Raw genomic sequence first — 144,179 nt, 5'->3', positions numbered from 1 at the left:
CTTCTTCATCCGGGTACAGTCCCTCGTCCTTCGAGAGGACAATGTCTCACCGTAGGTATCGGAGTCCAGGGGATTCCGAGGGAGGTCCTCGGACTCTTCCCCCGATTCGCCCTCTACTTGCGACTCATCGTCCGCAGCCTCACCGTCTGGGTCCGAGGGTGGCTCATACGGTGAGGGATTCAGGGAGAAGGTGCTTGAATCCCAAGCCTAGACCCAGGACCCCCTCGAGGTGGAGGCCCTGCACATCGTTTCCACCATGGATGAGCTGGAGCTGGGGGAGCTAAGGGCCTCCTTTAATATCTCGGATGCTTTTGAGCTCCGACTACCTAAATCGACCGACCGAGCCAGCTATCAGAACTCCAAAGAGTTGTGCCTATATAAGGAGGCGTTTAAGGCCAGCCTTCGGCTTCCCTTCCATCCTTTCTTTGCCCGGGTGTTTCGGCACTACGGGATTTGTCCGACCCAGCTGACGCCGAACGGATGGCGGAAAATGCTTAGCTTAGTCGTCCTTTTCTCTAGGCGCCAGAGGCCTCTCTCCCTCCCTCTCTTCATCAATTGCTTCCTTCTTCAGGCCTGTAAGTGGCTTTCGGGCTGGTACTACTTCAGCCCTCGGGAAGACCTTCGGCTGCTAAACGGTTATCCAAAGTCGATCCACAGGTGGAAGGAGAAATTCTTCTTCGTGAGGTCGTCCGAGGGGGTGCCCTTTGGCACCGTCTGGGATATCCCTGATCTAAGGACGGTGAACTCCGCCCCTGCCCTTCTTGGGACAGACGCAAAGTCGATGGCGATGGCCAAGCGTCAAGACACCTGCCCTCTAGTTTAGTCCGACAGCCTTAAGTCAGACTCCATTTTGTTCAGATTCGGGCTTAGCCCGGGTGAGTCTTAGGCCAGCCCAAGTTTATTTACCTCGGGTACTTGTGTTTCATACTAACTCCCTTCGTCTTCATGCAATGCAAATCTCCAGGGCTGAGGCTAGGGCTGCAGCTGTGGAGAGGCAAGTCCAGATAAGGGAGGCCAAGGCGTGGGATGCGCAACAGCAGCAGAGGCTGAAGAGGAAAGGGAAGAAGAAGGGTCCTCCCTACTTCGAAGCTCCCCCACCGAAGAAAAGGTCCAGGGCCGAAGGACCCAGTGCCAAAGCGGTCCAGGCCCTCGCTGCTCCGGGCCATACCTTGTCTGCCCGAGACTCTTCCTCGTGGCAGACTTCAAAAGCCCGAGGGCTAGGAATGTTAGGGCCGAGGTTGGCTTCGTCCCTCGGTGGTCGGTTAAAGAAGACGACACCCTGTCCATCGGTCGTGTCGCTCGTGAGTTGGTACTGAAGGCAGCCTCCCTTGAGATGCCGCCGAAGCACAATGACAAGGGACGACAGCCATAATAACTAGAGCCTGCATCTTCATGGCTGGGGTAAGCTTTGGTCTTCCAAACCTTGATTTATGATCATTAGAACGTACTGACCATCGATGTCTTATGCAGGCCCAAAACCAAGTGGGTCAACTGGCTATCCTGGCCGAAGCCATGGCTCGAGACCTCGAGGCCTCCAAACGCGAGAAGTTAGTCCTGGAGGATGAGCGTTCGGTTCTCCTCAAGAAGGTGGAGCACCTGGAAGCTGACCTTCTTTGTACTCGCCAGGAATGCAATCAGAAGCTTGCAGAGCTGAAGGCGTAGATAACGGCAAGGGTTCAGGAGGCCGAGACCCTAGGGGCTGAGAAGTATAGGGCCTCTGAGGGCTTTCGGGAGGAGGTCAAACCCGCCATCGCCCCTGGGTTCACAATGGGTGCTATTGAGGTCCAAGACTGGGTCTTCGAGCACTACCCAGAGGTCTTTTTCGAGGATAGCGGGCTCATCTTCGAAGAAGTGTGTTGAGGCAGCCCCAACAGCCACCGAGGTTGTCGACGGCGATGACGAAGGCTGTAGCGAGGAAGGTGAGGTTCAGTTGCAACATGAGGTGCCTCTAACTCCTGGTCACGATGGCTCCAATGAGGAGACCCTCCACCATGTCGACGACGAGGCCGTGAACCCGACAGACGCCCCCTGAAGCCACCCTGCACCCTACCTCAGCCTTCGGGCTCTCTCTTTTTTTGTTATGTGAGCCTTAGGGCTATCCTCTCTTTTTTTTTTGTGATGTGAGCCTTCAGGTCTTTTCATGTAATCTCGACCTTCGGGCCTTTTTAATGAATGAATATTTCCCTTTCTTCGGATACCTTTGCCTTTTGCTTTTTTGCATTTTCTTTCTGATAAAGGGATCTTTAGCCCATAGGGAGGTGCAAGAAGGACGAACCCCTCGGTGGTCCTAGGATTAATACTCCTCTACTCTAGTACAAGGCTTGGTTCTGCTCCATCGGCTTATCCGAGAGGTTTCCCATATCTGAGGCCCGTGGACGAGGGATCCTGAACAAGTAGGATTCGGTCGGTGCCCCCGACCGAGGTAAGGACCCTCAGTCAGGTCTGCTCGGCCTTGGGCGGAGCTCCCAACCGAGGCCGTGACCTTCGGTTAGGTCAGCTCGGCCTTAGCCAAAGCCCCGAACCGAGGTAAGGACCTTAGGTCAGGTCCGCTCAGTCTTAGCCTGAGCTCCCAACCGAGGTTGTGACCTTCGGTCAGGTCTGCTTGGCCTTAGCCTGAGCTCCCAACCGAGGTTGTGACCTTCAGTCAGGTCTGCTTGGCCTTAGCCTGAGCTCCCAACCGAGGTGATGGCCTTCGGTCAGCTCAGCTCAGCCTTCTCTTGAGCTCCCAACCGAGGTAGGGACCTTCGGTTGTATCCCTTCGTCAAGTTCCCTTTGGCTCTGCCTTGATCAACAACCATGGTGATGACCGAGGTAAGGACCTTCGGCAAAGCTAAAGCCATCAAACAGGAGAATTCCTATCAATTGCCGTAAATCATCTTACATATTTTTCATAAGTAAAATCATCCGGAGAGCTTAGGATGAGGAGTTACAACTAGAAAATGCTTATGAGCAAAAAATTACAAAATGTGATTGCTCGCTACTTCACTACTGGTAGAATTTTCTCAAGTTCTTTGAGTTCCACGATCGGGGTGCCCTCTCTCCCCCCATAGTCTCCAGGTGATAGGAAACCGTTCGTATTACCCTTGAGACTAAGGACCTTCCCAATTCGGAGCTAGCTTTCCTTGATGCCTCGGGTTTGATATTTCTACCCTTCTGAGGACGAGGTCACCCATTCTGTACTCATTCTTTTGGACTTTGAAGTTATAGTGCCTCGCAACCCTCTGCTGGTAGGAGGCGATCCTTTCTTGTGAGGTGTCTCTGACTTCGCTCAAGAGGTCTAAATTCGCCCGGAGTCCTTTATCGTTTTCTTCTTCATTGTAGTGCTGAATCCGATGGGTTACGACCCCTACCTCCACCGGAAGTACAGCTTCGGTGCCGTAGGTTAAAATAAAGGGTGTTTCTCAATTGGCCGACCTCTCAATTGTGCGGTAAGCCCAGAGGATATTGTACAATTCATCTGCCCATAACCCTTTGGCATCATCCAGTCTCTTCTTTATTCCTTGGAGCAGGGTACGGTTGGTTACCTTTGTCAGCCCATTGGTCGGTGGATAACTGACAGATGTTTTTCTGTGGTCAATGCCGAGGGCATCACAAAATGAACAGAAAGTCGGGTTGGAGAACTGAGTTCCATTGTTCGTTACCACCACCCGAGGGATTCCAAATTGATAGACTACCGCTCTCTGGAAGAAGTTCCTTACATTCTTTTCGGATATCGTCGCCAGTGCTTCTGCCACTGCCCATTTCGTGAAGTAGTCTATCGCCACCACTACAAACTTCCTTTGTCTCGTGGTCAGGGGAAATGGGCCCAGGATGTCTATTCCCCACATGGCGAATGATATCAGGCTTGATAGGGATGAGAGCTCGGTAGAGTGCTTCCTAGGGATGGCGGCGAACATCTGGCACTTGACGCACTTCTTGACTAACGATTCTGCATCCTTCCTCATTGTCGACCAGAACAGGCCCTGCCTCAGCACTTTATGTGCCAAGGCCCGGGCTCTCAGGTGTTGGCCGCATATCCCTTCATGCACTTCTCGGAGTGCATACTCACCATCAGCGAGGTTCAGGCACTTGAGGTACGGCACGGTGAACCCTATTTTGTACAGTGTCTCGTCCTTCAGAAGGAAGTGTCCTGACCTCATCCCTCTTGGGGTCTTTCGGTACTCGGTTGTGGTAGCACTTCAAAATACATTGATCGTCCAAGGTCTGCAAAGTCAGAGGTGGCCAACTATGACAGTGCGTCTGCACTAGCATTCTCTTCTCGTGGCACCTGCCTTACATCGAATTCCTTGAAGGTTGTTATTCTTTCTCGCACTGTCTTCAAGTACCCATCAATCCTTTGTTCTTTGGCTTCGTAGTCGAATCATAGGGCGTACTCAATCTTGAAACCTCTGGGACTAACCAATATGATCCTTGTGCAGCTTCCTGTGCTGTTGGAAGCACCATCCACGTATAATGTCCAAGCCTTTTCTTCTTGGTCCTCAAAAGAATCCTGGGGATCGTCAGGGAGCGTCGTCTCGGGTATGAAGTTTGTGAGGGCCTGTGCTTTTATTGCGGTTCTTGGTTTGTACTGGATGTTGAATTCTCCCAACTCTATGGCCCAGTTTACCACGCGACTAGACATATCTGGCCGTTGCAGTATCTTCTTCATGGGCTGGTCTGTGAGCACGCATACTGTATGCGATTGAAAATAGGGCCTCAGCTTTCTTGCCACTGTTACCAGGGTGTATGCCACTTTCTTCGTCTTTCTATATCTGTTTCGACATCTAGCAGGGTTCGGCTGACGTAGTATATCGGCTGTTGTTACCTTCTTCCTTCGTCAGTACTGTACTTACAGCTACTGCTAATACCGTAAGGTACAATTACAAGGTATCCCTGGCGTTTGGCTTTGTCAGCAGTGGGGGTGCGGCCAGGTACTCCTTTAGTTGTTTAAAGGACTTTTTGCATTCCTCCGTCCACTCAAACTTCTTGGATCCCTTTAAGGCTCTAAAGAAGGGGAGGCATCTATCAGCCGATCGAGATAGGAATCGTCCTAGGGCAGCGACTCTGCCTGTTAGCTCCTGGGCTTGCTTCACATTCTAGGGTGACCTCATATCTCAAATGGCTTGTATTTTCACCGGGGCTACTCCGAATGCACACTTTGCCGGGTTCAGCTTCATGCCAACGCCTTTTCTAAGTCTTGAATGTGTTGTTCCGCCTTCAGGCTTTTTACAAGCATATCATCCATGTATACCTCTATGGTTTTGCCGATCATCCCCTTGAAGATTTTATTCACCAACCTTTGATAGGTGGCCCCTGCATTTTTTAGCCCGAAGGCATGACTTCATAGTAGTACAGTCCTCCCTCGGTCACGAAGGATGTCTTCGGGACATCAACCTCTGACATCTTGATCTGATTGTACCCCGAGTACGCATCCATGAAGCTCAGTGCCTCATATCTGCCGTGGCATCAATGAGGAGGTCTATTTTTGGTAGGGAGTATCTGTCCTTCGGGTAGGCCTTGTTCAGATCGGTGAAGTCGATGCAGATCCTCCACTTTTCATTTGCCTTCGGGACCATAACCACGTTGGATATCCACTCCGGGTATTGGATCTCGTGGATGAACTGTGCCTTCAGCAACTTCTCTACTTCTTCATCTATTTTCTACTACCTTTTGGGGCCGAAAGTCCTCTTCTTCTGTTGCACTGGCTTCTTTGCCCTGTTGACATTCAGATGATGCTCTATTACCTCTCGATCTATTCCAGGCATGTCTGAAGCCGACCAGGCGAAGACGTCAGAGTTGTTTCAGAGGAATGAGACGAGTTTTTCTCGTTGTTGCCTTGGCATTGTAGCCTCGATCTGGAATTACCGAGCTATCCCCCTCTTTGGCCTCAACTTGTACTAGATCCTCAGCCGGTTCCCCCCGTTGATCACTGGCGTCATTGCGTAGATCTTCTTTCGAGAGCGCCTCGCCCGCCTTTTCTCTTCCCCATAAGGTAGTGGCGTAGCACCTCCGGGATGCCTCCTGATCTCCTCGACATTCACCGACACCGTTCTTGGTTGGGAATTTCATCTTGAGATGGGGTGTGGAGACGACAGCCTTTAGTAGGTTCAAACCAACCCTCCCTAGTATGGCATTGTATGCTGAGGTAATGCCTACTACCATGAAGTTGATCATGACTGTTACTTAGTGATCTCTAGTGCCGACTCTTATTGGCAACTCAATCGATCCCTCCACTTTTACTGGGACATCGGAGAATCCCTACAACGGGTGTTCGACTTTCTTCAACTTTCCCTCGTCCAGACCCATCTTCTGGAAAGCCTCAACGAACAGGATATCAGTTGAACTGCCGTTATCCACTAAGATCCTTTTCACTCTACAATCCGCTATGGTCATGGTGATTACCAGGGCATCGTCGTACGGAGTGTGCACCCCTTCCAGATCGTCATCTGAGAAGGACATAACCATCCCCGTCCTAGCCTTCTTGTTCGACCATTCAGCCACATGTATGCTTCTTGCATAGGCTTTTGCTTTCCTAGCCGAGACTGAACTATAACCCTAGTTAGGCTCTTATTCTCATCCCGAAGGCGATGGTCAGCTTCCTCGGCTGTCTGGTCCCTTTGCCGTTCCTGATTGCCTCTGTGGACTGGCCCCCATCTTTCACAGTGGCCTCTGCCACCTCTCCGACTGTTATCCCTATGACCATTACCTTCTTGGGCATCCTCCTTTTCACGGTCCACGAATCGGCCTAGATATCCTCTTCGAATCATTCCTTCTATTTCCCCCTTGAGGTGCCAACAATCTTCGGTGTCGTGGCCGTGGTCCCTATGGAAGTGGCAATATCTGTCCATATTATGTCTCTCAGGGTGCCGTCCCATCTTCCCTCTCCACTTCATGGCTCTGGCATACGGGGAGTCCTTTATCTGCATCAGTACATCCGTTCGTCCCTGGCACAGGGCGCGTATTTCTCAAACTTCCTTGGTGGACTGGGTGCCTGACCATGCTCAGACTTTCGTCTTTTGCCTTCTTCGGAGGGTTTGTCGTTGCCCCTTGAGATCCTTTTCCTTCCCGTCTTCCTTTCAGCTTCTTCATCGACTTGAAGGGTTTCTTCCATCTGGCTGTACTTATCACACCGAGCTCTCAACTCGGCCAGGTTCATCGGTGTATACTTCGCCAAAGACCTTTTCAGCTCCTTATCCTTGACGCCTCCCAGCAGTGCTGTGAACTCTTCTTTCGGGTCTAGACCTCTGATCGTGATCTTCTCTTGTTGGAAGTGCTTAATGTAGTTCCACAGTGATTCTCCTTCATGTTGCTTGACATTGGTCAAGTTCAACGTGGTCTTCTGAAGGGGTTGGCTATTGGAGAATCCCTTCATGAAGAAGTAACTTAGATCGCTGAAGCTGTGGATCGACTTCGTTGGCAAACGGTTGTACCATAGCCTTGCTGCTCCTCTGAATGTGATACATGATGTTCTCTGAGACTCAATGGAACTGCATAGCAACCTTGAAGCCTTCCAAGTGATCGACGGGGTCCCCAGACCCGTCGTAAGTGTCATACATTGGCAGGCGAGAGCTGATCAGGAGTGGGTCACTCATGACCTCATAAGCTAAAGTTGTGTCATTAGTAAGGTCTGGCTCATGAGCTCCCGTCTAGTTTTTTGTCACCTTCTTGATCTCATCTTTTAGGTCGAGGATCATCTGCTTCAACCCCGAGTCCTCGTGTCTCTGTTCGTCTCCTTGGCGTGGTTCCCCATGCCTGGCCCCGACGGCACGTCTCGTCCTTTCCCTGGGTGCGGGACTTTCCCTCATCGCTCGGTTCTAAGGATTATGACCGAAACTTTTTGATCCTGTACTGCTCCGGTCCTCGTCTTGAGCTCACTCGGGCCGGATATGGGGGCCTCGTGGTGCTCCGTCGATCTTCTAAGAGAGCTTTGGAGACCTCCTTCATTGCCTCGGCCATTTGATCATATTTCTCCTAGAGGGCTTCGAACTGCTCCCTTGTCACATATTCCTGAGTTCCAGGAGGGGGTGGAGGATTACTATCTCCACGCACCGAATATCCGACCAAACACTAGTCCCTCACGGAGCCTTCCCAATCATCGTTTCCCCTTTCTCCGATTTTAGTCGAGGGAGGGAGCCATCCTGAAGATTCCTCCTCCCCCATGTTCATGTTCGATGCTGCTCTCGTCTTCTTACGATTGTAGGTTCTCCCCACCATTACTGTCGTTCCCACAGACGGCGCCAATCTATTGCTGCCAAAAATCCTTTTAAGCTGATCTTGTACAAATACAGAAGGCAGAGGCCTGGATGTTTATCTGAGGTTAGTCCTCCGACTCCCAAGTTAGGGATCGGCCGCACAGCTTTTCACAAGGGTAATGGTGAGGGTTTTTCTACATACCTTTTTTCCTCTGCTCGGACCCTCTCTTATAGTCCTTAGGGTTTAGGGTTTCTCTTTTCCTTGGAGGAGTCCTCCTCGGGTCCGCCTCCTTTCCTCTTCGAGTCCTACTCAGATACGTATTATCCCCTTCGTGGGGAATATTCTCTCCACGCGGTTGATGCGATCAGACTCCTTGCAGCCTCTAACAGGTGAGCGACACATGTTCTCTCCTTAGATACCACATGTTCTTACCCTACTGGGCAATCAATTTGGCCATATCAGTATCACACACTACATGAGATATATTATTTTTCCTAGCCGTCCTGGTTAGGTGATGAGCAATTTCTACAGTGGACCAGTTCTTTTTTCCAACTTAAAACAAGTCAATTTTGTGAACATATTTCTTCTTTTTTTTTTTTTGCTAACAATAGGTATCCAGGCCTTTGGCCTGACTAGTCCCACGGGCCCATACTGACCCCATAAACGTAGAGAATGGGTCATACCAGAGTTGAATGAGAACCATTCAACTTTCCCTAAAAGCAGTGAAGAGCATTAAACACCTCTGTGTGAGTGGCCCAAGGTGTGCCTAGTGGGAGTGAACTTAGGACGTCCGAGTTTAAGGCTCGTACCAAGTTCGTTGCTCACCAAATAACAACTCTCATGTCCATTCCTCCGAACCTTGTTGTAGCATGTTCACCACTCCTTCACAATCAGTTCATATGCTTATGTTCATGAGATCTAACCATGTTGTCTCATACATTCCTTCGAAAATTTCTCGAGCTTTTAATTCTTGTGCGCTTCTTATATAGTTTGAATATAGGAAAGCACATATGCAAATGCCATTCACTAAAATAGTCACTGCCCATCTTGCTTTATAGTTGGATTAAAGTGTTTTTGAGGCTTGCCGTGGAGGTAAACTTGGGTTCACAGGCCGAGTGGTATTCATTTCCCTAATCCATCTATCAACATTTGAAAGGACCAAAGAGGGGTTCAAAGGATTTCCTTGTTTTACACATTGGTTTCATGCCATCCAAATAAAATAACATGTTATACCAAACACCGATAAGAAATGAGACATCTTGGGTTTTGACATGTCGGATTAGCTAATGAGTAGAGAAAGCATAGACGTTATGGAATTCCCCTTAGGCCTTCAATTCTCATCCCTTTATAGTCTTAGGTCACTATGTCGCTTAAGCACTTACGCACCCCTCTAACACCTTGTATCAATATACATGTTTGGGCATTTAGGCAACCATGAATCATGTCAAATGTTTATTTGGATCCATCTTCCACTGTCAAATAGACAATTTTTCTAAGAGTGGATAGAATACTAAACAATGCTGTTCCAAGACCAAGACCACGATCCTAGCTTAGGCTCGAAATTTGGATGCACAATGCTTATATTTGGAAGTGTTTTGCCTTAAGACCTTAAACCAAAGAGCTAATGGATTAGATATCAACCACCATCCTAACCAAACAAGTAAAGCTAGATTGTGATCCTGATTGAGTCTAAATCCCAAGCCCCAACTCCTTCTGGGCTTACAATAGTTAGCAATCCATTTTAATGGGCACCTTATGATCTATACTTACAGAAGTGGATAAGGACCAATATAATACATATTGTCTGGCCGTCAAGTTCAGGGTGGATTAGTGGTGTTTAGATGAGGCAACCCTAAACAATGTCACTCCTGGTGTCCTTCAATTTCCTAGCTAGTTGATGCCGTTTAAAAATAAACTAGAAAATAAGAAGAATTCTATTGCAAAAATAGTGAATCAAGGGTCAGAGAAAAACACTCAATTTTTTTAATTTTTTTATATTTATTATATATATATATATATTTTTTTTTTTTTGAAAATCAATCAAGTGTAGGATTCATTCACCACTAAGGATCTCAAACTCAAATGGCCAGTCATTAACCATTAAATGTTACATTGGAACCAAATTCTTATTGTTTTCCTTTAAATAGATAGATATAATTTTTTTTTCTTTTTTGGGTAAAGAATAAATAGATATAAATAAGAGAAGAAGAAAAAGAGCCGCTGAAAAATAGAGAATCATTGGAAAATAACAATTGGAATAACCCCATTGAAAAATAACAATTAGAATAAAGACAAAAAAAATTCGGAGTTATGAGCAATAAATGTTCATGCCATCATGTTGATATCATCACTAATGCAACCTAAACAAAGATGTACCTGTTCTATAGACTTCGAATAATAAACTGACTTATGCCAGGGGCCAGGGTGTCAACCGGGTTGATTTTGATTTTTCAATCAGTTTTGGTTTGATTCAAGATACAAAAACCAAATAATGACCATTTTTTCAAATCATAATAAAATCAATTTAGCCATATTTTAGATCTTTGTGCCAACTTTTTACATCTTCACCAACAAAGATATCTTTTATTTGTTAGGGTCATAATCCACTAAACCTTTTTTTAATTATTAAAAATGAATAAAATTTATTATCCACATTTTTAAAACACTTACAAAATTAATATCATTAATTTAGTTCAATTCGGTTACAAAATGAGTAATTTCATTCTATTTGACGGCTTCAATCATGACACCTAATGCCTAACTTAACTAAAAAAATATTCTAACTTTTGAAACCGTAACCAAACCAATTTTATTTTGTTTCCTCATATTTGGTTTTAAATGCCCAATTTTGATTTCTACCAAAAAAGAAATGCCCAATTTTGTTTTTGATTTTGGGTATATGACCATAAAATTCTCTAGACTCGTTATAGAAAACTTTCACCCATAACAAATTTTTGGCCTGGATTTTGAATTGTCCCAAGTTCCACACTGGCTTAAATAAGAAAATTTCATTAAGAGAGAGAGATGTGCTTTTTTTTTTTTGGCTATAAGACCAGGTTGTATTAAATATTATGAAAGAAAGTATTGGGAAAAAAAAAAAAAAACAAAAGGCGAGATGCGACTCTCACCTTCAGCAATGCCGTCAGCAGAGACTCACAACCGCTATCTCTAAATGGTGTTTCAGTATTTCTCCCTGTTACATTGGAACAGTAAGAACTGATAATGGTATCCTCACTATATGATCCAAAGTTCCTGTTAGAACAATCTCACCAAAGCTGAAGGAGTTCAATGCTTGGGTCACACTGATTGTGATTTCCATGTCTTGAGTTCCCTGTGAATCTATGGTGAACTGAGATGGATTCACAGAGACTTCAACCCCATTTGGATGTAGAACTGCACTTACATAAGTCTCTGGTTTGCTCTCTATGTTCTTCACACTTCGTCTCACCACTTGAGATGTGACCAACCTTGATATGGTTATTGAAGGGAGGTTAAGATCAGATGGATGGGCAAGTGAGTGATTGCATAATCTCCCAGTAACAGCTTCAACTAATGATAAGTTGGTGTTTGGTAAGGAGCACAAGAACTCAACATAGTCTTCAAATCCTGCTTTAGCTCAGAGTAGAGAAACAAATTTTACAATTAGACAAATTAAACTTGTTTGATCTACTTAGGTATACATGACACATTAGATTCTCTCTCCATGTGGGGATGGTCTTGCATGAGACTGAACGGTGGAGGATCCCATGTGAGGATAAAATCTAGATACGTTTTAGAATATAGTAAGAGATAGTTTATTACCTGATGTGAAAACTAAGCCTGGATCTAATGCACGCTTTGGGTTTATCAGGCCAGCTCCAAAATCAAAAGGAGTAGAGGGATATAAACTACTGATATTAAATCCTTCTGCCATGATAGGTTCTCCATAGTTGTCATATCGAGATGCTGTGGTGGAGATTGCAGAGGCTATCATGGATGGAGTCCATGAAGGATTATGTTGTTTGATGAGTGCTGCAACTCCAGCGACATGAGGAGTTGCCATGCTGGTTCCTGATAATAGAGCAAAATTGTATCCTATATTTCCAAAAAACAAACTAAGTCAGTTCCTAACTTGAATGATTAGCTAACCTTATAAATCATGGTTCCCAGTTTGTTTGACGGGAAAAGTGGGATAAGAGTAAAAGGGTGGAATATTTTGAAGGTTTTTCCATAAAATTCTAAAAATCAAAATTATTTGTTTGTGCAAGTGATAGAAAAATATTGGACAATAAATGACATGTATTAAATGCTTTGTCTGTTTATGTAGCAAATAAATTATTTTACCTCACCCATCTTCAAAGTCCTATCATAATAGGTATGGTTTTATGAGAGAGGTGGGGATATGAGTTATATTATTATTTTGGGCAAGAAATCATTATCTAGTCGTGTGGCCCATGCATTAATGTGGAGGCTAATGAAAGTGCATGTTGAAGTATCAACATGAATGGGAGTTCTTGATTTAATGGGAGGGTTGGTGCAATAATCTGGAGGGTTACTATGTCTGGGCAGAGGAACCATGCGATCAGCTACCGTTCTTTCTCCTATTATTTTATTATTCCTCCCCCTTCTTTACTATCATTTCTTTTCTTAGCCTTTGCTGCCTTAACCCATTTCTTATGGGTGCAAGACTTTTCTTTTTCAACCCCTTTTTCCTGCCAAACAAACAGGGCCAAGCATTATTAGACAAGACCATTAAGGAGGGGCTCGGAGATGCTCGTAGGGCTCCAAGCTGCCCATATAAGGTGGCCTGGGGCTAGAATATCAGGCTTGAGCACATCTGCTAGGTTCCTTCGACTGCTATCTATGATGTCTGGTCCTCTTGAGGAGAATCTGCTAACACTAGGTGCTCGTCCTTGGAAAGAAGCAACTCTTCCCTCTCCTATTGCTGCCCTTCCATTGTATTTAGTGACACGTCCAGTAGGATCTCTGCTCGTCCACTGCTCATAGTATTGCAATAGAATCTAAAATAGCCAAACAAATGAAAGAAGTCATATATGTATTCTCTTCTTGGATGATTGCTTCAATTAGCACTCCATATGTGAGTGTCACAAGCACTAGGAGAGGTAAATAGTGTCTTAAGATATGCAACTGTGCATTTTGGTGTCAAAACCAAACTGAAATTACTTGTCGAAAAATCGAATCATTTACATAGTGATCGTGAAACCATTTAAAAAATATACAATTTTGATTTCAAATTTGAGATCATTTGGTTAAATAGCTTAAATCGACGGTTAATCATTTAAAATCGATTAATATATACATAGTAAGTTAAGTCATTTTGGATAAAATATTATAGTAAAAATAAATAAATCTCACTAAAAAATTAAGAGACTTTCAAGCCTTTTGAATAAAAAATAAACAACATATAAACAAAAAAACCTTATTATAATTGTTAAAGAAAAAAACATATAACAATAAACAATTCAATTCATTGTTAAGTTGACATCAATTTTAATTAAAAAAAATTAAAAATAAAAAAAGGAAAAAAGAAGAGAGTGAGTAAAAAGGAAAGAAACCATTTGAATAAATTAAAAAAAAAAAAACATAATAAAATCGTTTAAACTGAAAAAATGTATTAAATGGTTTGATTTTGATTTACCTAAAAGATCTTGCACCGAAGAAACCATTTACTCTAGAACCGAACCGTTTAACACCCTTACCTGTGCATCAGCTACTTTCGGGATCATAATGCCAGGAACAACAAAGGGAACTGGTTCTGCAATATAATCACCATATAGTGGATTTGCAGTGAGAACAAAACCCATGAATCCCAACTCAGTTGCAGTATCAATGATAGCAGAAAGAGTGGAGGTCCCATTGGAGAACCCAGCAGAGAAGGTGCAGATGACAATACTACCAAGCACCAATGTAGGATCCAATGCCTCTGGGTATTGACACTCTTCAACATATTGTGGGGTCATGGGGAAGGTTCCACTTTCCTTCACTGCATCCTTTGCTAGCACTAGCTTATACTGTAATAACCAATTTCCAAAGGTTGGCCCTGCGTAAACCAAAATCATTAGCAATTGTGTTTGTAAGTAAAAGAATGAAAGAAATCAACAAATTGCCAGAATCTTTACCAGATAGTCCCACACCATTGATGTTTTGACCATCACCAAGAACAATTTTACCAGGGAAACTCCTGTCTATGTTGCAAGCAGCAACACCAACTACCCATGGACTGTAGGACTCAATTGAGGATGGAGTTGGACCTTGATTCCCTGCAGCTTGTACAACAAAAACACCAGCTCTCTGTGCAAACAACATTGATATGTCGAACACATTTAAGAAGATGGGTTTGTCTTCTGGAGGTGAATTTGGCCCAATGGAGAGTGATATGATATCCACTTGATCTAGAACTGCCTGTGTTAACGTATTATGATTATTGACTATGAGGAAACAAATTTTTTTCTGAGTTATCACAAAATAAGGCTTTTGATGATCCAATACAATTAAGGAACATACTTGTTTGTGAAAAGATGCATACAAGCATTGTGTATTCATAGAAGGTCTTTCTAGTGCATGAAACACATTTGCAAAGTCAAGATTGAAGAATGATGGATTTTTTATTATCCAAAAGAAGGTATGGAGCTGGAATAGTTAAGACTTACTTGATCAATTGCAGCAACCACATCTGCCATAGTCCCTATGCTAGGGAACACTGCCTTGTATACTGCAATGCTGATAAGATAATTTAAGATCAAACCATGTAATTACATCATATATATATACCCCAAGTTCATATTGGCCCCACAACTGCATGGATGGATGTCATGCATGTTGAGGTTAAATGAGAACTATTAGCTTTCACTGAAAACAGTGAAGAGCACCATAAAGACCACCATATAAGTGGCCCAAGGCTGTAAGAGGAATCTATCTCAAAACCACACGCTTACTAAGGCGAAGGTCCCTTGCCAGCTAGGAAACCCCTTGGGGTTGATTATTCTACACTTCAGATATGACCAAGTTAGACATTAAATTGTAATGCATCAACAATGACAGATATTACATATGGTAGAGAGATTTGGAAGAGATTCTCTTTTGACTTTCTTGTACATCTGTAAGCATTCGCTATACTATAGGAAAAAATCCACCAAAGAAGGTGGAGGTTCAGAATTATCATGGTACCAGATCAGCTTAGGCCCTGAATTCTTCCTCTGGTTTACAATGTAGCAATAGGGGGGTTTTTTTTTTCCTTTGGCTCTAATGACTTTATTATGTTCTTCTCTTCAAATCTCTCTACCATATGTAATCTCTATCAAAACTTATTCGAATGTGATATTAACATTCAAAGACAAAACAATACTGATCATACCGAGCTCGTGGTGCCATTCCACTGGCATACCCATATAAGAAGCTGTTCACAACCACTGAGACTCCATAGTTCCCCGCTGCAATTGATGCTACATGACTGAAAAGAGCATTTGATTTCATGCCAAAAAAAAAATTAGTGTTTAATGATCTGATCTTATGTATTTAACAAAACAAAAATTGAGAAACTTTTACGGGGGAGGGTCTCAGCACAAAGATAAGACTGCATACATTATGGCCCTCTCTAAATCCTACAGTGGCAGGAGCCTCGTGCACTGGGCAGACCCTTTATAGTATAGATAGATCAATTTTAATATAAGAAGCTAATTATTAAGCACACCTTCCATGTCCAGCTGCATCGAATGGTGAGAGAAAGTCCTTTGAAGTGTTAAGAGTGATGGATTGAGCCCCAGCTGAGAAGTACCTTGCAGAGATTATCTTACCATTGCATGAGGATGCAGGAAACCTAGGACCAGTCTGACAGTCACCAGAAAATCGATGAGGGTTTGATGTGTATGGCTTTAAGGGATCATAAGCAAAGCTTGGGTGCATTGGATCAATGCCTGTGTCAATGACTCCAATTACTAAGTCCTCTCCAGCATGTGTATCTCCTCCTTCTTGACTCCATACTCCCATGGGTAGTTCTAGGAACTCAGGTGTATATGTTGTCATCAATTTAACACCTCTGTCCTCCTCCACCAATTTTACTCCTTCAGCTAACTCCAGTTTTTTAGCCTGAGTTATTAGACAATAAGGGATTGATGTATTAGTTTGATCATGGATGGAGTAAGATCAATTTTAGAAGAATTTAAAGTGATCCATGCAGTGTGAAATGACCTGAGAAGGAGTTGTGTGAACAGCAAAGCCATTAATGATGTGTTTGAAGCTGTAGAGCTTTTTGTAGCTCCCCACCTCTATAGTGTTCTGTAGAAGCTGGTCATGGGAATCCTCCAAGTGCTTTGCATGAGCCCTGTAAGCTTCACTGGTACCATTCAAAGTATCAAATATAGTGCTTTGACACACTTTTCATTTACAAGCATAGAATTAAATTGTTAGCACAAACACCGACACAGAGAAAATGAACAGATTACACAGAGGTTTAACGAGTTTCACACACCAATGTGATGTGCTACGTCTTGCGGCGAAGAAGAAGATGATTAACTATATGATGGGAGAAAGGTGACATGGAGATCTCTCAAAAACACCAAATTTCACAACAAGAACTCACTCAGAAACCTTAGCTCGAAAATCCTTAAATCTCACTTGCTTCCATAACAAGATACTTTGTATAAATAGCCAAGCTCTCTTTTACCATCAATGACCTCATAAGAAAATAATAATAATATATATATATATATAATAAAGAAAATCCCATTCAAATTGCCACCAAGAAATATTGGACCGGGTCAATATTTGAAACAGGTCAAGAATTCTAGACTTACATAACATAAATCTCGGTCAAAGCCGATGGAGATCTCCAAGTTGTCTTGGTTTCAGGTATGACTAAAACAAAGCCCATGGTGGAAACCTAAGTTTAAACCTTGAATTTCCGTAGGGAGGCCTAGGATTGAAACCCAAAATCGAAACCTTAAAATCTCAAAATGCATCATACTATCAAATCATTCATTAAAAGTTGCCGAAACCAGGTCCAAAACCAGCTGCACCAAATGGGTAGCCAAAAAAAAAAAAAAAAGGAAAACCCATTAATTTGTTCTTCTAATTTTCTAAGAAACTCCATTAATTTGTTCTTATATGCAGAAAAGGGTTACAACCCTAAAACCCGAGTTCAACTCTCACCTGTTGGGATCACTTCTCTCTCCTTTGAGAAGTCCTGCACCATGGTGGAACAATATCGGCTCTCCTTCCATTAAAACTAGATATATAGTTGGCTGCTCTGGAAAGGCTACTGAAACAATCACAGATAAGAGAAGAATGACACACCTGCACCTCAATGAAGCTGATACCTTCACTGTCACTGCCATGGTTAAAAGAGGAATTCTTCAAGATTTTCTTTTGTCATTAGAAGATGTTAAAGAAGAGAAGAAACCCAAGTTATATTTATAACTTATAAGCCATGCAAAATGGTGGTTGATCCCAAACATTCGTGGTTAGCGTGAACAAAGCTGAGAATTATCACACTAGAAGTATGATTAAAGCTGGAGACGTTTTGGATCTTTAAAGATAATGGGCTCCATTAGTTGTAACTGCAACTTGAAAGACTTTCCTATATCGTGAAACTTTCAGAACTTCTTAATTAATACTTGGGTCATTAATTTTTTTGAGGAAGAAGCTGCCGTTACTGGGAGGCTCCACTAATAATAAGGCTATATTCATTTAATGTGGATCTTCACTTATTGGAGCTAAGGCCCTGTAGAGATCATTTCCTTAAAAAGAAAGGTAACCTCCTCGTCCATTCTCGACATGGAAAGAAGGGTCACATGGGAAATCACAAGAAGATGATCATGGTGGTTATGGACCAGAACCCAACAGGAAAAAGGCGTGTACAAGGTTATTTTCAGTTTTGGCCATGACATGGCCCTAGACCATTAGGGATAAGCCTCGAACACAAGAATGATACTAGAAGATAGCATAAGTACCACCTCTTCAGCGTAGCAAGATATTACACCCAAAAAAAAAATAAAAAATAAAACCTAGCAAGACAAGAACGGATAAACATGACTTTGACCGTTTGGCCCCAACGAGAAAAATGATGACATCAATCTCAACCACTTCAAAGTATTTATTATTATTATTATTATATTTTGTTTTTTTAGTAAGAACTTCAAAAGATGAATTCTTAAAAAAAAAAAGAAAGAGAAGCAGAAAGAAGAAAAAACTTTCAAGATAAGTTTTATTTATCTTTTTCAAAATGAAATTACTTCACAAAAAAAAAAAAAAAAAAATTTTAAAAGGATGGAAATTTCGAAGACAAGTTTTTTTTTTCCTGCACTTGAAAGAGTGGATAACTTTTTTCTTTTCTTCTTTTTTTTTTTCTTTTTTATTTTTTCAGAACTTCAAAGATAAGTTGCCTGACTGCTTTGACACATCAAATTTGGTGACCCAATTCTACAAAAATTACCAATATTTTTTTTCCTTGTATTTTAGGCAATCAAATTTCAAAGGACTCTTAAAAAGCACGAGAGTAAAAGGATTTAGGTTTATATGGGTATTTTGGTGAAGTAAACATATATAATATTGCTACGAATTCATTCACCCCCAAAAAAATATACCGCTGTGAACTGCAGCAAATTCATTCTTTGTATTCTGAAATAGGCATGAGGACATTTAGTTGTAACCCCATTTTCCATTAATATTGAAATAGATCTAATCTCACCATGAACGGAGACAATCTTGTTGACCACAAAAAATCTTGCATTCTGTGATTGTTATTTTAGCTACATAATATTTTATTATAAAAAATACTTTAAAATAAGGGAAAGTTCCACGATTCCTCTTCACCACCACTATGTGCTTTAAATTGATTTCTAACTACCTCGTTGATTTTAAATTTTATAGACAAGTAGACTAAAAGGATTGTAGAGGTCCGATGTCTTGGATTCCAAAGGACCGTTAAACGGCCATCAGGCCCAGGGCCTCGAGGCTTAGGTAACTTTTTTATTAAATGGGTATTTCAGTAACGTACTTTAGATTTCACTATAAATTTATAACGATAATTCGTTCTCTATAATCTAAGGGGCATTAAGACGAACAACTATAACCGTATTTTTCATTGATAATGAATCAAACATCTATTCTCTATTCTAATGAAGCAAACCTAATCTCACCTTAGGCATAGCATAGACAATCTAAATGAACCACGTAAGTCGAAATGCTGCATTGTGTGATTATTTATTGGGAAAATTACATAATTACCCATTTTTGGATTTCTCTTTACAAAATTGCCCATCAAAAGTTTCAGTTAACAAAAATACCAAAAATTGGGTTTCTCTTTACAAAATTACTCACTTAAAGTTTAAGTTAACAAATATACCCAAAATTGAATTTGGGTTTACAAAACTACCCACTCAAAGTTTTAATAATAAAAAAATACATGATTATATGTGAAAGATGAATCATTATTTTGGGCAGTTTTGTAAACCCAAATGGGATTTTGGGTATTTCTGTTAACTAAAACTTTGGGTGGGTAATTTTGTAAACCCAAACCTAATTTTGAGTATTTTTGTTAACCAAAACTTTTTGTGGGTAATTTTGTAAAGGTAAACCCAAAAATGGGTAATCATGTAATTTTCCATTTGCTTTCATTTTCATTTGCTTTCGTTTCCATTTCAACAAAAGTCATGCAACAAATTTCAAATTAATGATACTATAGCATACCTCATGATCAATGGTTAAATTCCAGTCCAGGTTTGATGGTTAGGCAAAGGAATCCAGACATAGCTCATAGTGCAATCGACTTCAGATTTGAACGATCTATAAAATCTTTTGCCTAGAATTGATGCAAACAGGCAAATTTCAACTACCAAAATCCAAATTCAACTAAAGTTATACCATCACACAAACGGGGCATAAATACATAGTATGAAGTAGAGCTCAGACTCCAATTTCTCTCCGGTGACTGGAGGATTTCAGAGAGAGAGAGAGAAAGAAGCCTCCAGCTCCAATACACACCCTCTTACTCGACCTCTCCAGTCACAGAAAAAAAGCCATGCTTGCAAGCCTAACTGGCGCACAGGCCTCATGGAAAGTGCATGCTCCAACAATACAATGAGTCATGAAGCGAACCCTGCGCTGAGTAATACAATGCCGGTGGGACAGTAATTGTTGTGCCATCGTTCGCTTTGCCTTCAAGCTAATGCTTTGATACTAACTGCGCACATATAACACACATGAAGACCAGCATTAAATGCAGTTTCCTCTCCTAACACTCCATTTCATTTGTTCTTCAAAGAACCCCGTCCTTAAAAGAGAACATTTTTTGCACAGTTTGTACACAGACCAGACATCACCAGGGATTGACCCAAATCCAACGCATGCATGGAAACACATGCATTCATATGAAGTTAAAGCACATGAATTAAGAAAACATCTAATTTGTGCAATCACAGTATGTTCTCTGCACTGTACAACTCCACATAACACCATCAATGGAGTGCTAACATGCAAGGAAATGAGTTCCTCCTCATCATCAACCAGTCACCTCTTCCGACGCTTTGGCTCCACCTAAAACAGAGATATACCACAAACCAAAAAATAAAAACACAAATAAAATTAAGGCAGCCTAAGATAAATCACTAATGCGTCCGGCATGTAATCTGACAAACACCAACAATCTGAATCACTTTTACAACAGGAGATCAAAAAAGGTTCTTGTGATCTACACTAAAACACCACCATAGACATGACAGATCTTAATTTATTATCTAAATTACATTCAAAAACAACATTTTAACCAATCTAATATCTAAGAAAATTTCATGATTGACCATCTACTTTGTAATTTTGCAAGCGATAATGGACTAACAATCTTCTCAGACCATTTTTTTCATCTCGTTGTTGCAATGCCATGGGAAAAAAACAGTTGGCAGCTATTAGCTCTGTAAACACATCTCATTTCTCATCATACCAGCTTTTATTGTCTCTTCCGGTCTTTCCTCTCTTCAACAAAATTTCTTTTCCTTCCTTTAAGATCCACATGCTGCATCCAGCATCTATTAGAACAAGAAAAAGCTGTCAGGCTATTCCCCCGCTTGAATAAGCAAATCATGCAGCTGGCAGCAAAAGATCAGAAAAACACCATCAATGCTAAGCAGACCACTTCTAATGTCACCATAGAAGGATTTTCTCACAAGGGGCAGGACCCATGGTTCTTATTTGGGTCCCAGCTGAACAGCAGCAGATTTGCTTAAGTTGACATGGAGACCAGTTTTTTCACCAGTCAATGTGCTTGGCATCCTATACCAGCCAACCTATGGACCTGGGAGAGAAAAATTAGAAGAAATCCTGATAAATGTTGGTTTATTGTTTCTTTTAACTTTTGTCATTAGTCAGGGTCATGGTTTTCATTTCGTAATATCTGACGCTGTGATGCTGACAGGTTGGCTAACAACCATAGGACTTCGGGATAGAAGAAATGATTATAGTGGCTCATGAATTATGATTATGCTTTTTTTCACACCCTATTGTCAAAAGCTGCTAGAAGATTCAAATTATCAAGGTTCACCGAAACTAATTTTTGTAGACTTCAGGTATCATTTATATGAGCACTACTTATGTGCCTAAGTTTAGATCATGTTTACTGCTGGAGTACAGGTTAGATTGTCCCCACAAATGATTCCATGGGCTCTCCTAGTTCTTGGATGGCTTTGGTAGAATCATCAATGCACTAAGTCTTGAAATATGTTATTGTTACACTCAAATTTATGCTTTCTTATGGCTTTCTTTCTTTACCCTTTTCTTAGTGGGGGAGGGATTTACATCCAAGCAATCACTATATATCACTGTACTAGGTTATCAGGACAACCCTTGCTTGTGAAACTGAGAAACTCATTTCAACGGTGGCTTATGCAAATGTTCACCAAATCCTTTCCACTTTTCTGTTCAATTTGGAAAAAGCAGACAAGTTCTACTACCCGACGCCACAGGTTGACTATAGCACATGACAAAGTTCCTTGTGAGGAGATCATTCATGAATAGTTCATGTAAGACAAACCAATAGATGGGTTATTCACTACTACTTCTCAAGATATCAGAATATAAAGATCTATTAGATCAGGGTAAGGTAATGATGCACCTTAAAATTTGACAATGTTCATCTATATAGGCAAGATGAGATAGGCAGGATATTTCTCGAGTTTGCCTCAAACATATCTAAGACAAAGATTCACCAACTTAGAGTTAAGATGGTATAATAATCATTGTTGAATGAGATTCAGCCTTGGTAATGTGTTGGTATTTTTGCCTGCTGGTGGGTCTTCGAGGTATATGCACTGATTAGAAAGCCAGGTCCCTCCAATTATAAGAAGGATTTCATGTCTCTTGAAGAAAGAGATCGGCTAACTAAATTGCAGATGCCCTGGCTAGGAGGTAGGAACTCATTGTATTTGGGTGATCTTCCAACTATTTAATCCCTTTGCGGGTTCCTATAAGGTTTTCACCTTTGTTATTGTTTCTTGTTGTATTAGTGCTTGTATGGCTATATTTTTTCTTCTCAATAAAATTTCTTTGTCACTTATCAAAATTAAAGAAAAAGGAATAAGAGCGAGAGCATGGTATGGAATACATCTTCAAGGGACCAATGTGAATAATATGAATGGTATAGCATTCTGGGTTGATGCTAAATAGAAGTTGTTACCTCAGTTGCCCATCACAAGAAGGTTTCATTCATATACAGTTATTAGAATAATCCTTGCATCCCTCGGACTTCAAATATATCCAAATTCCCTTCCCAATAGCATTATTCACCTTTTTTTTCTAATGAATATGATGGTTAGTCAGATTTCCTTTCTAAAGTCTAATAAGATGGCCCATGGACCTTGTAACATTCAAAGATCCCACTACCTTCATCAGTTTTTCATTTTTAGGAGGGAATAAAGTTGGTCCAAGGCTAGAAATGTTTTCACTTCAGCCCTCATCCTATGGGAAGATCATGTTAAATATTATTACCTTTACTATTCTTGAGAACAGTGATCCCAATATTACACAATCAATCGAAACAATAAAGCCAAAGCAGCGATCTGCAACCCCACTTGGCATTACAAGAAAACCATGAAGTTTTTTCAACTCAAAATTACTTTATTCACACGAAAAGGTTATCTTATACGTTTTTAATAATAGAACTGTCATTCCAAGAGCAAAACAAAGAACCATAATTCAACAAAAAGAAAGGGGCAAAAAGAACAGGAAATCATATAATAGGATAACAAATCTTGTATCTCCCCAACACACTTATCTCTGGCTCACTTAAGCATTACCATGATACTGACTCTTGTCAGCTATGGCATACTGTGACATCAAATTTTTGATGTACCAATATAAAGTTGTTAACCAAATGTAAATTTTACATGTGACAACATTCCCAAAACAATCATGATCATCAAAGCATTGCAACAGATACCTAGATTGGCAACATAAAGTTATTCCATCATTCTTATTTACCAGGGGCCATTGCTTGGTCAAAGCGTTAAATTTCAATTTCCTTCTAACTAAAAACCATGAATGTTCTTCCTGTCCTTTCAGCTCCTTCAAATTTCACTAATTTCTTATGCAGAAGACCAAATAATCCCAATTGATTCTCCAGTAGAGCTTTCAAATTTGTGCGTTTTCTTTTTATAGAGTATCTTTCAATTTCTATTCCTTTAAGAAATTCACAATTCTAACTGCAGTGATATTGGTTCCCACCAATTCAATGCACTCCCAGACCGTCTCATGTACAAGAGCCTTCAGTTTAGCCCTAATCAGTTGAAATTTATGGTCCGTGTGTATCCATGTTCACATACCTTGGTGTGTTGGTAAGCATGTATATCCACGTTCACATAAGTTAAACTTCAAACTTGGCCTTTTCATCCTTGCTAATCTCCTATTTGAAGTTTGAGCTATGTATTGAAGCTTTAGAACTGAAGTTTTTCCCCCCACTGATAAATGCTTTAGAGTCAGCGGTCCTACTATGAACAGCACTAAAGTCTAAAACACAACATATTTAGTTTGATTTTAGTAAACTTAGGAGCAGCACAAGGAGAATTAAGATTGGGATAACCCAAAGCACCTACTGTTATCTTAGTTCAGTTACACATAAGGAGGGTGGGATTGAATTGGAAGTGACTACAATATGGAACAGTGTGGGTATATCTTAGTTTAAATGTTTCTTGAACGATAATCAGATGTTTTTGTCCAACCACCTGGCGAGTAAGCCTATCCAATTTTTAAAGTACAGATAGCTATTGGTTTCAATATACTGATATTTAGCCCACGTGCGATGAGAGGCAATAAAACTGAATGAAGGATGGATGTTAATTTATGTCCAATAACTAGAATTAAAAAGATAAATAAATAAAGAGTTGTAATAATGTTCAGAGTCCAACAACATCCAAAACCTTATGCCTATCCAATTTTTAAAGTACAGATAGCTATTGGTTTCAATATACTAATATTTAGCCCACGTGCGATAAGAAGCAATAAAACTGAATCCAGGATGGATGTTAATTTATGTCCATTAACTAGAATTAAAAAAATAAATAAAAAGTTGTAATAATGTTCAGAGACCAAAAACATCCAAAACCTTATCCCAACTTAATGGGGTCAGCTACATGGAGATTCCAGGCAACGACGAGCATATGGGGATCTATGCAAAAATATTGACGGGTTATGGCTAATTATAATAACTGCCAGCTACCAACTACCAACCTAACGCACCACTACAGATCAGCCACAGGCTTATAACAACAGATTATAATAAGGTACCGACTGTCTACCTGACGCACCAATCTTCAAAGTCCAACATGTGTCAAATATGATACCTTATCATTCAGCAATGAATGAAAATTCTCTCCTAACACAGGACAAATATAAACATGCATCCCATTTCTTAGTGCTATATTCATTAAAAGAAAAGAAGAAATGAGAATATAATATTAAACGATGGGCAACAATAATCCAAGCAATGACAGGACTAAGAAGTGAAGTAGAGTACATAAAAGACTCGCATCTACTACACTAGTCAAGAGCTTTATTAGCAAATCCAAGCTTTGCATGAATGAACCTCCATAAGATGTGTAATCTCTAAATCGCTAATAAGTAATAACTAAGGCAGCAGTGCATGGACTTCATCCAATTAGCCTAAACTTGCACAATCGCCAGATTACCTCATCTTACTGAGGTAATAATGCACGAGCATCCCCAACGACCCAATCAAGTGGTTTAGGATGTGCCCCACAAAGCGTGGAATTATTTTTTAGTGATTGGTAACAATATATTACAAGAAATTGATTATTTCTGTCACTTTTCGTAGGGCTTAATTTGGAGTGTTGAAACTTCTCTATTTCGCATGATATTGGAGCCATTTGTAGGTTATTGAGTTACCATCCAAGACCAAGATTTTGCAATTCTCATTTATGTAAGAAAATTAATAACACCTCTCTCTCTCTCCGCACCCTATCATAAGCATGCCAGAATGAAAAACATTTCATAGGTAACATGAAAACAATTTAATTTTTCCGTCCTTTGTGGGTTCACCATAATACACTTCTAACAACCCTCAGATATGAAACTATCATATTCAAGTTAACAGTACAAGATAATATAAATCTTCTTCAATTATGTGATGGTTGTAAACAAGTATTTACCTTAGGCTCACCAGGTGGTGAAACAGGCAAATTGATCGGGGATCTTCTGGGATCAACGTCGGACGCGCAATCAAAACACAGAAAGTGTTCTACTATCTTTGCTTGTTCAATGGTCATACCCATACAAGAAGGATGAAACCTGCTCAGATAAATTTCAAAGCAAAGAAGAATCAAAACGCAAATGCATTTATAACTAATCTATAATGAAAACAAGACTCTGCCCAAAAGGGAAGATCATCATACTTTGAAGAAGAGAACAGAAGAATAAAGAACAAAAAGGTAAGCCAAATCATATATTAATCAGTCCTATCAGATCGAGACTGCCAGAACAATGGGTTAGAATCCAGATGAGGCCAAGTGAACATGAACCAATATCAGCCACCAGGCAAATAAGTCTGACCATTAGATTGGATTGACCTAAAAGTGGACAGAACCACTGAATCGCTCAACCCAGAAGCACACACTGGACCGACTTACTAAGCATATGGTAATTATGTGACCTAAATTGTGTAAATACCTTCTCATTACATATTACACCAATTCAAAGCATAGTAAGGTTGGAAAACAAAAAAATTACTCATTCTCAATTCATTTTTATGTTGTAATTTCAATCAATTCTCATATAGTAAATCTACATAACAATCATTAGTCAAGCTTGAATCAATCCAAAGGCGGAGACAGAGAGAAATAGAGAGGTTGCAAGCATCAAACCCCACCACCCAATGGATCTTGCCAAAAGCATAGCCAACCCACTTAAAAAATATTTGATCAACTTGGGGCCTGCCCTTCCATGTGAAACATGCATGGGACTTAATAAAGTTCACAAGGCAATTGCTCAGGCCCCTGTGGGTTAAGGTGAGGTGGGGCACAGGGTTTTACAAGGACACATAGCTGATCCAGACTCAACCTTGTTCGTACCAGGATCCACCATTTTGGACAGCTGCAGTGGGGCCCCATTTAGCCCACACAAGGCCATACCTACCCAACCCACACCAAAATAGGGGGCAATGAACCTCATTCATCGAAGAATTTGCCAATTCCATCAACAAGTTGAAAAAAAAAAAAAAACAAAAAACAAAAACAAAAACAAAAACAAAACAAAACAAAACAAAACAGAAGTCAAGTTTGCATCAGCTTTAAGTGAAAAGGGCTTTTTAAACTCAGTCAATATACCCTCTATAATTTTCAAGATAGACTAACACAAAAACCAAAAGCCTAATAGCAAAGTGAGACCCATGAGAAAGTTACCATATAGAAACCCTATAATACAAAAGAGAGGGGAGAGGGGAGAGGAGGAAACTATATCTTGAAGTTCTAGACCCATAATATATGTCACTGTAGCTTCTACTGCTTCACTAGCTTGTTCGTCAATTCCTTCACATCCATTTCAGTATCGTTATGCTAATTTTGATTGAAATGGACATCTAAAGAAGGAGATGACACATTTTGATATTTTAGTAACTTGTAATTCATGCCACTGCTGAGTTGACAAAGCTCAAGCCTGCTGATCAAGGAGGTTGAACCCAACCGCTCACTGTACAAATAGTTATGGTTAGTCGGGTCTAAGCAACAAAGTTCGCATGAAATATACAAAATTCTAAGGCCTTGCCTACATTGAAGATCTACTGGATGGGTATGAACTTCTGATTCCAGCTCCACAAGGTAAGATCATCCAAGAACAAGAGCTGAAAATGTAGTTTCTTAGTGGCAATAGGTGACGGCATTCTGCCTAAATAGTAGGCACAGGTGATAAATAAGAGAATACTAAAGATTTGAGCCATAGAATTTCTCAATTCTGACGCAAGGTCCTTAGATCGATAAAAGTATTTAGATCTGAAAAAATGATTTTGGCGTATCCAGAATAATACCAATCCAGCCTATTTTATGAATAAAATGTGACCAATTAACCAACCAACAAAACTACTTGTTGTACCACCTAACCTTTTTCTTGTATTTATTTATTTATTTATTTATTTTAACATTAAGGGAAGGAGGATAAAAAAAATAAGCCTACTGCAATGATGACATATGTGGAAATGTACAACTTTATGGATACAACCCACACATAAAATGTCTGATCTGTAAAGATCAGTGATCTGTAGAAATATACCTAACTTAGCAGTAGCGTCTTAAAAAGGAACCAATTCAGGAAAAATAAAGGGCCCACTATTTACTACTTACTAGTGAAATGCACATCTCAGAAATCATCAAGGTTTAAGATCTTGCTCTCGCCACCCATCTCGCTATCCCAAAAAAAGGAGATCTGGTGAGATCTCGCTGAGATCATGTATTTTTTTTGCATTCAACTCGTTGGTTGGTCTCAGTGGGCATATGGTCTTTGTAGCCCATGAAACTTTGTATTTACCCTATTTTAGGTATTCTAAACACAATGAAGACCTCAGTTTTTTTAAAAATCAAACTCAAAATGGTACTTTGACTTTGTACCCTATGTAAGTAGGTGACTCATCGGACCCTTCATCTAATATGCTATTCCTCAATCCACCTTCCACAATCATCATTCTGACACAGCATAATCATTAGAACATAAAAGACATCATTTCTAATTACTATAGATGATTGGTGAGTCACATGCATAAATGACAAAAGATAAGCAACATAACCAATACCAACATGGACACCATGAGGCCGTAGATCAGCCTTTGGTGAGCAACATATAAAAAATTGAGCACCACATTTTTTTTCATTTTTTTTTTTTTTTACAAGAAAAGCATTTATTTAAACAGAAAAATTTTAAAATTAATTTAAAACAGAAATATATATTTTCTTCCATGAATCTATAGATCACACTTAGATGCATCACATGTAAAAAAATCAATGGCAACCAACAAGTTTTGATAATGTTTCTATGAAAAAAATAGCTTTGAAAAGAAATTTTTACCTAAAAGGGTTTTTGAGAAGAAAATTCACCACAAATGCTAAGATCCTTACTTCAATGACTGTAAGAATGAAGATCTTTAAGAAGAAGCACCAAAATTCAGCTCAATGGTTTTTTTTTCCCCCCCCAAAAAAAGTAGAAAGAGACACGAAACCAGCAAGACCCCAGCGAGATTTTCTTGCTTGAGGTCAAAACCTTGCTTTTAAGTGACTTAGTTGGACCAAGTTTGGACCGAAACCTTAACTAGCCAAGTTAAGTGGCAGGATCTTGGTGAGATCTCGGTCGAGATCTTGTCATTTTTACACCTCATCTGCCAACTCGTCTCGCTATTTGAAGAAAAAAAATGAGATCTCGCCAATATCTTGAACCATTGAAATGATGCGTATTCCAGCTCGGCCGAGGAAGAGTCATAGGGAGTAAAACACAAAAATATGTTCATTTGGTCCAGGCAAAATATATTTAATAATTAAAAAATCAACTAATAAATAATACAAAAAAGTAAAGGCATTCCATGTGCATTCAACAAATGGGAAATGACAAACAAGCTAGGATTTTGCATGACAAACTGACTTGTGTTGTTTCCAGATTTCCAAGGAATATGATGTAGGATAGCCTAGCGTTTCAAAATCAAGGGCGTAACTACAACAGAAAGGCGGTGGGAGAACGGTAGGATGTATTAGGGTATTCAGGAATAGACAAGAAATAGAGAAAGTGTAAGCGAAAGCTACTGTTTTAAAGCTGTGAACAGTAACATGAACAATAACCATGGAGAAAAAGAGAAGAGATCAAGAAGGGAGAATAAAATTCACCACCTAGACAATTACCAAATCAAAACATCCATCCAATTCCATAGTTGGGGGGTAGTTACATATTTATAAGAAAAACAATAGATAGTTTCCTAAATCTAAACTCAGAGGTAGCTACACTAAATTAATTGACAAGGACTCTAAAATACTAAACTAATTTAGAATTGTTGAGGCCTAAACCTTCTGGATAACTTATAGATAATGTGGGCCCACAACTTACCAAAAGAAGAATCTTTAATGACTAAATTAAAGACATTGACACAACTTTCATACACCCATTTTGAGGCCTTATAATTCAACCATTACAAATATAACTCCAAAAATTAAAAGCGCATACCCAATGGATATTAAAAGAGAACCAATTTTCAAACTGACATTCATTTGAATACCTCCTCTCAACTGAAGTTTTCAAGTTAATAACTTGATTTTGTATTTCTTTTGGATGATATCCTAAAATATAATTTAATGGCAACATTCCAAAAATCAATGGTCGAAAATACAACTAAGAAATGCTAAAGCAACACAATTATCTTGTACATAATACAACGCATTATCTTGTTCTCTCTTGCTCCCTTTTTTTCAATTTTTTTTTTCTTTTTTGTTTTTTTTTTTTTTTTTTTGGGGGGGGGCGGGGGTGGGGGGGTTGGCAGGGGGGTTCTCTTACATGTCATATCCTTATTGTTATTGTCCACACAAAATCTTAAATTCCAGTATGATGTCTTAATAAACCAATTCCTTTTCCAGACAGCTTATTTTATCGCCTTTATGCAATAAAACTCCAATATGACCTTCACAGGAAAAGGAATCGGCCTGGGGAACCAAATGTTCAAATTTTATTGGTTGCCTATCCAAGAATTGAGCTTTCATAGGTGATTTTTACCATCTATGAAAATGCCAGTATTTATTCAAAACAGCATTTTTTAGAATCAAAATGAACAAGAACTGAAGGAAAGAAAATGCAAGTCTATCAAGCAATTAAGGATTTACCCAGAAATCTCAACTGCTTCTATAAGCTACAAAGCCATGTAAAGAAGCTCCAGACAGTATAGATCTTTAAACATGCCAAAATATCTACAAGACTACAACCCCTAGTACTCCCGCAGAAGAAGTAACACCAGTTTGGGTTAGTCCGGCCACCAAGATGAGAATAAGGAATATGGATACACTGCAAGCCTAACACTCAAACCAGAAAGGATGGGGAAGCCAGGAATAAGAAACATACCAGTCCTTACATCCTTCGCATTGGACCATGAGGTCATCCGGGTTATAAGGCATCTCGCATTTGCAATACCTGCAAACTGAACAATATCAAAAACCAAAAATACCATTAAGAACTGCTGAAAGAACTAAATGGTGTAGAACTCAAACTAACACTGCGACACGGTCGGGCGTAAATCCACCGGTGGCAGCCTTGTACTCAAATCTACAGAAGTAATCCTCAGCTCCAACATTCTCTAGTTTAGTGTAGTTCTTGAACGAATGGACAGTACACTTTCCCTCGATAGTGTGCGCACTCTGCACATCATAATGGTCCGAGAGAAACAACTCCTTCGCTCCATGAAACTGTCTCCTCCCTCCAATTGACTCCTCAGGCCTATAGTACCACCTAACCCGAACCTTGATATTATTCCTAATATCAGCTTCAATCTTCTCAACGCGTGCAACGTAAGGTGGCTTGTCGGTGTCCGAAGGACGCATCAGCACACAATCTCCAACTGCAAAATCAGCCAAAGTTCACAAAACCACAAAAAAAAAAAAAAAAAAAAAAAAACCAGAATTCACTCAAAAACATTCAAATATATAAGAAATATCAAGGAAAATATACCTCGGACAACCTTGTTAGTGCCTTTAATGGTGTAGGCATCCAAGTCTTTCTTCCCAGGCTTCGTTTTGGCCATGACAGTTGAGTTCCTCTGCTCTGCTACGCTCTAAAAAATAATGTTTTCTGATTTCGAGGGACAGAGTACAACAAAGAATCAAAAATCTGAATGCATTGTTGAAAACCCTAGATTTTTGGAAGAAATAAGAGAGAAACCCTAGAGAGCTCTTGAGAGAGAAAGAGACGGAGCCAGAGTAGCGTTAGAAATAGCGAGAGCTCAGTTCCGACGAGGGCTTAAGTTCGTTCGCATGGGAGCTAAAGAAGCTCCGAACCACAACCCCTCCTCCGTCCCCCACATCAGCATTCGTATCGTCTCCAATGGTTACAGTACACCTGGGGACGACGTAGAGGGTATGAGGAGGAAGATGAGGTGTAGTACTCTGCAACTAGTGCTGCTCTACCTACCCGAGTGAGAGACAGTGATGGTGTGTTATGATCTTTCTAGTCGTTTAGATCATGATGGATTAAGGATAACAATGGTGGGTCCTTTGAAATGAACGGATGAGATGGATTCATAATTGTGCAAAACGAGATATAGAAAGCTACAAAGATATCAGCATCAGGAAGGAGCTTTACGGAGACAGGGTTCTGGAAACGTGGTTCCCCTACGGAGGGGTACCACTGTTTACTTACGAGTACTTCACTCTTCAAATTTCAAATTTCTAAGTTTTAGGAGGCAAACCACCTGCCCATTGCCGCTCCTCCTCCTCTTCTTCTTCCAAATAATTCATTGAAGTCTAAGGGAGTCAATTGGTTGGTTTGGTTTGATTTCGATTGGGTTGAATTGATTTCGATGTGAGATTTGATTTTGATTCAATGTTTATTCATTTAATTTTGATTTCTTATCATGTGTCGGTCGATTTGGGTTCGATTTATCATTAAGGAGAAAACATGTTTTCCTATTGGTATCGCTTTGGATTGGGTTTTGGTTGGTAATTTTTGTGATTGGTGTGGTTTTCGATTGGTCCAATGCAATCCAATTTTCAATTGATTCCATGATACTCCGATCCAATAAGCCTTAGTTTGGTTCAATTTGAGCTAATTTGTGAGAACACATTCTCTATTTGAGAGCACGCCCCTATGTCCAAACATAAGGATGCAAAATGACCATCGCGCCTTTCTTGATTGATACACGTAGCATGTACTTTTATTGGTTAGGGCACTGGTGATCATTTTTCAAAAATATTTAGTATGTGACATACCAAAAAAATGTTTGCTCTTTTATGAAAATTCCTTGCAATTGGTTGTAAATAGCTTCCTTGTTGAATCTACTCTGTCATTACCCACCATTGAACACTTCCATTTATGATGTGGCATATTCTCTACCTCTCATTAGAGCCATTGAGGTTATAACCATTTTGTTGCGAGGAAGTAAAAAGAAGAGAAACTAAATTAAATCAATATTAAAGCAGAAATATTTGTAACCATTATCTTATCTCACGTAATTGTCTAAATAATTCCAAAATATTACAATCTTTTACTTTACTTTGCTATCAAAACTTCTTTACTTGAAAAATAAATAAAAAATATAAATTACATTTGAATAATATAATTATTATAAATGGTACGAGTTTCATGAAAGTTACACAATCATTATTACAAACTTTCCTTTCTCTTGCTAAAAATGATTTCAATTCCCTTCCCTTGTGGTCCTTCCCCTTCCCATTCAACCAAATAGAGCCTAAATTATTTTTTGAAGAAAATACTACAAATAAGTGAATCATAGTGGGTGATTTTTTTGCCAACAATCTCTCTTTTTTTATTTCCCTCTCTTTGCCATCAAGAGGTGGTTACAAGAGAGAATTGGGGAGAGAAGGGTGAAAGAAGCACATAATTGCAAAGGTGAAGAACGATTCTAACATTGTTGGCTTTGAGTATCCAAAAAGCATAATTTTCTTTTAGGATTAGTTTTTCAACTTTCTTTCAAAAAAAAAAATCTCAAATAGTAACTTCAACATCAATCTCTCAATGTCTGATTGACCGACGACATATTTGATAGTAAAGTAGGTGCCAACCATCTAAGCCAGTAAGGATCTCAGCTTGTTGTAACGAGCTCTTGGGAGATCCCATCCCCCCCTCCCTCAAATGAAATGCGAAAACCTTGCCCCTGCTAATGGTCCCATGTGATTAATACAAAGTCAAATATTAAACATTGGATGTGAAAGCATATAAGGATTTTGGCACCCTCTACTTAACGGCTATCTTAAGGGTGAGCTCTACCCGAGTCCTAACAAGTGATATCAAAGCTACTTCGGTGTGCCTTTGATGATGTAAAAAATATCTCAGCTCCCACTAGATAATTTGAAAAATGAAGATGGAAGATTGCTATCAATTTCTTTGATTTGGTTGTGTACTTTGTAATCTCTTATGTATTTTTGTTCTTTTTTTTTTTTTCTCCCTTTTTTACTTCTTAATACAAATTGACTCTTCAGTCGGGGAAAAAAAATTGTTATATTGCAATTATTAGTATGCATATGTAGAGGGTGATACAACGAAACTTGAATATGTTTGATTTTGACTAGAAAACTTCATAATGTAGCCATTGGATTAATCTGATGATTTCTAGATTACTCCATTTTTCATCACATATGCACAAGGATGTCGACATATTCACTATAGAAAACTAAGAGGGTTGTATGCTATGTAACTAACTCCCCAATTATATTATTATTATTATTATTATCATCATCATCATCATCATCATCATCATCATCATCATCCAATAAGTGGAATTGTTGGTTATTACCATAAGTTAATACTAGTGGGTTAGGGGAGATGTTGTAGGAGGAATTACAGAGTGGAGTTATGGAGAGAGGTTATAAGGAAAACTTGGAAATGATGAAATATAAGTTGTAATTATTATCCTATCCCATATAATAGGAATTAATATATAATAAAAAGGTAGACAAGTAAATTAAATTCCTATTTCCTCTTTGGAGGAATATTTTCTCTCTCAATGATGAGGTTCGACAACCTCCTAATATGCCCAAGTACCTAATTTCTCTCTTCTTTATTTTTCTTTCCTTTTACCTTATCCATGTTCATATAATCTGGTATCAGAGCCAATTCTTCATGAATCAAATTTTCATCAAGATTCGAGATTCTCAATTGAGAAGTTTGGACTTGTTGGAAGTAATCTTGAAAAATATTGAATTGTTGGCCGTGGCCACCAGGCCTGTTTATCCAGAGTAGACAGTAAGAGAGAAGAAAAAGAAGAAGGAAAAAAAGAAAAGAAAGAAAAAGAAGGAGAAAGGAAACATTGACAGAGAACCAGGGACAAGAGTTGGAAATAAGAGAAAGATACCATCACCACTTTTTCTAAGCAGATACCATTTTCTATCAAGAGAAAGCCACATTGTGGAGTGAGAATTCTAGTTTATGGGGTTTCTCTTATGAAGATATGGAATCCAGGTGGACAATTATCTTACTTTATTTTATTGGTTTTGAGGACAAGGACAATTTGAGGGGAAATGATATATTATTATTACCATAATTTAACACTTGTGGGTTAAGGGAGAAATTGTAGAAGGAATTATAAGGTGGAATAGTGGAGAGAGTTTATAAGAAAAACGTGGAGAGAGTGGAATGTAAGTTGTAAATGTTATCCTATCATATATAATAGGAATTAATATATAATAGAAAAGTAAACAAGTAAATTAAATTCCTATTTTCTCTCTTGAGGACGAGCTTAGGTGATCTAATGCGCCCAACTACCTAATTTCTCTCTTCCTTATTTTGCTTTCTTTTTACCTTATCCGTGTTCGTATCATTGTATAAAAGGGAAACAATTGGAAACAAAGTTTGCTGATCAAATCTTGTGAATTTGAATACAAAGAAGATATCTCAATTGCAGAACTTTAACTTTGTTCTATGAAAATGGTATTTGACGATGAGTTTACAAGTCTTGTCACTTTCAGTTTGTTAGCCTATGGTTGAGAGACGCTGATACTCTTATTAAATCAACACATAATGGGGTGCTTATGGTGAGTTAAGTGAAAGTCTATTAAATGAATAGACAAGAAGAAAATTCTTAGGCTTAACTCAACAAGGAGCATTTGTTGAGAAGAATAAACAAGTCAAGGAAAGATATTGTATGCTACTATTGCAAAAAAGAAAGACATGAAAAAGAATATAGATAACTCCCTCAAAACAGATACAAAGAGAAAACGGATACAGAGAGAGGAGGAGGAGAAAACGTATCAAAAAGACACTATTGCCATTGGCTCATATGGAAATAATTTTATCTTCTCATATTGTGAAAGACATTGCCATGCTTCTCAAGTGACTGTTCATAATGAAGACCTCATTGATATTGTTCTAAATCCTCCTCTTATGACACATAATGATGGAGGAGATGTACAATATGATAATGGAGATTAAGATTCTTTGGCTATCGCTGTGGTGGTCAAAGTCAAAGACCCAACCAACCCTAGCCGCTGCCTTAAGGGAGGTTTCTATCCCTCCCTTCCAATTTGGCTTGAAAGAAAGCAAGCCACCTTGTTTTTGACAATGAATGGAATCAATAGATAGGCGGCACAGTAGAGTGATTCTGACTAAAATTCCTGCTTGACCTATTTTAAGGCCCCTAGCTTTAGGTTGGGTAATGCCTCTCTAGAAGATTGTGGGTTGGAGGAGAAAGGGGAGTGGAGGCGGGCCTCTTTCGCATCTCTGTTCTAACAAATAATGACTTTTCCTTGTTCCCATGACTTTGTGGCCCATCGGCCTTTTCCATTGTCAACCCAACAACTTATGAATGGGTGATATGAGCAAAAGTAGCAACCCCTCAAGAGTCACCAATTGAACCTCAGTTGATGAGAAAATTTGCCATAAAACAACATTCATCTATCAAAGTTTGACCACATCAATATATGCAAGTATACAAGATACTTTGAAGAAGCAAAAGCTAGAACCTGAAAGCCATGCAACTGGAGCAGTTGCATGATAGAAATAATAGGTGCAAAGTTGGATTCGTGCCATTACCAAGATTCATTTATTCAAGCACTAATAGTTCATAGAAGAATGAAGCAAGTCAGCCTTTGTAGTGGCAAAGGAAGCACGCTACAGGATTGGCAAGATGCGTTCAGCATTCCTGTAACGTGAGAAAACTTGATGTACATCACAATAGAAAACATGTGTAACATAAAAACACAAATTTTGACATAACAGGTTTAGCACCTGTGAGTCAAAGACGGAGTTTATTAGGTCAACCATACGGACGACCTTTACAGTGGTGACATGAATCACTCAATATGATGAGGCTGTGAGGGTGATTTAATCACATTACCTCACATCTTCTTTTGTTTTCATTTTCTTATGAATTTACCTTATTTGGTGAGTTGTTTTAATATCCAAAAAGGCATTTTTTTTTTTAATGTTTATTAGCCTCTAGCACTAGCTAGAGAAATTTTGTATTCCTATTATTAATTATAGTGGAAGGTTTTACTTAGATTAAGTTCCATGATTTTTTTCTTTCATCTAGCTTTTCCATGTTAAACTGATGCATTCTTTTACCGTTGGCTTGATTTGTTTAAGTGATTATTTTGTGCATAAGTAACATTTTGCACACACGAAGTAAAATGCTTGTTTTTCCAAAAAACATTATCATAGTCAAGGCATGACAACTCTGATGTACCTCTGAGGATGGAAAAAAACAACCCTCACAAAAATCTCAATTCCCCCATGTGCTCCCCAATTGGAGAGGGGAGATTGTTGGGTTTCCACAATCCTACATTCCATATGCTACCTCTCCTCTCTTTTTTTCATTAAAACCTCCTAAGAACCAGATGCTCTATCTCACAACGTTCATTCCAAATGCACTAGCATTGGTTTACTCAACTAACTTTTCCGTAAAGGAGAGTTCTATCCAAGTACTAACAATACGCTTTCAACCACCCGAACCATTGATTGTATATTTGAGGCACCTTTGGTTGCAAAGGAATTAAAGGTAAGGAAAGTGAATTTTTCATGCTTAAAAAATAATTTTTTCAAAACATTACCCCAAGTGATTATGCCACTAATTCCAAATCATTCCATCTTTAATTATTAAATTTCACTTTATTTTTCAACAAAAATACTTTGTTATAAAATGTAAATAAAAAGTACTACTTAAAATATAACATTAGATGTAGTAATTTGTTACAATCACATAGGGTAATGATTACAACTTTTTTTTTTAACTTTAAAAATTTTACATCCCTTTAAATTTCTCTTGCAAAACGGAAGAAGAAAACTACACCCTATAAGAGTTTCCAACAATCAAACTACCTATGTACTCTTTTATTATGCTTCATCAATATTTACAGAACAGCTATACCAAACAACATCATACAGAGACGACAGCGTTTCGAGAGAAATAAATGGGCCTCTTTGTACTCATTACCTTACATCATGATGTAAATAATTTCAAAACATACCAAATTGTATAGTAAATTAATTTTATTACGCAATTAAATTCCTTCGAACTGCAAAGTATTTTATATTAAAAAGTATATTTATCAGGATAAAAGAATGCCATCTCGTCATGTCTTGTTCCGGCAAGAAATCGTCCTAGGCTGACGTGGAACCTGCACAGAGAGGAAACACAAGAGAGTCAGCATCGGGCTGATCCGGCTAGGGAATCTCCAATGCCTAAATCAGATATCTCTACAAACAGATAATTCCTGTAAGAATAGAAGAAGTTCGATCATTCGGAAAGGAGTTTACTTGGGAATTTATGGCTGAAGATTGCTACCATTAGGTGAGAGTTCCTCTTTGATAGCTTCCTAATGCTTGTAGGGATCTGACTATAGCAAGAGTTATAATAGGGAAGTGAATATGGGAAACGTCCTAGTTATGGAAGCCTCACATATTGACCATATCTCAGAAGATAGGGCGAGATATCCTTCTTTTGAGGGAAGATTCGATATCCCTTCGAGAATCATTTCTGGAGTAGGACATGTCCATTCTCTGCTCACGAGTGCTCACGAGTCACGTGTCTGATCTGGATGACCACTAACATGTTTCTTGGTGTGGGAACTCATAGGACTCTTACGCCGAGCAACCTGGGTCGAGTGGTTTAGTTATTGAGCGACCTGAATTGGGTAGTCCAACTGCCAGACTACTTATCTCGAACTATGCCTACGCATGCCGCTTGGCTAGTGAAGCCTTAGCTAGGCCTTCCATTCAGTAATGATCCTAGCACCGTTGAGCTGTCTAGATTATTGCGCGATGGAACGTTTGCGTTGCTTTCCTCATGCTGGGCTTTGGCTACCCGCTCAATAGTCAAGGCTCTTTTAGTAGAGTAGGAGGTTGAGCTACCCTCGGTTCACTTGTCAACTTTGGATCAGGTAGGTGACTCAATTGGGTCTAAACCGTTTGTCGAGGCTGGTATCATCGCCTTTCACACTCGGGCTCACCACCTGTTCGGTTTTCACAATACGCTCTTAAGGTAGCACATTTTTACCATAACATGCGCTATTATGCCCAAAGATAAGGGTAGCAAAATGACCACCCGACCCCCTGCTGGATGCTTATGTGTGCATTCCCATTCTCTCTCCCATTTATCAAATTTGGGGAGAATGTTAAATAGATTACACAATCATGATTATATAGTTGCATTACAAGAAAGGCTTTAACACTGCTAGTGTACCATAAGCTAGGGCCCTCTCTCACCCCCCTGAACTGACTCCCATGCCCTTTTTGTATGATTCTCTATCCTACCTGCCTCCCCCCCGCAGGGGAATGCCGCCCACTAGGTTACCGCAAACATGCAATGTGCCTATCCCTTTCTATATTTTACATTGAAAATTATAACTAACAAAGATGGTGAGAGTTTTAAACAGGTTACAACATCATGATTTACAATGCTTTAATTTTTCATAATTTGTAATTGTTCGTGCTGACCCAATCGCTCATTAACGGTGACTGGGCCTTGATTTTGTTGTATTAATTAAATTTCAGGGAATATGCCAGCAGCGAAGGCCAAAAGCGTCATGCAAGGTTTGTTCCACACAATGGAAGCAGGGACAAACAAGTTAAAGTATGACTGGATTTCGAAGATCTTCATGCTTGGTGCGAGGGATATCAAAATGGTGGCAATGGGAATTGTGTGATATTCCAAATTGTCTGGTATTAATGACAGTTGAATGTTGGCAAGCTATGAAGGAATCTGGATATGATAAATGTTGCTATGGGAGTAGTTTGTAGGGCTAGAGATAGAAAGTTGTATGCGATAGTAGAAAACAATTTAGAGTGTTTTTCTAACATATAAATCTATTTTCTTCCATTTGCACCCTAAAAAAAGAAAGTGATTTTACTTTCTTTACTTGCAACCAAACGGAGCTAAAGGATCTTTATCCCAATGACTCTGCTGTTAGCATGAGCCAAAATGCATCAATTTCTTCAGTATATGGAACTAAAAAGATTACATATCAATTATACAAGTGCCTCGTGGAAATTAGTAAGCATACATGATTACATTCATCCATCAACCATCAGAGAGAATCCCTTGAAAACAATAACTTTCCCTTCAATATAGCATTCAATTATGACCTAATAAATGACGAAAGATCAGAGGCAGAAGTCGATACCTTATCAAAACAAGCAGTTCCTGCTAGTATGTGGGGAAATTAGGATTGACATCACGGGACCAAGCCTCTATACCACCAATAATATCCTGGGCTGAAGTGAACCCCATTTTATGGAGGAATTGAACAGCCCTCTGTGAATCATTACCTCTTCTACACACTACATATAAAGAAGCACCTGAACCAGAACCAGTCTTCTCTTCCTCCCGCTTTAAAGCTGAAGATATCTCTGGCAACTTACTTTCCAAGTTTGACAACGGAATGTTCAAGGACTTTGGCAGAGAAACAATCTTGAAGTGGTGTGCAGGGCGTACATCTACTAATACATGTGCTTCTCCATTGATGACTTTCTCTTTGTACTCCGCAGTGCTTATTCTTGCATCATCTGGAAGCAAGCTCAGCTTCAAGGGTAGCTGCATTCAATTGGAAACACAAATCTTTATGTAAATAGCAGAACACTCGCTCCTCAATACAACACTCCTAATATATACTAGATATTATTATACTCCTTAAGACTAGAATAACATTCTTTAAGTAAAGAGAAAAACACTCTCTTCTCAACACAAGTAATATATAGGAAAATTTATAACGCCACCCCCCATAGAAAATGCCACTATTAGAGAGACACCCTCTTCATAATTCCGAATTATGCTCACAGGCCTTACCTTCAGTCTCTGTTAAGTGAGGATTTGAAATGATGGTTTTAACCTTTTGACTAAAACACATGACCAGATCATATTTTACCCAAGTCCCTCAATACCCCGAACCTTCACTCACCTTCACCATGGATTTCAGAGGGTTTCCTCCACACACATCAGCCCTTCTCTCTCCCTGCGCAACCGTCATCGTTCTCCATCCCTGTGCTACCGTTGGTGGCTTTCTCCATCATTGCGCAATAGCTGAGCGTGTTTCAGTGGGCGCGTTCTTCTCCTTTACCATTTTCTTCTTTTTTCCCTTCTCTCTCTCTCTCTCTCTCTCCCTCCCTCTCCCTCTCATCGAGGATGGATTTCAGGCCTGTTTTAAATAGTTTCCAACTTCTATAACAGAAACTTGGAGATTGGAAGAGAAGTGGATACAGAAATAGAACCCCCCAAATTCCCAAGCCAATTGAGATGAGGATCACACAACACACTGGAACAAGTTTCTGAAAGCTGCTAATCTAGACCAGAACCTGAAGTGAATTCTCCCACAGCACAAGTTCTTTCCGTTAAGTTCAGCCATTCCAATCATTCAATAACCTACCATGGGATGCAATGAATTCTAGATTAGGATTGCCTCTATGGTCTCTCCATCAGGCAATGGCTCCTCACTAGTCCTAAATCACAGACCAGTGGGCACCAATTGGCAGCGAAACCAGTTGCAGTAGGAGTTCAGATTCAACGTGGGGATGAAGGAGTTCAGATTCGATTTGGGGTTAGGGGGTGATATGCACAAATTAGTCGCCTTACGGGACTCGGACACGTGGCAGCTAACCACAACTTAAGCACTTAGATCACGGCCAGCATAACAACGAGGACCCCTCTTCAGTAGTAGAGTCATAAGAGGACTCGCCCACCTAAGAAGGGATGATTCCTAAAAAAGGGATATTCCCAGTAGAGGGAAAGGGACGTGAAGGATGGAGTCCTCCAAAATAGCTCCAGGCCCCATCATAAGCGAGGACATCTCCTAGTAGGACTCTACAAAGTATGGCCCCATAAAAGGGACTGAGGAAAAAGCACAAGGTAAGCTCATTGACTCAGCATTAATCTCTGAATATTGTTGCACGGGTCTCTAACTTGAGCATCGGAGGACTAATCCTGGAGCCACCTTTGGGCCTCTGCTTTTTGTGGCCTTGCAAGTCTGACGCATCGCCTCCTACGAGGATCCGATGGCAACAGATTGGCGCCGTCTGTGGGAACGATAAGAGTAATAGTGTGGAAAACCTACAATCGTAAGAAAATGAAAGCAGCGCTGAATAGAAATATGAACGTTGGGGAGCCTTCAGAACTTCTGCCACCCTCGGCGGACACAGGCGAAGAACGAGGGAATAGTCAAGAAGGTCCTGCAAGGGATCAGCGTTCGGCCGAAAATTCAATGCGTAGGGACAGCAATCCCTCGTCTCCTCCTGTGATGCAAGAATATGTGACCAAGGAGTAGTTCGATGCTCTCCAAGAGAAGTACGACCAAATGGCTGAAACGATGAAAGAAGTCTCTAAGGTTGTCACACAAAGGACTAATGGAACAGCAAAGGATTCCAACGTTTAGAAGGAACAAGTTCGAGACGAAGACTGCAACAGTTTGGGGTCAGTAAGATCTGGCCGAAATCCTCGAAATCATGCGGCAAGGGAAAGCCCCGCACCCAGAGAGAGGGCACGACGCACCGCAGGGGCAAGGCATGAAGAACCACGTCAAGGAGACGGTCAGAGATCCAAAGACCAAGGGTTGAAACAGATGATTCTCGACTTGAAGGACGAAATCCAAAAAGTAGCAGACAACCAGATAGGCACGCGTGAGCCGGACCTCACTAATGACACGGCTTTAGCTAATGAAGTCATGAGGGATCCGCTCCCCACTGGACTTCGCTTGCCTAAGTACGACACTTACGATGGGACGGGAGATCCAGTTGACCACCTAGAGCGGTTTAAGGTTGCAACGCAGTTCCATCGGGTGTCAGAAAGCATTGTGTCGGGCACTCCCCTTAACCTTCAGAGTTGCTGCGAGATTGTGGTACAATCGCTTGCTGCCGAAGTCAATCCACAGCTTCAATGAACTGAACCACATCTTCGTAAAAGGATTCTCTAGTAGCCAACCCCTTCAAAAGACCACATAAAACTTGAGCAACGTCAAGCAGTATGAGGGAGAATCACTACAAGATTACATGAAACACATCCATCATGGAGAAGCTTGCGATCAGAGGCTTAGACCAGAAGGAAGAATTCACGGCCCTTTTAGGAGGTGTCAAAGACAGAACTATAAAGATCTTTGGCAAAGTGTGCACCAAGAAATTTGGTTGAGCTGAAAGCCCAGTGTGATAAATACATTCAGATGGAAGAAACCCTGGAGGCCGACGAAGAAGCTGAAGGGAAGGCAAGAAAAAAAAGGACCTCAAGAGAGGAGAATAAGCCTTCCGAGGGAAAGAGACGAAGGTTGGAACGTGATCGGGCACCCAGCCCTCCAAGAAAGTTTGAAAGGTACGCACCCCTCAACCGAAGGAGAACTGATGTAATGATGCGGATAAAAAACTCCTCGGATGCCAAAGCCCTAAAGTGGCCAGGAAAGATGGGGGCGACACCCCAAAAGGTGCAACATGGACAAATATTGCCATTTCCACAGGGTTCATGGCCACGACACCGAAAAGTGCTGACACTTGAAGGGAGAGATAAAAAGTATGATCCGAAGAAAATACCTGGGCCGATTTGTGGACCGCGAAAAGGAAGACGCCCAAAACAGCAATCATCAGTGGGACAACCACCAGAGAGATGGAAGAGGTCGTTGGGAAAGAAGGGGACCAGCCAGTAGAGACAATCGGGAGTGGCGAAGGGATCGAACACCCAAAGAGACCAACCCTCACCCCCAAGACGACCAGAAATGCCCAACTAGGGTCATAAACACAATCACAGGAGGATTGGTTGCGGGAGAAAGCTCCGTTTCGGCCATAAAGGCCAAAGCCTATGCAAGAAGCGTACATGTAACCGAATGGTCAAATAAGAAGGTGAAGACGGCAACAGTGATCTCCTTTTCGGACGATGATCTAGAAAGAGTGCAGACGCCTCATGACGCCGCCCTGGTAATCACCATGACCCTAGCCGATTGCAGGGTAAAGAGGATCTTAGTGGATAACGGCAGCTCAGCTGATATCCTATTCCTTGAAGTCTTCCAAAAGATGGGCCTGAACAAAGAAAAGCTAAAGAGGGTTGAACACCCATTACAGGGGTTCTCAGGAGCCTCGGTAAAAGTTGAAGGTTCAATTGAATTACCAGTGAGAGCTGGCACTGGAGATTGCTAAGTCATGGTTATGATAAATTTTCTCGTGGTCGACGTCACTTTTGCGTACAATACCGTATTGGGAAGAGTTAGCTTGAACCTGCTAAAAGCCGTCTCCACACCACATCTTAAGATGAAGTTCCCTATGAAGAATGGGGTCGGGGAATGCCGAGGTGACCAAGAAACGTCCCGAAGATGCTACGCCACTACCCTGTGGGGGAAAGAAAAGGCAGGTGAAACACTTCTAATAGAAGACTTGCGCGATGACACCAGTCATCAGAGAGGAGAATCGGCTAAGGACCTAATCCAAGTTAACGTCGAGGAAGGAGACAACACTCGTCAGTTCCCGGTTGGAGCATTAATGCCAAAGCAACAATGGGAAAAGATCATCTTGTTCCTTCGGGATAATTCTGACGTCTTTTCCTGGTCAACCTCAGACATGCCCAGAATAGCTCGAGAAGTGATTGAGCATCAACAGAGTGTTGATCCGACTAAAAAGCCAGTGCAGCAGAAGAAGAGAACCTTTGCCCCCAAGAGACAGCAAAAGATAGAAGTAGAGAAATTGCTGAAGGCCAAGTTCATCCGGGAGATCCGATATCCAGAATGGATATCTAATGTGGTGATGATCCCAAAGGCAAACAGGAAATGAAGAATATGCATAGACTTCACAGACCTGAACAAAGCCTGCCCGAAGGATAGCTACCCCCTGCCGAAAATAGACCTTCTTATAGATGCCACTTCAGGGCATGAGGCATTAAGCTTCATGGATGCATACTCAAGGTACAATCAGATCAAGAGGTGTGAGGCTAATGTCCCAAAGACATCATTCATAACCGAAGGAGGATTGTACTTCTATGAAGTAATGCCCTTCGGGCTAAAAAACGCAGGAGCTACTTACCAAAGGTTAAGTGAATAAAATTTTTAAGGAGATGATCGGCAAGACTATGGAAGTGTACGTGGACGAGATGCTCGTGAAAAGCTTGAAGGTAGAACATCATATCCGAGACTTAGAGCGAGCATTCCAAGTACTGAGAGAATACGGCATGAAGCTGAACCCAACAAAGTGCGCATTCAGAGTAACGTCAGGAAAGTTTCTTGGCCTCATTGTCTCTGAAAGGGAAATTGAAGCCAACCTGACGAAAATACAGGCCATCCGAGAGAGGACGTCCCCACAGAACGTGAAACAAGTCCAGGAGCTGACGGGAAGAATTGCCACCTGGGGTCGATTTGTCTCGTTCGGCTGACAAGTTTCTCCCTTTTTTCAAAGCCTTGAAAGGATCTAAAAAGTTTGAGTGGACCGAGGAGTGTGAAAAGTCCTTCGAGTAGCTGAAGGAATATCTAGCGACACCCCCATTGTTGACGAAGCCAAGTACAGGAGATGTTTTGCAACTATATCTAGTATCAGCCACAGCAATAAGTACGGTGTTCATAAAAGAATAAAGATAGCAGTGATCGATATACAATGTCAATCGAACCTTATTGGATGCTGAAACAAGATACAGAAGGATGAAGAAAGTGACGTACACACTTGTCACAGCAGCGAGGAATCTAAGACCCAATTTCCTGTCGCACACAATATGTGTACTCACAGATCAGCCCCTGAATAAAATACTGCAGAAGCCGGATATGTCTAGCAGACTGTTAAATTGGGCCATAGAATTGGGGGAGTTCGACATCCAATACAAGCCAAGAACCGCTATAAAGGCCCAGGCCCAGGCCCAGGCCCTGGCTGATTTAATAGCTGAAACCACATTCCTGGATGACACACAAGAACCAACCGAGGACGAAGAGGACAGGGCATGGATACTGTACGTCGATGGCGCTTCTAATAGCTCAGGAAGTGGGGCAGGGATCATACTCATTAGTCCCGAAGGATTCAAAGTCGAGTATGCCTTAAGGTTCGACTTCAATGCATCCAATAATGAGGCCGAATACGAAGCACTGATAGCCGGAATAAATCTAACATGAAGCCTGATGGTACAGAGGCTACTAGTGCACAGTGACTCGCAGCTTATAGTGCGACAAGTGAGTGGCGATTATGAGGCAAAATAGCCAAGGATGTCAAAATATTTAAAGGTGTGAGAAAAAGTGCCTGCCTTTAAAGAATTCGAGGTGAAGCAAATACCACGAGCAGAGAACACTAATGCAGATGCACTGTCGCAACTAGCAACTTGGGACTTCATAGAATTGGGACACTCAGTGTACTTCGAGGTGCTACCTCAGCGGAGCACCAAAGATTGCCAAGAGATGCTACCAATAGAAGGAAACCCATGCTGGATGGACCCCATAGCAAGATATCTGAGAGAAGGATCACTTCCTGAAGACAGAGATGAGGCAAGAAAAGTACGGATCAGATTGGCACACTTCTTGCTAAATGGCGAAACACTATATAAGATAGGGTTCATGATGCCCTACCTCAAGTGCCTAAACCCGATCGATGCCGAATATGCTCTCAGACAGGTACATGAAGGGATATGTGGTCAGCACCTAGGTGCAAGAGCCTTAGCCCATAAAATGCTTGGTAAGGGCTCTTCTAGCCAACAATGAAGAAAGATGCAGAAGAATTCGTCAGGAAGTGCCTGAAGTGCCAAATGTTTGCACCAATTCCCCGACAACATGCCACAGAGTTGTCGTCCCTATCGAGCGCAGTACCCTTCGCTATGTGAGGAATTGACATCTTCGGACCATTCCCACTGGCAACACAGCAGAGGAAGTTCGTGGTAATAACAGTTGACTACTTTATGAAATGGGTAGAGGCCGAAGCACTAACAACCATAACGGAGAGGAACATTCGAGACTTTCCAAAAGGCAGTGGTCTATCGGTTCGGAATACCCAGAGTGGTATTAACTGACAACGGAACTCAATTCGCGAACCCAACCTTCGGATCGTTTTGCAAAGCCCTCAATATTGAGCACAGAAAGACTTCAGTCGGATACCTCCCGACCAATGGGTTAACAGAGGTAACAAATCATACACTGCTACAAGGAATAAAGCGGCAGGATGATGCCAAAGGGCTATGGGCAGATGAATTGCATAGCATTCTTTGGGCTTACCGAACAACAGAAAGGTCAGCAACAGGAGAAACCCCCTTCGCCTTAACCTACGGCACAGAAGTTGTACTACTAGTCGAGATTAGAGCCATAACCCACAGGGTCCAATACTATGAAGAAGGCAAAAATAACGAGGGCCTCCGGGCTAACTTGGAACTCCTATATGAAGCACGGGAAAACTCGCATGAAAAAATTGCAGCTTACCAGCAAAAGGTAGCAAGGCACTACAATTCTAAGGTCCGAAGAAACGAGTTCAGAGTTGGAGACCTCGTACTAAAAAGAACAAAAGTATCGGATCCAAGGCATCAGGGAAAATTGGCACCCAATCGGGAAGGACCCTACAGTGTCACCAGGGTAATACGACCAGGCTCCTATCACCTGGAGACTACGGGAGGAGAAAGGGTACCCCGATCATGGAACTCGAAGAATCTAAGGAAATTCTATCAATAGTAGTAATAGCATGCAAGCTTAGTTTCAATTTTCAACCATTCCTTGATTTCTTTTCAGCACTTGTCAATCTCCCTTTGTAGTTCGGATTTTTATAAAAAGCTGGTTCACAACAGATTGGTTAGTCTCAAATAGTTACATTAAAAAATAAAAAAAATAAATAAATAATATAAAATCACCTACCTCGGTTGGGAACTCAGGCCAAAGCCGAGCAGACCTAACCGAAGGGTCCTCCCTCAGTTAGGGGCTTAGGCCAAGGCCGAGCAGACTTGACCGAAGGATTCTCCCTCGGTTGGGGGCTCAAGCCAAGGCTAAGCAGACCTAACTGAAGGGCCCTCCTTCGGTTGGGAGCTAAGGCCGAGCAGATCCAAAGACAACTGAAGGGGGTGAAGCCATGGACAAAAAAGGCTGCCAGCAATCTTAGGCATTATTCTTCAGCTTTCGGTCAGGTAGGAAGTTCTTGTTGTTGGGGCCGAGACACACTAGGAAAATACAAGTATTACACAAGTGTTGAACTTCGGACAAACATTGGCCTTCGGATCTCGGTCAGGTGGTATACTTCGATCGTCGGGTCATGACGTACATCACACTTGTGAAAAACACAAGTAGTCCTAGCCTTCAAGCTCCAACCATCGGGCCAAGAGAATACCTGCCATCCTTCGGACTCAAAATCAGAAATTGGGTTTGGAAAAAAAAAGAAAGAGAAGAGAACACAGCAAGAAACATAAGAAGCTAAAGAGTTCATTCATTAGAAAGGCCCGAAGGCCAAAAGTTACATTAAAAGGGCCCAAAGGCCAAAGTTATACTAAAAGGGCCCGAAGGCCAAAGTTACATCAAAAGGGGCCCGAAGGCCAAAGATACATCAAATAGGCCTAAAGGCCAAAAGAAAATCTTCATTAGGAATCTGTCAACGGAAGGACCTCATCATCTGTGCGAAGAGGGACATCTCGATCGGAACCATCGTGGTGGGGAGTAAGAGGAATCTCACAGGTTTGCTAAACGCCGTAGTCCTTACTACCTTCTCTGGTCTCGGCCACCTCGGTGTCGACAGGAGCTGCCTCGCCTTCCTCATCCTCAAAGATGAGGCCGCTCCCCTCGAAGCAAAACCTAGGTTGGTGTTCAAGGATCCAGTCTCGGACCTCGATAGCACCCATGGTGTATCCCGGGGCCACTGCGTGAGTCACTGTCCTCCTAAAGGCATCCGAGGCCTTGTACTTCCTGACCCCCATCTTCTCAGCCTCTCGAAGCCTCTTGGATAATTGCTCCTTCAACTCCGAGAGTTGGCGTTCGTACTCTTGGCAGGCTTGGTCGCACTCGACCACTAGATGCTCCACCCTCTCGAGCAGAACGGTTCGCTCTTTGTCGAGGGCGGATCGTCCGTGTTCGGATTTCTCGAGGCTTCGGGCCAAAGCCTCAGCCCTTATGGTGAGCTAGGCGCTTGGTTGTTAGTCTGCGAGACGAACCAACACTTAGCTATTTTTGAAAAATACGTAATAAAGAAGGAACAAAAGCTAAGGACGATGGCTTAACCCCACCAAGAAGATGCAAGTGTCGGTGATCATTGCCAAAGTACTCTGCTCCTGAGCCTCGGCGATATCCCTCGGAAGCCTGCCCTTCTGCACGAGCTCTCGGGAGACATGCCTGATGGTAAAGGTGTCATCCTCCTTGACAGACCACCCCGGGATGAAGCAAGCTTGGGTTTGGCTCTGAGGAACACCTGGGCTTTAGAAGTCATCTTCGGCTGGGACCTCAGACGGGATAGGCACTCGCCTAGGAGCAACAAGCGCCTGAATAGCCTCCAAGGTCAGGTCCTCCACCCTAGCCCTCTTCTTGCTGGCATAGGGTTCAGAGGCCGAAGCCTTCCCCTTCTCCTTCTCCTTCTCCTTCTCCCTCTCCTCCTACTGCCTCTGAAGCCGATCCTGCTTGGCCTTCGCCGGCCTTTCGACAGCAACAACCCATACCTTAGCCCTTGAAAGTTGTACTGCATCAAGGAAAAATACATATAATTAGTACGAAGGCCGAAGGCCTAATTCAAAGCAAACTTGGGCAGACCTGGGACTCACCCGGGCTAAGCCCGAATCTGAACACGACGTCCAATTTGAGACTATCGGACTTAACCGAAGGACACGTATCTTTGTGCTTCTCAATCGCCATTGCAATCGCCATCGCCATCGACTCTGCGTCTGTCCTAAAGAGGGCAGGTGCAGAGTTCACTGTCCTTAGGTCGGGGATATCCTAGATGGTACCGAAGGGCACCCCCTCCAACGATCTCACGAAGAAAAACTTTTCCTTCCAACTATGGATCATCGAAGGGTAACCGTTCAGTAGTCGGAGATCCTTCCGAGGGCTGAAATAGTACCAGCCCGAAACCCCTTTGCTGGCGTGAAGGAGGAAGCATTTGATGAAAAGGGGAAGGGAGAGTGGCCTTTGGCGCCGAGAGATGATGAAATTTAGTATCCGCCGCCACCCATTCGGACTTAACTGGGTTGGACAGATCCCGTAGTGCCGAAACACTTGGGCAAAAAAAGGGTGGAAGGGGAGTTGAAGGCCAGCTTTGAAAGCTTCCTTGTACAGGCACAGCTCCCCAGGGTTCCTATAACTGGCCCTATCTATCGGCTTCAGGGCTCGGAGCACAAACGCATTCGGAATACTACAAGAAGCCTTGAGCTCCTCGACCTCGGGCTTGTCCATGGTGGACACAATCTTCCGAGCCTCTACCTCTAAGGCATCCTGGGTCTTGGCTCAAGACTTAAACACCCTCTCCCTAAACTCCTCACCGTTCGATCCACCCACGGACCCCCGAGGTGTGGCTACAAACAAGGAATCGCGGGAAGAGGGGGAATCCAGGGAAGAGTCTGAAGACATTCCCCGGATGCCCCCTGGAACCACGGCCCCTTCAGTTTGACACCGTCCCCTCTGAGGACGAACGACTGTACCCGAAAGAACTAGACATCGTATACTTATGAAAATATCGAAGAAACCGAACGACGAGAGAAAGGGAGACTGAAAGACCGAAGGTAAGCTCTGCGAAGGAGAAAAAAGAAGTGACCAACAAACAAATGGGGACCACCCCTTATAAAGTGAAGAAACACGGTTCGACTATCCGAGCATTAATGACTATGCCATGTCATCAGGGGTGATTGCCGAGGCTCGCTCGAGTTTGGTGCACGGGCAACAAGCTGACAGAAGGATGCACCCTTGGTTGGGGCTCAGGCCAAGGCCGAGGGGACCTGACCGAAGGGTCCCCCCTTGGTTGGGAGCTCAGGCCAAGGCCCAACGGACTTGACCGAAGGGTCCTCCCTCGGTTGGGAGCTCAAGCCAAGGCCGAGCAGACCTAACTGAAGGGTCCTCCCACGTTTGGGAGCTCAGGCCAAGGCCGAGCAGACCTAACCGAAGGGTCCTTCCTTGATTGGGAGCTCAAACCAAGGCCGAGGGAAGAAGCCGAATAAAAAGGGCCGAAGGTAAAAAAAAAAAAAAAAGGGGGTGGGGGAGAAAATAGAGAGAAGTGTTACTTCCCCTAAAGTCCTTCAGAGGAAGGGGGCTTCTGATACACACAAATTAGTCGCCTTACGTGACTCGGACATGTGGCAACTTACCACAACTTAAGCACTTAGATCATGGCCAGCATAAATACAATGATCCCCTCTTTAGTAGTAGAGTCATAAGAGGACCCTCCCACCTAAGGGATAATTCCTAAAACAAGGATATTCCCCATAGAGGGAAACGGACGTGAAGGATGGAGTCCTCCAAAATAGCTCCAAGCCTGTCAGAAGCGAGGGACATCTCTTGGTAGGACTCTACGATTGATTATAAGAATGAAAATCATACATGAAATCAGGATTATTCATAAACAATTGTAGGAATCTACTAGAATCTAGATCAAATTGCACAACTGAGTTTTGGCCTGGCAGTTTGCAGTGCTAAGTGGAGTTACTACCTGAGGGTTGGTCACTTGATCAACTCCTCTTAAGTGCATCGGTATTTGATTTACACTAATTTTCTTACTTTTCAAGATGTGTGGCCATGGGGCCTATTGGCTCTATGAAGGAAAAAAGCACAAGGGAAGCTCATTGACTCACCATTACTCTCTGAATACTGTTGCACGAGTCTCTAACTTGAGCATCAGAAGACTAATCCTGGAGCTAACTCCGTGCCTCTACTTTTTGTGGCCTTGCAGGTCTGACGCATAGCCTCCTACGAGGATCCGGCAGCAACAGGGGGTTAAGAGAGGGTATACTAAGTACTTCACTTTTTAGAAGAGTATTTTAGTATTTAGAAAAAAACCATTCCAGCTGATGTTAGCATTTAAGGTATATTCCGTAATAGAGGCAACAATAAGGGTGTGAGCGTAATTGGAATTATGCAGGGGGTGTCTCCCTAATAGTGGCATTCTCTAGGGGGTGGCGCTGTAAATTTCCCTAATATATATTAGATAATATACTCTTAGGACTAGAATGTAAGAACTATCTAGCAGGCACAAGTCACTGCTTAAATTTGATGAAAATGGACCAGCAAACATCAGATTGCCCCAAGACAAGGATGCATCACACTAGAGAACAGTGCTAGCAAGGAAACCATTAAGCTGAGTTCTAGACTCTAGCTTGTCAAATTTGGAAAGCATGATACATAGAGTGGTCTTTTTTTCCCCCATTTCATTTTTAAGTTGCAACTTTAAGTTACGGATTTCTTTGGTTATGTCATTATGCGGATTAAGGATTAACATTGTCACATGGTTATACCCAAGGTTCAAAACTCATTTCCTTACGCCATCTTGGTAATCCAAAAACTAACAAAATTTCGCCAAAACAGTGTATTTTTTCATGTTTTTTGGTTGGCCATTTTGGGGGGCTAATAGCTGAAATGACTAAAATTAGCAAAATGACTGAAATTTCGACGAAATAGTGCATTTTTGGACCGAAATTGTGTTTGTTTCGTGTTATGCCTATAATTTGTTTTCAGTGAAAAAGAAGAAGCTATATATCCAAAATTTCAGTGAGTTTTGAACCATGGTACACTTGTACCCCTATGCTATTTGCAGAGGCTGTCACGGTCATCGAGGAACCTGGACACTTTTACCAAGGCAAACACTACATGTGAATGCAATAGAAAGACATCAAGAATCTACAAATTATACATGAACAAATGAAATGGCTCCTAACGGATACTTTTACATTTAAGTAAATAACCTCTATTCTTCAGGCACTCATAGGTAACAAAGTTCAGAGTGATTAAGAAAGAATATTTGAAAATGTGAGATAACCACTAAGCAAATGAATGTTTTCTTTTTCCCCCTGCAAAGGACCAGTAACATCCATATTCAACTTCACCATTCAAAATTTCCAAGTCTAACCTGTCAGGTCGTGAGTCCACATCTACGCAATGGTTTCAATTGATTGTCTTGTTGATGCCACAGGTTAACATAAATCATACAATGTTTATGATTGGTAACTTTACATATTTCTTATTCCAAAATTTTAAACTTTAAACATAAGAAATATTATTCATCACAATTGACAGAGACAATCCATGAATCCATTAACAAACAGTAGCTACTGTTCCTTAGCCTCCTCTACTCTGTAAAGGTAGGGCCTTGAATGTCATTTGCTTCTCCCCCTCCTTTTGGGGGCCCCTATCTTCTCTTCTTTCATAATGCTATCTTTATTCACCAAAAAAAAAAAAAATCAATGCAGGTATATGGATATTGACTCAGTATTATTTAAGAAACCATATCGTGGATTTTCTGAAGAGTAAGCATTTACATTTTAACTAAACACAACATATAGAAATGACTGCATACACACAGCAACTGCAGCAAGGGGGAAGAGGAAGCTGCCAGAGTTCAACAAAAGGCCTTACATATTGACTACTTGAAAGTGTGACTAAATTTTTTGTAATTAACAGTATGACTTGTGCTACAATAACTTGGAAAAATCGAAGTTCACCTTCCATAGTTCCAGTATCAATAAAAAAAATATTAACTTCATAGTTCTAGTTTGCACACCTATTAATATATATATATATATATATATCCTGATTCATAACGAAATCATGGGGCAATTTTGTTTCGTGTATATGAACAAACCAATTATATGCAACAAAGAAGCTCACTTGTAATCTGATAAACATCCAATTGGAAACACATAGTGATTGCAAGCAATCCAATAACAGTTAACAGTTGCTAATAGATGATAAAAAGATATTAGGAGAGAGAAGAAATACCAGAGTTTGCGGAGACTGGGTAAACTTCTCGTAGTCAAAATCATGAAATAGCTGCTGTGTGAATACCGCATTATCTCCACAAGCTTCACATTCCAAACATCTTCCTCTTATTTTCACCTAAAAAATAAATAAAAATAAAAATGTCAGGTATCAAAATTTGTAGGGCTTTACAATTAAATTATAATGAAGAGCGGACAATATATAGCAATGTGAGACGATCTTTAATCCACCCTCACCCCCTTTTTCTTGGGAGAGGGTAGAGGAGATAAGTTAACATCCAATGTTGGTGTTAATAAATTGGATCCAGGGTTTAAAAAAATGGATTGGTCCGGCAGATTTGGCTCAGGCCAATTTTGTACAGAAACGAGGGTTAGGGTGTTTTCAAGCTGCTTCCTACCAATTCTGTCCGATTCCGATCTGCATCCTGATCCCAGGTTTTTATACACTGATTAGATCACAGAATCCTTTTATTTATACATCAAATTTTTATTTCCAAGGAGGTTAATGATTGCCAGAGCAAGGCCCTTGCATAAGTCCTAAAGATGATAATAAAAAAACATGACCAACCCCAGCAATGCAAAAGAGTATCCTAGTTTATTATATTCTACTTAGTAGTAAAAGGTTGATGTTTACTGCTTAGAGCAGCGGCCTGTTTGGCAAGGCCCATTAACAGGTTTAAGGGTTCGAGCGTACGGGACAGAACCTTCATGAATATGATGGTGACTTTATCAAGTATGGGCCCACCAACCCTATTAGTGCTGGCCAAGCCACATTGTAAGCTTAACCAAAGGCAACTAAGGCTATATTGTCACGGGGTCTTGCTCCCATGAAATCTGAAGACAGATGTAGTTGTTACTTGTTATGCATTGTCTTTACATAAGATTGCCCACTCTACAGGCAAAGAATTTCGACACATATTAACAATTTCATCATGCATGAAGTAGAAACTTCCTGCAACAAAAACTTTATCTGTTTAAAACAAAAATATGTCATAAAATGTTGAGAATGATTGACATACATAAGTGAATTATCTGCAGTAAGCAAGAATTTAAATATCAGGGGAAAATGACAGGAAGAGTAAGGAAAACATACAATACGAATCCGTGCTGATAAGGCATCAAAAAGAAGCATTCGTCCTGAGAGGGGTTCACCAATAGCTGTTGCAACCTTTATAGCTTCAAGGGCTTGGAGGCAACCAATAAAACCTGGGACTAGAAAAATGAAACAAATTTCTTAAAAGGCATAAAATACTAATATCAATATAATGCTTGGGTAAGCAGCCACTACTTGGCAAGCCAGTGAAGAGTGAAGACAGGACCCCATCCCAGACCTCTACAGCAATGCAAAGGGTACCAGCAAAGCTACCTTGTACTAAACAAAATCAAATTTGGAAGGATACCAAGAAGATATAATATCCAAAATTGATGAGCATGGTGTCATACTGGGTGCAAAACTGATTTAAAAGTTTATCATTGACAAGAGGCCTCTTATGGGAATTTTTTTTTTTTTTCGAGGATGATATAAGAAATTCATTTCTTTGTTTCAAGAAATGTAACTTCAACCATTTAACTATACCAGATCTACATAATTTGTTTTCAAGAATGGAACCCTAAAACCAGGAATGATGATCAATATGCCAAAGGAGCAAGTAGTTCTAGTCCAATCGGTTTGCCAGCTCAGACTGGAGACAAAAAATGACATAAGCTTTGCACTGTTGAAGTAGGTTATATCATCGTACACCACTGTCTCAAACCTAACACAAGAACTTAACATGGCAATTGTGGCATTTGGTGGTCAATAAGGGGCGAGGAGGACAACCTTATAATATTTCATTTTACAGAAATTTACAGCGCACCCTCCATCAATCTTTGTTAAGTGAGGTTTTGAAATGACAATTTTACCCTATTGAATAAAACATATAACCTCATCCTATTTTACACTGTTGCAATAATGGATTTTAGGGAAAGTGTCAGTTACCAAACGGACCCTAAGGGGTTTAATGGTCTTTGTAATTCTCTAGAACCTTCTCTCCATTGTTATAAATAAAAAAGGCTAGCGTCATATTGGCGATCGATACCGATACTTTAATCCTTGTATCAGAGCCATAGGATTCAAAACCATAAGGGCTCTCCCTCTTCTCCCTCCATCTCTCTTTCTCATTTCTCTCTCTCTCTCCCAATGCCTCCTTCATCTGCGCCTCCCTCCATCTCTCTTCATCTGCTTTTCTCCCATGATGGGAGCTTCTTAAACCACCAAGAGGGTTTCTAGCCTCCATCCATCCTTCCCCTGGACTCTCAGACTTACAATGATCTGAGAGACCCAGAAACTTTTTTTATCACTTTTTCAGGGTTTTCTCCCTGAGAACGTTTTTTCATTGTCGGGATGCTTTTCCACGCTCAATGCTCCGATCGTCTTGATGTTTGTTGCGATTGGTGCCTCTTATCCTTGTAGTGGTATATACCAACCACTTTTTCGATTAAGGTCTCTATCTCCGGCTAGTCTCTTCTATTTGCACAGCCCCTTTAGTAGCAACCATTTGTACCAGCTCATCTGCTTCTACTAGCGGAGACACCACAGCTCTTCCTACCTTTCTTCCTTGTGCTATCAAGCTTGATGGCACAAGCTACCTTATGTGGTCACGCTCGGTCTGCATCTCCATCAAATCCCGTGGCTATTACGGGTTACCTCACTGGAACCACGAAGCGTCCGACCACCGGTACTGAGATTGACAAGTGGGAGTGTGCCAACTCTCTGGTTATGGCCTTCCTTGTCAACTCCATGTTACCACAGCTTTCACGTAGCTATCTCCTCCTTGACTCCGCTGTGAAGATCTGGAATCCATGCATGGAATAATGCATAGGTCTTTGAGCTTTTCCAGAAGGTTCGTGATCTGAGGCAGAGAGGGCTCACTCTGTCACAGTACTATTATGAGTTGCGGACACTATGGACCGAGTTGGATTTCTATGAGGAGTATACTCCTTCCACCCCTGAAGATGTCACCAAGTTTCATAAGCTAGAGGACAAGATCAAGGTCTACGACTTTCTGACAGGTATGAATGTGGAATTTGACCAGCTACGGTCCCAGGTTTTGAGTCGTGACACCTTTCCTACTTTGGATCAAGCCTATGCCATGATCCAACTTAAGGACAGCTGATGTAACACTATGCTTCCACAGCAAGCCACCACTCCTACTGAGAGATCTGCACTTGTTTCGAGCACTCAGTCCCTTAGTGCAACCCCACAGTCTGGTGGCTCCTCTACTCCTTTACCAAGACTTCAGTGAAGTGTGATTATTGTGGGAAGGAGCATCACACCAAGGAGCACTGCTGGAAGCTTCATGGCCGTCCTGTTGATACATCTGGAAAAGGGCGAGAAGGGTCATGCCGGTACTTCTAGGCAGGCCAACCATACTGAGAGCCCTAACTCTGACTCTGCTCTTAGCTCCTCAGTAGCCTCGCTATCATCTGACGAGCTTACTGCCCTCCGACTCCTATTGACACGTCCAGACTCTCCTGCACCTACCACTACGAGCTCCGCTCATTCCACCCCTTCTGGGTCAGGTATCTCTTTTTGTGGCCATACTATGTCTGTCCCTTCTACCCCTTGGATTAAAGACTCTAGGGATTCTGATCATATGACAGGCCGCTTGCCTCTTTTCTCACAGTACACTACCTGCCCTGGTAATGGTAAAGTCAAGTTGGCTAATGGGACTTATTCCACTATTATGGGAAAGGACTATGTTAGTTGTACTCCTTCTTTATCCCTTTCTACTGTATTGCATGTTCCTTCTTTTGCTACTAACCTTTTGTCCATTAGTAGTCTTACTTCCAGTCTTAATTGCAATGTCACATTTTTCCCATCTCATTGTGTTTTTCAGGATCTGGTGACAGGGGCAACGATTAGCTCTGGTAGGGTACGTGGTGGTCTGTGTCTACTTGATGAAAACTCAACATTGGTCTCTGGTCAAGCTCTTCAAATATCTTCTGCGTCACCTCCCATCTCTGAGTTACTGCAGTCACATCGTCGGTTGGGACATCCCCCTTTGGGGAACTTTAGCTAGAGTTTTTCCTTTAAAAATTGTAATTCGAGTCAATTTTTTTTGTGAGGCATGTGTTTTGGCCAAACAAACTCGAATCACTTAATTATATTTCTGAAAATAAAAGTTCCACCCCTTTTACATTGATACATTCTGATATTTGGGGTCCATCCCGCTATATCTGTCAATGGTTATCGGTGGTTTGTCTCTTTTATTGATTGTCATTCTTAGACGACTTGGGTTTATATGATGCAAACCAAGGACGAGACCTTTTGTTGCTTTCAGCAGTTTTACCGCATGGTTCAGACTCAGTTCGGTGCTACCGCTATGATCCTTCGAAGCAACAATGGCCGTGAATACTTTGAAGGGTCCTTTCAAGTTTACCTTTCCGATCATGGGACGATCCATTAGACTAGTTGTGTGGATACTCCGGCTCAAAATGGGGTTGCTAAGCGGAAGAATCGCCACCTTTATGAAGTAGCATACTCTCTTATGTTTGAGATGCATGTTCCTCCCCAGTATTGGAGTGAGGCAATTGTCACTGCTGCATTTCAGCTTAGGGCGTTATAGGGTGGGTCGCCTAGAAGCATAGTTGTCATGGCGTCGCCAAGGCGGCGATTTGGCATCCTGACTGAAAATGAAGTTAATGGCAGTGCTACGATTTACGTGACTCACAAATGGCGGTCGCCATTGGCTGATAGGCGTCGCTATGGCACCGCCATGAACACCAGGTATGCCTGATTCACTAGGCGGTCGATTTTTTGTAAAATGCAGGGTGATTTTGATAGGGCTATGTTGATTTTGATGATTTGATGTTGCTTAATTTTGGTTTTATATGTTATAGGGTATATATTGTAGGCTTGTAGCATGCTAAATAACTTTAGAAAATAGGGGAAATAAAAAAATAGCATAGTAAATAACTTTAGAAAATAGGGTAAATAAAAAATGACATATGGGCGATTTGCCCGCCATGGCAACGCCATAACGGGCGATTCATCGCCAAATCGATTAGCCAACCCTCCACCACCTTGGATCGATTTGACGCCGTGACAACTATGCTTAGAAGCAATAATCAAAGTCCTGGAGTGATGGGCTGAACAATGAAGAACTGATGGAGTTCGATGTAATACTAGTTGAACTAGAGTTACACCAAGACAGCCGAGAACATAGCAAAATAAGTAAGAAAGTAAGAAAGTAAAGAAAGTAAAGAGAAGAAGGAAGAAGCAGAGAAGGAGAGAGATCGCATAGAAGAAAAAGGGGAGGGAGGAGGATCACACAACATAGCCACACGGCTATCAAACCAAAATTTAATATTCAATTCATTCTCAAACTAATCCCAATCGTTGGGTAAAATCAAATTTATAAAGGTAATAACTCTAAATCTTAATCTCAATTGAAATTAAACCTTGACTCTAACTTAGGACTTGTAAGATTGAAATAAAATCTTAAATGGACTCTACCACTAATTAAGCTATTAAAACTAAAATTACAAAATTACAAAATAAACCCAAATAATAAAATAAACTAAAATATCCTACTGGTCCCCATCCGGATTCCCAAACGAGTTCACGTCAACTAATGGAAATGCTCCATTGCTCCTGCATTATTGTCCAATGTCAGCATATAATTGATGGATTAGTTTAAAGATTAGATTATGTTATTCTCCTCAGTCGGAAATCCCTACGACCTGGATGATCTACAGGATAACAGGACTCTGAAATCTCCAATTCTATTAGGACTTGGGGTGAATCAGTCTTATGGGACTTCTAGAACTATCAATCCACCCATGCAGCCGATTGCTTGTAGGTGGGATGTTTCCTGTGGTGTTGCTTCATGCTTCCCTTTATTTTCCTTTGCTTATTTTTCACTTTCTTTTTTTATTTTTTTATTTTACCCTCTCCTTTCCCCAAGAGTTCACATCGACGGGAAGGTTTGGCGCCTCGATGTTGCTCTTCGCCACCTAGTATGTTCGGATCCATGTACCCAACCCCATTTAGTTTGTCAAAGGCTAAGTTGTTGTTTGTTGCTGGGAATTCATTGCCCTACAATCCACAGTTTTTACACTAGTCACCACACCATTATACATATCTTTAACTATGTCCACATATTTAATCGAAACACTTTTATATTCTAATACTTGTCAAATTATCTCTCTAGGGACTTTATTATAAGCTTTTTCCAAGTCATCAAAGACCATATGGAGATCCTTCTTACATTCTCTAAGTCTTTTCATTAGTCCCCTAACAAAATAAATAGTTTTGTGGTTGATCTTCCAGGCATAAAAGAAAATTGGTTATTGAAATATTAGTTTCTTATCTCAGGTGGGTTTCAACTACTCTCCCATAATTTTGTAGTACGATTCATAAGTTTTATTTATATTTATTACAACTTTGAATATCACCATTAATTTTTATAACTCAGTACCACAATACTTCTCCTCCATTCATCGACAATGTCGGCTACATTTTCATATATGCCCAACCGAATTCTTGAAGCACCTAGATTGTTGTAAAGCAAGGAGAAAGGAATCCCAATAGGATTACTTTTCTACAAAATGGTTTCTAAAATAAATAGAAGACTGACCTTGAGAACATCTAGCAATTTCATACCTCGGTGATTAAGATGGTAATACAAAATTGAAGGCCCATAACACAACTAAATTGATACTTACCTACTCCTAAAACTCCATTGTCTGAACAACTTTGACATGCTGTTGTAGGTGGTGGTGTCGGAAATAGGCATCGATAGCATGGACCTCCATTGTGATTGTAAACAGTGAGCTGTAATACAAATTTCATACCAGCAATTATCCCCAAGGCTATATTGAAGATGTAAATAAAAATTTAACATCACATTATTCAATTTCAGATTCTCAACCATAGTTAACAAATTCGAGAATAGTTTGGCAAAATAATAAAGAGAATCTGAATTAATTTGCAAAATTCATAAAAAATATGAACCTTTGAGAGTCCGCATATAGTTCACAAATAAATCAGCCCAAAAACATAGGGCCCCTAAAATCCTGTCCTTGAGTACAATTCGTGAATAATTTGAGGATGGAATAATCCGGTTCAAAAAATTCAATAAATTTTTTAAAATGATTTTAAAAATTAAATTTTTTTGCAAACTTTTAATAAAATTTAAGAAATAGACTGATTTTTTTGTCCCAAACTTTCAAACAAAATGGTTTATTCCCAAATTAAACTGAATCCGATTTTTTCCATATCCACATTTGTTAACTATGTTCTCCACAAGATAAAAAATACTTACTATCGACCACATTCAGTAAAATATTCAACAGAAAGGAATCATAGTGGAAAGGACCTCCAAGGTGTCTAAAAAGGTTACTGATAATTTACCTGCCCTTCTAATCCCAGTGCAGCACCTGATACAAGAGGCTGCAAGAATAAAAAAAATAAAAAAAAAAACAGGTCAGATAATTACATTGAAATTTTGTGAACATAAGGTCCCTCTCAAACAGTGAGCAAGCCTGTGGTGCAACGGTTAAGTTGCACTGCTGCAACATGTTGGTCACAGGTTCAAAACTTGGAAACCCCTACGAAGCAGGGGTAAGCCTGCATACACTTGCCCTCCTCGAGCCTGCAATAGCAGGAGCCTAGTGCACTGGGTTTCTCCAAGGTCCCTCTCAAACATGGACGTAGTTCACGGTATCGTAACCAGTATCAGACGCCGGCAATACTGATACGTATCGGGCTGATACTGAATCAAAAAGCCATTTTTTTCACACAAAAAAATGGATGTTTGTACAATATCGGCCGATACCTAAAACCATGCTCTCAAATAAAGTCTGTTTAGAAAGAATTATAGAAAATTAGCAAAGGAGCAAGATGTCACACGAATCAAGTCTGGGAAGACCCTAAGTTTCAAACAATGTTAGTTTCAAAGTCTCTATATTAGTTATGAGCTGAACTAGGACATCTTAAGCACAATGATATACAAGATGCCAGCACTGTGCTGAACTACCTCACCTTTCCCAAAACTACACAGCAATCACTGATCATGTACCTGCTGGGGACATTGTCTGTGGCATCTATTACTATGTCGTATCTACAAAATGTTAGTAGTCATGGAAACAATAATATTTTAACAATAATAACAGATAAAAGAAAACAAACATGGAGAGCGATTGCCAGAGTTTAAATCGCATCCATATTTCTATACAAAGGATACTTGCTCACAATTTCCAAAGCATTAGATGTTCGCAAGGCTACTTTATGTTCCTCTATCTGAACAGTGGAATTTATCCTGAAATTATGAACCATATCAAAAGATCTGGGGAAGCAGGAGAAGAAAGGAGACAGAATAACAGATGGTGCACAAAAGATAATGCGTACGCGCGACAAGCAGCTGCTGCAGATTCAACTTTTGATTGACCAATAAATGCTTCAGTATGTATAATCTGAACCACAGAGATGGAAACCGGCAGATAAGATCTCAACATCACAACCATGAATGACAAAAGGTGTTATGCAACAAATTACGAATATTAGCTGGAACATGCCAATATAAAGATCTTGAATAATTATAAAGGAATATCAAAAATAAATGCCAGGTGCATATGTTAGACCAGGTGCAGCTATCTGTTTGAGTAGAACTTACATATTGTATCGAACGCCGTTCAAGTGAGTACGTATTCTATATGTGTGGCAGTTGTGTGACACCTTTTTTCAGTTTCATATCAACTGTGCATCATGTCATGTGAAATGCATTAGGTGCCATTTCATTGTATCTTATTGTATATATATTTATATACTTATATACCTATTTATATTTTTTAAATTGGTGTGTCAGGTATGCAGCTGGAATCTTTAATATATTCCACCAATCACCTTTTGCATGGATCCTATTGTTTTTTTATTACTTTTATTTCTTAGTATCATGCCCTATTGTCCTTTTGCTAGGGCATCCCCCATGATGCGGTGATAAGTAGGCAAAGCAATTGCAAGTGCAAGTAAAGAATCTAGTCCAACAACATAGGATTATATTAGCATCCTGGAACATTGGATCCTTAACGAGTAAGAGTATGGAGTTGATAGACGTTATGAGGAGAAGAACTAATATTGTATGTATTCAAGAGACTAGATGGGAGGGTAAAAAAACTGAGATATTGGATGACTTCAAACTTCAGTATTCGGAAGATCAAAGAAAGAAGTGGAATGGACATGGTAGTGGACAAAGATTTAAAAACTGATGTGGTGGATGTTAAAAGAATTGGAGATAAGATTATATCCATCAATCTTGTGTTGAAGAAAGAGGTTGCCAATAGAATTAGTTCTTATGCACCCCAAGTAGGACTCGATTAGTGTAAGGTTTTGTTTGAGGTGAAACGATTATCATAAGAGGTGACATGAATGGACATGTTGGGAGTTATCATATAGGCTATGAATGTGTGAATGGACGCTACAGAGTTGAGGAGAAGAATGAAGAGGGGACCTCAGTTTTAGACTTTGTGGTTGCTTTGATTTATCAATTGTGAATATTGTCTTCGAATAGAGAGAGGAGCATTTAGTTCCCACTCATCATACCAGCCAAATAGATTTCATCCTAACTAGAAGTGCCGGAAGATTGTCTGTAAGGACTATAAGGTTATACCTGAGGAGAGCCTAACCACCAAAGGTAGACTAGTGATTATGGATATATACGCAGAAACATACAATAGAGAAACCTATTTGCCCTAATGTAAGGTGATGGAGATTAAAAAGAGATTCCCTAGATAAATTTACTGATAAAGTGGTCAAACAAGGAAAGAGGAACTTTGAGAGACACCAATACGATGTGGCGCGAGATTACAACATGGATTAAGAAGGTTGCCAAGTAAGTTGCAGGGGAATCAAAGGGTATTTAATGCGGGGCCGCTGGGTCCCGAAGACCTAACTTGGATGGTTGTGGGCCCACTTAAGAACTTAAGCAACTCAAGTCTAAGATTAAGTGGCAAAACAGTAAATGGATTGATGTTTGCAATCGAGTGGCAGTCCAGTAACTAGATTGAAGTTCATAAGGGTGGAATAGCACTTTTGTAAATAACCAGAAATCCCTAATGTTTAAATGGGTCGGTTTAGAAGTGTGGGCACAAGTGGGAATTTGATTTCTTGTTCAAGGTCAAAATTGGAACTAAAGGTAATTAAAGGACAAAGAAGTATAAAATGGGTTTTGATTCATTCACTAGGGGTAAACTAGGAAGGGGCAAGACTCAATGGCAAGCTATAATAAAGGGGAGAAAAAGAGGGTCATTAATATGGTATAAGAGGAATTAAGGGGTTATTGATAACCTACGATGGTTGTCTTCAACCTCCAATCAGATAGAACAGTGCAGAAGTCCAAAGGGTCTTCAGGTGAAGCGAACTCCCTCAATAGGGATTAGATGGGTCTGAAACTTCAGGGAGAGATTCTGCACTCAAAACTCTTGATTGCAAACAACCATAAGGTCAAACAACTAGTGATTGCAAGATCTAGGGCTTCTAAAACAGATCTGGCAGTGGAACTTAGGTTCAGGTCTGAAATCTGGTTTTCATCTCAAGATGGAAGGAGTTTTCAAGCAAAGTTCCCTATGGTTCAGGTCTTCCTTGGGAGTAGAAGCAAACCCTCAAGTATCAGTCCACAACTGGAAGGCATCAAGGAATATTCAGCAGACTTCTTCTGAGATGAATAGTATTGTTAGCAGGGAGCAGTAACAGTAGCAGGGATATAGAACCACAGATAGGGAAGAAGATAAAGAAGAAGAAAGAGAGGAGAGAGGAGAAATCAAAGGAGATCGACAACTCTCATGCTGGACTGATAGGGTTGCTGGAACAGAGAAGAAAATCAGAAAAGAATGAGGAGGAGGAGGACAGTCACTTAGGGAAGAGAAGGAGAGACCGCACAAAGAGGGGGGGGGGAAAGAGATTGCATAGATTCAGAGAGAGAAGGGGAGAGGAGTCTTGTAGGGCAGGAGAGAATAAGAGAGGGAAGGCGGAGGGATCTCACAGAAGAAGGGGGGGCGAGAGAGCACAGCCACACACACTTTGGCCACAAGACATTTAATTCATTATTCTTCGATTTTATTATAACTTGGTTTACATGCTAATTTACACTAAACTAAAATTAAAGCTTCATAATTAAAGTCTAAGACTGAAATAGAAATAAAATCTCCTAAAACCTAGACTAATAGAATTAGTAACAAACTAGGACTCAAATTGGTAAGTCTTTACCTATCTGGAAACTACCAAAAATAAAAGATTATAAATATCCTCAAATAAAATAAAATCCTAAAAGATTGTAATAGCCTTGAACCCAAATCCATAACTTTGATTCCAAATTGGTTCTTGGTCTGGGCTCTGGAGCGGGTTTGGGTCGATCCATCAAAGCGCTCCTACATCAGTATTCGTTAGGCCCCTAGGCAGACTTGGTGGTGGGATGACAAGGTACAGGCAGCCATTAAGACTAAGAAAGCTAGTTTTAAGACATCGCAAAGGACTAAAGAAGTAGAAAATAAAAAGAGGTATAACATTGCTCGAAACGAAGCTAAGAAGATTGTGCGGATAGCAAATACGAAGAAATATAAGGATCTCTATATTAAGCTGAACACAAAGGGAGGAGAAAACGCTATCTATAAAATAGCTAAAATGAGAGAAAGGAGGAGTAGAAATTTCGATCATGAAAGATGTATTAAGTGAATATGGTAAAGTGCTAGTAAGGAATGAGGACATTATAAAGATATGGGAAAAATACTTTTACAACCTACTAAATGGAGACATTTCGAGTAAGAGCAGCCCAGAACTCGAAAGACTACATTACCAATCAAGACACCACACACCAAAGATGTATACAAAAGGTTAGAGTGACTAAAGTTAAAAAACCTTAATAAAGATGAAAGTAGGCAAGACACTAAGTTGTGATAAAGTCCCAATAGAAGTGTGGAAGAGCTGAGGACAGTAGGGTATCTTGGATAACCAATCTTTTAAAAAAATTATGAGAAGAAGGAAATTACTAAATGATTGGAGGAGACGCATTGTAATCCCGATCTACAAAAATAAAGATGATATTCATAATTGAAATAACTATATAGTCATAAACCTAATGAGTCATATTATGAAATTATGGGAGAAATTTATTGAGGCCCACATGAGAAGAGAAACTACTATCTCAAAGAACCAATTTAGTTTCATACCCGGTAGATCCACGACAAAACTACAGAGGCATAAACCTAATGAGTCATATTATGAAATTGTGGAAGAAAGTTATTGAGGCCCACCTGAGAAGAGAAACTACTATCTCAGATAACCGATTTGGTTTCATACCCAGGAGATCCACGACGAAAGCTATTTACTTACTCAGAAAACTCATGGAAAGATTTAGAGCTTGCAAAAAGGATCTCAATATGATCTTTATTGACTTGGAAAAGCCTATGACAGAGTCCCCAGAGAATTAATCTAGCATATACTAGAGAAGAGAAGGATGTCCAATAAATATATGGATGTAATTAAAAATATATATATGACAACGTGGTGACTAGTGTCAAAACCTTGGGAGGGCAAGGAAGCATGGAACTAAATCTCGGACATCTCTCTTGTCCAATAAATATATGGATGTAATTAAATAAATATATATATATATACGACAACGTGGTGACTAGCGTGAAAACCGTGTGAGGCCAGATTCTCTCTTGGCAATGGCCCTCTGCAAGGCCCGCACCCTGCCGCCGTGCCTGCCTTCTCTGCCGGAAGTCTGATTCACGTCTTGATGGCTGGAAGTTTAAGTGTTGAGACTTGTTGGTAGGGTTTAGTGGAAAACCCTACCTCCAATTTTCCTAGTTTGCCCCTCCTTCTTGGGCTTCTGGGTTCCTGTTCAGCCCAGGTGGGCTTTTGAATTGTAATTTGTTGGGCTTCTGGCTCTTGTTTGTGCCCTTGTGGGCCTTATGTTCTTTTAGACATGTCATTTGTGTCATGTCTTCCACTCCTCAAGCCCACTGAGCCTAGTTTGCTATCCTTTTGGACTTTGGTTACCCTTATAGGGTTGTAATCTCCCTTAGGGGATATATTTTCCCTCTCCTTCTTTTAATGCATTTATTAATTCACCCAAAAAAAAATCTCGGACATCTCAACTAAAATTTCAATAGTTTCAGTGTACCCCGAGATGAAACCTGGTTTATGGGAAATTTTAGAAATTTCAGGAAAAAAAATACGTAGTTTCCACTAGGGTTTGATGATTACAGCCCAAATTCTGGCAAATTTCAACATAAATTTCTAGCAATAACCCAAAAAAATACTTGGTTTCGGCCAGGTTTCGATAGTTTGCTCGAAACCTAAGATTTAGTTCTTCGCAAGAAATTAAATTCCCAATTATAAGTGGTGAAAATTAAGGAAAGAGAGACACCGCAAAGTGACTATTTTAAATATCTAGGGCTAATCATAAATAAAGGTGATATAGAGAATGATGTTTCACAGAGAATTAAAATGGGATGGATAAAGTGAAGAGGTGTGTCCAGAGCGTTGTGTGATCGACGTATTTTTTTAAAGCTTAAAGGAAAATTCTATAGGACAGTCACTATAACCAACAATGATTTATAGGGTAGAATGTTGGCTAGTTAAGAAGCGTCATAATGTTGGCTAGTTAAGAAGCGTCATATATAGAAGCTATGTGTAGCAGAGATAAGGATGTTAAGACGGATGCGCGGCAAAACTAGGAAGGATAAAATAAGGAAATACCATATTAGAGCTGATTTGGGAATTGCCCCAATTCATGATAAACTCCAAGAGAGTCATTTGAGGTGGCATGGGGATGCACCAATAAGGATGAGTGATCTGATTCAAATTGAAGGAACTAAAATAACTGGGGCAGGCCTAAAATGACCATAGGAGAAGTAGTTAGGAAAGACATGCATAGTTTAGTTCTTGTCTCAAGTATGACCTCGACTAGTGTTGATTGGAGGGCAATGATCAATGTGATTGACACCATTTAGGGGAGATTCTACTGCATTTATATTTTTGTGCCCCTTTCCTTTTACTTTTACTATTATGTTTTGTCTTTGCACAGATTCATGTAGCTGACCCCATTTAGTTGGGGTAAGGTTGAGTTGTTGTAAAAATAAATGCCAATAAAAGTGGTACTTTTGGGATGGGCAAAAGAAAATGTGACAAATGTGCAATTAATGCATACAATGGGGGAAAAGATGGTTCAATGTTCATACAAAAACTATCAACCGTATAGTTCGACAGATTTCCTAAGTTCTAAAATTAGGATGGATGAGTCAGGAACACATATGGTCATTACTTCTTATAAAACAAAAAAGGAAAAATTTCAAGTACAACCTTAAATCGAAACCTAATTCGGTGTAACCCCCACCTTTTGAAAACATATCAACTGATCCCAATGTGAATAACGGTGTTAACTTAAAATAACAATAATAATTTTTTTTTTAAAAAGTGAAAAGCCTGTTTTAGCCCTGTTATGTCCCTCTTCATTCCTTCTTTAATGGAATTCAAGGATTCAAGGAGGAGCAGCGCCACTTGTGATGCCAAACTAGAGATCCAGTTTCAAATACGAGTATCTTTCTGCAAAACAAACAGAGAGAGAGAGAGAGAGAGTCGTTACCGAAGTATGCAGGTTGTTGGAGCTTCTTCGTCAGAGATTTCAACATTCGTCGGATCCCTGCGTATTTTCTCCAAGGGTTTGCAACAAAGACGAAAGACTCATATCTTTGGTTTGGAGGTTTTAACCCCATGACATCACCACTTTATGAGTTTCAACTAACAGAATGGACTTAGAGTAATTTAGTTATGCAAGTGGGTGTCATACATGATATTTTTCCAAAAAGTGGGGATTACAACAAGTTGGGTTTCGATTTAGGGGTGTTACTTGAAATTTTTCCAACAAAAAATCATTTTGAACATGCTCACTAAATTGTGCAAGGTTAACCATATTCACTGAAAAACCTTTTGATCTATATATTGCTGAACAGTTTCAATGGATGACCACACAAAATTCCCTCAGAAATTTAGAAGGGTACCAATCATTTGGTGCTACCTCAAAACAGACGAGGACAACGCAAAATCCATAGCTGTGGCAGTTAACAAGAATGAAACTGATTGAATAACTAGTGGATCACCAAAGATTACATGCTAGGTAAACCCCGGATTGTTATTACATAGGTACTGTTGAAAGAAATGCACAACAGGAAAGCAGTAAATGCTTATTATTGTGCAACATAACTATTTGCTTAACTGGAGTTAATAGAGACCATTCACTATTCAGTCATTCATATACAATCCTACTTGGCACCACAGAATCTATAATGGTAAAAAACAGGCTGAAGCTCTACTAAACTACATTTAGATCATGCTTCTTACTTTCCTAGATTGCTGCACAGTGATGCTGGAGTCAATGAAGACAATATACGCCATGTGGTGTACTTGACTAATTAGGAATTTGAATAGAAACAGCATTTCTAATGGTTCACACTTCCTGAGAAATTCTATATAAGGTTAGAACTATCAGGATCAGCCTATAAGGAAGCCTCGAATTAAGGGACCCAAATTCAAGTTTGCAACCAAAGTAGGGAGATTCAATTCTATTCGAATTATATTTCACAAGGGCAATTTATATTCCTAAGTAGTTAATGTCCAACAATTCCCATAAGTTTTGATGAAGCTATAACAAGATACTGCTTTGAAATCCAGATGGACCCACAAACCATTCTGGTTTGCCTATCAATCAACTAATTATATACAAACTCGTAACAATATCCTCCAAGGAAAGAGAAACAAAGATCTGGTTCACAATTTGAAGGAAAAAAAGAGGGAAATTAGGGGGAAAGAAACTACCCTCAAATAAAACCCTTTTTTTTAATGCCAACTGAAAACTGAATCAATTAATTTGTCTAGAGTGCTTCCTTTTAAAAGGAATAATTCACTGATTCTTTTTCTGGTTCAAATTCAAGTCAGGGTTTTGCGTTTTAACATATGATAAACATAAAAGTAAAGTAAAATTATCAAAGGAAATTGAAGTGTAAATAAAATATCTGTTCAATGTAGAACCGAGCCAAACAATTATAACAACAGTTGTGCACAATCGCCTCAGTTAGAGTTATCAAAACCGCATCCAGAACTGAAACCTAATGTGCAGTCGTGGGCAGATCATAACATCAGCTGAGTAATAAGGCATATTAAGCTAGTTTTAATGAATACTTAAGGCAGATACCTGCCGGTGTAGATTATTAAGCTCTACAACATCATGATCAACAATACCAATCTGACCTGAGAGTTTGAAAAAAATAATAATAAGTTAAACAAATAGATAGGCAAGTGCAAGTATTCAACAAGAACTGCTACTCATTGCAGGAAACATCGAAGCACTCATCCATTAATGTACTGAAATCATTCTTACGATTAAAAGAAGAAGAGTACACAAAGAAAGGAATATTAAATGTTGCTATGCATCGTGACAAACAACACATCATAACCTGCCATGTACATGAATGCATCCCTGCCCCCATCCCCCACGTAAAACTTCAGTCCAGAGTTATATAAGTGCCATTTTGAATTATTACATTCATCTCCCATTTATGGCAGCTTAATAAATTTTCAACTTTGGATAGAAACTTTAAGCCACTTTCTTTCTCATTGTGGGCTGAAATTTACCAATGAGATGTGTGGGAGGCATTGCATCACATGGATCTACTCATCTACCCATGTTTACCGCCACAAGGCAGGTCATGAAGCATTAAAACATGATAATAATGTAATAACTATGCATATTGTTATTGTCATCCAGAGTGATCCATCAAGTGGAAAAATGATTTGGCAAATCCATCCGTTGGATATATAGGGAATGAACTGGATTGAACACATGTCACATTTCACCTCAAATTCAATCATTTATCCTTCCATATATGTTCATGCACCATCCCACATAGAAAACTCTCATTGGGCTGAAATTTGAAATGTAAACAGGGGACCTTGGGGCCACGCATTTCTCCCCCATCTGAGCCGTCACATGGCAGAATCAATGTGAGGTGACATACTCTGCAATTCACCGTCAGAGTGACAAGCTCTGCAATTCACCTTCAGAGTGACAATTAGAAGCACCTTATTATTAGTATCCCTCTTTATCCTAGGAACTGCAGACAGCCCAGATGCAACAAAAAGAAATTGACTAACAAGAAATTTTAAAAAAATATATATTAATGAAAGATAATAACTAAACAGCATAATCTAGAACATAATACACTGATAAAAGATGAAGCAATTTACCAAAAGCAAAATAAAGGATGCTGAAATTACAGTTCAAAATCAACACTGCAGGCGTATGTAGAAGAGAAAAATATTACCAACGCCACAAGCTGCAAGATACAACAAAGCAGGTGCACCTAGCCCTCCAGCACCAACCACCAAAATTGAAGACCTCAGCAGACTTGACTGCCCTAGAGCATACAGACAGCCCAAGTCAACAAGGAGAAAATAACAGGCTATAATTACACAATGGCTAAAAGCCTTAAGCTTCCCATATAGACAAAAGATAGGAACTTCAAAACACACAGAACCCTAGCAATCTTAAGTGATTGCTTTCAGAGTAGAATAGAACTAGGAACTGAAAGAAAAACGGTCCGCAAGAAAATTTACAAACTTCAAGTTTAGAAGTTTTTTACCTGTTAAGATTATAACCACGGCATTAGGATTTTACATACAACAATCGGTAAGCTCAAAATCCATCATTTTCCAATAAGATTACCAAAGAGCAGTGTCAAACTGAACTTGATTAAAAACATAAAAATTAAAAAACAATAATAAAGTAGGGTAGCCTCTACTTGTTTTTAGGAGATCAAAGTTTATATCAGCATATGCAAACCCAAACTCCAATATTCTCATTGGTATCTAAACAAGTTAACACTGAAACCTACTTCCCACAATCACAATCACAATCGCAATGATCTAAGGACACTGATCAATGAAAATTCAAACCGAAGTACTAAAAACATCAAAAACGATCAAAGTAAGCCGACCTTGAACACCAAATGAAGAAAGCAGTAGGTGTCGACTGTATCGGTATATCATATCTGGAGAAAGTCCATGTCCGAACCCTGCACCATTGATCAACGCTGGATGACAATAACTAGAATCCTTTTCCTCCTCCGTTTCGACTTCATTCAGCTCACCTAAACGAGCTTGGAGGACCGATATCCGATGCTCTAACTCGCTCTTCGCTGACTTCAACTTCTCGATTTCTCGAAGAATTCGAGATGCCTCTCCGCCATTGGAATCCATTACTTGAAGTCGTCAAGAAACGAAATCAGAGTTCAAGCTGCCGCAACGCCGGCAAAACCCTAACAGTCCCTTGCTGTTCACAGAATTTCTTCACTCCCTCACCGCGCATACCAAAACCAAAACGGACAGGCATTGCATCTGTACTTCTGTGGTCAATGACTGAGATGGTGATTAAAAAAAGGAATAAAGCACGCTACTGCACGCGTGTGTCTATACAGCGGGTACGAGCTGAAGATGCTCGTACGTGCTCTTTCATTGGCACTGGATGCTGACAAATGCCTATGCCATTAAAATAAGAAAATATTGGTTGAGCAGTAAAAACCAATACGGAGTAAATACTAATAAAGGAGAAGCGGTGCATGCAGATGTCAATCGGTCTGGCCGAACCAATCTTGGTTGAGCATAATCGGGTTTGATCATTTTGAAACCTTGTATCTTGATTGATTGTTTATCTGATTCGATTTACATTGGATAGGCATGGTACAATTAGTATTCTATTGATCAGACTAGGGTTTTTATCGGGCTTCCTTAATCTAGGCTTTGATCGAGATAAATGCTTATTTAATTGTTAACGTGTTGTAACTAAAGACATGTTCTGCAATCGGAGGTAGACTATCTTTGACAGAAATATCGATTAATTTAGAGAACGTATATAAACTCCCTTTTGATCTACAAAATTTTTTGTGACCCATAAGCATAGCACCCATATTTTTTACTGTATGTAAATCCATGACAAATGTAACATATAGGTTAGCACCTCAATCGGAATAGGTCTCCTTCTTTGCTTCCATAACAGAAGCAACTTTGAAAACGGTAGTTTGACTACAGCCTCTTTTGTACATTCTTAATTTCCAATTTGAAAGTTTTTGTCTTCAAAAAAAAAAAAAAAAAAAAAAAAAACAAGTTTATAAGGGTAAATTGTTTTAATATGTCCATGCGACAAATCCTATGACCCCCAATTATTTGACTGTAGATAAGGTTAAATTAACCTCTCTTTGTTCCCCCTTTTTTTTTTAATATTTAAAGTATATCTTAATATTATTTATCTTTAGTTTATGGGCATTGGGGGTAAATTGAGAACTTCATGTAACAATTAATGATTAAATCCAAGCTTTTAACAATCGGACCTTCTGAGTCCCAAATTGACATTCCTACACAATCATCTAAGAATGTGTAAATATAGCAGGGTTATCCTCGAAGTGTCCCGACATTTTGAATACAATGAGTCTCTCCTACATGCATAATCTCTCCATATACATCATCTCTAAGATGGAAAGAAAATAAAGAAGGGGAATGGAAGTTAATGCCTGCCTACCCACCAATGAAAAGCACAATTTGTCAAAAGCTCAAAATTTGCTGCGACTTAAATATTGTTGTATAGCATATACCCAATCATTTTCTATGAATTGGAGTAAAACGAGTATACATTAAGCTCCATATGCCAAGATCATCTAAGATCGTGTATGAACAAAATAAAGTTGTTTTCAAGGTACCCCGACATTCCGAATATAACAAGTCTCTCTCATTGGTAGTGAAACCTCCCCATAGTCCATGTTACTCATCTCTAAGATAATAATAAATTAAAGGAGAATGGAAGTCAGTGCCTACCTACCAATGAAGAAAACACAATTTTCCAGAAGTCCATATTTTACTGCAGTGTAAATATTATTGTATGGTATATACCCAATACTTCTCCATGAATTGGAGCTAAGCAAGTGTACATTAACTTCTAGAGGATTAGTCGAATTGCGCGTAAACTGGTTAGAACACCTTAAGCTCTCTTTGGTGCGATTTCTATTTGCATTTATAAAACTATTTTTCATAAATTATTTGTGACAATCAATAATGGACCATAAATAGTATACGTTTGGTTACTATGTTTAAAATAAATTATATAATAAGAAAATAGATTTCAGTTTTCACCTTCACCTTTAAACTTCAAACAAGAGAAATGATAAGATTTTGAGTTTTTTATTAGAAAAATATAAAACATATTAAAGTTGCATATTTACTATTGATTTTGAGTAGTTTAGCACAGATGCTCATTGAAGGTAGTAAAAGTCAACATAAATGATTTGTTGCCATAAATCACAAATAGCTTGGGAGTAATTAGTGATTTGTGATTTTTTCTAATTTACTATAAATAGAAATAAGTATTATAAATTATATCAAACAATTGTAAAAATAAAAATAAGGCAAATAAATACAAGTAGAAATCAAACCAAAGAGAGCCTTAGTTAATTAAAAAAACAAAAAAAGTGTACATTATCTTTTTTATCTGAACAATTTTGATTATATTGTAAACTTCAGTGATGGGTTCATTTCCGAAGCTATAAATACTACTTTCGGGATAAAAATCCATAGGTGTTGAGAGCACCTTTTGATGTGTACTCGTGGAAGGATTCTAGAAGAAAACAACATTATAGTTTTAGTCAGTGTGAGACATACATTGCAAATCATTGCAGGAACTCATAATTTTGGTGGTGGTTCTATAAAGATGTTGGAGTTGTACTGCCCCTATGGTAAGAAGTGAAATAATTTAAAAATAAAATTGGGATGGATGTGCATTATGGTATAATTATTCTTTGATTTCAGTTTTTTTTATAAATTCACTCAGATACGCATATGGTCTCAAGCTCGATTCCTTATCTGTATATTGACGATTTAAGTGAAAACCGTGGTGGTGGATTATTGTACTATAGTCTATCGACGATTAGTCGAGGTGTGCATAAACTAACCTGGACAACGTGGTTAACAGAAAAAAAAAAAAGTACATGATTTGCGACTACGGCGTACCATGGTTTGGAGATGGCATTGAAATTGAGAAGACTTCTTATGTGCCGTCTTGATAAAATTTATGGGAGAATATCTTTGAGGAGGTTTTTATCTAGTTTTCGATTTTCAAGAGGGTTTTTTCTTATTTTTCTTCAATTTTCTTCTTAACCTCCACCATCGCTAGGATAAATGGAAGCTAGCAGAAATTCCCCGAATATGAGGAGTCAAAGCCTTTTGTGTGTGGATAAGATATATGACAATCTTTCTAGAATCCAATATGAACAGAAATTCACCACCACTTTAATAAGAAATAGGAAACATATGATCACAATCCCTTGTCACATCCAAAATTTATATGGAGAATTGTTTCATCTAATTAAGAGTATTTCACGTTGCTATCATCCCTTATCCGTACCTCAAAACTTTCATCTAAAAATGTGTAAACACAATAAAATTGTCCTCAAAGTACCCTGCCATTCCGAATATAATGAGTCTCTCCCAGTGGCAGTGAAACCGCTTCATGTACCTCGTCTAAAAAATAGAAATTAGACAATATAGCTCTTAATGATACCGATATTATAATATAATTTAACTATTATACCCTTGTATACATATTGTGCACTAATCTTCTTCTTCTTATTTTATTTTATTTTATTTATTTATTTTTTTTTTAAAGGATAATCTACTGATTTTGGGTGGTGCACGTGGGGGGCTGGGGAGTTACAACTCTCCATTAGTTATGGAATGGAATTTGGTCAAATTGTCTTACACGAACTTAACAGTGCTTCTTGAGCTATGGAATCTGCTACATGATTAGAATCCCTAGAAATAAAGGAGAAAATACAATTATTGAAACAAAAATAAAGGTTAATGATATCTGAGATAATAGGTTGAATGGCTAAAGGAGTTTTGTTGGCTGACCTTTGAATATAATTGATGACCTCCTTGGAGTCAGATTCCACTTGAAGAGCTTCAACTCCTAGGGAGATTGCCTTTAGAAGTCCAATGCACTGCAAGGGCTTCCCCTCCAAAGATGCTTTCAAATCTTGAAGCTTTACACACTGCCAAGAGAATTGAAGTATTGAACTCTCTAATCACAAGACCCAACCCACATTAACTATGATTTGAACTCCAAGATGCATCACAATTAACCTTTATGAAAGATGTAGTTGAAGGAGCCCATTTGGTCTTCAATAAATCCACTATCAACTAGGTATTGATCCTTTACCCCAAGGGCAGGTAGACTTGGACCAACCTAGTTCAATTTACGGTGGCCCATAGTACTTGAATTTTTCATTTTTCCATTGAAAGGACAAAGGAGCCATACATATCAGGTCGGAATCCAAGTGGAACCAATCAATGAGAGAAAGACACTTATCCATAAACATAAAAGCGAGAGAGAGAGAGAGAGGATAGATGTGAAACGGCAAAACAATAGTCAAGCGTGGCATGTATCAACAGCATCACGTGGCTCGTGGATAACTACTTTCTTTCTCCACGTCTACCACCATAAAAGCGTCATTCTCTCTTTCACCATCTTGTTCATCACTTGCTCTTCATAGTTTGGTTTATTCCACTTCGTTCTTATCAACTGAAACCTCAAAAGGCCAAGAGGAAAGAAGGAAGGAAGGAAGAAAGGAGGAGGAAACATGGCTCAGCATCATCTTCTCCAAACAGTTCCATGGTCCAAGGCCTCCAGGCCGATACTCTTGACACCACCATCACTCCAGAGACACCTCCTCAAGGTAAAAACTACTTGAAATTGAACTATTTGCCTCCAACACATACCCTTTTCGCCGATTTCCTTTTAATTTTGATTTTGTTACATTCCCATATCAATCTATGGGGCTGAAGCTTAACCCACATCAGTTATGGAAGAATTTAGTGTATGTCTTGGGTTTCCATATCTTATAATCCGGTTTATGGTTTGAGTTCTTTCAAATTCATATCAGGTTACTCCACCCGTCATTTTTTTGCCATTTCCTAACCCTTAAAAAGGGCTACCTGGTGGTATGTGAGTTGATGTGAGTTGATAAGGTGATGAGATTCCTCATCTTATAAGTCAGTTTATAGGGTTGAGTTCTCCGTAGATTTTGAGGGAGCCGGTTTATAGGGTCGAGTTCTCCGTAGATATTGAGGGTGGGGAGGATCGAAAAGGAATGGTTTTCAGTGTAACTAACAAATTTGATTAATTCTTGCAACTACTGTAATTACGTAGAAGGTGTTTGATGAATTGTTTCAGAGATACGGCGAAAGCAAGGAGAGCAATGGGCATGTGATAGGGGAGAAAGGGAGGTCGACGGCGGAAGAGTTCAATAGGGTAGCCAAGGAAAAGGCGGAGTCGATGAGTCGAACCGCTAAGAAGACGATGGAAGGAGTAAAAGAAGCCGTAGTGGATTCCACAGAAGGTGAATCCGCGAAGCAGAAATACAAAGAGAATGTGGAGAAGGGTAACTACGACCAGATGGGTCAGGATTAATGTTTATAGTTAGTAGCAGTTGATTGTAATCATACTGAAATAAGGCGGGTAAATTAACAGACTTTTGGATTTGATATTCCGCATCAATTTCTCTTTGTGATAATTGTGTATTATGTGATCTGTAGTGTCGGGGAACAAAATTTAAAAGAAAAATCTAATGCCCTATATATATATTTTTTCTTAGGCTCCGTTGGTCATTTTACAGATAAAAGAATTTATGGGGGTGGATCCCACACATATTGTGTGTTGATTAGGGAAAGGAAAAAAGAAAAAAATAATGGAATTAATACGTTTTTAGTGGGATGAGATTTGGTGGGAGAGAGAAAACAGTGGAGGTGATGTGAGATTTTATGAGGGAGAAGAAATGAGAGGAGGAGAGATGAATATAAATGACAAAGTTTTTCTCTATGATAAAGTTTTTCCAGCCGGTGGCTGAACGAAGGGAAGGTCTTGATGAGAGCTTCTCTCCTCATATTTTAATCTATCGTACAATGTTGATGTGCCATAATGACTGGATTTCTATTCTTATGGCTTTGGAAAATTTGGTCATAGGCATAAAATGAAATTTTCTATAAATAATGTCAAACAGGACTTTGCGCGTGTGAGAGGTGGAAGAAAGTGGTCTGTTACATCACTAGACAATAACAAATGCATTTATGAGGTTCTTTGGTAAGTTTATCCCATTTAATAAAGCACTCATATATATGGTAGTTTGTGAGAAATAAGTATAAGTTTTTCACCATTTTTTATTTTATCCATTTTTTCTCTCAGAAAAATAAAAATTAGGTGGAAAGAAAAAAGATGGAAAACTTGTAATTATTTTTCGTAAGTTATTACAAATATGAATATTTAGTCAAGTAGGGTGAGAAATATACTTAGACAACCTTTCGAAAAATGTTTATCTTGTATAATGATGAGGTACACTAATTATTTCAACACCACTCACTTCCAAATTCTATTATTTATTTATTTATTTTTTGGATAGAAAAAACATTTCCTGGGATTTCATTTTATGTGTTATCTTTTTCCTTTCATTCTCTCTCGTTTCCATCGGAATTCCTATTCACTATGGCTCAAGGACAACTCGGTTCTTATTATTATTATTTTTTTTCAAAAAAAAAAAAAAAAAAAAATGCAAACTTAAAAGTTGCCAAATTGAGAAAGGATTGAGTTACCCTTCACTCTGCCGAAACCATGATCATGATTCATGAGCATTCCATCGGATGCTTGAAGGGAGGGGTAATTTTGACTTCAAACAATATGGTGTGGGAGTTTGTAATTGAATAATAATCTCATTAACTATAACAGCCAAAAGCAGAAGGTTCCTTAAGATCTTATGCCCATCAACTTTAACATTTTTCTCAGATGTGATTTGCCTTCTTTTCCACTACAAAAGCCATGGGACTGGGATTCCTTCCTTTGATTGAAGGAACCTCATGTCCCTTCAAACCCCTTTTACCCTTCTTTTGCTTTGGTTGATGAATCTCAGGCTCTTAGACGAAGGATGTGCACGGTGACTTTGTCTGATCTTAGAAGTGTTGTGTTTCACTGGATTGATGGAGGACCCTCACTAGGGTTTGTGGGTGTCTTCATTACTTGAGGACCTCTTGTGCATTGTAAATTAGTTTAGTCTTTTTCAGTCCAACGTGACTTAATATGCTTTACTCTGGTGGAATGAAAGCAAAAAAGGAAAAGATCAGTCCTAGTCATGTGGTCTTGTGCTAACGTGGGAGCCAATGAAAGGCATACGTGTGCACAGAGACATGATGGATTTTTTTAGATTTCATATTGGCGAGGATGTAATTTCGCAACCCTCTGACTCTAGACACATGGGCCGTGTGCAATAATGATCATTATTTTTTCATTAAATAAATAAATAAATATTACCATCAACTTCTACATCAACCAAGATAATCAAAACAAGTGTTACCAGAAAAAAAAAAATGATAATTATAACAAGCATTACAAAAAAAAAAAAAAAGGAAAAGATGATCAAAACAAGCATTCATTAATTAATTAATTAATTAATTAATTTTTAAATTTCAACAAGTATTATGATTTTGTCTATGGAAGGGTTAATCTAATGTGTTACATGAAGGTTCCGTTTGATTGCCAGGAGAATTAAAGGGAAAGAAAGTGAAATTTTTATACTTAAAAAGAAAATGTGTGTCACACAAAAAGGAAAATGGTAATGGAAACAGTGGTCTATTTTCTGTCAATTTTAATTTGTCTTTTAGATAAATCATCAAATATAATATCTGATTTAATCAAAGAGTTAATTATTTATCCACCAATTAGAAATTAGAATGCTAGATCACCTTATCCATGTGGCATAAGTAGTGGATTTGCCAGAATATTCTACCCAAAAAAGAAAAGTTCCTGGTCCATGAAAACTCTTCTTCGCCTTTTTCTTTTTTGACTGGATGGCCCATGGATGGAAAACCTATCTCTACCCATGAGAATGTATTCGCTACGTATTTCTTACTATACTCTTCTTCTTCTCCATTAATGATTGATGGATTGATAGCTTATATGGCTTGGTTTTTATAGGAAGTAATGGATGGTCTGAGGTGTCCTTTCCTTTCTACCACAGGTTATCCTTATATCTGTCCATGGCTTCCACAACTTTCAACTTGCCAAATTTCTTGTGTAGTTGTGTTCAGACTTGAGATGGGTCCAACTCCAACTATTCCCTTCCCATATAAGTTTCTTGTGTCAATTGACGCTGATGTTGGATGGGTCCAACTCCAACTATTCCCTTCCCATATAAGATCTTGGATTAGATTCACTAGTGAAGGTTTGGGCCCATCTAGTAGAAAGACTGGTCTTGTTCCAATATAGAATTAAGCTAACCGTTCCTTCTACAGGTATTAATGCCCACTGTGGGTGGGAGGGATGGCAACAGGGCTGGTTTGAAACATTGTCACTTGTGAAAAATGATAATCAAACATAATGAGTGAATGGATTTTTTTGTTTTTAAATGTTCCTCTTGTGTAGTTTAAGATATTCTTCTGGAGAGCGCTTAATGGGGGCCTCCCTACTAAGGATATTGTGTCAAATTGGGTGGACATTGACCCACAATGTTGCCTTTGCCCTTCTCAAAGGGAAACTCTTTTTCATATTCTGTTTGAGTGTGCTCTCTCTAGAAGGGTATGGGCATCTGGAATATTAGGTTTCAAATCGAAGAGAATCCCTTGTGATTTAGTCAAAAAACTTGTTCTATTTTACTTCAATACCGGTCTCATCCCCAAAAAAGAACTGATGGTTTTTTTCTATAATGATAATAACCTGTTACTTTATTTGGGATCACATAAACAAAACCACCTTTTGTGCACATAAATCAAATTGCAACAATGTCATTAAGCAGATTGAATTTTGGGTAAGAAACGGCATCAACCACCCCATGAAGAACGACCATGTGATATCTATCTCATCTCAATATACTAATACAATTCCACCAACACTGAGCACAAACACATTTGTTACCACTAGTATAAAAGATGTAAAAACAAATATGTCTGCATGGGCTAGTATTTTTACCTCTCACAGACAAGATATCTTATGGGAAACAAATTATGTGTTCACAGGAAAAGATGGTGAAGCAGAGGCCCTAGGTCTCTTGACAGGGTTAGGGCGAGCAAGAACTAACAAGTGGAGAGTGGATCAGGTGTGGAGCGAATCAGAGGCGATCGGACTTCTTTTGAACAAGAACTTTAATAATTTACTAAATCTATGGCCAAGAACTCTAGTAAAGTTATGTGAGGAGATGGATAATTATCCCTATTACCCTCACTTTTGTAATATAAGTAGACATAGACTGCTAGGAGATCTTAAGAAGATGGCTTACCAAACTCTAACTAGTAGGACTGCCAATTACTGGATGAATATGGACTGTAATAGGCCCAATATTATCTAATGCATATTTTCATTTTAGCTGGTCAAAAAAAAAAAAAAAGAATGTTCCTCTTGTGTTGGTAGGAGAGTGTTTCGATGAACTTGGTAAATGTTGCAACAAGTATACATGTTCCAAGATGTAAGTTGAGATGTGCTACTTGACACTCTATTAAAGATTGTATCCCCCCTCCCCTCAATCGATTACTGCACTCCCTTTTGAGTGCTACGTTAAAGATGTGTTCAAACCCATGGATAAAGGGTTATCAGCTAACCACAATATAAAACTCACGAGGATGGAACTTGGAGGACAAAAGTATAGATCGAGTTACAAGAGCACACACACTTACAAAATTGGAAGAGAGAGACGCTGGCCACCCCTTCAATTTATAGAGGGAAGACCTTTACAGACACGCTTGTCTAAAGGGTTGTGTTAATCTGTTTTGTATGGCTAGGATTAAATCTCAATTGAAGATTCTAAATCCTTGATCATGATTACACTTCTTAGTATAGGTGCTTTCTATTAAAGATATATACAACTTTAGGTACGGTTAACCCCAAAAGACCTTACCTATGGACATCTCCCTTAATGTAGAAACATGTATTTATACCATTCCAAGTATCTAGAGATGTTTCTCCACATGCATAGAGATGTGATTCATACCTCTAAGTTAAGTTTATCACATTGACAGAGTGAAATCCCCAAGAAAGGGCTACCTACTGCTAGAAAGAAACCTTGAGCATAGTGGACACACAAGGCCAAAACATGTGTATCAGGCATGGGACCCATCAGCCTACTAGCAACAGGGAAGAAGACATAACATGTCACAACAAAGCATGATTCGAGGAATAAGCAAAATACTATCGTATGTTTCAAAAACAAAAGCCTTAGAAAGGGTTAACCTGATCCATGGGTAATTTAGTATCAAAGTGAAGTTCTTAAGAAAGAGTTCCTACAGCCCAACAAAGATCCTAGAGCAAAGTGGAATCCTTTAGAAAGGACTATCTGATCCAGAGTGAAGGTTGGGGGGGTTGTCGTAAACATTAGTTTGGGAGGGTGGTATTTGGCAAGATGGAAGTTAATCTCACATTAGTCCCATAAGGAAATTGATGTGGGTGGATGAAGGTTCCCTCACTTTATAAGCCGGCTTTTAGGGACAAGTTCTACTAAGTTTTGTATCAACTCCATGAACAATGACATCTCTTTTGTCTTCATCAATATATGAAGAGTTACTTCTAGACTCAAATACAAAATCCAATTGGGATGAGGAATGGAAACATCAATTATCTTTCTTATGATGCACATTTGATCAACGAAGAGCTGGAGATGTAAGTGAAATTCAATGATAAATGAGGAATGCTTTCAGTGTCACACTAACATTAAGTGGACAAGAAGAGGTGCCGTCCATGTTTGGAAGCAAGACACACTAGAGGGTAGCGATCTTTCATTCTTTTCTTTACAATTAAAAAAATAAAAACTATGAATGGTTACATCAAGCCAGACCCTTATTTGTTACCTATAATACCTCTTATATTTTAGGTTTTGGCTGTCTTAGTGCCAAGCTCTGTGTAACCAATCGGGGTTAAACCAAGCAAGACCCTTCCGAAAAATGCATTATTTTTCTATCTCATTTTCCTCTCCAATGCAAAGAAATCATAGACTTCTGCCACTCAATTTTCCATACAAGGGAACCACCAAGGAAGGTGAAAATCTCTGTTCTTTTACAAATTACAAGCTACCCATCAAGGTTCAAGTACATATAATCATGGATCAACCTCCACGGTCTGAATTAGCCTGAACCCAGAAATTAGAATCCAAAAGAAAAGGCAAAGATTTCTTCGAATCTATGACTTTCTGGGGTTTTGGATTCAATCATGGTTTCAAGTATCTCTCGTATCAGCCATATCGGATCAGTATCGGTTAAGACCGATCTTCGAATCCTGCTCGATTCGGATCAGTGTTCTGTATCATTTCAGGGGTAAAATGGTAAAAAAAATAATACTTAAAAAAAAAAGGGTAATTCGGATCGATATCGGTACCGTCCCCTAAATCCTTGGGTTCAATACATTTTAGGGGATCTTGTTATAAGAGGCAAGTTTCATTATAATCTATTATTGTAGGGACTAAAAGAAAGGGAAAATGGCCAAAAATAGAACAAGCTGCGGCCCAACATCTGAGCTCTAGAAAATCTCTAGAACATGAGCCTCATTTAAAATGTTAAAGATTGTTACCAAACTGGTAACCACATTTCTAGTTAAACTCCCATTTAAAATGCCAAGATTTTCAACAACTATAGTTAAACAAATGGATCCCAGGAATTTATCAAACAGGAACTGGTACAATGAGTAGCATCTCCATACCAGTAACCACCAGAACATTTAGCAAAAGTCTATGACAGGCTCTGAATATACCCAGACCTCCCATATTGAATAAGTCTCAGTACAAACTGCTTACTGCTCAAGTGACAAAGATCAAACCTAGACAACCCACCCAATCTTGCTGCAGGGTACACTCTAGGACAGGGCAGGGTCAGCTGAACCATATTTTAAACAGCATCTTGTACAATGAAACATTGAAGAATATGAAGGGAAGAATACACTCATCGAAGTATATTAAATTTTTCTTTTAGATAAACGCAACTCCTCTAGATGAACAATAACCACTCTTATTGGTCCAAGTAGTGTTCATAGAGTCCAATCATCCACTAAACAAAGACAAAATAGTTAATTTTCAAGTATTTAATGCATGCAATATTGTTTGTTGCTTCTTGAAATATATATAGGGCTGGAGATATTTTTTTGAGATCATAATTAGTCTTCCTTACATAAAACCCTATCTCACCAAATGATGACAATAACTGATTCCGTCTTAAAAGTCATAATTCTGAACAGAAATTGACAATTTGATATCCCTATTCGACTGCTAGCTTAGAATTTTTGGATGACCACTGAGTTAGCAAGCCCTGCCTGCTCTATCGTCTGGGTCACATTAGTAAGTTGCTTAGGTGGAAACCCCACTGTCTGCAACTGATAAGTTCCTGCCCCTCCTGGTCTTGATGAATCAATGAAGGCACGGATATCGCTAATGGTATGGTGATGGTTGAATCGTGTAACCATACGTGTGCCATCAGCCAACCTGAGCTGAATTGAGGTCGATGGCAAATTTTCATCCACTACCAGGCCCATTGATGGGGGTGGAGCGGAGTTGACAGGAGGAGATGGCCCTGGTGCTGCTGTAGATGTGCTACTACCTAATGTTCTCCCCACACCCTGAAATGGAAGGTGGCGCTTCTCTGGTTCCTGAATGAGAATAAGAACAAAGTTTGTAGTAAGATAATACAGTCATTCACAAGAAGCAGTTGCAAAATTAGCATACAAGGACTCACAGGGCAATTTTGCTCCCTCCGGATGAGATTAACATGAACTGCAGACGACCTATCTGCTGGCTCAAGCTCTTCTGGGCACTCTGAGTTCCTGATACTCTGCATAGTGAAAAGCAACAAAGTATAAATCAACATCGCAATCATACCATCAAACAATGAATTTTCCAAAATACATATTCTCTTTTGTCCACTCTGCCTCCCTCACCCTTTAATCTTTCAAAACTTTGCAATTTGTGCAATCTGTGATGAGGAAAGGGAGCACAATAGAACAGGGAACCACAAAGGAATGAAAAAGAACAGCATGTGATGCTTCCTTTATTTATTTATTTTTTATTTTTGGGACCAAGAACAGCATGTGATGGAAATTTTACACATCCAGCATACTACCTTCAAGAAAGATGCATTTTCAGGATCATCAAACCTCCTCAAAGGGCCATCGTTCACAGTGAACCCATTGGCCCAAAAAACTATGTTGTGAACAATGGCTTCAGGTGGCTGAGGAGCAGACTCCACTGGTTCCCCAGAGAGTAGCCGTCCTGTTCCAGCAAAGCTTCTCGAGCTTGAAGATGGATGAAGACTTTCAACAGGTCCTTCCACAGCTCCCAACTGCCTAGCTTGACTGAATATTGCATCAACATCGTTACCAACTTTAGAAGGATCTTGAACCAGCATACCACTGAAAAATACCAATATAGCACACTATAAGATATTTACAATGAAAGAAAATCATTTTCATGCTGATATAATTTCCACCTTGCAAGGAAGAAAACATTATTACAGGTCCATGAACAAATGCTATGGCAAAAAGAACAATTGAATGAACCGCTGGACATAGTGGAACTATATTGATGATTTATAAATTTGAAATTGACTGTTCAACTTCTACCTATATATATATATATATATATATATTGGCTGTTCCACTCCGATCTCATGGGAAGGTAAGACTACATGTCGATAGATGCTTGCATGCAACGGTCAAGTTTCCTTTTTAAAACATCAGAAGGGACTAACTATTATGATCCCAAATCCCAAACACAAGCTGATAGAGAGAGGGACTGTCAATAAAGGGAATTTAACTTTCATACTCGAGGGGCAAAAGCAAAAGAAAATTATGGACAGCATTAATTAGAAGTGTCAAAGGTTACTCACAATAGTGGGAGTGTCCCTATCGTGAGTTATGTTGAGTGGCAGAGTTTAGATTTGAGTCTAAGTTTAGTTGTTAGCGATTGGTGTTGGTGTTTATTTTTCTTTGTTATTTCCTTGAATTAGATTGTAATTAGGTGTTTACCTAATGAGACTCTACTCTGCTGATTTATAAATAGAGGAAGCCATGACAGGAGACCACCGAATCCTATCGTGGCAGGTTGGATTCATCTCTTCTGTTCCTCTCTCTACTACTTGCAGGTACTGGATTCAGATCCTGGTTTGTTACAAGGCATTAGAGCTGTAACCAGTATCTGTTTTGAGAGTCGTTCAAGGTTCAGGTTTGTGGTGTACAGCCACATGTGCTGTCCATTCCGAGTGTCAATGAAGATTGATGTGCGATCGTTGATGAATCATATCTGGCATTGTCGGAGTTTTGCCATCGTTAATATTGATTTCTGGTTCTGCCGCTAAGGGGTTCTTCTAGCACCATGAGATTTCTGATGATCATTTATTGCTGAATACCAGTAGACCTGAATCGTTTGCTTATGAATCGATTTATATTATCATCTACTGCTGAATGATATACCGAGCTCATTAGGGATTTGATTGATTGAAGAAGAGAGTTGAAGAAGATTGATATACTGCTTGATATTCTGCTGCTATATACAGCTCTCAATTTGCTGATTTGGATATGAAGAACTCCAATCTCTTGGTTATTGATGACATGGTAGTCCATCAGTTTTATCGCAAGTAGAAGTTTGCTGCAGTTACCGCCTTTGTTGAAACATAGGTTGAAGAAGTTCCACTGGTAGAGTAACCTAATCCCACAATCACCCCCCTCCCTAGTATCATGAGGAAGAAGACTTCCTCATCATTATGGTTTTATGTTTTATTGTAGAATTGTATATATTTTCTTTTAATTCCTTTATTCCCCTCCCTACTTCCCCCCTTTATTACCCTTTCCTTCTTAAGTTTATCATCCATTACCCCTATTTTCTTGACCATTCCAAGTTTACCCTCTGGCTTGTGCTTCAAATTAGATTTCAAATAAACTATGGTATGCCTCACCCCATTGTGACCATGAAATATTTACAGAACTGCCACTATATATTGTTATTGATATATTTTGAGTCTTCTCTAGCTTGAGTGGGCCCATAAGTGTAGTCAGAATTTACAGATTTGGTCTGTATATTTGCAATTTTATTGCTTTGGTGGGCCCTAGATCACATCAGTTTGGGGTTCCAATTTTTTGAAGATTGGTACTTACTACTTACTACTTACTACTTACATGGAGTGATGGTTGATTGCCATTATTGGAGTTTATTTGCTCAGATTTGTTTAAATTTGGCCTATCTAGTATTTATTTGCTATCGTGAGGGGGAGATTCGAGATTATTCATGGCTGTTCTTGATTATAGGATTTCTGAGATGTTCCTCCTTTGTGTTCTTGCTATTCTATGATGGTGGATTATTCTCTATTGCATCCTCTGCATTATTGGTCCATGTGTAATGCTACACATGAGGGGGAGAATGGATATTATTATTATTATTATTATTATTATCTGCTCAAATCATCAGCTTAAGAATATTATTATTTATTTCTTCGTGTCGTCTGCTTGTGTCTCAGCAAAAGATAGTAATTTGTGGTATTCAGAAACAATGCAATTCATGAATGGTCCACAACAACCTTATGCTGAGTTATTTGGTATCTAGCAACCTAAAGCTACTACTTGGTTCGCAGTAACCTATGCTACACTTTTACCTGGTTTGCAACAATCTATGCTGCACTATTTTCTGTGACCTCTATTTGGGGCCCATAAGTGCATCGATATTTGCACTTTTAATCTGTCTTCTTTGTGCAGATTACTACCTACCTTTCTTGAGAGCACTTATGTTATAGCTGTTGGATGCTGCTGCAACTGTCTTCCTTGTGAAGATTACTGTTTTGCTTTCTTTGAGGAGGGCTTATGATGTTGTTGCTATTTTGATATTTGGATTGCAGTTGGTGTTCATTGCCACTTGTTTTTCTTGTTGCTGTCTGAGATTAGTTGACATGAAGATTTTTTTCTCTATTAAAGTTACTGATGATTGGTGTGCTTGAGTTTATTTGCTACCAGAATGGAGTTCTCTCTGTGCTCATTGGCATGTGCAACTGCTATTTATGTTGAAGACTGGTGTTGCTGTTAATAGAAGTCGGACCTTGGCACAATAGTAAGGTTGCTCCATTGCAACCAAGTGGTTGCGGGTTTGAGTGGGAAAGAGCCTCTATGCGAAGTAGGGATAAGGTTGCATACATTATGACCCTCCCCAGACCCCCTAGTGGCGGGAGCCTTGTGCACTGGTTACGCCCTTTTTTTACTGGTGGTGTTGTTAATATTTGTTCTTGTTCCAAGCTGGAGCCTTTTGATATACTCCAGCTTGAGAGGGAGTGAAAGGTTACTCACGATGGGGGGAGTGTCCCTACTGTGAGTTATATTGAGGGGTACAGTTTAGGTTTGAGTCTAATTTTAGTTGTTAGTGCTTATTTTTCTTTGGTATTTCTTTGTATTAGATTGTAATTAGGTGTGAGTCTCAGTAGGTATCCTACTAAGACTTCACTTTGCTGATTCCTAAATAAAGGAGGAAGCCACAATAGGAGACCACTGAATCCTATCATGGCAGGTTGGATTTATCGCTTATGTTTCTCTCTCTCTCTTCTCCTCTCTCTTCTACTTGCAAGTACTGGTCTCAGGTCCTGGTTTGTTATAAGAAGGAAAGAGCCAGCCATAGTGAGGTTACACTACCAAAAATCTAGGATGTAAATCAGTTACACAATTTCGATCAATGTCTGCCATACCGGCATGACATGTTCAGACTTGCTTGTTCATGCTTCAACTTGTGTTTCTATGTACAAATGCACTTTCCCACGAGAGAATTACGCAGCAAAAACAACTATAATGATGACCAAGGAGGTCTATTGACTATTTTAATGATAACATCAACGATAGTGGTAATAGTAACAACTTCTTTTTGCAAGATCACAATGATGGAAGACTTAAAAAGAAAAAAGAAAAAGGAAAAAAAAATAATAATACAAAAATAGTTGTCAACGAGAAAACTGATGTGGTGAGATATTCTTCAATGTCAAAAGTACTGGGACATGTGTGACAACAAGCAATGGCAACCACGGTAAATAAGTAACTGAGCTTTTCTGAGAGGAATTCACAGGTCAAAGGTCCATAATACATTGAGGGAAAAAAAGGTAGATCCATTTCTGCACAAATAAAGCTGAACCGATATTACGGGGTTACTCCACCATTACAGTGCTATTAGTTGTGGACCATAAGAATTTCCCAGTTTCACAGATACTCAACATTAAGGTGATAGTTTTATGCTCACAGCAACATATTGAATCCATAGAACTACCAGGAAAAAAAAAAAAAAACACTCCAGACCTTGATCTTAGCAAGAGCTTTAAGAAATTGGTCAACAATGAGATCAGCCCTCAGTGACTTCAAAGGACAAATTGCAAAGAAAGGAGGCGAATAGGACTAAGGATCCTTGTGATGAGAGACAAGTTACTCATCAAAAATGAATTACTAAATCAGCCATAAAAATTCAAAATCCTTCAATTTTGAGAAGATCAGGGAGATTTTTAGTATCCATTCAACAGAAGTGTAGGAATCGAACTTATGTCAAAAGGCTCTGATTCAGGGTATGCTAAATTAATCACTCCCCATCTATTTTAAAGCTGTGTATCCACGAGTTCCATAGATTTGGGATAGGCCCCTTCTCAGTTGAACTCATTCCATATTGAGTTGGACTGTTCATAACAGAGTGCAAAGGTAAATAAACACATAGATAAAGGACAACATGGACATGGTGGGAGAAAAAAAGAATCTTTAAGAAGGAAGCAGAGTGAACCATACAAAGCTCTTGCACCTCCAACTATGGCCCAACCAACATAACAACTTAAAGGAAAACCACACAGAATGACTACACAAAAATTGCAATGCAGAAAAACCCAAGAGCTTCAGACCACATAGTAAACATCAAATCACACTTCAAAGGTTAGTTTGAAAAATGAAGGCAACCAAACTTAAATGGTTATCCAAGTAAACATAGATATTCAACGAAAATAGGATGATAAATTTCCCATCCAATGGCTGTCCAAGCAATAGGTCACATGAATCAGGTCGCAAATATAGCAAACAATGATATCCAAATGAGCTCCATGCTTAGGATTAGAACCTTTATCAGGCCTACAAGCCAATCTAATCAAAAGTGCCAAACTGGCATTCAAGCTCAAAGACCTAGCAAAATGGTGCTCAGTGGGAACTGCTTCTCACTTTCCTAGAGATGACTATCGAAGAAAAAGCCTTATCTTTCTCAACTTGGAGATCTGGTGATTGAGAAAACAAAGGGCAGAATCTTATAGAGGAAAGATATCCCTTGGGGAAAAATCACAGCTAAAAAGAGTGAATTTGTCAATCTTCCCATTGAACTTATTCCAGTCTTAAGTGAACAAATGAATTCCAAAGAACAGAAAATTTTCATCTTGAGTTCTTATGGAGGGCAAGAAGAGAATAAGTAATCCCATCCAGTCTAATGGAAACCAAGAAGTTGGGTAGCTACTCAGGAAAATGGTTACAGCATTCTTGGTGGGAGGATCTGGCATTATGAAGGCATATTACTTGATGGGAATATGGAACTTGTAAATACAAATGAAGCTCACATGAGGTACCCTCTATTCACAGGTATGGCATATGAAAGGCCATAGTGTGGAATTTTGAAAATATATTCTATATGCACCTTTATTAAGGTCAGAATCAGTAAGCATATCAGATTCTGGAAAGGTTAATGGTTACATCTTGGCAAACTTTGCTCGATTCCATAAGGCTATTAAGACTGTCCCCATAAATTTATCTGCACAGGACAATATTTTAAACTCATCAAAGGGCCAAGACTCGGTGTCCTTCGTTCTGAGTAGTTTTCTTGATAGGAAGTACAAGGACTGTTTGTATCTATTCAAATGTCTGATAAAGATGATAATCACATAGGAATTGTATATAGGGACATTAGAAAACTGAGTTCAAAGGAATGTTCACCACAAACATTCTACAAGAGTTTCATCGAGGGAGTGGTGAACTTACCTCTCAAGAGCTAATTAGACAAGACATGCATCATTTTAAGTTGAGGCACACTGATTTTTTTGATATCATCTACAAAGTTTAAACATCTAAAGGCTAAGGGGTTTTTAGAAAGCAATTGAATGCATTTTTTTTTTTGGAAGATGAGGAGTCTGCAGCCCATCTTCTCATTCAATGTGAGAAACCTCAGTGGTTGGTTTCATTATGCTTACTTTCAGAAACTACAAGGGTTAAACCCATGATCAACTTTTTGAGATTTTGGACCGCTAGACAGCTATAAGCTATGACACATAGGCAAAGATGTTATGGAGAGTTAATTCTTTGGCAGTGTGCTAGGGTTACATGAAGAACAGAAGTGAAGCATATCTAATGGAAGCTAGCACTCAGGCGCGTGCTAATGTGCGCGGACTTGTTTGGTTCTCATGGTTCACACGTCAAAGTGCTTCGAAAGGCACCGACTCCATTCTGTTGAGGCTATCCCAAGGAAGTATTTGTTGATAGAATGGGCAGGTGAACGACCAGTTGATTTTCAGAGATAATAGATTATGGATCATCGAAAGGAAGAAAGTTGTCCATAGACATGAAGAAACTCCTGAATGTTAAATAGAATATGATCAACCAATAAAGCAGATAAGATGCATGTGGCACTATAGACTCTGCAATGCCTATTATTCCATGTACTCTGGTAGAATTAATCCACTACTGTGAGGCTTAGACAAATGAGCACTTCCAATAATTGCCTACAGGGAATGACCACTGATAAGGAAAATTCAAACGATTGTAAATACAAGGGAAGCTTAGTCTCAAGTCCTTTCGGACATCAAGAAGAATACACATTGTAGTGAGACAGGTGTTCAGCCCCTTTCTCAAAAAACAACAGGAGAAAGTTGTTTGGGATGTTGACCTTTCCTCTCATAAATACTGTTGAAGAAAATTGTAATCAAACAGGAAGACAGTAAGTACTTCAATGTTTGCCAATCGAAACCATTTCATATTCATCGTTCACAGATGTCAATACAAGAACCCACAGAGATCGAGACTCCATTTGTTCATAAAGTGTAGCAGCAGAAACTGAAAACCCACGAACAGGATAAGTCACCTGACGCGGCTACTAATTTTCCAACAGGTTCATCAAAAAATATTGGTACAAATCAAATTATCGAAAAGCCCCGTTCCATGAGAGTCACACATGTCAGGAAATTGAGAATGAGGTACAGAAATCAACGAAAGCAAGTGTATCAAACAGGCAAATATATGGTGCTGTAGCGTGTAATATTTACAATAGCCATCGACATTAGCAATCAATTAAGTTCCCCAATATGCAGAATACAATTAAATCTCAATCACAAACCAAAGAATCATTCTTTCGAAAAGTAACCCCTATTAAATATCAAATGAGGGTAAAATATTAAGGGCGGTGGTACCTCTTCTCGCCACCAGTGTAATACTCCTGAGGGCCATCGGAGTCATCGTCGGAGCCGGGACCAGAAGCACGGTTCAGATCAGAAAGCGTACGGATGCCTCCGGTACGGCTGCCAGAGGGCTTCGAGGGTTTCTTGTCTCGGGAGGACATGGGTACCGTGGTCGATTGAAAATTGGTAGGTGGAGGAATCAACGGAGACGGAGATTGAAGAGGACGAGGAGGCAGAGGATCGAAATCGTTGGTGGTGTCGTCGTCATTGAAACCGAGATTGTTGTTTTCAACGTAGGTAGAGAGTGCAGAGTCGAGATTCCAGTTGTGACTCTCCAAGAAGAAGGAAGCTTCTTCTCTCGATGAAGATGTGAACTCGCAAAACCTGTCCACCAAGTGTTTGTTGTTATTCTCTCCAACTCCGCTCTCCTCCATATTTCAACTCTCTTCTACTAAATTGTATAACTGAGAACTACAGCAACTCACAAATTATGTATTTCACAGCTTCACTCCTCCCGGCTCCTTAGATCTCCCTTATAAGCCTAAAACACATGTGGGTCCCACAAAAAAAAATCTTCAAAAAAAATTCCCCCCCAACTTTTTTACTCTGTTTCTGGAGTGGGGCCAACAAAAAACCTAGTGATGCGATGCACGAATGACAGATGCTAGTGACCCTGATTAAAAGATGTAGACTGGATACCTTTTGCATGGCAGATGATATTTTGTTTTTTTAACTAGAGGATGGCTGATGATAGATTCCTTCCTTTTCCCAACAAAAGAAGGAAAAAATGGGGTATTCCTTAGATGGATCCTTTGCGTGTCGTCCGCCTCTTTCTCTCTCCTCTTTGTTTTCATGCGACGCTCATGAGGTTTTCATAGCATAGGAGGGTCAGGGTGCAATGCAGTCCATATATAGGAGGGCAATGAGGGTATTCCCAGTGTAATTTAGACGAATAATATTTATTTTTTGGTAAGAGGAGGAATAATTTGTTATGTGCACAGCGGTGCGAGGAGAGAAGAGATTGGGATGTGATGAGGGTAAAATTGCCATTACATCGGGTCATCTTTGGCTCATCCTTGGTCGATCCGACCCCATGGTTCATCCTTGGCCAACCCGACCCATTGACTCATCCTCGGTTGAGTTGACCCCATGGCTCATCCTCGGTCGACTTGACCCCTTGACTCATCCTCAGCTGACCCGACCCCTCAGCTCATCTCCCTAAAGAGTCTGATCCGATTCCAGCAATTGCGGGGACAATCCTGAGGATCGCTCATTGCTGGTTCAGCAGATCTTATCGCCAGCTTAGCAAATCTTATCGCTAGGAAATATCCCAACAAATAAGGTAATAGTTACCTAGTGGGACTCTTCCAAGAATTATTCTAACTAGAGTGAACTACTTGCCAAAATAGGACTCTCTTCTACCGCCTCTCTTCATTCACTGCCTATAATTATCAAGGTAAGCCCCCAAAAACTAAGGAGGAATGATTTTCATAGTAAACTCTCATGAGTAATTGTTGTGAAAGAAATCTGACTTAGGCATCAGAGAGTCCCTCGTTGAGTCAGCTCGGATCTCCTTTGTTTGCTCTTTTGTGCAGGTTTAGCGTGGAGTACCAAGTCTTGTGAGGAAGATCATTCGGTCAATTTTTACCGCATCAGGATGATAAAAAAAAAAAAAAGAATTAAAGTAATTGAGAAAAATTGAAAAAGAGAGGAATTAGGGGAAGAGATGAAGATTGTGTTTGGTATGCATTCTTGAAATGCATTCTAAGTACAGAACACATTTTGAAACGAGAGAAACATTGTTTAGTATATGCATTCCCATTCTAAATCCCTGGAATGGGCTCAAGAACAAGCCTCGTTCTGGAATAGGCTAAAAGCTCCATTCTAGCGTTCTTGTTCTTGTAGAAGCGACTTCTTCAAACATGGCGTTGCTGCTGAGAAATTCAAAAATCAGAAATAAAGGGCATCCGATACCATCATGACCACAAGAGCTCAGAACCATCCTTAATTTTGTCACATTAAGATCCATACATGATTGTGTATTGTGATTCATCTACACTAGTGCCCAATTAGTAACCACACCACAAAACCCTCCCCTATTTCACATTCAAATCCTACACGGCCATAGCATTGAAGAGCTTAGGCCTAACCACAAGCTTGCTCATGATGGGCTGATGGGTTCTTATTGAGCTCTAGGTGTAGGAGAGACCGACAAAGTTGGCACCAACAACGACATTAGTATCAACTTAGGTGATCATGTCTATCATGTATGGATAGGTCATCTAGCATCATCTTGCAGGAGACGATGGATTCCTTAATGGGTTGGAATTTGAAGGATTGCTATCATTTTGTTCCTCATCTTCTTTTTGTTCCGTTTTTTGTGGTTCGGTGGCCGGAGAATGGTGGGAAGGACTGCCCTTGGAGCTATGGTTGTAGGTTACAAATTGCAAATCGATGGTTAAGAGCGCTACTTCTGGCTTTAGTGTTTTTAAATTCTTCTTTTCTTTTCTTTCTATCGAAATCTACATTAAATTCAAGTTGGATAGAATTGGAATCCTTTGTTATTATAAATTTCTGTTGTTCTATATATATATATATATATATATATATAGTGGGAAATTGTAGATGCCCATGAGGTGTTTGAAGAAATGTCTGAATACTCTATACTCAATAATGCATTTTAATCAAATTGGTATCCAAACATTGTTCTGATTCACAACTAAGAATGCATTTTGGATACTCAGAATGGGAATGTGCGTTCTCGTTCTAAGAATGCTTATCAAACACAGCCGAAGTTTAGCTAATTGGGAAATAGTCGGCCTCTTGACTCTATCGAGGAAGTCATGCCACAATAAATAAGAATATAAGGTTAATCGAACTACTAACCCACATAACCCATGTAACCCATTACTAGCAACTACTAATATAATTGACCAACTCAATTAGTCAATTACTACTAATTCCACTTCTTACACTAATAATATGCTCTGCGTCTTGATTCTCTACCCACATGGAATCCTCCACACCTCCCACTGGCTTAACTGCTTGACCTACTTGTGTAAGTAGTGTCCTTCACGACAATAACAACCCATGTGCCTGATGTAGCCAATTGGCACATAACAGAATTTCTCGTTGAGGATATCATGGTAATCGGTAAGGGGGTCAACCACTCGGGCTCAATCAGGCCTAATTTGTCCCATCAATTTTATTGCATTTTCCTATCACTTAGTCAACTCTCGTAGTCTGCGTATGGACATGTCACTCTTCTGTTGGTTGGTTATTGATTTACAATCGGGTTCTTTGACTGTATTAGACTTTAAAGGGAATAATTGGGATAAAACTGGGGCTACGTATTTGGGTGTGTCGTTTAGTCTCTTTCAAGCACTAATCGGACTATAACTAAGTATTGAGAATGACATGCACATCATCATTCTAGCCCTAACAATCAGACTATAATCAAACATTGAGAATGACATGCACATCATGACTCTTCCATGTTTTGGTGGTTGGGCTTTAACCAAACGATCCTAGTAGGAGGAGGGAGGGCTTGCAGCAATTAGAGAGTTGTGCTGTAAAATTTGACGGATTTTATAGCTAAGATGCAAGGGGATCCAACGATCAAGAAAATGCTAGTGTGTACATCATTTTTTCATTTACTTATTATTTTAAACATCATGAGAAATGGGAAAGATCCTCTCAAGTGCACCAGCCTCTTCAGTACACATTAGATGACTGGAAGGCACTTAGGGTGTGTGCCCAGTGCTGCTAGCTGTCTTATGTGCTCTAGAGGGGCTGACACATTAGAGAGGATTCGAGTCCGTAGTGGACAAGCAAGGTCAATCTTCTTCAGCACTTCCAACATGGCAAGTCTCTATTTATTTATTTAAGTCAATAAGCCTTATCATGTTATCTTTTGAGAGCTGAACAAAATAAGGCTATTTATGGATCGGCACTAGTAAGATTGGTCTATTTCTCACCTAGTACACATAGTTCAATCTAAAATCAAATCCCTCCTGAACTGTGAACTAGTACTATTTGCCGATGATTGCGTCATTTTATCGAAGGCTAGTTGTTTGGAGGGTACATTTACATTGTCTCTTCTTTCTCACTATTACTGTGTTTTCTGGTCGACAAAAGGAACTTAGAAAAATTAGGCATTCTCTTTCTAAGCAAGTTTTTGTTTTTAAGTTTTGTTTTTTTGTTTGTTTCTGTTTTTGTTTTGTTTTGTTTTGTTTTGTTTTTCTTTATTCGAGCAAGAAAAAAAAAAAAGAACTTACATATTTATCAAGTTTCCAAAAGAGACTTGTCCAATTGATAACCTAGTTCTTCCTCCCATTGCCTTATAAGCAAACACCTTAACAAGATTTACCAAATTGTCATCATTTTTTACACAAAAGATTGGCTAAATAAGTAATTATCCAATTCAATCCTACAGGGAATAGTGGCCCACAATCACATCAAAAAATGGTTAGGATTCATTAACTTTTCAAGTTCTTCCAAATCTGTCCAGATCGAGCGCACCACCCATTCATGCTTGATAGATTCTTCAATCCCGATCAGAATTCCCAGGGCCGCTGCATCAAAAGCCTCTCCTGTCATTAATGGTTGACAAGTAAAAATAAGCATTGATTTTGAGAGAAAAGGGTGGTTTCCCATCCTTGATATTTTAAGAGACCGGTTAGAGATTGCAATGATAATGAAAGCATTGTCATGTAAAAAAGAAAGGTTGAGAGGTTACAACAATAATTGGTTCCAAACCAATCATCTTTGGTATAGTATAAACCTCACCATTGAGAAAAGAAAGCCAATTGTTCACCTATATTGTTACAAGGAGAGTGTTTGGGGTTTTTGATCTCATAGAAACCACATTCCTATGCTTCCATAGAACATAGTAAGTTGTTATGAACATGGTAAAGAAATGGACCAAGTCAGATTTTGGGATGGTGCGAGAATTAAAAAAAAAATACATTATTAGAACATTCAAAGAGGAGGAACGGAAAAACTCCATTCTTAAACTCGAAGGGCCCACAACCCAAATTCTTTTTGAGAATTCACATGTAAGGGAAACATGTTTCCTATTCCCTGTGGCAAAGGTCACAAGAGGTGTCTAAGTCCATCCATTTGTGCAAAGTCTCTTTGGAGGGGATTCCATCAAAAGCTAATCTCCAAATGAACATCTTAAATTTGGAGTGTAATTTGATTTTCAAAAAAATCGCCACCATCGAGAGCATGGAGATGAGCAAAATATCTGTTATAGCACCCATGGGAGTTAGCATGCATAGGAGTTGTGAGAAAATTTGTAGTAATCTTAGTGGTTATTCCCTTTTTTGATAGATGACGCCACCATCTATCAGAGTGATAAATTAAGGTAAACTGGAAATCACATTTGCAATATAGACAGGAAAAATGGAATGTGATAAAGTAATGTTTCATTGATTTCCCACCAAGAAAGCATTGACAGTATCAAGAATATTAGAAGAAAGAATTAAAATCCAAAGGTCATTCCAGGAAAAAAGTATCATTCCCATTACGTATTCTGTGATAGATCACTTGCTTTAAGATAGAAAGAATACTTACAATTGCATTCCAATAGGTAGATCTTTCTAAGCAAGTTGAGGTGGCTTCTTCAATGGACTTTAAAGCCTTGTCTCGATTCATGCTACTTGTTTGGGCCTACTTTCTAACAAAATTTCTTTCCTTGCAGGGAAAGAATTTCTTATCAAAATTGTTGCTACCTCTTTTTTTAGGCCCCAAGAAGAGTTAAATTCATGACATCTTAATTTTGAGGTGTTAATCTTTGCCAACTGAGCAACCATTCGGTTCAAAGTTGTTGCTACTTGCTTACCTTGTTATGTCATTTCTATGCTTTTATTCACTATTTCTATTTGTCATGCTCTAAATCACATTATTTCTAAGTGTTATTGGATTAAATGGGAGAAGTAAAACGGATGGGGGTTGGGATTTTAGACTTTGAAAGCTTTAACTTCGCTCTAGTAGCCAAACAAAGGTATTGCATTTTACATAACAGTGGGGGTTTGTGAGTTCAATATTAAAAGGGAAATACTCCCCTTCTTCCTCTTTCCTTGATGTTAAGCCTCACAAGAACAACTCCTAGGCTCGTAGTCTGCTTAAGGAAAATATCTCATACTAAAGGGATTTCGCCGGAGAATTGGGATGCCACTGGCCCACTACTACTTACATTTTTGAGGATGCTTGGGTTCTCAATCTGTGATCTGGTATAGTATCTTCCCTTATTTCTCTCCAATTCTAGAAATCTCTTTGTGTGTTGATACTTCATTTCGGCCGGTACGGCCTTTAAGAAGTAGAATATGTGCTAAGGGAATGACCGATTTGATGTTGATCTATTGGATGATCGTGTTAAGGAGTTGATCAATCAAGCTGACTGATAATCATGTTGACCAATAAAACGAGGACCCCATGTTGATCCATCAGAGTGTCCTATCATGCTGATCGAATACGATCAGGATGATTGAATACGATTAGGTTGATCGAATATGATCAAGTTGATTGATACACAAAATAGCCAAAGGATGGAGATCAAGGGAGCGATAAGTGTGCAATTTCAAGTGGTTCGAGCAATTTTAATTATTCAAGTGGGTCATTGCTGTTGTGGAAATTTAGGCTATAAAAGGAGCAACAATAATAGATCAAATACATTTATATTTTCAGTTTTTATCTTTCTTTTTAGATTAGTCTGAGATATGCCAAATAGATTAGCAAAGACCATAGCGTCCTTTGTTTTATCGTTATTGTCTCAAAAACCATGATGACTTGTGTTTTATCATGGTTTTCTAAGTTTTTATTCATGGTAGTCCTTATTTTGCCATGATTGATTGTAATGGATTGCGGTCTTCTTCCATTGTTTTTTCATTTTAAGTCTTTGGAGCAATCAAGACATTGGAAAAATCTCACTTTCTCCTCAATTAGAAATCAGTCAATCATATTCCATAACATTCTCTCGAGTCTATATGACTCTAGCACACCCACACACTTCCGATATTGTAGCCAACAGTATGCCGCAAGACAAGAATATGATTGGTTATTGTCCTCTAGGACTAATGATAAATTTTGTTGTTTCTTCTATTTATTTTGGGAAATTTACATCCACCACCTCTTGCCTTTGCCCCAATTACATCACCCCCCTCTCGTTTTGTTTTTTACATTTAAATCCAAAAAACAACACCGTTTCATTAGTGTGAGTTTCGAAATTAAAAAGACCTAACTACCCTTCCTACTCAGCATATCCAAATCACAAATATCCTTGCTGTCGAGAAACACAGTTTTTGCCGGCGGTTCCCAAAGTCGATTCAAAGCCCTTAGCATCGTCGATTTGCCACTACCGCTGGGTCCAATCACACATTTTGGTATATCTACACTCACTCCGTTTATTATCGTCACCCCTGGATCGAATACTTTGTTTAGTCCATGGATTTGGAGTTTCGATTTCGTTTCGATTTGAGCATCTCCATCGATGTCTACCACCAAAAGATGCTCTCAGACATCACCTGTGAACCAGAAATTTAAGAGAGAGAGAGAGAGAAGAGAGAGAGAGAGAGAGAGAGAGAGAGAGAGAGAGAGTTTTTATTGGTTCTGAAGATTACCAGCGGGTCCCATTTGTTGTGAATGGAGAAGAAGGGGGTGAGAGTTTAGAGATTCTTATAAATGAAAGGAATCACAGACCAAGTTTAAATCCTAAGTCCCAAAGTGTTTCTCTTTCGCCAGAACTATCTACGGTGAGCAACGTCCCATTGTCGGAACAACTTCATGTTCGTCGAAATGTATTCGGTGAGGTATCGCAGAGAGGAATCACAAACCAAAGTTTAAACCCTAAGCCCCAAAATGTTTCTCTTTTGCAGGTTAAAGGTTATAAAGAAAGGTATTTTGGGGATTTAAAAAAATTAGGTTCAAATTAATAGGAAAAACCTCAAACTAGTGAAACGATGTTAGTTTTTTGAGTTTAAATGTAAAAAATGAAACGAAAGACAGGTGATGTAATTGGGGCAAAGGCTAAGGATGGTGCATGTGAATTTTCCATTTGTTTTTATTGTTTTCAATTCAATGTTATGGTCCAAGTGACTAGGTAAGACCCACCAAGGGATCGCATAGAGATGCACAAAGGGGTCAGACAAGATACCGGCAAAAGACCAGATAAGACCCACCAAGGGCCAACAAGGGGGGCTCATTGGACCACGCTAATACTAGCTTGGTGGTCATCCACATATTCTACTATTGTCGCCTTCATACTTTTTTACTCTTTTAAATAGATTCTAATCAAACGGTTCTCTATCATTCATTTCAATCATAGAGGATACTTCATTATAAGGGCGTTCGCTGCGTTCCAACGGCTCTTTGTTCTCAAGTAATGTCTACTTTCTAGTCTGTACTACACTAGTGAAGACCAAAGGGTAAATGGCTGGCTTGGCCGGTCGCACCGAAACGGACCAGGGCCGTCTCACACACGCTTTTGATGCCGGATTATTGTCCGGTTCGTTGCCGGCCGACACACCTAGCACGGCCGACGCCGATGACGACGACGACGACGACGAGGAACCCTTCCTTGAACCGTCTCCACCAGACTCGTCGACGGAAGATTCTATCAGCGACTCGAATCGGTGGGGTGATCTGGCTGCCAGCATCCATGTCTTCGCAGGAACTCTGTTGCGGATGGAGGTGGAGGAGATGGAGGTGGTCAAGGCTTGGGAAGCATCGCGGATGGAATCGGAGAAGCGTAGAGTGGAATTAGAGTTGGAGATGACTCAGATGTTGTTGAAGATACAGCTCCAGGTCGCTTCGTTTATTTCCCAAAAGAATCGGAATCGGAAGCGGAAGAGGAAGCGTGTCGAGGAGGAAGACGATAATTCGACCTGGGAACGGTAAAACTATGAAGTTAAATTTTTGAAAATGGTTTAGATTTATCGGCGCCCTGTGTTCCATAATCAATCAATTAATTCTTGAAAAGGAAAAATAAATAAAAGAAAGAGTATGATGAATAGTTCCATAGATTTGGTTGCTTTGTATGAACTTGTTTGGTGGGATTGAATGACCCCAACCATCAAATCAACTCTGTTCCATGATCTTATTGACCAATTGAGGAGGTTGAATTGATTAGATCAATTGGAATTCACTGTTCTATATCTGCACTTTTGACATGAAAAAGAATATGAGTAGTTGGTTCGTTGTTTCAGTTATTAGTTATGACTTACAACCATGACTTACTGATATCACTTCTTAAGCATCGGTTAATTTGTAGGTGATTCAAGCCCAATGATCTGGTTACTGAATGCAAGAAGATATGCACTATAGGTGTTGGTTGGTTTGGGCTAGTTCCTAAAATGGGTCATTCTATCGAATGATTTTGTATTATTCATCCTCTTTTTATTTATTTATTTATTTAAATAGATGAATGGCATGCATTTTTTTCTGATCAATATTCTGTTGATTTTGTTTGGATATTTTTTAAATTAACTTCATTTTAGATGGGTTTTTCTGAGTTTGACTTCTAGTGGGATGCAATATTGTGTTAAAATGATTATTAACTTGCTGATCTAGGTTGCCACGGACTTGATTGAATTAGTTCAGAATACTGTCTATGCAACCCTTGGATTAAGATTTTTGCATTCTGGGATGTAAGTTTTATCAAACTGAAAATTATGTGAATTTTTAACATCTTGAGGCCTTTAAAAAAATTATTTCCTGCAAATTAAACACTGGACTTCCTAAGTAGTTGTTGCCAGAGATTCCTATCTACTTTTTGTCATGGTTTCTTATTTTCTCGTGACTCCCAAGCTTGTTACATCACTTGATCCATCCCCCCAACCCACAAAATGTCTTTCTCTTTGATTGGTGCCAACACAATCCTATTTTTCTAATCCGCATTGCAATATTGAACTGCTAACACCAATTAGGTCCACTTTCACTTAGAGACATGTTTCATTTTTAAAAAACCAAGATATTAGGTGGTAGACATTGATTAATACAGAATTGTTGCCTTGACATTGATTCCATATTTTAAGAGATATAATTCTGTATATTACTTAGGTTAAGATGTATTATTAGTATCAAGAACATACTTAGAAGATATTCATGTTACTAAGAAGAAGATATTTATCAAATTAATATTTCTATTGATGTTATGGTGGTGCTATATTTTTTTCAACAACAACATAGCCTTATCCCAAATAAATAGGTCGGCTAAATGGATCCTAGCTCTTGAATCAGATATATTCAAACCCATACAAGATACGAGGCCTAAGCTAAGCATGTCTTTCTTCACCACTTCTCCTATGATTGTTTTAGACCCACCCCTAGCTTTGGTTCCTTCAACCTGAATCAATCAAGTCACTCATCCATATTCAGGCATCCGAATGCCTCTGTTGGACATGGCCCATGCCACCTGAAATGACTCTGTCTAATCTTATCATGAATCGGTGCTACTCCCAACCCAGCTCTAATATGTTCATTCCTTTATTTATCCTTCCTTGTTTTCCCACACATCCATCTCAATATTTTCATCTCTGCAACACAGTTTATTTATATGACACTTCTTAACTGCTCAACATTCTAGACTATATATTATAGCTAGACGAATGATAGTCCTATAAAAATTTCCTTTAAGCTTTAAAGAGATATGCCGGTCACACAACACTCTAGAGTCTAGACGCACCTCTCCACTTTATCCACCCTATTTTAATCTTGTTGGCAATGTCATCCTCTTTGTCAATATTTAGTGTAAATTTTTGCTGGATTTTGTTGATCCAACATATTCTAATGGGAGGATGCCTATATTTAGAGGAAATGGATTATCATCCTATCATATTTGGGGCACAAAGATTTAGATCATCACTATTTAAGACTCTGTATCCTTTTTTTTTTTTTTCCTTTTTCTGAACTGATGGTGACCTCATCTCTTGCATGTTAAAGCCAGCTACCGTTACTTTCTTAATTTTTATGGCATTGTAGTGACTATATCTTAGATTTTCCTTCATTGATAATTCGGGATAGAATGGGCCTATTGCTTATTTACATTTTAGCTGCAATAAATCTAGAGGGATGACAGGAATAAACCCTTGGGGAAGGGAATAGTCTTACATGTCTGATTGCTCATATGGTTTTAGGCGTCCAATTCAGAGTGCTGCGTTGAAAGTCTTGAGGTTGACAAATGAATATTTTGAGCATAGTATTAATATCAGCTGCTGCTAGGACTGTTGGTTAAATATTGCTGGGTGGGGTACATAATCATTAGGTAGAGCGCGTCCTTGACATTACGGAATGGACAAGGGAGACGGTAGAAGCTATTGGAGCCAAAACTTGTTAGATTGAAGCATTGTACAATTCTTTGTCCGCCCCCCACCCCCTTGGATACATGTTCAACTATTCCATTGTTTTTATGATGGCTTAGTAAGCCATTGAGGTTTCTAGGGATTGCTAGTTTCAGGGTTGGCGAGGGGGTCATCAATCTGAGTTAGATCCCATTCAGACCTTCCTGAGCGGCCCTATTCCCGTGCTATGAAATTCTGCCCACTAAGGTGAGGGATCTCTTTGAAACATGATATTTCCTGTGGATATCCCAAATACCAAAACTTATTGTTGAGTTTTTAGGGGTATTTTGGTCTTAATGGGTTTTCTGGTTATCTTTTGGGTTTGGTGTGCAGGGTACAGAGGTATTTTTGTCCCCATATTATTTTTATTGATGAGATATTATAAATAGAGGAGGGGCTTGCGGCTTCCATTCTAGCCGCACGCAGTCTCTCACGACTTTGGCTGTTTCTGCTTCTCTTCTCTCTTTCTCTTTGCCTTGGTCTGATTGCAGGATCTTGATGTTGTAACACATATTAAAAAGGGGTTTATAAAAAAACATTACCTACATCCTTTTGGGCTTGCTGCTTGTGGAAAATAGTGGTCATGGCAAGAGAGTTTATACTGATGAAATTATAATATATCTAGTCAGACCAATCGGATTTTTAAATTTCTTCAAAAGGGAAAAGGAGAGGAAAACATGTTATAACATGTTATACTGCTGAAATTATGGCTCTGTTCTCTTTCTATCTAAATCAGTGAAATATTTTCTCTAAAACATTGCCCTTATTGAACCTTTTCACTGTTTTTGATGGTATATTGCTCAGATAAAAATAGGAGATAGCTTCGACCAAAAAAAAAAAAAAAGTTGACCATATGTCAGTCCATTAGTTATGATCTTATCCTTCATGACTTGCCCTGTGACACTGAAGGGTTGATCCATATCATGGAGGAACCCATGTCCATCTCACTGGCCATGTTCCAGCACAAACAAGAAGTAGGGGAATTACCTTAAAAGTGATGCTGGTATGCTGCATTGCAGAATGCCCCTAGATTCGATTACTATCTAGCACAATCTTGTAATTTTATGAACTTTGTAATCGTTTATTAATCACTTCCCTTGTCTTAAGCTGAAATTTGACCAATAAGATGGTTATGAAGTTTCTATCACATGTACCACCCATGTCTGCAACGGCAAGGAAGCTAGGCCTTGTGATGCAAATGTCACAAATAAGAAAATCAAAAAACATATTATTATACTAATTATGGAATTGCCATTCATTAAAAACTTTCCCATGCCCATTTTTTACAAAACATAAAGGGCTGCCACTGACTGACAACTACTTGACCAAAATATTTTTGGTATTCTACATAAAAAAGAAGTTATAGCCCATTGATATTGTAGGTTTCAGGGCTGAGTCTAGCTGACTGAGGCTGCCTAGCATAACATAAGATAGTATATGTGTCAGGAGAAGGATTGGATAAGGTGAGCGTACCCAATTTTCTGGACCAGTCTTCATTCCTGGATATTTCAAATGCATCAAGAAGTATCTCTTTTTTATCTGGTTGCTTAAAGGTGTCTAATTGAATAAACTTCTATATTAGAGGAGTTAAGAGAGGTTTCTTCTGGTTTGGTGATGTAATGTGAAATTTTGATTGTGATAGGTATGCCATATGCTTGTTTGTTAGCCGCAATTTTTATTGCTGTGTCATATGTAGATGCTCATTAAAGCTGGTAGAAGTTCCAACAGATGCACTTTGTTTGAGTTCAAGATGAATCATGTACTCTTCAATGGATAGAATTACTTGGAAATGGCTACGTTAAGTTATTTTTTATTTTTTTAAATGTGTGATCTATTTGTCTTCTATGTGTCGCTATGCGATAATTTGTTGCATAGGCATGTAGATAAAAATTGACAGTATATGTGTGATGGATTGTAGAGCCCATTGAGTCTTTGTCTTATATTTTTCTTTGAAACTAATTGTGTTGTTAGTCTTGGAATGTGTGGAAAATTTCAACCATCATCTTGACTTTGGAGTTTCCTTAATAGTTTGAAACAACTGCTATTGTGATAGCCCTCTTTTTGCTTGGCCCTGATGCATGGATGAATTCCTCTTCATGCAGGGAGGCAGTTCTGCTGCTTGGGTTGCTTCAATGCAATCAGGGCTTTTGAAGGGACACGACCACCGGTCGAGGCATCATGCACGTGTACTAATGGTATTTATTGTTTATTATGATGTTGTATGGATAAGGGGAAAGTTTTCCTTTCCTTCACTCATCTCTATGATCTTAAAGTTACTTCAACCCTATTGACGAAGGTCAGAAATGCCCTTTCCATTGGTCCTGGAGTCCCATTCAAGTGTCAAAATCCATGAGTGAAGAGGTGAAGGGAAACTCTTTCTGATGGATAAACACTTCTTTTTTTTTTTTTCCTGGGGTGGGTGGGGGTGGGGGAGGCGCTTACATTTATCTTTTTTTATTTAAAGTAGAGTGTGGGCTCAGATTTGATGAAATAAGAATTTTTAAGTTGGAACATAATCTGGAAACTCAAAGAAGGCATGACATCTGAATCTTGTCCTTACAGCTCCAATTGGGTGACCATTCTATGGCAACTATGATGTGAGAGTCTTTATCTCAGCTTATCCTAAGAAGATAGTTCTGAAGGGGGAGGGGAGGGGAGAGGGAGGGGAGGGGGTGGGGGGGATTCCAAAGACACGATAGACATGGAATTGATTGTTGATTTGATTTTTTATATATTAGAAAGTGAGACTTAGGTTGAGTGTATCAAATCTCATAGGAACATATGAATGTTACATAATTTTAATGTTAACGTCTGTGTTGAAACGTGTTTAATTTGGACAAAAGAAAAAAAAAAAAAAAAAAAAAAGGTGTATCTTGCAAATAGTTTGCCCTGATCGGATTTGAGTTCAAAAATGTAATTTTTTTTTTTAACAAAATTTGACTCTTGCAATTTATATGTGAAAATTATTGGAAGAACAAATAATTTACTAAATATCAGGAAGAATTAATACCAGACCATAGTGCTCTTACCAAAACTTTTCCTGGGGAGAAAAAAAGAATTTGGACATGTTATTATATTTAAGTAAAAGTTTTATTTATTTGAAAAATAGTTTCGGAAACGATTTATGGAAATTTAAAGAAGGGGTTAAGGATTTTCTGCTTTTTAAAAATTTTTAACTCTGCATTTTTTTTGTTCTTGTTTAATCCATTGTTGACAACTCAGGTTTTGACTAGGAAAACTAGGCTGAGTTTGGTCAAAATATTAGAAACCTAATCAAGAGTCATGGAGATTTGTTCTGTATTAAAAAATAACAACATTAGGATCAAATCATGCCGAGTCATTCGTGACTCGTTTGTTTTGCCCAAGTCACATCAAGACGGTTGATTCTTATCAAAAGTTTAAGTCAGCATTTCTGAATAGTTTTGAATTGAAATATATTCTAATGATGTTAAATTTTCAATCACTGAAGTCTTCATTATTGAATCTAGTCACTATTGAGTGTATATATCTAAATTTTAATTAAAAAAACATGATTCATGTCCGTGATAAAATCCATGACATCTCCTAGTTGGATTTTATCACTTTCATCCAAGAGACAATGAATGATGAGTTTCATTGAAAATTTTGAAAAACAAACATTTTTATTCCATCTTGTTTCATTTAATTTATTAATTAATTATTTATTTGGATTGCTTGAGAAAGACTAGTATGGAAATAAGAGGGGAAAATTTGACCTGACTCGCCTGGTTTTATGTGACTCGCTCCAATTCACTAGGATTTAAAGAGGATGAATCGAGTCACAAAACCTGGTTTTCCAACAATGGTTTAATCAGTTGTACACTTGTACCCAAAAATTCAATTAAGAGATCATGAGTTTTACTCACATTGCATCCTATCTATCAGAAGGAAAAAGAAAAAAAAGCTCGAAAAGAAATTTTTTGGTAGATGGCATAATGTTTGTACCTAAAGCTAAAAGCATGTTCAAGCAATGACCTCTCGAGGGAATTTTGGATCTTTACCCAATGGGGTTGGAAGGTATAGTTGGCAGGAGAGGATTCAAATTCAATGCCTTGTAGGTAGGGGTGTCAATTTCAGGCCCGGTTTGATAGGTCCGATTGAACTTGACACGTTTATGACATGACTTGGACCATCCTAATTAATAAATGTGTCGGGATTGACAGGTAGTACATGGTGCAAGAGGTAAGCATGATGGGTGCATGCCTCGTCTGGCCTGTTTAGAAGCCCGACTTGACTTGACACGTTTAGCCCGACCGTTTATATCTATATTTTGATTTTTTTGAGGTAAAATAGGGTATATATTGATATTTTTATCAATTATTGAATGTAATTAATTGTAAAGCCTTTTTTAAAAATTTTTATGATTTAATAAAATATACCAAAGTTTCTTAAATATAAAACAATTTATAATGACCGTTTGAGGTTTTATAGGTGCATTAACACATTAAAGGCCTAATTAGACCGATTAGAAGAAGCCCGATTAAAGCCCAAAACCTAACACAAGACTGACTAAGACGATTCATTCCTTAAATAGGCAGGTCATGTTGCTAGGGTACATACCCGACAAGCCCAGGTAGGCCCATTTGAGACCTGCCCGGCCCGACCAATTGACACCCCTACATTGAGGTATGTTTTTTAGGAAGTCAATGGAACTTGCTCTGCCTTCCACGAAAGAATAATACTGTAGGATAAGCTTTTCTTGACCATTCCAAAGAACTAAATATGAAAAATATTCTTATTGTAGTTGTTGTTTACACATACAAGCTTGGCTGATGACTATATGAAATTGCGTGGAAGTTGGTCTAAAAAGTTGATTTTTTTCCCTTAAAACATAAGACTATAAATTTACAATCAGATCAGCTCTATAGAACAAATGGAACACAAACTGAATTACCATTAAAGCAAGAGCTTATAAAGCAGTTAGGGCATCAAAGATGGTTTATACTATCGTTTTCTTGGGTCCAGGTGCTGGAATTCCAGTTTTTCTAATTGTGTTGAAAGACCAATCAAGGCAGTGAGGGCATCAAAGATGGTGGCATGGTTCTTATGATGGATACTGGCGCTGCTCCACCCACTGTTATTACCGTACAAGAAGAATGCACCATTAATGATGGTGGCTGTTCTGGTGGTGGTGGTGGTGGTTGTGGCGGCGTGGAGGTGGAGGTGGAGGTGGAGGTGGTGGTGGTGGTGGTGAAGGCTAGCTGAAATTATTAAATTTTGCTCCCATTTGAAATTTAAATGCTCTATCATGTGTACATGTTGTAGATGGGGGTATTTCCTTTACATAACTTCACAAATACAATTTTATTTTGAATAAAATTTGAGCTGTAATTAAGGTGTATATAATGCATTTTAATATTTATTTATTTTAGATTTCGTCTTTTTTTTTTTGGCTAAACATGAAATATAAGCTGGGGAATTAGGGATACCTATTCATAAAGTTTGGCCAATTTGACATGTCATATTTCAGATTATCGGATCAACCAGATAAATATTTCTAGTTAGACCAACTGAACATACTTTGTCCATTACAAAAATAGGGTGCAATGGCATTTTTTTTTTTTTTTTGTTTTTTTTTTTTTTTTGACCTATTCTATTGAGCTGTGTTGGTCAATGGTCAGCCTATTTGGCTCTAGTAGGGTCAATGGCCACCTACTCCTACACACATACTTACATACACCCGAATATGACAAGGTTCGATTCCAAGACCTCTTCCCCTGAGGGGGCTCTTTAAGCCGAAGCTATCATCAATAGGCCAAAACTATGTTCATTCAACGACGTTATCCCATATATATTACTAAGGGTATTAAATAGTCCGATTTCAATTTTTTTGCTTCAGGTGAAGGTACAATTTGTACACTACAAAAAAATAAATATGGCAGTGTCAAGTTCTCCAGACTTCTAATGACAATGGCATTAGGAGAAAAGACAACATTTCCCCGTTTTGATCCTGCAAATTGAGTCCCCTCCTATTGATTCAAGTTCTTGATTTTCTCCCTCTACCAGATGAATGAGGGTAACGTTGAGGGGTTTTTTTTTTTGGGGGGGGGGGGGGTGATTGCGAACTGTCTTCAAAGGGCAGTTAAAAGCCTATGCTACTTGAGAGTTGAGGTCCAGAGGAGACTATTGAAATCTCTTACAAACACATAACTAGGTCCAATAAGAGAAATAACTTATAATTTTAAGAGAAAAAGGGTAAATACAAGCTTAAGAAAATCTTCAATGGAAGAAGTTATTCCAAAGATCCAAATGAGTGTAAGTCAAAACCCAATTGGAAATAGAATGAGCAAAGATAGCTCAACCAACCTGAAAAGAGCAAAGATCAAATTGGCAGAGAAAAACATTTGTTTTTTTAAGAAACTGAGAGAAACCTTTCATCACAAATGATTGGAAATATAATATAGAAGGCTTAGTGAATGATTAACCTTCAAATTTGACATTTGATCTATCTATAAATTATCTATTCGTCCAAGAAGAAGAAGAATAACATCCTTATCTGTTTTAGGGTTTGTGTTTCTAGTGTTATCTATAAAAGAGAAAACCGCTACTGAAAATCTTATTGACAGTAAAAAAAGAATAACATCCTTATCTATTTTAGGGTTTGTGTTTCTAGTGCTATCTAGATAAGAGAAACAGCTACTAAAAATTTTATTGACAGTAAAAATTACTGCAGCAAGGCCATTGTAAATTGTCCCACAGCTATTAATTAATGGTGGTTTTTAGTATTGACCGTTTTATGCTTTTTTATTGGCAATAAAATATTACTGCCGCTAATTGCTGACATTAAGTGGCAGAAATAAATTCCCGTCATGCATTTTTCATGTTTGGTAGCAAAAAAAGAAAAAAAATATTGAATTTTAGAAGAGATATAAACGCATAAATAGTCATAATTACATTATGATTTTTGTTTTATTGTGTATTTCATCTTTTGTACTATTTTCTTTTCTTTTCTTGATTTCCAAACATTGTTTAAATGTATTATTTTTTACTGTCATTAAATGGTTTGTTATTATTATTATTATTATTATTATTATTATTATTATTATTATTATTATTATTATTATTATTATTATTATTATTATTATTATTATTATTATTATTATTATTATTATTATTATTATTATTATTATTGTTATTTTGATTTCATATATTTGATATTCAAATTGGAACATTTTGACCCAGGATCAGAAGCATAACATCAGACTATTCAGGTCAGCATTTAGAAAAAAAAAAAAAGAAAAGAAGGAAAAGAGACATATATAACCTTTGAAGGCCATTTCTTCTCTCATCCCTACCATGTTAAAATATCTTTCTTGTCTCAAGTATACTTCTCATTTCAAACTAGTCTCTCACATCGCCAAGGTTGCAATTCAACCACCCCAGCATTGACTACCGTCCTAGACTTTTGATGGAAATGGCATTGGAAGGAATGGCGACCTTCTTCCCCTCTGACCCTACAAACTATAAGTCTCCTCGTATTGACTTATGTTCTAGATTTTCTAGATGAATGAGAGTATTGTTTAGGGTTGATGTCTTATATTTTGTAGTTGGGATTGTGGACTGATAAAAGCCCATAAGAATTGAACCACAAAGGAAACTATTGAAATCTCTATTGATTATTACGAAAAACCTTGTAATTCACACATAAATATGTCCAACAAGAGAAACAAATTATTCTTCTAAGGGGAAAAAAAAAAAAAAGGTAAATACAATCTCTTAAGAAGATCTTCAAGGAAAGAAGTATTCTTAAGACCTAAATCATAGCCTATTTGGAAATAGCATGGGCACAAACATTGTCAACTCGACTAACATGAGTATAAGAGCAAAGATCAAAACTAGCCAAGAGAAGCCCTACATCCTAAATGATTGGAAATACAATAGAGAAAGCCTAGTGCATGATTCACATCCAAATTCGACATTTGACCTATCCATAAGGGTCCCTTTTTCATTCAATGTCATTATGCCATTACATCTTATCCACATGGAAAAAAATAGGCAGTTCATGAAAGAGGCCCTACGATGGATGTGTACAAATCCTTTACATGGTAAGACTAACAATTTCAACTAAAGACCAACTAGATGGTCACTAGCTCGTTGAAAACAACAACTTGGTAAGATGGTTGGTACCCTTACCTATAGGTTAGGTGGGTTTCAAGAGGTCATGGGATTGACCCTACAATCTTCACTGAGCACATTAGGTGCCTCCCCATGTAACTGGGGAGGTAGAATAAGAGTTTCTTATTTATTTTGGGGTTTGTGTTTATACTGCTATCTAGATGCCAAACTCAGGCCAATTCACTACACTCCTTGTAATCGAAAAGATCAGATGAAGACAATTCCCTATCAATCGATGGTCATAATCTCTTCGCAAAATGGATTGAAATTATCCTTGAATGTCCAAAGAAATCCATCCAACAACAATAAATGTGGTGAGGTGAAGAAAATGTTGGAAGAGAAGACGAGGTGGCAAGGGACCATCCCAATCCTTACTTTGTGGTAACCATGTTTCTTTCATCGTTTAGTTGTCCCAAATTCCTTCCTAAGCATTCTCTCCTCACAAAATTCTAAGGATAAATCTAGCACAGTAGCTAGTTCCTGCCACATGGTAGTGATTTTTTCATAGAATTGGTTATAAAATTGTTTTTTTTTTTTAAATTATTTTTTAATAAATTATATTGTATTATATTACTGTCTGATTAAGTTAAATTGGATGGAAAATCAACCCACAATCTTAATGCTAACGTGGGCCATATTTCCTCTTAATTTGAGTACCCTGTCAACTGAACTAGCTTCCTATGAATAACTATGAAGAACAAGAAGAGGAGCAAGAACAAGAATAAGAACGAGGGATGAGTGAAAGTGACATGAGCCAAGTCTTAAAGAGAGGTAACCTCAACCTATCACTTACACTGAACCCAGATGACCTATAAAGAAGGGAGGATTAAGTTGTGGATTTTCAAAGAAAGAGCCAATCAATTAGGAGGACTGGAGACAGGGTTTTAAGAATTGATATGGGATCAGCTATTATTTATATCGCGGTAGTCGATACCTAGTCAATACGGATCAATGTCACCATAGCTTTGCGGTAAAATAGAAACAAAAAAGGGGGCAAGTGTTTTCTTAGCCTACAGCTTACTCAGACACATGATTTATTTTTAAAAACAATGAAAAATTGCAATGTGTCTTGACGTACAATAAGTTTTTTCTTTTTTGTTTTTGTTTTTTATTTTCTTTATCAAGGAAAGAAAAGTACTATTAGGATAGAAAAGTCATCTTACAATAGCAAGTGGAGGACTGCCGATCATAGGATAACAATCGGTAGCCAACTTCCTTATCAAAGCCATAGTCGGGTGTCATTGAGGCTTTTATGCACAAAAGTGATGGAGCGGGATAAGTTAAATATTTTACAAAAAGTGGTGAAATAAAGCGGCCAGGCGCCCCTGGATGGTTGTGGAAGGAGGTGGATCAAGTTTCGGTTGGAGAACCAGACTTCGTTGATCGCCCAATGTCCTGATTCTGCCTGTAAGAAACCATGGAGGATTCCTTCCACTTCACATGCTTCTGGGTTATCAACGTCAGTATCACCTGACTCCATGAGCCTAAACTCACCTTTTGAGAGGATTTCGCAAGCCCAGCGCTGACCTGAGTGCAAAAGGTTGGAATAACTACTGCTAACTAGAACTATACAAGACAAAAAAGGGAGAGTAGGGCTTGTAGTCAGGCATGGTGGACCATCTGTAGGCATAAATGAAGGAGAGGTTAGTACCATAATATATAGATCAAGATCCGCAATCCAACGGTTAATATGAACCAAAATACTTGATGGGTTAAGGGAAACATGAGAAAGTAAAACCTCATTCCTATGTTTCCCTATAAAATATAATGTAATGGCTATTATCGGAAATACCCATTGGTGAAAAGACACTCATGCCCCGGTTCTACTTCCCCATGTGTGCGATAGAGTACATTAAGAGGTAGTAGGGGTAAAAGTTTGGCTCTAACAACCTAAATCCGCTTTGGCCCGCCCTAAACCCAAACAGGGTCTAGGCCAAGTTTTCTGACTCTGAGGGCTGTTTTAGGGTTGAAAAACCCTAACCCGAGTCAGGGTTGAGTCGGGCTCAAGTTGGGGCCTCAGCCCGGCCCAACCCGAACCAACCCAACCCGAAATCTAACCCTGGATTTTTATATTAGAATTAGGGCTCCTATTGTTCTATAATTTTTTAATGTATAATATGAATGGAAAAAACAGGTCAATCAAGGTTAATCCAACCATTTTAGAAGCTAGAGTCAACCCAAACCAGCCTAGCCCGACCCAACCCGGCCCTAACATTAGGACCGTGTTGGGTTGGTATGAACCCAGAGGGTTGGGCTTGAACATGAACCCGACAGGGTTGAGCATGGGTTGAATTTTGAGGACCTAGGGTTGGGTTAGGATTTTAAGAAACTTGGCCCTGTTTTACCCCTAAGAGGTAGTGTTCTTTCACCCAAAAATATATATTAGAATCTTAAGGGGCAAAATCATTCAATTTGATGACAAATTTAGAATTAGTAATAATATTGGTTTGAAACAAAACAATCACCAATCCGATACCATGCACTAAATTAAATATCTTGATCCTAGAAACCCTAACCAATAAGGGCTTAGCTAGTGCCTAACATATTATAACATGCAGTGTTTGCTTGAAGAGCAAGCGTTAAAAGGTCTCGACTCTTGTCATATTGGTGTGTGTGTGTGTGTATTTGGTGTGTTCCTCTCCTCTCTTTATCGTTCATCATTTTCCCTTTAGTGTGCATGATTAAAATCTCCTTAGCCAGTTCCTTTCAATCTTGATAAGACTTCAAGGGAGAGGGAGAGAGAGCCTATATCGTTGGTTCAACACCTTTTCCTTAATAAGAGAGAGGAGAGGAGACATGTGAGAGGAGGCCCCAAAGTCTTATCAAGATTGAAGCGTCGCTATTATCATATGCAAGTGCCTCCTATATAATTCCTCATCATTCCTAATAAGAAGGGTAATATGAGATGGGATGTGATGGAATATAGAATATTCCCACTAACCAAACACTAACAGAAATCACCACATTGAACATTCCTCCTCACATTCGCAGAATTGCAGTATCAATAAACCTATCCTCTCCTCTCCAAATTAGTCGCCGTTCGCAATTATATCCTCCCACTTGTGACTTCACTACTTCCTCTTCCTCTGCTTCCATGATTGTGATGTTGTAAGCTTGTAATTCTATATTAATTCTATATAGATCGTCAACGATTGTATGATGTAATCCTATCCTATCCAACATTCTAAAAAGGAAGTTCCCATTTTTGTGCATAAATTACTGCATAACGCTGAAATAATAGTCCTATCTCCTCCTCCAGTCCCATTAACACAAGTTCTTAATTTTCTTTTCTTAACTTAATGGTCCCATTGAAATTCTAATATGTCCCTACTAAGATGATGATGAACAGATTAAACAAAGCAACTAACTTTTTAACTACCTTGTTAATGTTTTGTTAATAATACATAAACAGAGGCACAGAGCCTTACTTTCTAAGCAAGCATCAGAAGCAATTTAGAGATTTTAATTTTTAATTACACACGTTATAACAAAAGTGAAAGCTTCAAATTACAATTAAATAAACCCCAATTACCTGTTTAGTACACTTTCTTCGAGAATATGGTTCTCAGGTTCAAGAGGTTACCCACACTATTACCAGCGGAGCCGCCGCTTCTCCCACTCCCACCACCACCACCACCGGTGCTCTGACCATTACTACTACTACTATTATTACCACCGGCGGTAGCAGCGGTATTGTTCGCGTAGCTTCTACAGCTCAAATGGGGGCGATACCCGATGCACATCGGAACATTCAAATTCAAAACCCTGGTCCTAGCTCCGCCTCCGCCTCCGCCTCCGCCTCCAACTCCAACTCCACCACAATTGTTCTTGTTCCGGCGAGTTTCTACGGCTTCTTTCTTCACACCCTTATCCGCATTCCGGACCATCATCGGCGTTCCAGTCCGGTCGGAGTTTTTTAGGCCGGAGCCACCGCGGCGGACTTGCCAAACAGGGCTACTCCTTCCCAAATGGACCCCACCTCTGCCGGGACTACTCGGCCATTTCCTGGACTTGGACTCACCAGCCGAGTTGCTGCGTGAACAGGGCGCGCTACTCACCTTCCTGGTTGCGGTGGCGGAGGCAATCTTAGGCCTATTGCCGCTGTTCCCGGCGGAGTGGCTCCGGGAGAAAGGCCATATATTGATGTTGAGCTCTGTCCCGATAACGCCGCCACCAGCACCACCCTTTCTCTCTTTCTTCTTCTCCTTCTCTTTATCCTTCTCTCTGTCTTCGGCTGCTGTAGAGGATGTTGTGGTGGTTGTTTTCTTCTCCCCTAACCTGAAAATGTCTCTCCATCGTTTTGAAGTAGACAACACCGTCGATGACTCAGTTAACGCGGCTGATGACTCCGGTCCAGGTCCGGGTTCAGGCTCAGTTTCAGGATTAGGAGTTTCTGAATCGGCTTTGTGTTCTTCTGGGTCCGGTGGTTCGGAATGGTGCGGGAGGAGTTGAAGAGGGAGGAGGACACCATCGACGATCAATTCGTCAGCAGAGAGGAGTTGGGGTTGTGGAAATGATGGGTTCCTGACCATCCAGAACTCAAATTCGGGAGAGTTTGAAGCGCTACTCCTCCTTCCACTGCTGCTTGGAGAGAGAACTTGAACAGTTGAGGAGGAAGAGGGGTTTTCTGGTTTGAATCTCGGTTTCTCCATGGAAAATGATGATGATGTAAAGAGAAAGAGATGAGTGGAAGAATTGTTATGTGGGGGTTGGAGGAGGTGAAATTTCTTTCTTTTCTCGGGAGTCAGCACATGGTTCCGTGCAGGTCACCCTACAGGTATTAAAGAAAGGAGAATTGAGTAGTTAAAGGTTAGAGAGAGAGAGAGAGATGAACTGAAGTTTTTTGGAACTTCCATTGATATTCTATTCTATCTAATCAGAGATTGAAACTGGGTTTATCTTTTAGGTTTACAACACAGAACAGATAAGAAACAATACGAGGGAGAAGAGGGGAAATACAAAATTTTCATGTTACTGGTCCACATCGTAGTATCGTACTGCACAAATTATATGCCGATCCGATCCGATCCGATACCTTTTTTTGTTGTGGACCCTACTTTAGATGAGCTCTTTTGGACGTCCAATAAATAGACGGCTGAACATTTTCTGTATTTGATCTGTCAGGTAATAATACTTCTCCACATGAAGAGCTGAATTGACTTCCATAACCGTTGGAAGATGGGGTTTCTGTGTCAAAATCATTCATTAATCAATTTCCCTTATTAAAAAAAAAAGAAAAAGATTTTCCTCATCACTTAAATTAGTGGACTTTCCCATACATTATTAATCCATGTGACACTGATTATTGGTTTTCGCCACGAAAAAAAAAAGAAAAGAAAAGATTATTGGTAAAGTTTTTCCTTCACCCACCCCTCTGGAAGTAGGATTCACCCATAAATCTAAGATTATTAATATTTTTTTATATAATTTTGTTTTGATTGCAGATTGTTATCTGATTATGTGGTCATTGCGCGAGTGTGGGAACCAATAAAAGGGTAGGGTAGTATTTTCATTACTTTTTTATTTTTTATTTTTCAACGGGGATAAGGTGAAGACTAGGAGCTTGAAACTATTACTGCTTGAGAGCTGGCCTCTACAACACCAAGCTCATTTCCTGAACTTCTCGAAACGGAGGCATGTAGGAGCAGGTCTCTACTGCACCAAGCTCCTTTCACATCTTCCGCTCCTTATATTAAAGGGTTTGAAATACACTTAACTATTCTTTTGTGATTAGTTTTAATCATTAATGATGAAATGAGAATCTCTTCACCAATGGTGATGTAATGTCATGATTGGACTTTGATTACTCTCACACCTCTATTATTTATGGTCCGAGGTATCTTCTATAGTCCAATAAGAGGGATGAAGAGATTCTCTCTTCACCATGGGAGGAGACAAACTGTATCCCTTCCTCTATCTACCAAACAGACAATTACATGTGGCATTTGTTGTGGTATGCAATTGGGCTAAAGGTTTTCAGACTAGGTCGATGATTAGTGGACAATAGTAGGTTAACAAATATTTGCTTCCAAAGGCCTAACTATGGCATTACAAGGCACATAGACCCCAATCATAATATGGAAGCTATGGTTGGACATGAATTCTTCAATTATGAGATTTACATGTGAGATGTGGAAGTCCACATGCTCCGGATATAATTAGTCAACTTTCGGTTCTGTTTCCTTTTAGAAACCGGTTATTACTTGATATAGAAGCTTCTACCAAAATAAAAGTTGGTTTTCTTTCCTTCAATTGATCTGACGGTTGTAATGAACCCATGGGGGTGGGTCCCATGGATGATGAATAGATGGAGTTAGTGGTTGAATGTGCAATACAAGTTATGTCTTATCATGTCATGTGAATGGTGGAGTCCATGGAGTTCATGGGGTCAGGAGTTTTGCTTACTTCTTACTTCTTACTTCTAACATCTGAATAGGTTTGGATATTAGAATCGGACCGATTCTTATACAAAAACTAGGGCTACTGATCTACACACCGATTTTGGGGCCGAATCAAAATCGATTGGGACTGATCCAGATCCCGATCCTTATATTTTTGGTAGAAGGAAACATATTCATTAAACCAATAGCTAAACTAATACTTGTCAAGATATATGATTCCTTCACTTACGGAATGAAATTAGGCTAAATTATTATACATATCACCGACATGGACAATTTTGTTCAACTTCCTTAGACAAAATGGAAATTACATTCTTGAAAATAATTGGACAAATGAATGATATCATCTACCACAGGTTGCACTGAGATAACCATTGTAACCAATGGATTTGTTACGTAAGGCCAAAGTTTTGTGCAGTCTGTCTCCACCATGATCCACTAAATTTTGTCCGATAATACTTCTAACATTCTAGCGTGCATTGCCGTAGTTTCATCTAAAAGAATACAAGAGAAAGATGTGGGTTCAAATTTTGCTAAGCAAATCTTTTTTTTTTTGGTAAAACAGCCAATCCACTATATGGTTGGATTGTTTTCCTTATTCATGTTCATATGTACTTTGTGATATGTTCATTCAACTAAAATAAATGATGGAAAAATATAAATACAAGTTATAAATAATGAATACATTTTATAAAATATTTTACGTTTAAACAAACGGAAAACCTAGTGCAAAGTATTATAGAAAAGCGATTTCTTTGCCAATCCTTTTGCCTACATAATATATGTTGAGTTTTTCTATTTGAAAACATCGAAGAAAAAGTGAGCTCTATAATTGGAAAATTTCATGGTCATATGGTGAGATAACAGCCTAAAAATTTTAAAGATGGATAAGCTTTTTTCACATTTATCCTCACCCACAATCCTTAAACACCCCCTTCAACAAGGGCCGGCCCCAACACTACCACCAAGGTTGAAGTGAAATTCAATCTCAAGACTTGGTTGTAATCAGCCAAGGTCCTTTATTCATGTATCAAGTTTGAGCTTAATTTGATTTCGGAGTGTAAAATTGAATTCTAATAAGAGTATTTATAATTGTTCAGGTTTTTTTTTTTTGGTGACTCACCAAACATCACCTACCTTAAAGCAGCTCGAGTTGGATTCTACTCAACTCAATTACCCAAAACTTGTATTGGCAAAGGCATTTGGGACAAGGGTAAGATTTTTGTGGGAATCACACACATGTATATTAGACTTAGATTTGCTTAACTAGATTGGTTTTAGATTCAAGTAAAATTATAATTACGCTAGAGTTTGGGTTTCTTAAACTGCCTATTTATTGTCTCTTTGGTGGAGAGAGCTATGTGCAAATTTCTTTTTGTTAATACAAAATTAGGGAGAAAGAACTCTGCTAATCTGGTAGGCAACACCATCACACGTGACCAATGGGAGGGAGTGTGGGAGCATCTTAAGCTCATGGAGTGGGGGTGACGTGATCTTATTGCGCTCGCTTGTGTCTGGACATAGACAACATCAGATTAGCAAGGTTCTTTCTATCATAAAATTATCTGGTTCTCTCAGATGGATATAAACATTGTGTTTACGCATTCATCCCAACATCTTCCGCCACACTCAACATAATATTATCATATATACATATCCTCTTAATTCCAAACAGATAGACATAATCAGGGTTTGGTATCTTAAAAAAATTGGGATTTTTGGTACCATTTATTTATATTTTTTCTTATCTATGTCTTCACTATCCTAATTTTTTTTTCAAGCCAACGGAAGGAAGAAGAGTTTCAAGATGGTTTCAGGATAACCATCTAACATGAGATTGGCAAAATTATTATAGCTAGCTGCCGTGTCCATCCGAAACATCTTTCCTTATAAGGAACTCAAAATTGGTTTATGATTTGGGTCAATTGGGAGTAGGGTTTTTTAGTATATTATATGGGAGAGTATTTGCTATCTGAGATTGTAGTAGCCTATAGTGGCAGGAAACGCCTAATGAATGGCCTTGGAAAAGAATCATTTTGGGGTGAGAGGAGAGAGATAGACATGAGAGATTATGCTTTCGAACAATTGTGTGGCCCTTGCATTAGTATACACGAGTATAATATGGATGAAATTTTAATTTCACACAAGACTCAGTGGCAATTTTTTATGTTCTGCTTCCGTTTCCCATAGCATGCATAGAAGAAGGAGAAAAGTCAAAGCTTAAGTTTCATTAATGTCCTTCTTTCCCCCCACCATCAGTCACCGGACTCAACACAACAGCGTTATTCACTTCTCTTATGATACCGACGTGATCCTACAGTGCTACAACAACCTTTTAGAGAATTTGAATTCATAAAGTAGAATAATTAATCAGACATTAAATCACCATTGGGTCCTGGTTTGACGGTTTGGCAATGCTTACCCGAAGAAGATTTTTAAGTGAACGGATCAAGTTCACGTACAAGAATGTTCTTATACGTCGATGGATTTATAATCTATTAAATGAAGAGAGAGAAAATTGATTCTAAATCTACGGACTAGGGTCGTTCTCGTACGTGAACCTGATCTGCACTCGATTTTAAGTAGATCAACTTATCTCAATATGCACTAGTGATGGACATATAGGGATCCGACCCCTCTCTTTAGTGCCCATCGCTCATGTTGGGCATTAGAAGTTATGAGCGACGACACATGGCGAGGCGATGATTCAATGGTTTGAGAAAGATGCAGAAAATGAGGTGCTGACAAAGATTCAGAAAATGTGGTACCAAGAACCAGTGGATCACCGACTTACCATGTGTCACTCGTCCAGATAACTATGGACAAGAACTAGGTGATAGACGCTAAAGTGAGGAGTCAAATCCTAACATATAGACCCCTAGTGGTCCTTTTTCGTGGGTCTTTATGTTGGCCCCTATGGCAGGTTGTCATGTATGGCCTCTCGGGCCTGAAATGGCTAGTGCCCAAAAGAGAAAAAAGAAAAAAAAAAAATTAAGCAATGGCAGCTGTTGGTGAACTGAGATGAATTACATACATTCCTTATCTTTATTCCTTTATTATGATTTTATGATCGGCGGAAGCGTGAGTTGGGCATTAGAAGTTAGGGGTGGAGGGGACAGATATCATTGTGAGATCTCTCTCTCTCTCTCTCTCTCTCTCTTGTGTTTGACATTACTTGTTAATTGCGTTTGTTTGGGGGCGAAATGATGATGAGAGGCATATGCAGTCGAATACAGCGTTACCATCTTTATTTAATTAATGGCACCGGGTCCTACACGCAGGAATGGAATAACGTAACCCCTCCTCCTTCTTCTTCTTCCTTCTCCTTCTCCTTCTCCTTCTCCATGTCCTTCTCATCATTGTTTAATTAAATTTCACATTTTTTACAATGAACGGTGAGATGCATCTGATGAATATAAGCCAGTTGAGACTTGAGAGTATTTGGGCACGTACTTGAAAGAACTTCTAACCACTTAATATCCTTTTTTTTTTGTTGACTAGGGTTTTTTATGAAACCCAAAATAGAAAATAAATGAAAAAATTCTCAAATAGTTGTGGACTGTGCCGTACGTAATATGTAAAATATCTACCTAACTAAACCTAGATGCTGAAAACGTCAAATCATCAATTAAAAAGGAAAAGAAAATATTCCAGGTTCAGGTTCATCCGTATTATTAAATTCCTTATAAACCAACCAGGCAACCTAGCTGGCTTACGCCTTACTCCAAAATAGAAACTACAAAAAAAATAAATAAATACAGAAGGAACTAGCGAATCTAGCTGGCATTTTCGGGTTCATGTTAGGGTTCAAGGTATTGGTTTTTCTATACAATAATTTGAATCCTCGTATATGATATTATATTAATACCACAGTGACCCATTGCTGTACTAATAAAGAAGAGTGATCAGATACAAATAGAAGGTGCTAAAAAAGAAAATTGTAAATCTATGATGATTATAAGAAAAGTAATAAGAAATGATATGCAAAAGCTACGGCTCAACTCCAGTATGATGGTAGATAGAGAGTTGTTTAGAAGAGAAAGATTAACGTAGTCCAAGCTTTTTAATGGATGTTTCAAAGATGCTGCTTTGACTTTTGTGCTTTATCTATATCCACTTCTGTTACTTCTTGTTTCTTTTTTACTTTTTATTTGTCTTTTCTTCTCTTATTATGTTTGCTTCTAGTGGATCCTTGTAATCAATTCCATATAGTTGGTATATCGTTATGAATCTTATTGTACTAGATCAATACGATTCATACCAACCATTTTATATTGATATCATTATAAAAGCCCTAATACCAATGCATAAAAACCTTATCAGGGTTATAGTTCGACAACAATGACCTATAATTAGTCATAAGACTATAGGAATTTCACCTGACGAAACTTTTAAATAAGGGTAATTAACAGTGTCACCCCCTAAAGAATGCTAATAGTATAAGAATACCCCTATTTAATACCAAATTGTGTTCAACCGAATCAAATTTGAAACTTTAATTATCTATTTACATCCAACTATTCAGTGATAGGACCACAGGGTGCATCTTAAGCTAGAGAGAGAGAGAGGAATGTGTGGAGTGAGAATCTCTGGACCCACCAAAATTAATATATACTATGCATCTAAGAATATAACTTCAAGACAAACGTCAATCTATCCGTCCCAGAGACAAAAAGAAGGCTATGGAAGGGAAGCAAATAAACAATCCATCCAACACAATCTCTCTCCTCAGAAAATTCGAGTGAAACAAACAAACAACATTAGTGAGTCATCCCTCCCTTCACATTAATTTATTTTTGTCTGATTCCTGTTTATGATTTTCATGTTTTGACTCTTGAACACGTCGGTCACTACTCACTCCGGCGATCGAGGACACCATCACTACTACCACCACCACCACCACCACCATAGACGGCGGCGCCCGAAATGGCTCAAAACACTAGAGAGTAAAGTGAGGCTTTGGGTTTGGGTTTGGGTTTGGGTTTGGGTTCGATACTGTTTTGCAGTTCACTCAAGACAGAGCAGTGTTGTTAGTTAAAACAGGGACGATGGAGTAGGTGACAGCGCGACACTTGGAATTGGTTTTCGAGTTTCCATTCATGCATCCAAGCTGGAACTCTACGTCTTTAATTAAATTTTCTCTCTTCCGTACACCCTTGATCTGGTCAATCTAAGAATGTGTACAATAATTTACTACTTTTTTCCCTTAATGGGCACAGTTGATGGTACAAAATGAAACTTAAAAAGATGAAGTTGAAGGTTTTCCCATCTCTTCTTTCAAGTTCCTAAGAGAATTCCAAGATAAACTGAGACAAATAGGAACCACAACCACATGAAGCTCAGTGATAGTTTTGAATATCGATGAAATTTTAATTTTTTTTGTTGGTTACAATAGGTATTCAAGCCTTCAGCTAGAGTCACCTGACTAGTCCAGTAAGTCCAGACTGATCCATAATTACATTGACCAAGTCATACCAGATTTGAATGAGAATCATGAGAATCATTCAACTTTCATTGAAAGCGATGAAAAGCATTGATCCACGATTACATTGACCAAGTCATACCTTTACTGATCTAAGATTACATTGACCAAGTCATACCAGAGTTGAATGAGAACCATTCAACTTTTATTGAAAGCGGTGAAGAGCAGTAAACACCACGTGTGATTAGCTCAAGGAGGTAAAAGGAGTCGAACTCAAAACCCACACATATTTTTAGATGAAGGTCTCTTGTCAACTTGGCAATCCCTTGGGGTTTGAAATTTCATTAAATTTTGCACAAATGAAGTTTTAATTGGATACATATGGTTTACTAATTTGTATGTAAATCAGAAAAATAACTAGCTGAAATACATGAAATAAAATTAAAGCAAACTAGGAGAGAAAAAAAAAAAAGTAATCTTGCCTGTTGTGATAATTTTTAAGTTTCAGCCTCAAACCTCTATAATTTTTCTAGAAAATATAAAACGTACAATTTTGTGGAAAACTATCTTGCCTATTATTCCATTGGAATTCAAGAAAATTTTCAAATATTTTGATTTGGTTTGTACAAATGAAATATTTCAGCATAATATTTTGTAGAAAAATATTTTACCCATTTCGCCATTGAAATTTATATATAAAAAAAAAAGGTACTGCTGATCTAAAATAATAAAAAAAAAATTTGGCCATTTAAAAGGAATCTCTTTGGCTGTCAAAAATCAAGTTCTCAGATGCATTTAGAATACCGGCAGTAGTGATCATGATAATCTCAAATCTCAGGTGCGGCATTGTTTGTTTCAGAAAGCAGAATTGGGTTAGCCAAATCGGCCATAACCGATCCCAATTCTAGACATTCCAAAGCAGCCGATTCTAGGGTTTTGAGGATCGATCCAGGACCGATTCGACCCCCACCTCAAGTTCAAATACTTGGGTGTGGACCTATCCAAAAGGTAGTTTGATTCTTTCTTATGCTTTCATATTAAAGAAACCTCCAATGATCATGGTGATGCCCAATAATGAAGCTACACATTGTACTTGTACTTATAATTTAAGGTAGGTTAGGTACTCCAAGGGTGTCTGCAGCATCTCTCATTATTCTGAGAGTAAATAGAAGGTGGGTATCTCATCCATTCCATTCAATCCCATTATGTGTTGGAAACCAGAGGCACACAAGTGACAAGTCATAGTAAGGAAGGAGAGCATTCACAGCTTCACGTGGGATTAGAAGTAGAGAGAGCTTTAGACTTTAGTTGGTGGGTGAAGAAAGGAAGATTTTCCATATCCAATGCACGGGGGAGTCAGAAGTGTTTTACTCCAAAGGAATCTCCATTTCGTCTGCAATAGTAATCTAATATCAAATCCAGCTATGGAACAAAGAAGACAAGCTGTGCACAGCAAAAGATGGGGCTCAGGGTCAATTTATTACATTAAACAAAACAGAGGCCACCACATAAAGCACATAATAATACACCTAACCCTTAAGGCCCTACCCTTCAGATGAATGCCACTTATCAGACTGTGAGTGCATGAGTGTGTTCTTAAACATAAAAGCTAGAAAACACTGATATCCAAAAGCAGGAGAATCCACCAGGAATGCAGCCAGACCAGTTGAATTCAACACCAAAATCAATAAAAACTTTAAAATCTTTCTGGTTTTGGATTCACAGAGCCGATTGCAATTCAGCTCCATTTGTATTAGCATTTCAAGCCGTTCGGCATTTGAGATTACATGAACCAGTACTGACCCATTGCCAACCCAGTATTATAAGCATAGAACCCACAATGCATCCAGAATTCTGTATTTTCCAGTGAAGCGACAAAACTGTTTCATACATGGGGCAGAGAGGTTATTCATGTGAGGAGGACAGAGATAGAGAGAGTGCTAACACAAACTCTGCAGTACTGCAATAGGAATCAGCTTTTTTTTTCACACATACACACTACAATTCATTTTTAAATTCTTATTTTATTTGTTAGTATCTGTGGTAGGAATTTTTGCTCATTCGTTTTTTACATGGGCAGTGGACACACAAAAAACTTAACCGCTTATTTTTCTAGTTAATATAACATATAGTTTGGAACTCTTCACCATGAGATCTAGATAAGAAGCAAATACAAAAGAAACAGTATCTTTAATTCGTTCAATTATTTCTACCATCAGCATCACCAATATTTGACATGCGAGGGACTACAACAGGTCCACCACGAACCTTTTCAAGAGCATGACTTATTCTCAATGGCCGACCTAACAATGCCTGCAATAGGAATCAGCTTAGTGGATTAACAGTACTAGATAATTTATCAGTTTTGTTTGGCACTATATTATTGGAAGCATACTTCTGCATTGAAACAAATGGCTTTGATAAGCATATGGTTACCTTTCCATCCATTGCATCTTTGGCGCACTTTGCATCATTATCCTTTGAGAAATATACAAAACCAAAACCTCTTGATCTCCCAGTGTCTTTGTCATACATGATCCTCACTAGACCACAGTAAAGAACAATTTCATCACAATAAATAAATAAATAAAAAGTTAAGCATCATGTAGACCTCCATGAAATCATTATAAGGATGGCATAGGGGTGGGACACCTTGAAAGCACTCATCTCAGGAAAGGAAATCCTTTTTGTTTCCTACCCAACGAATGTTGTGACTAAACATTTCAGATAATTAAGTCAAAGTTTTAGCTTTAGATATCATTAATCAATCATTAAAATCCCTAAAGTCTATTATGCAACTAGATCCATAGCATGGGGACGCTTGCCTCTGTACATATGTGAGATAGTGATGTCAGATCATTCATCTACAGACTAGTCTTTCAATATAGAACTGTCTATGCTTAAGAAAAATGCTCAGCTCAGAACCAATCTGATGCTTTATACGCATCCCAACCAAGTACCATTTTGATAAATGAGAACTGCAAACTAACCAACAAATAGAATTGCTTAGTTACAACTGTTACATTATGTTCTCTCATGGCATGCCAGAGACACATTCCTCATGAATGAAGTGTTCCTGATCCCAAGTGCAAAACAGAAGCAATTAATCAATTCTTATTGGCTAGAAACATATAAACCGATCATCTTAGTTACACCAATCTTGAAATGAATTAATTCTATCAATGGATTATTAGCTTTCAAGACCTTTTTTTTTTTTTTCAATAATTTAAACTACTCTACTAGAATATAAACAAATAGAACTGGAAGTACTTTTACTATGGAAATGAACTGAAGCAAACAACCATATCTGCTTCTATGGAAAATGACTCTAAAAATGAAAATAGAAAATGTTTCTTATTGTTAGCAATCTAAGGATATTAAAGTTAACTAGAGTTGAACAAAAAATTACAGATTCAGTAGATGGAGATACAAGGGTAGGTATCCCTTAGTTTGCAGTAAGGGAGTTGGAGAAACTGTTAATTCAACTGTCTTCACCAAGAAGTAACAATGATGAAATTGCTGGTTAGAAATAGTGAGTTAAGTGATACATGGTGACCATAAATGCTTATAGTAGGAAGGAATCTGTTGCAGATGAGGTGAAGTTGAATGCTTTCTTGTTTTTTATCCTTTCATTTACACGCAGAGGGTGGCAAGAAAGGATTGGCTTTCTGAAGATCTCCTAGCAGCCTTTCTTCAATTAAAATCTCAAATAAGGGTTCATGTTTATTGAATATCAAATTAATCTCTACATAGCTCCTCCGCAGTGCTGTCAGCTGAAGTTTCATTCTTGATCTTTTGTCATCTTTTGTCTTCTCTGAAAATGTTCGGACTCTGAAACAGTAAGAAGGGGAAATCTGTCTGGTCATCAATCTCCTCCATTTTGGGTGTACCTGTGTGTTTTATATGTGTTTTCTTCTACCAGTTTGTTGCTTTCTGGCTTGGAACCCTTATCTGACCCTCTTTGTCAATATTATTTTTTTCTTTTCTTTCTCCTAATGTGGACAGCCTACAAGTACGATTCTCATAGGAGACCATCTTATCTTGAGGGGACATTACATTCCCAATTTAAGTGCTCTCAACAGATAAAGATGTGAGATTGTGACTTATATGCTCATTCACTACCCCAGCTCCTGCATTGGTCTTTTTTTGGTGTAAATTCTCTTGCACTGGTCTTATTTCTTGGAAATGTTTGAAATGTCAGGGCCTTGTGGTGGAGAATGTGCCTCCACCAAATGAATTTATTTGAACTTGTTAACTCATTAAGCTAGAAAGAAACACACAGAATTTTTCCTTTTGTTTCCATGTAAAAAGGTAGAAAAAGGAAAATTTTGTTTATGTTTTAATGTAAAATGCCAATATATATAATATGTTGAAACTTAAGAAAATTTTACAAGGAAAATTCCTTTCCCACCTTATACATGGAAACAAATAGAGCCAAAATCTAAAAACTGATACTGAAAAATAAGACATATAATATATCATTTGTAAGGAAACTTTTATGATGAAAAATACAAGCCAAAGTAACACTGGGCCAAGGTAGAAGAGAAAGTGTATAACTGACTTTTGTTTTGGAGTTCAATCTTGGAGGAATATAGGGGGCTCAGGTTTCCCATTTTTCTAATTGCAATGAAAATTTTCTTCCTAAATCTCTTCTTTTGAACATCTAAACTTTAGAGTAAAGAAAAAAATAGTAAGCAATCTTCCCCCACTGGAGTTCTCTAAGTTCTGCCTCTCCTTGTTAATAAGATTTCCTACTTTATCACAAGCTAAAATAGAGCAACCTAGTGCAGGAGGCTCCCGCTGCTGTAGGGTTTGGGAGGGGCAAGTTATGCAGCCTTACCCCCTACTTCGCAGAATTTGTAGGAGAGGCTGTTTCCAAGTTTTGAGCATGTGACCAACATGTTACAATAGTGCAACTTCACCGTTGTGCCACAGGTTCGCCCACTCATCAGAAGCTAAAATACAAGGAATAAAGAAAACATAAAAAGGAAAGCTTTGTTGAATTACAAATATCCTTTGCCAAACTTGTCATAAAATTACTAGTTTTGATGCCAAGGCATCAGAGAACAACCTAAGCTCAAGTTCCTCCATCTTACAGTAATTACAGAAATCTGAAAAGGCAAAATGGAAATAAGGTCTAATCTAAGGAGTTGCAGGTGCATATCCGTACAATTAATCTTGGAAATTTTAGTCTTGTCAAGGCAACATGAAAATGGTGATTGATTGAAACCCATATTCTGAAGATAAGCCTTAATATTTCCGTCCTGCCATCTCCCAACACAGAGAAAAATGCTAGGATATTTTATTTTCGCTTATGTCTTCAGTTGGGCATATGGATCTTCAAATCTATAAGGCTCTATCTGGTTGCAAGGGAAATAATGGGAAGTGAAGTGAAATCAAATCAATATTAAAACAGAACCTTCTGTAATAATTCCATAGCATGATTATGTTACTAGCTCCAAAACATTCCAAATCTGATTATAAATTACCAAACACAGTAAGAGTTTTAAGTAGGTTACATAATTTTGATTACAGAACTTTCCTTTTTCTTTTCTAAATCTATTTCACTTCCCTTCCTTTACTTGCAACCAGACAAAGCCTAAAATGATAAAATTCTGTCATTTAAGAGGCCATAAAATCTACTGAGATTCTTCTGCCAAGGCTTATGCATAAAGTGAAAGTCAATGATCATTGATAAGACAATGCCTGAAAGAAAAGTACAGATACTAAAGAAAAGGGTAGGGAGTGAAGAAAAGGGTAGAGGGTCAAGAAAAGGTAACTTTACCAAAGAAGATGCGAGGGATTTGTTAGTAATCAGAACTTTCATTGAACATGCGAAGGATGAAAACAAAATTGACATGTGTGAGATATCCAAGGAGCCAGTGAAAGATGCTGCAATTTCACTCACAAAAAATAGAATAATTCTCATTACAAAATTAAAGATAGGAAACCCAGAAAAGGATTTGTGTCTGGTTGTCAATCTCCTCTGTTCTTTGGATTTATTTATGTGTTTTCTGCTACCAGCTTGTTGCCTTCTGATTTGGAACCCTTATCTGACCTTTGGATACTTTGTCAATAAGGGGCCTTCATTCCAAGATGGACAGCCCATTTGTATTTGCAGCCAATTATATTTGTCATTTTATCTCCCCCCACCCCCCCAATGTGGACAGCCTACAAGTACAATTCTCATAGTAGCCCATCTTATCTTGAGGAGACATCACATTCCCCAATTTAAGTACTCTCAACAGATAAAGATGGGAGGTCGTCAATTATCTCCTCATTCAATACCCAGCTCTTGCATCGTTGTCGTTTCATGGAAAGATTTGGAATATCATGGACTATAGATTTCAGTCCTGTGAACTCACTAAGCTAGAAATAAATAAATAGAATTTGAAATGCCAAAGGCTCTTTTTGTTTCCATGTAAAAAAGCAAAAAAGGAAGAAAAAAAAAATCCCCTTCTCCCCCTTTTTACATGGAAATAAACGGAGCCAAAATGTAAAAACTGATATTGAATAATGAGACACCTAAATTTTCATTTGTAGGGATAATTTTACTACAAAACATACGAGGCTTTTGTAACATCTATTCTTGCGATTTTTTATTTTTTTTATTAATTTTTTTTTTAAATCCTTTTCAATAAGCAATTTTTCCCTGGGGTTCTCTAGTTTTGCAAGCCTCTTCCTTTTAAATAAGATTTCCTACTTGATCACAAGCTAAAAAGTAAGAAAGAAATATAAAGAAAGGAAAGCTTTGTTAGGTTACACATCTCCTTTGCCAAACTTGTCATAGAACTACTAGTTTTGATGCCAATGCATCAGAGAACAACCTAGGCTCAAGTTCCACCGTCTTAATTTAATAATAGAAATACGATTAGGCAACAATGATTACAAACCATTTTTTTTCTTGTTTAAATATATTTCACTTCCCTTCCCCTTCACATCCTTTGCTTGCAACCAGAGGGAGCCTAAAATGATAAATTTCCTATCAGTTATGAGAGTCCATAAGATCTACTGAGATTCTGCCAAGGTTCATGCATAAAGTCCAAAGTCAAGGATCATCGATAAGACAATGCCTGAAAGACAAGTACAGTTATACATTTCTTATCGGATAGAGACATACCAACTGTAAAAGGGTAGGGAGTGGTTGTGAAGAAAAGGCAACTTTACTATAGAAGATGTGAAGGATTTGTGAGTGATGAGACCTTTCATCGAGCATATGAAGGATGAAAACAAAATACACATGTATAAGGTATCCAGAACCAGTAAAAGATGCCGCAGTTTCACTTACAAAAATAGAATAATACTACCCATTACAAAATAAGAGATGGGAAACCAGAAAAGGCTTGCATGTTACCTTCCGTTACCTCTCCGAAGAAAGAGAAAGCGTCCTTCAAAGATTGCTCGTCTGCTGCCCATGAGAGACCTTTAACACCAGAACAAACAAAGATTAAAATTAAGACATATAAAGGGAAGAGAGAGAAGAGGGAGAAGAGAGAGAGAGACCTCCAACGAATAGTTTGTTACTGGCGGGAGAAGAGGAGGATGGCGAAGAACAGTAGGACCGAAGTGGTGTAGGGTTTTGGGGCAATAACCTTCGAGCAAGTGTTACCATCTTCATAACTGCCTCACTCAAATAGCAGAGCCCAGATTCCAGAGTCAGACTCTGCGCCTGCTAGTGGCCGCCAAGTGCCAACCGCTTCTTCGAATTTTGAGTATATGGTTTAATACTTAAACGTTCGTTGAGCAAAAACACATTTTTCATTTTAGAAAAGCCCTTTTATTAGTTGGAATCGAATAGCCAAGGTTCCCCCACTTTGAACGAAGAGATGTTTTATTTTCATCAATGAATGAAAGACAAGGAAAGGGCCGCAGGTGTTTTATTTGTCCATGTTGGCTTAGCTTTTGGGGCTTGGGCTCCGGCTACTGACTTCTCAGAATTGGGGGTGTCGTTGTTGGTGTATGATGTCTTGTATTCCGTCGCAGTTTAATCCAAAGAGTACTGGTGCAGCACATAGACAGCCAGGACAGTGGTCCCACTAGCCGGTTAGCAGGCCATGGGGTTGCAAGGGGGGCAGGAGGCCCCCTGCATAGCAGGGGGTGTAGGGGGGCGCAGTCCCCGCTCGAATTTTTTATTTGAGGGTAATTGTAGTTTAATCCGGATTAGGGTGGCAATTATAGTTTAATCCAGATTAGGGTTTTTTTCTCGCTATATATTTGTAGCGAGGGTTTCTTTCTCTGTAAGACAAGAAATACTGAGAGGTGTGAGGACGAATGCTGTAACCCTATTCTCCATTGATAGTGAAGCAAGATCTCATCTCACCGGGGACGTAGGCAACCTTGCTGAACCTCATAAAATCCGTGTGCATTGTTTGTTTTTTCCATTATCTTCTGCATCGTTTTAGGGTTGCGTTTCTACAGTGTTTTTATGTTGCGATTTGTTTGCACTCTGGGAATTTCCTAGGTTCTAGATCTAGTATGCATTTACAAGAAAATAGAGAAGAATCATATTTTTGAAAGACATTTTAAATCCAGAATATATTCCGAGAATGAATACTAAACTGGAATGCATTTTAAGCCCAAAATATATTCCGAGAATGAATACCAAACACAGTTTTAGAATCTTTCTTACAGCACATCCCATAAGCCTGACAAGCCACGATTCTTGGCTCTTGGGTGGTGATTATTCCAAACCAAAGAAGCCTATTGGGTCTGTTTTTTCTTTTCTTTTCTTCTGAAGAGCTTATAAATTTGTACTACCCAAATATGCACTATCTAGGATAATTCTTCCCTCTTCTTGCCATGGATCAAGGCTAGGTGGGGTCTATTGCACTTTTTCTGTCCCAGAACAATGACTCGGTGCACAGTTATCATCTCAAGAACAGGGCTGGGTGGGTTTGTTGTAGGGAATTCATCCTAGTTTCTCATGGCAATATTAAAGCATGAGAGAAGGTTCTCCACGCCACCAATACCACACCAATGGAGGTAAAGGGGAGCTCACATCTAATTAATAATTTTAACAAATGAGTTCTCCGGTTTTGGGTAATGCAAAGTTGAGTTTCTCCTCAGCAATTCCTCTTCAATTGATGAAAGGGTGGTGGGGGGGTTTCTTGGAGAGTTTACACTTAACAGTGATGGGATCTCCATGCCAAACCAATGGGGGCACAGAAGGAGGCACCACATGATTCGTCAATAGGGGCTCACATCAGAGAGAAGAATCTGAAAGAGAGAATGTAAGAAGGTTGTGCCTTTTTCAGTTTTTCTCTTCTTTCCTCTAGGAAAATACAGCTGGGGGAGTACATAACTACATGTCATGTTTTTGTTCACGTAAACACAGATATCCAAAGTCACTGCCTTGACCTGAAAGGAACCGTACTCGCCCCCAGATATATCAGAATTTAGAAGCATTAATTAAGTGTGCGTCACAAACCACAAAGCCCAAAAAAACTACAAAATAGTTTACAAGGTAAAGAACCACAAGGTTCCAACGTAGAATGGTAAATACAAGGGGAAAACCAACAGCAAATGTCTCTAAATGACCAAAGGCAAGCAGAGTATCCTACTTTCACAGAGCATCCTCTAATTAATATTAATCTAATTAACAGAAGCTGATGAACTAAAAGTAAAAACAAAGAGGTCGTGAGTCAAAAGGAAATATAAGTAATTCAACCCCAACCCTAAAATTCTTGAGAAGCAATTTTGCATAGGCTTGCAATATGGAAACTTAATCATGTTACATGTGTTCCTATGCTTGGGCTCCGAGCTCCAACAGCAGAGTGTGATTGATGTCATTAGATGCAGGGCCAATAAACTGAATGGGACCTGTAGAAATCACCATATAGCAAAATATTGTGAACTGGAGAAACAAAGTGAGTCTTGAAGGATAAACAAATTAGAAATTAAAAAAAAAAAGGGGGGGGAGGAGGGGGGGGGGGCAAAAATACTAATGTCAAAACTCAAAAGGGTCCATTACTTTTCGAAAAGCTCACAAGGCATTTATTCTGCCATGTGGACAAATGATGCGTTGATTCCAACAACCATTAGATAAAGAGGACATGGTTTAGATTTAGCCATATGTCAAATTTTAGTCTAATTCAATCAAATATCCCCTCTTGTATTAGCATGAAAAGTAGTCCTCTTAGAATTACTGTGCACTCTTCCCGACTCTGCAGGAGTAGAGATGGTTTAGATAGAAAACCCTCAAACAGTTGCGACACCAATAACTACCCCAAAGAAAAAAAGGGACAAACTTGGACTTGGCCTCATAAACAGCCTTCCAATCTCTAATCTCAATTCATCCTAGCAAAAAAAAATAAGTTGTTCCTAGCAAATGATAAGTAGACAATTTATAGACGACAAAGTATTCTAATTGATTACAAACCAATTACAATTAGTATTAAACCCCAACCCAAACAAATTCAACTCATCCAAGTTGCAGGTCCCCAAGTACCTGAAAATTGATGCAAAGTACATCAGAGGAATGGGATGCCAGAACTGAATGTGACAACATACCTGGACAGATATACCGATTCTTGAGGGCCCACTCATCCCGCATGGATGCAAACTTTTTGAAGGGTGCACCTGGAATTTCATCATCATTAGATAAAACTGGATTGTTGTGTGGAAATCAAACCACATGTGCTTAAGAAAAGCAACAGCTGGGGTTCAGAGCTGAGACATGTTATTCCTGCCAGATAGAAACTAACAACAAAGCAAAACATAAGGCAAAACAAATCACTATTACCTTCAAGCTCCACCATAGCCTTCTTGATCACAGGCTTAAACTTACCTACAAACAAATTAAGCTCTTAGAATAGCATAGACAAGATACCCATCAAGGTGAATTTTATCATAAAATATTCCTTAATACACTTCCATCCACCAATTTGATATATGAAGAACCTGTAACTAAAAACTAAATATTTAATGATTCATGTTACTAGTTAATATACCCAACACCAGCAGACATTTAAAATCTGGAATTTTTAAAATTTAAAAGGTTATAAGGTGGATTAAACCCTAGGATACATGATTGCATGTTCAATAATTCAAAAGCCCCAAAGCAGATGCTATGATGAAGAAAGTAGGAAATATATACCATGTCTCCTCTCTACATCCATTAATGCCGTCAATGCAGTCCCTCCAACCGTCCATTCTTCAACAGGGGCACTCAAATTCCCCACCTGAATATTTATTTAAAGACTTACAAATTCAGTATTTTTGGACCTTTGCATACATCACTGAATAAAATTGGACATCTAGAAAGAATCAAAATAGAGAACTGGCAGTGACTGAAATAAATGACTGACCAATGGGGGAAAAAGGAAAAGGGAAAAAAAGGGGCAGAATTGAACCACACACCGAGGAGATGAGTCCCGTCTTTCCAGATTGAAGGAGGGCTCCAGCACCATAACCCAGTGCATAGCAGTAGGTAGAATCAAAGTTTGTCGGCAAACCACATCTGCCCTCATAACTACAAAATCAAATATATGGCAATTAACAATAGCAGAGACCATATATACTGTTACGCCCACAGAACACCATCAAATATCTGTAGTTTTGTACCACGTGGGTAATCCTCAACTGTCACCAATGCCAAAATATAAAAACATATCCATGAAATCTCTACGGCATTACAAATTATACAATTAAAGGGGAGTGGGTAATCGTCAACTGTCACCAATGCCAAAATATAAAAACATATCCATGAAATCTCTACGGTATCACAAATTATACATTTAAAGGGGAGTGGGTAATCGTCAAGTGTCACCAATGCCAAAATATAAAAAACATATCCATGAAATCTCTACGGTATCACAAAGTATACATTTAAGAGGGTGGGGGGGTTAAAAAGATCACTTTCAACTGTTAATGATACTAACCCAAAAAAGTGAGACTGCCCCTTGAAGTGGTCCTTGTATACTCCCTCTTGCTTCCTTTTCTCCAACTCAGTTTCAACCATTTGAATAAGCATTTTTTCTGTCTCTATTTTTGCAACCTGAGCACATAACAGATGGAAAAGACTAAAGCCAAACACATTCAATATGATGATATCCAAACAACTTCAAACAAGCTGAAGAATAAAAGTTCAAAATCTGTAAAGCATAGAAAGAAATACCTGAACATTTCCATGTGGATCTCTTTCAAGCATCAACTGCTCCTGAATTGCTAATGGTAAAAATTCAAAGAGCTCCCGAGATTGATCCCTCAGTTTCTTTTTCCATTGACCATCTTCATCAACAACATCATGAGCTAGGATTTCATTCAGCTCTGCAATAAGTTGTTGTACCTGCAAAGGGCACATAACCATCAACAAATCCATAATGTCGAAGAGGGATACCATTTACTTCAATCAACACAGTAAGATTCCTTCCTTTTTTAGTTTTAATAATTCAACATGTTTTAGGTTTACATGCCATGGAGAACTGAAATTATGATTTGGAATTATACCTCAGGAATGAAATCAATTAAGCCTTCTGGTATAAGTACAACGCCATAGTTATAGCCAAGTTCTGCACGTTTGCAGACCACATCTGTAATGTAGTCTGTAACATTTTTCAGTGTCTGCTTTTTGGCAGCAACCTGCAGCAAGATATGCAAAATCAAAGAAGTGTAAATGGGGTACATTCAGAATGAATTTTCCAATATTCAAGTTTATCCAGTGGATACGGTTTCAAGGATCAATTTCCAAAAGCAAAAAAAAATTGAAAATGGTCAGACCAAATTGTTGAGGAAATGCTACCCTGGAAGAGATACACACTAGTGATACAAGAAAATTTTTAATTTGCTGTCACCAGATTATACATAAGCATGGATTGAAATGTCCATCAGAAAATGAGAATAAATTCAAACATTGTCAAAACAAAGCAACAATGCTTGTACGCCATTTGTATTGGAAGGAACATGTATCTCTTCCTCTGCATTTTCTGGCCCTTCATAAAAGGGGATTTCTCCAGCATAATCTCTTCAGCCTATGCTTAGTTGAAAGGAGTGCAGAGAATAGTGTACCATATACTACTCCAGGTCAAATGTTTTACGTAGTTAGACATCTATATATTCATATATTTAGTGTTATGAGCATTTATATTGCTTCTTGACAAAATGTCTGCAAATATGGAGCAAATAGGATTTGTATATTTACAAATGAAAATAAGCTGAGAAAGATTGAGATGATGAAAGAAGATTTTTGTTTGGACAGCTTCCCAATTTTTATATGCCCAACAGCCAAAACAAGAACCTGTTATTTCCCAAGCATATGTCTGTTCTAATAATATATTGTACTTTTGCAAGTGATAAATACTTGAGTAGGAGATCAACCAGATTTTTTCCAGATAAATATTTGAAAGAAGAGTAATATATATCAGGAAACTCAGGAAACACCTCTTCTCCAATGATAGTAACATTTGGGTGTGTCTGCAGAGCACACTCCAATGTAATGTGAGAAGCTGCACGGCCCATAAGTCTCACAACTGCAGATATGGAGAAAGTTAGAAATAATATTCAGAGACAAAGATGAGCACAGAGAGCATCTGAATGATTAAATTTATAGTTCCCAAATGAAAGTGGCTGGGGTTTATTTTAAAATTATTATTTCCTGAAAGGATAAGGATAACAGTTCTCCAAAGCATGCTTTTACAAATTAAAAACAGACTTATCCTCAATAAGATTCAAACAATCAATCTGAAGTTCAGTTAGTAAAAGTATCAACAGAAAGAAGCATATCAAAAGACTAACATTGCCATTATATATTGAAAATTTTTTAAATGACTAATGAATACATATTCAAGTTAAGTGAACGCAGAACACTCTAAAAGATAGATAAGTTTCTGCAAATTTACTCCATCAATATCATTTTCCACAAAGCTCAAAGAAAATGTTATAAACGTCAAAATCACAAAATTCGCTTAATGTACTAGACAGATCTTAATAGAAACTTACACAGAAAGGTATAATGTGAAAAGACCAATTAATATATTCTTTAGCCATAGGAACAATCTCACTAGGAAGTAATAAGTACAATGGGACATGGTTTGAAATGAATTTAGACTCGAGTCTAACACATTCTATCCCATTTTAATTCATAAAGGTCAACAGGGTCCAAAAATTCGAATTGTTGGATGCAGGCAGACACATTTGTAAAATGAGTTAACTGAAACTTTATCGGTTTATCGAGCACCAAGGCAAGTTCATGCAGATGGGTTGAAACATAAATAAAAATAACAATTGCCTGAGTCTCGACAATAATTAGTTATAACGGGAATGGCCAAAAACTTTGTTCGGGACGGTGCATCTAAAACGGCTTAGAATTAAAGGGGACAGTCAAACATTTCGAGAATGGTAAGAAATGAAAACGGATGGGACATATTTTAAACATTTAGATTTTTCAAGTATGGGACCAAAAAAATGGTAATATACACATAAATTGAGGAATTATTATCTTATTAAACGTGAAAGCCAAAAGAACCCCTTTTTTTGGTGTTTGTTCAAGCGGAGTTTGGTAGAATGCATTTAAAATGCCAAAAAACCTGGATGGACATTTAAAACGCATTGTAACTAACAATGGTCTTGACTAGATCTCGTATGAGCTTTTGATGTATTCAAATGCCTATCGGGTTTTCAATCCTACCAGAGAGTATTTCTTTTTCCCGTATTATATATATCAGAAAGTGAAGTGTCAAAAACAAAACCAGATAATAACAGAATGATTTGTTCCATATATTCGACACCTGATTCAGTAGAGGTTTTGAAATGTGTGTGGATCACAGTGACCTCAAAAACAGCTCATCTATGTACTTAGAACTGCCAATTACGAACAGTACCAATCAATAGTAGCAATCTTTTTCTAACTATAAAATCCCAGCTTCTCAAGACCAGATAAAGGTAAGAGTAGAGCACAAAAACCACACTATGGTATATTCCCAAACCAGTCAACTTACAGTGGTAGTATTTTCCAGTTGAACGGGCATCGATCATCACATTTCCTATCATTTCTGCATATATCTGCACGTCAGAAAAAACCAACACATCAAGGACTGCTTTGCACTGCAGCTGTTTGGCAATATGCATTTGTTATTTAATAGATATTTGGCAATAATGCAATACGCATGTTGAAAGAATGTCAAACTACTATTATATAGTACAAGATTTGTTTAAGCCCAACATTGATCAGTCACTAAAACATAAGGTTGAAGGTTCAAACAGAATGGCTACACCTGAAAATGGGAACGATTCACTCCACTAATACAGGAGCTGTAAAAACTAAAGCGGGCCAAGAGATAGGGGTTTCTTAAAACACATACAAATTACAACGCCTAGCATACAATGCATAAGAATACTTTGCTCATTTTGTAAAATTAAAACATGGGCTCCTTGGGGATATGAATAATTTTCCTATAAAATCTGTTGTATACATCACTTACATGTTTAAGACTATACCACTAAAAATAATTAGAAAGGTCATGTAAAATCTAAAGCTGTGAAAATTTTACAACTAGCACCTTGCATGCAGTATCAAATCCAAAACTAGCTGGGACCTCCTTGCATTTCAAATCACCATCAATGGTCTTTGGACATCCAAGCACCCGGGTCTTCAATTTTTTAGCCCTGATTACCCAAAACAACCAAACTAAATAAAACTCCATAACAATAGCATAACTAAACATAGAACCCCATAAAATTGCATAACAAATGCAGTATCAAGAAGGACTTCATAACAATTGCACAATAAATAGTACTCCATATCCTAACCATTAGAACAAAAGAAGTCCTACAGTAAGAATGTGGACAAGTTAAGCCAGCAATAACATACAGATGAATTAATAACAACTATTCATTAAAAAGGAAAAAAATATCATGTTCTCTCAAAAACATAAATATTCCAGCAATAACTCGGCTTCATACCTAAAGTTCTCAGCAAGAAGGCACGCATTTGTATTTGAGTCATCCCCACCAATAACAACAAGCCCATCCAGATCAAGTTTCAATGCTGTTTCTTCAGCTTGCTTAAACTGGAACACAAACCATTTTAATTCAGTTAGTACAACCCTTGGAAAGCAAGCCTTTAAAAACAACATGCAAATAAGAGTCAACTTGGTTAAATTTCACAGTGAAACAAGTAGATCGTCCAGAAAAATAGAAAAGTAAGTACCTGCTCAGGAGTTTCAATCTTGTCCCTTCCACTACAGATCATATCAAAACCACCCTGTTGACAAGCCAAAAAGAATTACAACAGTTTGACACAAACATAAGGAAGCATTTATTCAAAACAATGCCAAGTCTTATTTGCCAAATTAAATGTCGAATATGTAGCAAACACCAACATGAATTCTACCATCTCATTAGGTGCACGTAGATCTCACATGCAAAGAACATAGCTAGATAGACATACCAGGCTAGGACAAATACACGAATCCTACATAAATGAATTTCATTAAAAATGAAGGAAAAAAAATAATAATACATGAATGCTACATGACACATGGACATGCATACTGCATGCAGATACAATTGTTGAAATAACTAATCATCATCGCCCGCTTAACGGCCATAAAAGCATGAATTAAAATATGCTGCCATACTCATATCTAGACTTGGATTTGGTTCCTCCTTAGAGTTAGTGTAGAAAAATTTATGATCTAACGAACTCCCCACCCCAACTCAACACAAAGAAGGAGACAAAAATAAAAGGAAAACAAAAACAAAATCAAAACATCACAGAGGAAATAAATATATGAGAATTTGTATGTCTCAAAAGTTACCATAACATTAAAATGAACTAAATCAAGGCTCGTTGTGAATTTTAGAAATGATGGTAATTGGTAAATGAAAGCAATGTACTCAAAACCACTAAAAGTATAGAGATTATCACCTGATTTCTGTAACGATAGATGAAATCTGACGTTAGCACAACATATTTGCACTTCATGATCCCAGCAGGACCACCCCTGAACCCATACAATGTGCTTCCTTTGGCGCCATCCTGCAAATAATCTGCAGACACTCCAAAATGACACTTCTGAACAACCTTTTTTTATTTTAATAAGAAAGCTCAAAAAAGAAAAGATTCTAGTTTAAATCAAGCACCAAATAGGGGACAAGAGACGGACCGAAAATTCCAGAAATGACATTGTGGCCTCCAGGAGCCTGGCCCCCAGAAAGCACAACACCAATTTTCAAAGATCGATTCGATTGCGACTCCGCTGAATCACAAGGCTTCAACATTGAAGAAGGCTGCCCGAAGAGATTTGGGAACAACTTGGCGATCTCATCTGCAAATATTTAAATAAAAAAACACTTCAAAACCTTCAAAGATCTAAGAAACACACGAAGAGACTGACAGATATGTCAAAATCATGAATAGATCTCAATCAAACTATAACCTGGGTTTCCTGCAGCGGAGCTAGGAGGACCTTCCACGATCTTAAAGGAGTTCTTGAGGACAGAAGGTAGTGGGAGTGTGTGGTTGAGACGACTCGTCTGGACTTCACTGTACACTGAAGCGAGAAGGCCGGGACCGGGAATATCTACGGAGGGAGCCATTTTTATCGTTATTATTAAGATGAAGCGCCGGAGACAACGAAGACGAAGAGAGGCCGGAGATCCAAATATCGAACCCTTTCGTCGCTGAGATTCAATTGTTCTTCACTCACACTCTTTTAAGTTGGGTGAGACTTGAGAGAGATCGTAAGCGTAGTTGGCTAACCAGAGACAGAGAGGGGTAAAAATGTCATTTAAATAGACAGAAACTTATCTCCCTGGGTTCCGTGATATCCTAATAAATGTTGTATCGATTCTCAATCAATCTGAACCGTATAACTAGTGGACCGATATTGAAGACTGGGTTGACGGAAAAATCAATTCCGTTGGATGATTGCCCTAGATACCAAAGTGGTAACGTAGATAATTCTCGGGCCCACACAATCAAATTAAGCACTCACGGTATGCAAGTGCTTCGCTCTCGGGCCCCATATCCCAAGCAATGCGTAAGATGACTATCGGTTATGGTTGGTGACCCTCTCTGTTTTTTTACTAACAAATGGTTGGTGAGCGCGTGAGTAAAGATTGAAAGTTTCTCTCTCCAGACAATGGTTTGGGAATCGGATTGATCAGTCGGAACCGGTACCAGCCCTCGATCTCGATTCTTGATTGATGTCAAATCGATGAATCAATATGAAAAAGGGGTAAGATGGTAAAAAAAATAAATCTATATGTAAAACAGAAATATCTCTGTCTGATTAAGACGATCTGAATCAATATCAGATTGATATCGATCTTGATCGATTTCATTTTCGATACCAAATTATCAAACCATGCTTCAGACTCCATCACCCCAAGGAAAATGAGTTTTAAGTCCTATGCTTCGATCTCCAAAGGGGAATTACCCTAATCTATTCTACATTTAGTCAACCAATTTCACTCATTCTGTATAAACTAATTGCATTAAAATGGTTTTAAGCAAGGGGTTTTCTTTTTGATAAAGAATTAAGGGTTGCCATATTCAAAATAATTTATTTTAAAATAGTTTTATTAAGGGTTGTCCCTTGTCACGTTTAAGATAACATTTTTTTTTTGTTTATTACAACAGAGGAAAGATAACGAAACATTAAAAGATAGATTTAATATTTACAAGGATTAAGATTTCTTTAACATGATCTTATGCACCATTGTTTCAACAAAATGGAGTGTCTAACCAAAAAATAAATAAATAAAAACCAAAACAAAACAATGGGGTGAAATTTTTTGTCAGGCAGTGTATACTAACTAGCACTCCTTTGTGTATAAAGACTTCAAAATGGAATCGGGGAATCTGAAACTAAATTCGGACCAAATAATAAGAACCAAATCAAGTATAATTTAATTATAATTTGAAGGTTAAAATCGAAACTAAATCAAATTTGGGTATTGACATGTCATAATATATATAAATATACATTAGTATAGTGTAATTATAACTAATAATTGTATTAAATTTTATAATATTTAGGGTGTCAATGGGTTGGGATGTGTTGGGTTTTAAAAGCCCATCCCAACCCTAAGTTCTTTTAACTTAGTCTCTAGCCCCAGACTTGTCTAGCGTAGCCCAATCCTAAGTTCTATTATCTCAACCTAGGGGGTATCAATTTTGAGCCCGCACCAGTAGACCCGATCAAGCCTGACATGTTTATGGACCAACCTAGACTGGCCCGATTAATAAACGTGTCGGACTTGAGCCTGACACGATTATTAAATGGGTGTTCACAGTGTAGGTAGCTAGCCCGTTGGGCTCTCAACCGAACCGACACGTTTATATGCCGGACATGAACCAACTTATTGTAGCTCGACCCCCTTTAATACTAAATGAAATTTGTTTTTTGCCGCTACTAATAAGAAACTAATTAAACTTTCTTACCATTTACTTTGTAGTAAGATTTGATTTAATTAAGCTTTATTTTGTAAGTTGTAATGGTCATAATCTCTTCTTTAAAAAAAAAAAAAAGAACAACCATAATCTCAACCCACTTAAGAATAGAATTTTAGGGTAGGTATGTTTAGAGCCCGTTTAGATTTAAATAGGTCTGTAGCCCTGTTAAAGCCCGTTTAAGGCCCGTTTAAGGAAGCTCGATTAAAGCTCAACACTGATCAGCCTGATTATAAACCGTACAATGTTCCCCAAAGCTAGGCCCGTTTACTTAAATGGGCGTTCACGCAAAGCTTTTAGGTGGTCAAGCCCGATTAGGCCCGATCAAGATCTGCCCGGCCCGACCAGTTGACACCCCTATCTCAACCCATGCCTAACCCTGTCGAGCTCAATCAAATCCAACTCAATCCTAATTGACCCTGGCTTGGGCTGGTTTGAAATGAGTTGGCTCCAATTGACCATCCCAATCACTAATTTTTTCAATTTTAGGGTTGAGCTGGCCTTGATTTACCCTAGCTACTGCTACACAACAAAGAATGTGAGTGGTGAGTGGTGCATGTCTTTGATTAAAAGTAGAAAATGTGAGCATTGAGTTAGTAAGTGGTGGATAAATTTATATTCTATCCATATACATACTTATATAGGGTTGAGTTTGGCCAAGCGGGGCTTAGCCCAAGCCTGGCTTGACGTTTGGCCTGAAAATATCAACCCAGGGCCACTATACGGCGTGAAAAGCTCAGGCAAAGTCCTCTTCAGGCTCAAGATGGGCTTGGGTTGGTCAACCAAATTGACACCTCTAATAATACTATTATATAATAGTATATAAACCAAGTACAAAAACCGAACCCAACCATGTAGGAATCGGAATTGAACAAGTTCGATACAAGTACCAATTTTCAAAACTGAGGTAGTTCGGATCCTCCTCCTTGAAACCATACCAAATACCTGGTTCTAGGCAAATTTACACTCTTACTTGTGTATGCCTCTTCCTCTCCTCCCTTGAAATGACCTATTTACCCCCCTAAAATGATTTTTTTTTGGGATGGTCATTGTGTGTTTCTATTATCATAGACTACTATCCTAGACATGAAACATTATCACATTATTAAAATGCATCAAAGGCTAAGAGAGAGAGGCAAATATTGTTTTATGTCTATTAATCAAAAGGGAAAATGATCAAGACACATGGGGCCAAAATGGTCGGTCTGACCCCATGAAAGGGAAAATGACTCTTTTGTGGATGCTTTTTCATGCATTCTCATTGGCCCTTGTTCACTCGTAGGAACCATAGTCCTCTACTGAAAACACTTCCATTGAATAAAATAATATTTTAAT

General features: G+C 38.9%; 9 protein-coding genes across 14 annotated transcripts; 2 read left to right on the top strand and 7 right to left on the bottom strand.

Annotated features, from left to right (window-relative positions):
- Positions 1-11,273: 11,273 nt before the first annotated feature.
- On the bottom strand, positions 11,274-17,568 carry LOC122059294 (subtilisin-like protease SBT2.4). Of its 3 annotated transcripts, XM_042622005.1 has the most exons (11): positions 17,464-17,537; positions 17,320-17,353; positions 16,360-16,504; positions 15,863-16,257; positions 15,527-15,622; positions 14,823-14,892; positions 14,292-14,574; positions 13,872-14,212; positions 12,902-13,172; positions 11,974-12,246; positions 11,274-11,781 (listed from the first exon to the last, which is right to left on the bottom strand). In XM_042622005.1, exons 4-11 carry the CDS (start codon positions 16,192-16,194, stop codon positions 11,369-11,371), a joined length of 2,079 nt encoding a protein of 692 aa, XP_042477939.1. In that variant the 5' UTR covers positions 16,195-16,257; positions 16,360-16,504; positions 17,320-17,353; positions 17,464-17,537; the 3' UTR covers positions 11,274-11,368. The 3 variants fall into 3 exon arrangements, with proteins under 3 accessions (XP_042477939.1, XP_042477937.1, XP_042477938.1); XM_042622003.1 differs by having other exon boundaries at positions 17,320-17,568; XM_042622004.1 differs by having other exon boundaries at positions 11,274-11,778; positions 17,320-17,563.
- Positions 17,569-19,924: 2,356 nt separating this feature from the next.
- Positions 19,925-31,826, bottom strand: LOC122059717 (chromatin remodeling protein EBS-like). 4 transcript variants are annotated; one of them, XR_006134113.1, is made up of 6 exons: positions 31,348-31,826; positions 30,895-31,237; positions 30,745-30,813; positions 25,821-25,959; positions 21,107-21,191; positions 19,925-20,703 (listed from the first exon to the last, which is right to left on the bottom strand). XR_006134113.1 is itself a non-coding variant. In XM_042622728.1 (5 exons), the coding sequence occupies exons 1-5, from the start codon at positions 31,418-31,420 to the stop codon at positions 20,333-20,335; spliced, it is 642 nt and encodes a 213-aa protein (XP_042478662.1). In that variant the 5' UTR covers positions 31,421-31,826; the 3' UTR covers positions 19,925-20,332. The 4 variants fall into 4 exon arrangements, 3 of the variants coding, with proteins under 3 accessions (XP_042478662.1, XP_042478661.1, XP_042478659.1); XM_042622728.1 differs by lacking the exon at positions 21,107-21,191 and having other exon boundaries at positions 19,925-20,350; XM_042622727.1 differs by lacking the exon at positions 21,107-21,191 and having other exon boundaries at positions 31,348-31,825.
- Positions 31,827-39,757: 7,931 nt separating this feature from the next.
- On the bottom strand, positions 39,758-72,100 carry LOC122058932 (adenylyltransferase and sulfurtransferase MOCS3). The gene is made up of 11 exons (XM_042621646.1): positions 71,678-72,100; positions 71,006-71,098; positions 69,877-69,932; positions 62,037-62,101; positions 61,873-61,947; positions 61,671-61,749; positions 61,041-61,079; positions 60,353-60,461; positions 54,738-54,856; positions 53,646-53,762; positions 39,758-40,378 (listed from the first exon to the last, which is right to left on the bottom strand). Exons 1-11 carry the CDS (start codon positions 71,937-71,939, stop codon positions 39,992-39,994), a joined length of 1,401 nt encoding a protein of 466 aa, XP_042477580.1. The 5' UTR covers positions 71,940-72,100; the 3' UTR covers positions 39,758-39,991.
- A 4,062-nt stretch (positions 72,101-76,162) lies between these two features.
- On the top strand, positions 76,163-77,280 carry LOC122059414. Its single transcript, XM_042622188.1, has 2 exons — positions 76,163-76,459; positions 76,957-77,280. The coding sequence occupies exons 1-2, from the start codon at positions 76,364-76,366 to the stop codon at positions 77,191-77,193; spliced, it is 333 nt and encodes a 110-aa protein (XP_042478122.1). The 5' UTR covers positions 76,163-76,363; the 3' UTR covers positions 77,194-77,280.
- A 6,505-nt stretch (positions 77,281-83,785) lies between these two features.
- Positions 83,786-92,670, bottom strand: LOC122060123 (plant UBX domain-containing protein 4-like). The gene is made up of 4 exons (XM_042623306.1): positions 92,169-92,670; positions 84,855-85,143; positions 84,471-84,566; positions 83,786-84,384 (listed from the first exon to the last, which is right to left on the bottom strand). The coding sequence occupies exons 1-4, from the start codon at positions 92,588-92,590 to the stop codon at positions 84,013-84,015; spliced, it is 1,179 nt and encodes a 392-aa protein (XP_042479240.1). The 5' UTR covers positions 92,591-92,670; the 3' UTR covers positions 83,786-84,012.
- Positions 92,671-100,513: 7,843 nt separating this feature from the next.
- On the top strand, positions 100,514-106,063 carry LOC122058770 (uncharacterized protein At4g22160). The gene is made up of 2 exons (XM_042621442.1): positions 100,514-101,050; positions 105,598-106,063. Exons 1-2 carry the CDS (start codon positions 100,587-100,589, stop codon positions 105,644-105,646), a joined length of 513 nt encoding a protein of 170 aa, XP_042477376.1. The 5' UTR covers positions 100,514-100,586; the 3' UTR covers positions 105,647-106,063.
- An 8,915-nt stretch (positions 106,064-114,978) lies between these two features.
- Positions 114,979-116,550, bottom strand: LOC122058892 (translation initiation factor IF-2-like). The gene has a single exon (XM_042621589.1). The coding sequence runs from the start codon at positions 116,278-116,280 to the stop codon at positions 115,165-115,167; it is 1,116 nt and encodes a 371-aa protein (XP_042477523.1). The 5' UTR covers positions 116,281-116,550; the 3' UTR covers positions 114,979-115,164.
- An 8,905-nt stretch (positions 116,551-125,455) lies between these two features.
- On the bottom strand, positions 125,456-131,376 carry LOC122058849 (glycine-rich RNA-binding protein 4, mitochondrial). The gene is made up of 4 exons (XM_042621539.1): positions 130,955-131,376; positions 130,806-130,874; positions 125,888-125,994; positions 125,456-125,764 (listed from the first exon to the last, which is right to left on the bottom strand). The coding sequence occupies exons 1-4, from the start codon at positions 131,067-131,069 to the stop codon at positions 125,651-125,653; spliced, it is 405 nt and encodes a 134-aa protein (XP_042477473.1). The 5' UTR covers positions 131,070-131,376; the 3' UTR covers positions 125,456-125,650.
- Positions 131,377-132,837: 1,461 nt separating this feature from the next.
- Positions 132,838-141,120, bottom strand: LOC122059882 (pyrophosphate--fructose 6-phosphate 1-phosphotransferase subunit beta-like). Its single transcript, XM_042622929.1, has 16 exons — positions 140,827-141,120; positions 140,554-140,715; positions 140,316-140,437; positions 139,596-139,649; positions 139,349-139,455; positions 138,946-139,051; positions 138,385-138,448; positions 136,829-136,917; positions 135,899-136,030; positions 135,567-135,737; positions 135,331-135,446; positions 134,810-134,921; positions 134,547-134,631; positions 134,193-134,237; positions 133,961-134,029; positions 132,838-133,270 (listed from the first exon to the last, which is right to left on the bottom strand). The coding sequence occupies exons 1-16, from the start codon at positions 140,984-140,986 to the stop codon at positions 133,194-133,196; spliced, it is 1,671 nt and encodes a 556-aa protein (XP_042478863.1). The 5' UTR covers positions 140,987-141,120; the 3' UTR covers positions 132,838-133,193.
- Positions 141,121-144,179: the final 3,059 nt, after the last annotated feature.

This window comes from Macadamia integrifolia, chromosome 13 (genome assembly GCF_013358625.1).
Source record: "Macadamia integrifolia cultivar HAES 741 chromosome 13, SCU_Mint_v3, whole genome shotgun sequence".
Classification (NCBI taxonomy): Eukaryota; Viridiplantae; Streptophyta; class Magnoliopsida; order Proteales; family Proteaceae; genus Macadamia; species Macadamia integrifolia.
The sequence above is the reverse complement of the archived record's forward strand: the minus strand, read 5'-3'. Positions and strand labels throughout refer to the sequence as shown.

Excerpts from the sequence above, each read along its gene's own strand:
- LOC122058770 (XM_042621442.1), top strand. The coding sequence starts at position 100,587 with ATGGCTGGCTTGGCCGGTCGCACCGAAACGGACCAGGGCCGTCTCACA. Across the intron at positions 101,051-105,597 it reads GATAATTCGACCTGGGAACG|GGAGGCAGTTCTGCTGCTTG; the intron begins GTAAAACTATGA and ends CTCTTCATGCAG.
- LOC122058932 (XM_042621646.1), bottom strand. The coding sequence starts at position 71,939 with ATGGATTCCAATGGCGGAGAGGCATCTCGAATTCTTCGAGAAATCGAG. Across the intron at positions 61,948-62,036 it reads GCAGCAGCTGCTTGTCGCGC|GATAAATTCCACTGTTCAGA; the intron begins GTACGCATTATC and ends TCATAATTTCAG. Across the intron at positions 60,462-61,040 it reads CACTGGGATTAGAAGGGCAG|CTCACTGTTTACAATCACAA; the intron begins GTAAATTATCAG and ends TTTGTATTACAG.
- LOC122059414 (XM_042622188.1), top strand. The coding sequence starts at position 76,364 with ATGGCTCAGCATCATCTTCTCCAAACAGTTCCATGGTCCAAGGCCTCC. Across the intron at positions 76,460-76,956 it reads TCCAGAGACACCTCCTCAAG|AGATACGGCGAAAGCAAGGA; the intron begins GTAAAAACTACT and ends GAATTGTTTCAG.
- LOC122060123 (XM_042623306.1), bottom strand. The coding sequence starts at position 92,590 with ATGGAGGAGAGCGGAGTTGGAGAGAATAACAACAAACACTTGGTGGAC. Across the intron at positions 85,144-92,168 it reads TACACTGGTGGCGAGAAGAG|TGGTATGCTGGTTCAAGATC; the intron begins GTACCACCGCCC and ends GGTATTTTTCAG. Across the intron at positions 84,567-84,854 it reads AAAATGCATCTTTCTTGAAG|AGTATCAGGAACTCAGAGTG; the intron begins GTAGTATGCTGG and ends TTCACTATGCAG.
- LOC122058849 (XM_042621539.1), bottom strand. The coding sequence starts at position 131,069 with ATGAAGATGGTAACACTTGCTCGAAGGTTATTGCCCCAAAACCCTACA. Across the intron at positions 130,875-130,954 it reads TAACAAACTATTCGTTGGAG|GTCTCTCATGGGCAGCAGAC; the intron begins GTCTCTCTCTCT and ends CTGGTGTTAAAG. Across the intron at positions 125,995-130,805 it reads CTTCGGAGAGGTAACGGAAG|TGAGGATCATGTATGACAAA; the intron begins GTAACATGCAAG and ends ACTGTGGTCTAG.
- LOC122059882 (XM_042622929.1), bottom strand. The coding sequence starts at position 140,986 with ATGGCTCCCTCCGTAGATATTCCCGGTCCCGGCCTTCTCGCTTCAGTG. Across the intron at positions 139,650-140,315 it reads TCTATCGTTACAGAAATCAG|GGTGGTTTTGATATGATCTG; the intron begins GTGATAATCTCT and ends GCTTGTCAACAG. Across the intron at positions 139,052-139,348 it reads CTTCTTGCTGAGAACTTTAG|GGCTAAAAAATTGAAGACCC; the intron begins GTATGAAGCCGA and ends TTGGGTAATCAG.
- LOC122058892 (XM_042621589.1), bottom strand. The coding sequence starts at position 116,280 with ATGGAGAAACCGAGATTCAAACCAGAAAACCCCTCTTCCTCCTCAACT.
- LOC122059717 (XM_042622725.1), bottom strand. The coding sequence starts at position 31,420 with ATGGCCAAAACGAAGCCTGGGAAGAAAGACTTGGATGCCTACACCATT. Across the intron at positions 25,960-30,744 it reads TGCGAAGGATGTAAGGACTG|GTTTCATCCTTCTTGTATGG; the intron begins GTATGTTTCTTA and ends TTATCTGAGCAG. Across the intron at positions 21,252-25,820 it reads CACCACCTGGTGAGCCTAAG|CTGCATGATTTGCTTATTCA; the intron begins GTAAATACTTGT and ends TTTTGCTGCCAG.
- LOC122059294 (XM_042622003.1), bottom strand. The coding sequence starts at position 17,504 with ATGGCAGTGACAGTGAAGGTATCAGCTTCATTGAGGTGCAGGTGTGTC. Across the intron at positions 16,258-16,359 it reads TTCACACAACTCCTTCTCAG|GCTAAAAAACTGGAGTTAGC; the intron begins GTCATTTCACAC and ends CTAATAACTCAG. Across the intron at positions 14,575-14,822 it reads TGGTTGCTGCAATTGATCAA|GCAGTTCTAGATCAAGTGGA; the intron begins GTAAGTCTTAAC and ends ACGTTAACACAG.